This window comes from Stenella coeruleoalba (genome assembly GCF_951394435.1).
Source record: "Stenella coeruleoalba genome assembly, chromosome: 11".
In the NCBI taxonomy this organism is placed as follows: Eukaryota; Metazoa; Chordata; class Mammalia; order Artiodactyla; family Delphinidae; genus Stenella; species Stenella coeruleoalba.
The window spans coordinates 4,795,927-4,937,181 of NC_137157.1; the positions used below are offsets into that span (position 1 = coordinate 4,795,927).

The 141,255-nt window shown below is 54.8% G+C and overlaps 1 protein-coding gene across 3 annotated transcripts; it reads left to right on the forward strand.

The window, feature by feature from the left end:
- The first annotated feature begins 5,951 nt into the window (after nucleotides 1-5,951).
- PHF21B (PHD finger protein 21B) lies at nucleotides 5,952-100,143 on the forward strand. 3 transcript variants are annotated; one of them, XM_079935986.1, is made up of 13 exons: nucleotides 5,952-6,321; nucleotides 7,181-7,246; nucleotides 75,461-75,553; nucleotides 77,657-78,007; nucleotides 80,200-80,475; nucleotides 88,592-88,643; nucleotides 91,002-91,078; nucleotides 93,341-93,395; nucleotides 94,531-94,553; nucleotides 95,557-95,715; nucleotides 97,309-97,384; nucleotides 97,712-97,815; nucleotides 99,136-100,143. In XM_079935986.1, the coding sequence occupies exons 1-13, from the start codon at nucleotides 6,268-6,270 to the stop codon at nucleotides 99,352-99,354; spliced, it is 1,605 nt and encodes a 534-aa protein (XP_079792112.1). In that variant the 5' UTR covers nucleotides 5,952-6,267; the 3' UTR covers nucleotides 99,355-100,143. The 3 variants fall into 3 exon arrangements, with proteins under 3 accessions (XP_079792112.1, XP_079792113.1, XP_079792114.1); XM_079935987.1 differs by having other exon boundaries at nucleotides 80,335-80,475; XM_079935988.1 differs by lacking the exon at nucleotides 5,952-6,321 and adding an exon at nucleotides 6,980-7,011 and having other exon boundaries at nucleotides 80,335-80,475.
- The last annotated feature ends 41,112 nt before the right edge of the window (nucleotides 100,144-141,255 follow it).

Here is a 141,255-nt window from a genome sequence, read left to right on the forward strand (position 1 = left end):
AAAAAAAAAAAGCGTGGGGTGGGGGAGTGGGTGGGATTTGGACACAGCGTGGAGGCCACGCCAAGACCTAGGCAGACGTCGGGGTGACGCGTCTACAAGCGAAGGAGCGCCAAAGACGGTCAGAAAACCTTCAGAAGCCAGGGGAGAGGCCTGGAACTGTCTCCCTGGGAGCCCTCGGAAGGAACCTGCCCTGTGCACACCTTGATCTCGGATTCCGGCCTCAGACTATGCGAGAGTACGTGTCTGTTGTTTAAGCCTCCCTGTGCGCGGTGCTTTGTTAAGACGGCCCCAGGAAACTTCCACAGGGGCCCCGTAGTAAGTGTTAATTTCTGCTCTGGACCAATCAGCCACACAGAGTTCCTCAAACTCACTTGAGCCAGGCTGCATCCAGGGTGGTTGGATCCCTCTACTGAGAGGCTGCGGGAGGGATTAAGTGAGCACCAGCAGGGGACAGATGCTCAAGGGAAGAACTTCCTTTCTGGAGATCATTTCCTTTTTTTTTTTTTTTTTTTTTTTTTTTGAAAAACAGCACTTTTAGGAAAAAATATATCTGTAAGTCTGCGTTCAGAGCAGAGGCCTTGAACACTGCAGGGCGAGTGGGTCCTGTCTGGTGCCTGGAGGAGGGGATGGGCAGCCCTCCCTCCAGTGCGTCAGCGAGGGTCCAAGGGGTGGGGACTGTGCTGTGCTGGACGTGTGTCCAGGGCATTCGTGGCACCCCAGGTCGTGTCCCCGTGACCGTGAGCAGGTCCTGGTAGCTCCTCTGTGCCTGCGTTTCCTCACTCGCTGGGGGGTGGCCATCACTCCTGCCCTCCCAGGCCTCTGCAGCTGCTGTGTTGGTGGCGTCAAGCAGACGCTCCGAGGGCCGGGGCGTGGAGTTGACAAGGGATATCGACGCGTTTCTGGCGAGCCGTCCATGTGCACAGCCCCCCGGGGGGGAATTCTGAGGCCCCAAACGTCCTGAGTTTCCTCCACCACCAAGTGTGATGCTTATTCGGCAGGAAATCCTGCCCTGAGCTGACAGGAGGCTCTTCACTGCTCTCATTGCACTTCTGGTGAGTAGAAGTGCATCTGGCTGTGGAAACACCGAGGTTTGATTATTGAGGAATGAGGTGACCCGCTGGAGAGGTCAGGAATGTTTGGTACATGCTTCAGGTGACTATTAAAATCTGAGAAATTTTGGTCAGTGTGTATCAGAATGTACCTGGCCCCGTGCTGGGTGCTTGCTAGCCCTCGCGCCGTCTTCTAATGAGGAGACGCAGGAGCGAGGGTCCCACAAGCCGCCCAAGAGGCCAGAGAGCCGCGGGGCAGTGGGACCTGGGGTAGAGCCTGTGCCTGCTCTTTGGAACTAAACTGTGTGTGGGATTCCTGGGGCCACTGTAACAAGGTACCACCGACTAGGGAGGGGGCGCTTAAAACCACAGAAATGTTTTTGTTCACGGTCTGGAGGCCAGAAGTCCTAGATCAAGGCGTCAGCAGGGCTGGTTCCTTTTGGAGGAGAATCCTCCCCAAGTCTCCTCCAGCTTCCTGTGGTTCCGACAGTCCTTGGCGTTCCTCGGCTTACAGACGCCACCCTCTGTCTCCGTCGTCACAGGGTCTTCTCCCCGTGTGTCTCTCTCCGCTCCCCTACTTATAAGGACACCAGTCACATTGGATTTAGGGCCCACCCTGGTCCAGTGCAACTTCATCTTAACTAATGAGCAGAAGTGTGTGTGATATGGGGCTGGAGAGAGGAGAGGATGCCTCCAGGAACTGATGGGTGGGGCCGATGCCCTGTGGGGCTGCTGAGCTCACACTGGCATGTGTTGAGTGGAGTTGCCCAGCAACCTCCAAGGAGATGCACCGGGGCCGCTGGGGCACAGATCCGAGCCCGCCAGCATCCGGCAGGTGTCTCCCAGGTACGATATCGTGCAGCCTCTGAGCTGGTAGGCAAGTGACTGGACAGGGTCTGGCCACCCACTTTGCAGGAAGCAGAGTGACAGTCTGTCATGCTGCTGTTGGCTCTGTGGCTCGACGCGAGGGAGGCCTGAGTCTTCTGCACCAGCGTCCCAGGCTCTAGACAGCACCGTCCCTGACCTCTAGCCACTGCTCTGGACCAAGGGGAACTGTGCCAGGGTAAGATGAAGTGGAGCATTGGGAAGACAGCAGTCCCTGGAGTCACGAAAACTGGAGGGTGAATCCTGTCTCCATCCCTACAGCTGGCGGACCCTGTAATTCATCACCCAAGCAGGGACACATCTGAGAGTAGAAGGGGGCACTGTTAAATATTACCCAGAACAATAGGCATAAACGGGACAGTCCTAGGCACCTGACGTGTGTGGATACCCCATCTGCAGCTCAGGGAAGTTACTGAACCACTTTGAGCCTCAGTGTGCTTATCTGTAAAGTGGGCATAGCTGGACTCACCTTCATAGGATCCAATGAAATACAGGATGCCTTCTAGAGAGGGCAGAGGAAAGGCTCTCAATAAATGGTGCCTACAACAGTAGCACTGATGGAAGTCAAATCTGTACCCTCCCTGAGAACTCACTCCTATGCCTGTTCAGACACTCAAGCCCCCCCAGACCCTCACTTCCTCTGTGCCGAGTCTGTGGTAGCCCCAGGAATCTGCACCTGCCTCCCTGAGCTGCTTGTGAAGTCCTTTTTCAACATTCACCTTGGCCTTTTAGGAATCTTTCCCAGGGGGAAGAAACTGAAGACTCATTCTTTATTCTGAGAATATTCACGAAGATGTTCGGTTCTTTCTGGTGGACCAAGGGCTTTTGTAGACGGGCTCTCATTAACCCTCCCCAGAGCGCTGCGTTATGAGAGCTACAGCTATTCCCCTTCTGAGTCGGGTCCTTCCAAAGCAGAGGGCAAATCGCGCTTAAAGTCTGTTTCTGAGGTGCAATCCCAGGGCAGCAAGAGTAAGGGAAAGAGAAGGAGAGAAGAACCACGGGGACGGATTATTGGGCTGTCCGCCACTTCCCACGAATGACAGCTGTTTGCTGGGTTCTGTGGGACGTTTAACAGGCCTCCTGGTGGGCCCACTGGGCCCCAGAGCATTCTAACCAGCTAGGGACGGAGCGATGTTGATTTGCTGGCTCCTTCCTGAATCCTGTTTCTAGTTGGTCCAAGTTCATATGATGAAGTAACTCGCTCCCTGGACTTCTGAGTTGTGTTTTTCAGCCCGTTGGTCGGTCCACCCCAAGCTGTAGAGCTTCACTCAGAAGCCAGAACAGGCGGGAGCAGCAAGGCCCCAAGGGTCCACAGGGTTGGACACGGTGCTGGAGCCACTGCAGCTCCCCCTGTGGCAGGAGCGTGGCCGAGGCTGTGCTGCGGCCCTCACTTCGAGGCCAGTTAAGCTGGGGGTGGGCAGAGACTGTGATTGGGGCTCTCCACTGAGCAAGCAGCCAAGGTCTGGGGCCGGGAGGCACCGAGTGGGTCTGGGGGTAACTGTGGTTGGGTGGATAATTCCCATTTTACATCCGAAGAAATGGAGGCTAGGAGATGTTCAGTAACTTGTCAAGAGGTGGACCCAAGTCTCGAACCCAGATATCCAGGCTCCAGTCCAGGCCCCCGTCCACCTGACCACAATGCAAGTAAGAGAAATGTGGACGCTGGGATGAATTGCAGACACGGCTCATGTCTATGGCCATGATTAACAGCTCACCTTTCCAAAAATGGAACCTACCTTCCTTTCAGCCTTCATTCATTCATCCCCTCGCTCACTTATCCATCAGGTAAACACCTACTTGACTCCAGGGCCCTGTGCCTTCCGTCAACACCCGTATACTATGCTCTGCCCACAAGCCAGACCCAGAGTCGGCTCAGGCTCCAGCGGGGAAGCAGTTACCTTTACTCTGGGGCGGAATGTCCCCCTTGCTAAGTAAGCTCTTCACGGCGAGTCTTCAGAGGGAGGAGTGAAGAATTGATGTGTAGAAATTAGAAGAAGTTCCCAGCAAAGGTGGCATTTGAAGTGACTCTTGGGGGATGAAGAGGATTTTAAAAAGCGGGTTCTGAGAGAAAGGGCATTCCAGATGGACAGCATGGGCCAAGGGAGGGTGTCCCGGCGTGCAGGACGCTTTCAGGGAAAAGTGTGTCTGAAGCAGCAGCACAGGACTCCTTGTAGGTTTTGTTTTTGTTTTCTTTTTTCTCCACATAACCAGTTCCCTCACTGTCAGAGAGCACCCAGCCCTAGGCCTTTGTCACTTGCTCAGGAATTAGGTAACTGAAAACAACAGAGAAGAGGATCATTGACGGAAACTTGCCAACAGCACCATCCCCCCAGTCCGCGTCTGTCTGAGGCTGTGTAGGTCATGGACAGCTTGAATATCCTCTCTGTTGATTTAATTACATACATGGCCAATGAAATGATTATGAAATTTTACTAAAAAGCCAGTGACATTTACAGAGATTACAATAGGAACCCTCTCGCATGCACTCTCCCTCTGGCCCTGGGAACACTGGTCCCTGCGCAGTCCACTTTCCCTGGCTGGCGTCCAGGCCAGCTCAAGTGCTAAGTAGAGGGGACACCATCCAAGTTGGGCTGAACCTGGAGTGGAAGGAGCCAGAGTCAGACTTTTTGTTTTGCATTTGGTGAGCCCTGCTTCTCCCCAGCTGGCGCTAGACGAAACCGATGACAGCACTTAGCACACGCATTAGTTTTTTGAGTTTTTAACAAAGCTCACAAAGTAATCAGTGATTCCTCACTGAGTGTTTCCCAAAGGCTAGGTGCTGGGGGCGGGGAGAAGACCCTGGTGTTCGGGGGGGCCCAAGAAACACAGCAAGTCACTTGTGGCAAATGTCCTGAATAGGAGGTCAGAACAACACTGGGGTCCCGACCTGAAAAAAATTCCAACAACTTCTGCTGACAGTAGAAGCAAGGGGCGGCTCGTTGGCACATGCTGAAAGGGGCCATTTGTTAACTGCCTGTGCCTGGGTATTTTTTGTGCTGCAGAGGAATACGAAGCTATAATGATTTATCGGTGTAAACGTTTAACGTTTACTTTGAGTAATACGGTTGCACCATTTCTCCCCAGCATCTCTCAAACATACCAGGATGCTACCGATACGGCACAAAGCTTTCCGACGTTAATTGGTAAAGATGGTAACTCCACGATGCTTATCGACTCGGAGACATTAACCTCCTGGCTGCGGGACTGGGAGTTTTGAAATGCGATCTCGGCAGCTGTAGTTATAATTGTTTAATGTCACATTGACCGGGCACGTTTACGATTTTTAACAAGTCTTAAAAAGTTCAATGACATCTGTTGAGAGTTTAATTGTGAGTGTAAAAAAAAATCATTAAAGGAACAGTCAAGAGATCAATTTTCATACTGTTTAAATAACACGGTGGCCATCAGGCGGTGGCGGAATCTGGCGACATGAGTAATTTAATCTCCCAAGTCGCAGCGCCAGTGCACTGGAGGCAGTAGGGGAGGGAGGCGGACGGAGACAGAGAAAGAGGGAGCAGCAGGAAAGAGGGATCGGCGAGAGCCAGAGGAGAACAGAAATGGAAAAGTGGACATTTCCCCTCCCACCGGAAAGTATCTCCAACCCCGGCCTCAAGCTGGGCGTCCAAGGTTTTCCTCGGGTTTGGCTGGGGGCGGGGGCAGAAAAGAGGAGGAGCGGCCGGCGCGAGCGGTCCGGGGGCTGGCGCCCCAAGCCGCGGGCTCGGGAGTTTGCGCCCCTCCGCGCCGCCACTTTTGTTCTGCGCTCCAGGCGCCGGGCCGCGGCGGGGCGGCAGTGCGCACGCGCGGGCGGGGCGGGGGCGGGGCGGGCGGCGGGCTCCGGCACCGCCCCCCGCCGCCCCGGCCCGCTCCATCCGGGCACTGCCGAATTAGCATCGTGCCGAGGCACAACTTTGCCGAGGCCCAGCGAGATCCAGGCGCGCGCTCCGCAGGAAATATAGTCCCTGCTGGCTGGCGGCTCTCGCGGGCGGCGGCGGCGGCGGCGGCGGCGGCGGCGGGGCGGGCGCGCGCGAGGCTGCGCGGGGCTCCCGGCGCCGGGGGGCCATGCGCCGGGCCGCGCCGGCAGCCTGGGGACCCGGCGCAACTTGCCGGGCAGCCTGAGGAGTTGGGGCGGCCGCGGGCTCGGCGCCGCGGCGCCCGGCCGCCTTTCTTCCCCCTCGCCAGAACCCGCCTCCCTTTTGGCCGTTGGGGAGGGGGCTCGTGTCCCCCCCTCCTCGGAGACCCGGTCGGCCCCCGTCCGCTCCAGCCCCCGCGGAGCCGCGCAACTTCCCCGGAGCTGGGGCCAAAGTGAGCGCAAAGTGCTGCCCAAGTTGCCGGGATGGAGCTGCAGAGCCGGCCCGAGGCGCTCGCCGTGGAACTCGCGCGCCACCAGGTAGGCGGTCGGGGGCTGCGGGCCTGGGGTCGGGGCTCCAGGCGCCGGAGACCCGCGTCCTCTTCCCCGTCGCAGGGTCTTCAGGGCTGGAGGGGCTCGGAGGGGCCCCTCCTTGAGCCTGCCCCAGGGGCGGGGGGAGTATGTACATGAACGGACCCCCCTTTGGGCTTCCCCTCTGCCCCCTCCTTTCGTACAATCCTGCACAGTTTGGGGGTCGAGGGCCCTTGGGACCCGAGCCTGGAGTCTTCTCTTTCTCGAGCAGGGTCTGCAGGACAGGGGTCCCGGGAGGGGACCCCTTGGTGCGCCTGCCCGGGGTGCGTGTGAGAGTGTGTGCGCCGACCCCCTCCGGCCCCTATCCCCCGGTGCAATCCTGCACAGTTTGCAAAAGTAGTTTTGGCGATTGTTGCTCGGGCGAGCAGCGGCGTGGCGGCCGGAGCCCGAGCGGTATTGCGGCGTGCGCGTGTGTGTGTTGGGGAGATTAGGACGCGACTTGAATATTTATGAGCTTTGCTCGACACGGACTCGCCGTGTTTACTTGGCTCTTTGTTCCTCCCCCCTCCCCCGGCACACACTCACACTCACTCGCACACGTACCCCGGCCTGCAAACTTGCACGGCTCGGGCCGCGCCGCCGGGTGGCCACGGCCCCCGCCCCGCCCCGCGAGCTGCCCAGATGCGGCGGCAGCCACAGGTAAGCGGCCCCGTGCGGCACTGCCCGGCCGCCGCGCGTGCGGGACGCGGCCGGGGGAACTTGGGGCGCGCGGCTGGCGGCCCGGGCCGGGGGCTGCGGCCCGCGGGGCTCCGGGCGCACTTGACGCCCGGGGCGGCCGGCCTGAGCCCGCTCCTCCGTGTTTCCGCAGAACGGCGACCTCAAGAAACAGCTCCACGAGAGGCAGCCGCGGATCGCCGCGCTCAGCGACAAACAAGTAAGCGAGCTGGAGCCTGCCCCCCGCCTCCCGCCCGGGGTGGGGAGGAGGGGTCGCCGGGCACTTTGGCAGCACCCTGAAAAGTGCCGGCCTCGGCGCCGCGCGCTCAGACTCCCAAAGGAGTCTCTCCAGCCCTCAAAGTTACCCGCACCCCCTTTTCTGGAAAGAAAGAGCCGGATTCTTGGAGGCCGAGGGGGGAGAGCGCGGCTCCCGCGGTGGCCGAAAGAGAGAAGCTGCACTTAAAAGGCGGCGAGCAGCCCGGCGTCCATTTTGAGTTGGTGGACATGTTTTTGGAATGTGGAAATTCTCCCGGCTCAGTGTCCCCCGCCTCACGCTGTTGTGAGGGTGGGGGGAGAGGGGGCGGTAATTCGGGCCTGGACACCAAACTACTTGGAAGCGATTTCTGGGTTCCGTTGCAAATCTTATTTAAAGAATCGTTCCTCCGGGCCCCCCTCCCCTCCACTTCTCCAGCATCACTTTTATTCTTGGAACCTGACGCCAGCTCCCGGGGAACAAAAGAAAGGCGCCCCCAGGACCCCCCCAGTTCTGCCCCAACTTTGGTCTCCGGGCATCAGGTGTAGACTGGGACACGCAAGAAGCTCATTGCGATGGGGGGCGCGGCCGCCGACCCCTCCCGGCCCCTCGGCGAGGAAAAGTTGTCCATTGTGACTTAGTTGCGCTGAGCTCAGCGGTAGGGGTTTCAGCACCACGAACAGATGCCGCCGCCGGAGCGCGGCCGGCCGCGCGCCCCCGCCCCCTCCCTCCCCGCCGCTCGCTCCCCTCCCCCTCCGCCCCTCCCCCTGCGCTCCCTGCCGGCACACGCACTCCCGCCCCTTCCCCGAGCCGCCCCGAGCCGAGAACTTTGAGCGGCACAGCCAATGGCGCTCTCGGGGCTCCGAGGCTGGCGGGGGCGGGGGCGCCGGCGCCCTCCCCGCTGCCCCCTCCCCTTCCTCCGCCCGCCCCGCGGGCCCGCCCCCGCCCCGCCGCGCCCCCGGGCCATCGATCGCGCTTCCTTCGGAATGCCGGCCGCCGCCGTCAGCATCAAACTTGGCCCGCGCTGGCCCCCGCCCCCCCACCGGCCGCTGAGCTGGCCCCCTTCTTCCTCCCTCAACTCCCGGCGGGGGCGGCCCGTGCAGAAGCCCCCTCCCCGGAGGGATTGGCGGTGCGGGGAGAGACGTGGACGAGACTGGCGGGGGAGAACTCGGAGGCCGAGTGTTCATTTCGAGTCTTTAAAGTTGAAAAGTGGTGGGAGGGGGCGTGCGGGAGAGGAGGGGGCCGGGGGTTGCGGAAAGAAAGATGGCTGTTCCCGCGGGTCCGCGCCTGGTCGGGGGCGCCCGGCTGGACGGGAGGGTTGGGACGAATGCATTAACCCCTTTCTGGCGGTGCCGCGGCCCCCCTCCCCGGCCGCGCGCGCCCGCCCGCCCGGCCCGCGCCCCCGCTCAGGAGTGGAAGCTTCCATTCCCGCCGGAGGGTGGGGGGGCGGCGCGCGGCCCCGGCGAAGTCGGGGAGTTCGCGGGGGGAGGGGACCCAGGCCCGGCATTACCATTTTGATTGCTTTGATGCCATTTTTGGAGGGGGAGGGGTTGGAAGACCCTTCTCCGCTGAGCACAAAGATGTTTAATCACGGTATGGAATCAAATCAAATACTTTCTTTAAAAAAAAAAATCCACCACCAAATCTGGTACAGTGTGATAGCCGAGGGTTACTAAGCCTTTTTTCCACTGGGTAAAACGGCAAGTTGTTGACTCTTATGCTCGGAGTAGAAGATTTAAAAGAGAGAGAGAGAAAATCCAATAATCCGGCAGCTTTTATCGCAACAATGTCTCTTTATGTGCGCTTCTGCATGGCAGCAGTTTTACTGTTTGGAGTGGCTTTTCGGAGCTTAGGTTTGATCATTTCTGTATTGTAGCCAACTATTTCAAGGCTGTTTAAATTTTTATGATGATAGTAAATGAGTGGCGATTTATTATCTGTCATGCTTGAATTTAGACGAGGCAGAGAGAAACATTTGAAAATCATGTTTGAAGGTTGCGGTGCCGCCCGGCGAAGGAACTGTCCTACTCCAGGCTGCCTTTCCCTTTAAAATTGAACTCGGAGAAGGATGCTTGTGAACGGCATGTACCTCCATCTTTTTGTGTGTGTGTGAGTGTTTAAAAAGAAAGAAAGAAAAAAAACAGAAACTTTTGTTTTCTGGCCTTTTAAAAATATTTCTCTTTTAAATGACTAAAAATAACATCCGGTAAGTATCCGGCGTTTGTCCTGGCCATTGGGACTTGTGTTTGTAACTGTAAGTGTGTTGTTTTTCCTTTTTCCTTTGTGGCATTTTATATAGCAAGGGCTCATAAAAGAGGGAGGGAGGGCCTGGGGCTGTGGTGTAGCATGTTAATAAAGCTGCCTTGTCTCTCCCACGCTCCGCGGTGAAATCCTTCAGAGGTCACCTACGAAATGAGTTGGGCAGACTTAACATTTACTGTCTTTCTCTCCTTGGGAGAGTTTGGTGGAGATTGGCAGCTTGGCTGGGGAAAGGTCGATGCATGAGCCCTTGGCGGTGATTGGGGCTGTACCCAGGGCTTCGAAGAGGAGAAGCAGGCTCTGCTTAGTCACCCCAGCGCCTGCCCAGGAGGAGCGGAAATGCCGGATCAGGGATTAAAAAGCCGGTGTTTCAGAGTTTGCTTTTAACGCAACAGAAGAGTAAAGGTAGTGTCCCTTTAGTGATGTGCTTGGGGAAGAGCTCACACCATCTTCCTCTCGGGAGATGTGGTTTTTTTGTCCTGCTCCCGCTTGGAATATGGGGTAGAAAGGTTACGTTTCAATTAAAGGTGTACACGAGGAGGATGAGCTTGATAGTAAAACGGACAGATGACCCCATTATCCACATTTGTGAGAGGTACAGTAGCGGCGAGTGATACCTTTTGGTGCCTAGCCACCAATTTCCCATTCATGCCCTTGGCACTGGACTTTACTTAGTTACTTCTAGAAACATGGACAGGTGCTTAAAGATGTTTATCAAGGACTCCTAGAAGAAGATGGGTTGTTTGTTGGTCAGAAGTAGAGAGATACAAAGTCTGTGTAAGTGTCCAGCGTTTCTCCCACCATTGGTGGACTAGGGGATAAACAAGAAACCAGCTTCCATAGGACCGTGCTACTTGAAAACAGAGTTCATATTTTTTCCTTAAAGAAAAAATAATGAAGAGAGCTGTGGGGCAGGTGGTCGGATCTGAGTTGTGGGCCAGCCCACTTTGGCCAGGCTGCATTCCCAGGTGTGGCGGCCCCTCACCACTGGGTTGTGATTCCGGTGGAAGATGGACCCCGTCCGTGTCTTTAACAAGATATGATGTGTGAAGACTTCATTAGTTGCTCCAGTGGTTTTATGCCGTGAATTTGCAGCACATGCAGAGAGGCAGTACATTTTCATCTAAATTGTCAAGCAACAAGCACATCCGTGTAAATAACAGACCCGTCATAAATCCTGGAGGGTTTGTGTTTTTTTCCTCCCTCTTTGGAGTTCTCGGCACAACATGTAGATGCCACGGGAAGCAGGCATCTTCAGACCTGAACTTCACGCAAGTCCAGCTTCCCCACAGAGCGTGAGAGGAGCCTCCTGTCTCAACTGCAGTCCGAGCTGGTGAACTTGGGGCCTTGTGTGCCACTCCATCCGTCGACTTGATGGACTCCGGATTCCGAGGGGATGTCCTCAAGTGCAGCAATAAAAATGTCTTCTTGAAAGGTATCACGTATGTGGCATTCGCCCAGGCGCTGAATCACATCTTCACAGTGATTCACTAGCTGTTGTACCTTGGACACCAGAGGGGTTCTACAGTGGAAGCGTCCACCAAACAAAATTGCAGGGTGGGTTTATTGTGAAAGCTCCCCAGTTGTTTTCAGTCCTTCAGTAAAAGGATGCGCCATTGTCCAAGCTCTGCCCCCCGAGTCTGCTCTCATCCAGGAGGCCAAATTTTAATCTTCCTGACCTAGAGTTCAAGATCGCATTCTTAAACTAGCACCATTACATGTGAAAGAGAAAACGAACGCTGTCTCTCCAAGCTCCGCCTTTCATATTCTGGAAAAGAGCATGGGGTTGAGACAGCAGGGGCCTAGTCCTGGCTTTGCCTGCTGCCACCTGCTTGGCCTTGACCCCTGACTCCCCCTCCCACAGCCAGAGTCTCCCAGACCCACACTTTGATCTGAGCCCTATTCCTGGGGCCCCTCTTCCCCTCCATCTGTCCACCCCTCTGGTCCCTCCCGCATCATCTCTTAGCTGGAAGATTACAGTAGCCTCCACACTGCATCCACTTAAAAAAAAAAAGCTTTATTGAAATATAATTCACATATCACATAATTCAGCCATTTAAAGTTTACAGTTAAGTATTGTTTTGTACGTTCCCAGATACTTGCAGCCGATCACCACCATCGATTTTAGAACATTTTCATCGTCTCAGAAAGAAACCCTTTGGGTGTCATCCCCGCTGCACACCCCACCCCCAGGCCCTAAGCAACCGCTAAGCTACTCTCTGTCTTTATAAATCTGTTTTTTATCGCTATAGAGTTACTCATTCTGGACTTTTATGTGAATGGAGTTATATAACGTGTGGTCTTATATGACGCGCTTCTTTCACTGAGCGTAATGTTTCAGGGTTCTTCCAAGTTGTAGCGCGTGTCAGTACTCGATTCTTTCTTATGTCTGAGTAATAGTCCATTGTATGGGAGACGGCGTTTTGCATCCGTTCACCAGCTGGTGGGCACTGGGCTGGTTTCCACCTTCAGGCTCCTGTGAACAGTGTACTGCGTTTCCTCATGCCCCCTCTGGTTCATCCTCCACCAGAGTAAGTGTCTTAAAGCTTGAACAGGATCACGGCGCTCCCTTGCTTGAGACCTTCCAGTGGTTTCCCCGCTGCTCTCTGCGGGGGCTGACCCTTCCCCCCCTGCTCGGCCCCCAGCAGTGCGGCTCCTTGGCTGTTACCCAGCAGGGCCTCGGGTACCGCAAGCATCTTCCTGTCCTGGAGGCAGCTGACCGTCATCCGTCCTCATCTTTTCCTGAACGTCCGACGTCTCTGCTGGACCGTAAGCTCCCTGAGGAGCAGGGGCCGCGCTGCTCCGCCCCTCCCCCTGGGATCCGAGAGCGGTGCCCTGTCGGGCTGGATGCTTATGGGGTGAACGAGCAGGTGACCGTGAGAAGATAGGTGTGCGATCGGTGGTGGTGAGCAGCGGGGCCCAACTGGAGTCCCTGGGAGCCGTCCTTGTTAGGCCTGCAGTGAACAGTCTTAAAATCATATGTTTGGAACGAGCAGGCAGAGATGGATAAGACTGGAAGCTCCCTGGTCTCGGAAACCTCACAGGAGGGTGAGGTGTAGGTAACCACGTGTCAAGGAAATTCCAGAAAAGTTCTGCGAAAACCACGCCTTGTGGCCCTTGGGGATAGAAGACAGCTTCCTGGGGGAGGGGGGTCCCCAAGGGCACCTGGGGTCGTGGACAGGAGGAGCCGGTGGCCCAGCCGAGGGCTGATGGCCTGAGGAAACCTGCAGGTGCTGGCGAGTTTCTGGCAGTTGAACCATGGGAGAGAGACAGACAGACAGCAGAGAAGGCAGGCTGGGGCCGGAGCCAGGAAGGCGCCGAATGCCAGGTGAAGGGCCTGGGTTTTGTGCCAGGGCTGGGAAATGGCCGGGGGCTTTCAGGGCTCTGGTGGTGAGGGGAGATTAGAAGGGGGAAGCGTGAAGGAGGCCTGAACCCACTCCCAGCTTGGCCCGGCCATGTGAGCTCCCTGATGCCTGTCACCTGAGTAGGAGGCTCTTGCAGGGGTGGTGACACCCACGTGTGACGTGGGAGAGGAGAGGAGGCTGCTGGACCCTGGGTGACCGGCACATAACAGGCCGTGAGGGCAGGGACTTGTGCGGACCCTCCCCCTCCTGCCTTCACCAGAGCTTCTTAAGGCTGAAAAGTTAGTGGGGGGACACTTCTGGAACCCTCTAGAAGATGACTCGGTGGGCATCTCTGCGCGGTTGGTTTAAGGGGAAAAAATGTGTGTGTGTATATAACATATTTATATGTATAGGTTATATTTTTATTGTTGACTTTGGTTTTTTTTTTTTTACTGTTTATAGAGTGTATGATAACAAATAGTAATTACAGTTGACCCTTGAGCAACGCGGGGGTCAGAGGTGGCGACCTTCTGCACAGACGCTGTGTATATAGTTGGTCCTACATATAAGGCAGGGCCTCCGTATCCGTGGATTCAACCACCCGTGGATCACATAGGACTGCAGTACGCACTGCTGAAAAAATCTGTAAGTGGACCCGCATAGAAGTGGACCCGCGCAGTTGAAACCCACGTTGTTCAGGGGTCAACTGTGTATTGATTTGTGCCGGTAAATACGCGTGAAGTCTATGCAGTGCATATGACGTCAGTTGACAGTTTGTCCAGGATTATATTACTAAAATGAGAGGAAGGATTTGTTGAAATAAGACAAATAATTACCACGCCCCTGCTAAAGTAAAACCTTGCTGAGGAAGGCGGTGATTCTTGCTATTATTTCTGTAACATTAGGAGCTGAGGAAGAATTCGACTTTTAACAAAGTTTTTATTGTGAAAGCAACACCTGCTCTTTGGGGGAAAATTCGCAGCGCAGATGCGAGAGTCATAAAGCGTGACCCCTCTTCTGCCCCGTCCTACGCGTGGACGAGAGCAGCGCTGGCTCTGAGGTGTGATCGTAGGATGTGCTCTGTGCGCACGCGGCGTCTGTAACATGGATAAACGTGCTTAGTGGATACGCTACTAAGCACGCTATGCCTAAACTTGCTTTTGACCCTCGACATTGTGTTCCGGACATCTCTTGGGACCAACGCAGTTTAATTCCACAAACGTTTAATGATGGGCTCCTGCCTGGCGGAGGATGCGGGGGTGACGGTGGGTGATGTGCTGTTGTTAGTAATCGCGGCATCGCATGTTATAAGGCTTTACCCTTGCAAGGTGGTTTCGCTTGGTCTCTGCTTGCAGAAAGTTTCACATGTAGTTGGGGAGGCTGGCGTATCCACCGTTACCCCTCCCGTGAGCTCTCTGCAGGAGAGGTTTAGCTCGGGGGCTCAGCCCGCAGCAGACGGGGTTATGTGCTCTGATGAGGTGCATGGGATTGCTCTCAGGAGGTGACATTTGCACCTGTGGGGAAGCAGAGACATTGCACACCCAGTGCCCTGCTCTCTGCAGCACTGGTATTCTTCGGTGGGTCTGTTCCATCGCGTCTTTTTATTTGATTGTCGTGATCATCTCACGGCTTGGGTCAGGCGGGGCAGGTGAGAGAAGAGCAGCTTCCCAAGGTCAGACGGCTTGGGACCCCGGAGAGGGTGCCCTCTGTTTCAGTCCCTGCCTGGCCTCTAGCTGGCCCCCTGCCTCTAGGGTCTGACAAAGCGTAGCTGGAAGAGCAGAGGCCTGACAGTCAGGACACCAGGGTTCCTATCCCAGCTCTTTGCCTCCGGCTGTGTGGCCTCGAGCGAGTCATTCTGCTTCCTTGAGCTCTGTTTCCTCTCTGTAAAGTGGGTGTAGTAGGTGTAAAAACTACCCCACCGGGTTATTGTGATGAAATCAGATCAAAGATGAGAAAGTGCATCTAAACTCCCGAGCAGAGCAAAGGGGTTGATTTGAAGAGAACTGTGTTGGCTGCATCAGTGACCCCAGGACACTCTTGCCACGCCCTGCCCTGCACCTGGGGGGCTGGAGCCTTTGCACTGTTGCTGGTCCCTCTTCGGGGCGTATGGTGTTCGTCCCTCCTGGTAGAGGTTGACGGTGACTGCGCCGCCTTCTCTGCCAGTCCAAGGAGTTGGCTCTGATACGTTAGCCTCTTAAAACACCTGCTGTCGGAACTGTACAATTGATTTCAATCAACTTTGAATTTTTTCAAGGCGATGACTCTGATAATAACTTTGGAAATCCCATGATGCCTCATTAGAGCTGCTGGCTGTGATGATTAGCCCTGTGATTTAGCAAGTTTTTCCTCCAACGCCTTTGTCTTTTCAGGACCGAATCGCGGGCTTGCCGCCGTTTCTGCTCCACTTGCGCGAGCTGATGCCTGAACGTGGCTGCTGTCCGGTCCGCCAGAGAGCCCGGCTCGGGGCCTGAGCACGTGGGGGGCCCTGCCCGCGGGGCAGCGTCCCGGGCACACCCTGGTCACGCACGGAGGGCTTGAGGAGGCCCCTTTGCGGGGTGTGTGTTGGCTCGCCCTCCAAGGCCCTTGCCGCAGACACGGGAGGGCTTTGGGGGCAGAGGCGGTTTTCTGGAGGAGGGTGCAGCTGCTGTTCACCTTCTCCACACTGTTGGAATTTACAGCTTTTCAGGAAATAGGACTCTGGGTTTGACTTCACTTGCAGAAGAGTCCCGCTAAGAAGGCTTTTCACTTTTGTCTCCGAGAAGCACGTAAGAGAGAGGTTAAGCACCGGCTTTACAACTGGGTAGACTGGAGTTGTAAACCCCGCTCCGCGCTTCGAAGGCCGTAAAATGGGGCAACAGTGCAGCGCCCGTGAGACAGCCGAGTGCTGGCGTGTGGGGCGCTCGGGAGACGACACGCACGTGGCGCTGGCGGGATGAAATGAGGTGAGACGTGACCCTCGGGCCATGGTGAGCCCTCAGCAGGTGGGGTGCAGGCGTCACAAGTCACAGCTTTCCCATCTGATGCTGACCCTGGGCCAGGCCCCTTCTAGCTCTCCAGGGACCAAGTCGGTCACTGTTCACACAGCCCTTTAGGGAAGGCCCAGGGGACGGCTGAAGCCCAGAGAGGTTGAGTGGCTTCTTGTCATCACACAGCTGGCAAGGGAAGGAGCTGCAGTCCAGTTCTGGGCCCTCGTGGCCTCACTGTCTTAGCGCCTACGCTGGAGCATGTGGCGGAGACATGACAGCACTGTGCCCTGCGTATGAAAAGTTTGGTGTGTCGTGTAACTCCAGGGCATGTGTTCCAGTAAAAGGAAATGGAGATGGTACGTCAGAGAGAGCCACCAGCAGGCCAGCAGCCGTTTGTGATAACGAGTGGGAATTTTACCCTGAAGTGCAAGGTCGTGGAACTTGGGAGGGGGCCTGGGTCTGCATCCGGTCTCTGCCTCTGGCACCGGGCTGGGGAGCGTGGGGCAGGCTGGGTGAAGTGAGGGGTCTCGGCAGTGCAGAAGCTGAGCCGGCGGCAGGCGGGAGGTTTGGACTTGACCCCGAAGCAGATACTCCTCCACCCCCTGCTTTGTCATCCCTGCTGTGGCCTGCGCTGCTCTCTGGCGTGGCTACTTCAGTATTTCCTGTTATCACTGTTGTTGTTGTTTTCTACTTTAAGGTGGAGGCATCTTTCTCATTTGGAAACGGCCTGTATTCTCCAAAGGAGCGAACACGCTTCCTTAAGTTATTTTCCCCCTTTGGGTCATTACTTATTGTTTGGTAGTAGTTTCCGAGCCTGTGATGAGAAACGCTGATGCAGCTTCTTCTGGTGATGACCTCTGACTGCCACCAGCGGGCGTCCCTGAAGCCTCAGATGGGCTGCGCTTTGCTTTTTTTTTTTTGGCTAGGCACCTGTGTTGGTCTTGTTAAAGTGCAGCAGAAGGAAGTACATCCATGGGGGATTTTTTTTTTTCTTTTTTAGTTCAAGGTTGAGCGGTCCTTAGCCCCCAGGTAAGATAAGGTCAGGTTGTGTGGGTCCTTGTCTCAAAGTGGGGACGGTGCTACTTCCGAAGCAGGGTTGTCCCAAGGGTCAATGAGGACGCGTGTCTCGAGTGCCAGGTGTAATTCCTGGCTGGCCTGCAGCGGGGCAGCTGAGTAATAGGGGAGCTGTTATCAGCATAGTTTATTAGCAATCATACGAGAAGCAGCGATCTGGCTGTGCCCCAGAGATGCTTTTGCCATGGAGAAGTAGACGGGCAACTGTAGCTTTTTGTTGGGACAGAGACCACTGGGTTGCTTCTTTGTCTCCACGGACGGGTGTGTCCGCAGTTGGGACTGGGCCCTAAATTTGGGATTTGGTCTTTGGACCCGAGACTTGGTCTGACGGCGTAAAACATAGGATGTGCAAGGCCGGGGGGGCCTTTGCGGGGCGCCTCCCCAAGCCCCCTTTTTGCAACTGGAACTGCGGCCCTGAGTAGAGGTGGTGATGACACCGGGGGGCCCCGGGGGTCCCAGGGCTCCAGTCTTCCTGACCGCGGCACAGCCACACGAGAAGCCCGTGGTTTTCCTTTAAGCCATTAAGTTCTGTTCGCTGGTGTTTTGTTTCAGAAGCGCCTTGCCCACGAGGGTGGCCGCTGTTTGAGACATGCTGGGGTCCCACACACGATGTTCTCGTGCTGACAGTAGGGCCGCTGGGGGCACAACACGGTGGTTTTCAGAAGGTGGTCGGACTTGCAGAGCAGCTGGCTTCCGGTTGGCAGGACATGGTGCATTCTGGAACTGTCCGTTTCATGAAACTTACTGCATCAGATTGACTGTCGACCTCTAGGTGCAGGTACATTGCAGGAAGATGAGTACCTGCCGAGCCTGCTTGCCGCCCAGACCGCCTGCACGCGCGTCTGCACTGGGGGGTGGAGACTGGTTGTGGACGTGTGTATGGCCGAGGCCGTAACCTGCACGTTCACAAACAGGGAAGCGTCTATCAGATTCTGCAAAGTCACCCTCCAAAGTAGAAAAGGTGATAAAAAACACTAATTTGGGGGGGGTCCCTCTTTAGGGGGAATAATGGCTGCCTTTTGATCTCTTGGGTGGAGGCAGCAGAAAGTTACTTGAAATGGCAGATGGGGGGTTGGCTGTTGGGGCCTCCCTGGGGGACACCGTCATCAGTTTGGGGAGAAGCTTTTTGCCCCAGGAAAGAGAACAAGACAGGGATGGGGCAGGCAGAGAGAGGAAGGGAGAGGGATGTGTTTCTTTTCGATGTAACTCAGGCAGAAAGCGAATCTGCACATGTAAATGAACTTGAAAATGCAATTAAAAATGTATACACATTAGAGACTGTGATCCAGAATTTCCTGCGAGATGCAGGTTAGCAGGTGACAAGCCGCGTTCCTTACAACCGGTGGCGCTAACTCTTCTCCGTGATTAATGCGTCTCAGTGGTGACGAACGCACCCCAGGTGAACGCCGCTTTATTCCTTAAGCTACGGCCCCGCTGAGTGCAGGGTTTTCTGTACCTTCAGCACCAGCGTCCTTCTCCCAGCTGTCACTGCCAAGGGGACACGGGCTCAGGAAGCTTCCTCCAAGGGCCTGTCCTGGCTCGACGAGAGGTGACAAAACAGTCAGCCGTGTTGTTGTGGACAGAGGTCAGAGGGGCCCTGGACGCTGTTATGGCTGCAGGCGCTGGGAAGTGGGCACGTGGCAAAGAGTGCCCGGCTGGGTCTTAGAGCAGGATCTGGGGCCTGGGAGGCCAGGGGGGTGCGGCGTCCGGGGCTGGAAGGGGACAGGGTGGCAGAGCCCCTGTGTCTCGTGCTCCTTTGTGTTTCCTCCGGGGCGTGCCCACCAGCGTGTGCAGAAGTGAGCGCTTGGGTGGTGAGGGTGGCAGCCACAGCTCGGTACCGAGTTGGGACGTTTGGCACATGCCACTGGGCGCCCAGTCTGTACTGGGCACCGGGGACACAGCAGTGGACAGAAGAGGCCCTTGAGATATGCTCACAGTCCGAGAGGGGAAACAGGCAACAGGCAGAAACCATCGTAAATGAGTTATGGAGTTGGCGGGAAGGTGGCCAGCGCTCTGGCGGAGGTAGAGCGGGCGAGGCGCGCGGGGCTGGGGGCAGGCGGCTATTTTCAATAGTGTGTTCGAGAGGGGCCTCGGGCCTTGGAGCCAAGGCCTGCAGGAGTAGCTGGAGGAGTGAGCCCTGCGGCTCTCTGCAGGAAGAGTGTCCCAGGTAGAAGGAACAGCTCGTGCAAAGGCCCTGAGATGGGTCTTGCCTGGCGTTTCCCACGGCGGCCAGTGCGGCCGGGAGAGTGAGTGACAGGTGAGTGTGAGGGGGGGAGGTCAGAGAGCTGATGGAACAGGGCGGCGACTGGTCTGTCCAGCACGGCTGACCCCCACCTTTAAATCACCGACTGGCCGTGATGAAGAAGCGAAAGCGGCCCTTTCGTGGGGCAGAATTTTGACTAGAAGCTGGAAGGTACTAGAAGGCCAGTTTCAGCTCCAGGTCTGGCGGAATTCCCTTACAGAGGGATCTGCCTGGGGCTAGAATTGGTTGTTCTGAGACCTTTGACCGCCAAGGCAGCACCTCATAGCAAAGGGGCAGCGGCACCAATGCCAGCTGGATGGGAGGCCCGGCTGGCTGGCCCTGTGCTGAGGTTCTGTGGTTCAGAAACGCCCAGGCTCATCAGGGTTCCATCCCTGACCAGTCCCAACCTGAGATGCTCTGACCCTCTCAGGATCACAGACTCTGGCGCTGCGGGCGGGCCGGAGAGCGGTCCTAATGAGGGCTGGGCCTGCTGGGGAGTCATGCCCTGCGGTATGAGGGGACGGGGTCGGGGGCAGGGGTGGGGGCAGCCAGGCTAGCGCCACCCCTGCCATCACTTGGCGTGGGCACCAGGCAGCCTGCTTTTTTGATTTTTTTCAAGAGGAGCCAGAAACCCATGCTTATGAGAAATCTGCAGTTTAGATGTGGGTGGTACGTTACGGCCTTTTCTAGACGCATTGGCCCAAAGGACACTCCGCAGCCCAGACCGAACCTGCATCCTCTGGTCGCCCTTCCGAGTCCCCTCGTCCGGCTCCATCAGGCTGGCCGTGATCTGGTAATTCCCTGCCTCCGTGTCCCCCGCTCACCATCCCGCGTGGTACCTACATTCAGAGCTATGGGGCGAGTTGGAGTCAGATCGTGAGCCCTGAGGTCCAGCGAGCCCGCCGCCCTGGAGCCCCCAGCGCTGTTATGGGGGGAACGGTCGATGATGCTGCGACTAGAGGGCCGCTGAGTTTCTTCAAGAGCCTTCATCTCTTATTTAGATAAAGAAGTGGCGCTCAAATATATTTCTGTAAATAAAACAGTCCCGCCCCCAGCCCGGGCCCAAGGCGGTGGCTTGTTGAAGTTACTTTATTAATGAGCCTGCTGAGTGGGCTTGAATGGGGGCTGCGCTCTCATATCGCGGATCTAATTATAAACACGAGGGACGGTACCAAATAAGCAGGCTTTAAAGGGAGAAGAGTCTGGCAGCTTGGTTTAAAGTGTCCTTTAATGAACTTCTTCGGCACTTGTATCTTAGCAACACAGTTTATTACGTCCGGTGCAGCTGGACTCGGGCACGGTAATTTATCCCCCCCCCCCCCCCGCCCCGCTCCCCCCACTCTGACTTTCTTTGGTGACTGGAGGGAGGAATGTACTGACCCGATTTTTCATGGCTGGGCTTGCATCCCTTCTGCTTTGTTTAGTTGATGAAAAAGGCAAACAGGGTGCCAGGAGCAGGGGACCTTGCAGGCCGGCAGGAGGGACGGTGGCCGCAGCCTGGAGGGTGGGCGGCCGCCCAGCTCGGATGCCGGTGTCGCAGGCTGCCTTGTGGACATGCTGAATCTCTCTCCAGCGCACCCTGGGTTTGGGTATTTTTATCTGGACTTCTTTCCTGTTTTGACACTAATTTGGATACGGCGGAAGTAGGGACATTTGCAAATCTTTCCTCGTAATCAGCAAGCCTGTAAGTGGGGGTGGGCAGCGTTCTAGATGAAGTGGACATGGGGGAGGGCAGCACAGGAGCGGGGCTGGGGCACTGGGCTGGGGGGACCTTCCGGCCTGGCTGCTCCTGAGCCCAGGGACCTCGGCCGGTACTTCCCTTCCCTGAGTCTTAACTCCCTCTCGTCTGCTGTGTGAGGCTCCTGCGGCTGCTGTAACAGAGCGCCACGTGCCGGGCAGCTTACACTTACTCCTTCCTGGTCTAGAGGTCGGAAGCCTGAAATCAAGGTGCCTGCACGGCCGCGCTCCCTCCAGAGCCAAGGGGAGGATCCTTCCTGCCGCTTCCAGCTCCTGCGGGCCGCCGGCGCTGCTGGGCTCGCGGCCGCACCACCCTGGTCTCTGCCTCTGTCTTCACGTGGCCGTCTTCCCTCTGAATCTGTGTCTTCTCTTCTTACAAGGACCCAAATCATTATATTTAGGGCCCCCCAATCCAGTATGATCTCAACTAATTATATCTGCAGAGACCCAATTACCAAATAAGGTCACACTCTGAGGTTTTGGGTGGATGTGAATTCTGGGGGGGACACTGTTTAACCCACTCTAGCTACCAGTTGAAGCTAGTCACGCCTGCCTCAGGTTATGGTTGGGGGTCCAAGTAGGTGGAGGCTGCTCCCTGCTGACCCTGCCAGGGCCGCCTTCCCTACAGCCAGGAGCCGAGATGGAGAAACAAAGGCAACCTGCCCCATTGCGGGAGTGGGCTGGCTGTGTCTGCTGAACGCATTACCTTCTGTGGGTGGGAAGATGGAGCCTGCACCCCGCTGTGGCAGGTGAGAATATGCCTTTACTTCTTCCAACAACTGTACTGCCGTCCTCATTTTTCTTACTTTTTTTTTTTTTGGGCCGCACCGCACAGCCTGCGGGATCCCAGTTCCCCGACCAGGGATCGAACCCAGGCCCCCCTGCAGTGGAAGCGCGGAGTCCCAAACACTGGACCGCCAGGGGATTTCCACCGCCCCCCGTTTTTCAGGGGAGGAAACTGAGGCTCAGAGGGGTGCAGTTACTCATCCAGGGGCTTAGCGTGGGCTGACACGAACCAGGGTGGTCTGGGTCCCCGGCCCCTGCACCGACTGTGTATCATGCCGGCTGCCACCGAGACAGAACACCCAGCGGGGCCAGCATGCTGCCAGCCAGGGACGCCACACGTGTGTACGGCATCTGAGGTTCACCAACGCCCCCCTTCCCCGCATCTGATGCCATGTGGCCCTTGGCACCCCGGGGAGTGGCGGACTGGGGGGATCCCTGTTGCACTGAGGGTGAGGATGCCAAATCCCTGCCACATCCCCAGGGCTGATGGAGAAGCTTTGATCTTTCTGAGTCAGTTTCTGCATCTGTAAAATGGGCTAACACTTTACCATCTTCCTCAGAGGGTAATTGTGAGGGTGAGATGAAAAAACACAAGGGGAAGTCCGGCCTGTGGGCTCGGAGGGCTGGGTGTGGGGCCCACAGGATGAGCAAGGGCCCCAAGGGTCACGTGAGAAAGGGCGGGATGTCATCCCGCCAAACTGTGTAGCTGGTTGCCCAGCAAGTCGCCTGCCCAAGTGGCTCCTTTGCACATGTGCATCCCATTTCCCTGAAAGGTCCTGGAGTCCAGGCGAGACTCAGGATGAGCTGTGGGAGTTGCCTCCCAGTGGACACAGGTGGGTCCACGTCCTGCCTCTGCCTCTGCCGTCTTGGCCGTAGAGACCTCTTCTGCCCTGTGCCCCGGGCCGCGCGCACGTGTGCTCTCCTGGCTCCCAGATCCTGCCAACAGGTCAGGGTTCAACCGTCGTGCTTTAGGCAGTGCCTCCCTGACACCCACTGCCCTGGGCCCCTGTTCTTTGCCTCCAGTACCGCCCCCCCCACCCGATGCTGCTGCTCCAGTGATTACTAGAGAGTGGGAGCTGCGTGAGGTGGGGCCCCCCCGAGGCCTCTCCTGTCCTGCTGGCTCTGGGCACACTGCAGGAGCTGGCCAATGGCCTGGCCCCTGGGGGACTGGCCGTGTGTGGTTTGTAAGGGAATCCTTTCCCCGTGGGCCACTCTTTAATGAGCTGCTTCAGTGTGGACCTGCGGAAGCATTTGTTGAAAGACCATCGTTGGTCATTCAGTTGGTCATTCAGCCAGTGAGTGACCGTCGTGTCCTCGGCGCCAGGTGACCGTGGCCTGAGAGAGAAAGAGGAGGAGGTGGCCTGGGGTCATCGTTACTATCAGTATTGGTGTCATCAGTCAAAGTCTGCTTTACCCCGTGTAGGTGCTTGTGTGTCCTTTTACCCCTACCCCCACCCCGCTCAATCCACCTCTCCTAATTCTCTAGGTCCCGCCCTGTGGCAGATGTCAGGGACTTGGATGTGTACGAGACACAGCCTCTGAGAACAAGAGTGAGAGGGAGATGGGGGGAGAGGGAGGGAGGGAGGGAGGAAATGAGGGAGGGGAGCGAGCAGGCCGACAGCAGCTGCACCCAGTTGTCACGGGGGCTCCGGTACCAGCCTCTGGGGTGAAGCTGCCGGTAGGGTTGGTGGCGCTCAGTTCTTGCTGGGAAGCATTAGGCTGTGAATCTGCCCATTTGACAGATGAGGAAACTGAAAGAGAGATAAGGTGACCTGCCCAAGGCCCACAGCGAGTGAGGGGCAGCACCTGGATTCTGGAAGCATCTGCTTGACTGCAGGAGGCCCTCTCATCCCCACTTTGCAGATGAAGAAACTGAGGCCCTGCGAGGCCAAGTAACTTTCCCACGTCACCAGCTCCAGGCCCCCAGCCAGGTCTTCGACCGCAGAGCTTTCCCTTCCCCTGGGCTGCGCTAGAGGAGGAGGCCTGCAGCCGCGGTTGGAGGAGCCCTGCCGTCCTGACCTCGAGCTGGCTCGGCCGTGCTCACGCTGCCTGCTCCCTTCCCTTTCTGCTGTCCGCTCCCCTCCCAGCTCAGAGTCCAGCTCAGGCTGCAGCTCGTTCGCGTTGCTCTGCGCCCATCACCACCGTGCTCGCGAGCGTCCCCTCTGACCCGGCAGGCAGGGCAGCACTGTCCTTCCATGCCACGTAAGCTTCAAGTGGCTCTGTCCAAACCCGTGCAGAATCCTTCCCCGGAGGGGAAGTTAGTGGTACTTCCTGAGACTGCAGAGGGTGTGGAGGGACGGGAATCGCACGGAGCTGAACTTTGTCCTAACCTCAAGGACTTTCTAAGGATCAGGGTGTGCGTGGAGAGAGCTGGCCACCCCAGGAGGTAACAAGCTTCTGCCGCAGTGAGGGATGCTGGGGGTATTTGCACGTGGGGTTAGACGGGGCCAAGTGGGATCCCCTCCGACCAGGAGTTGGTGCAGCAGTCTGTGGCCCCGGCCCCGGCTCCGTTCTCTAGCTACCTCATCGACACGTTACTGAGTGCATTCTGGGAGGCACCAAAGGAAGGGAAGTCCAGGGTTCTTGGCAGCCCCTTCCCCCTCCAAACCCAGCTGACCCCCTGGCCAGCACAGAAAAACCAGTGGGGACGCTGTCCCATGTCCCTAGGTGAGTCCTCCTGCCATGTGCCTGGATGGAGGCCAGCAGAGCCAAGAGTCAGGCTGGAGGAGGGGGCCACATGGGGCACAACTGGGAGGCGGGGGAGGCTGGGGAGGCGAGCGGCAGCACAGAGCCGCCAGCCAGGACACGGCCTCTGGAAGGACCCTTCTTTCTCCAGGCAGGTTTACTCATTCTCACTTCACATCCTTGGTGCACAAAGGCGAAAATTACAAACGTTCATGACTGACTTGTGCCCCAGCTGGAGTAAGGCCCGCTTGCACTGCTCTGGACAGCAGCTGAGGCTGTCCCGTCCCCCGTGACAGCCCCGAGGGGTGGGCAGGCCCAGAAGTAGGCTCAGGAGGGGGACCTGTGTTGACCCCACCGTTGACCGTTGCAGCTTCCCTTCGGAGGTGCACAGAGCTCGCCTCGGACGGGCAGTTAGTGGGCTTCTGCCGTTTCTTCTTTTGTTAACACGCCACGGATTTGTTAAGTAACACTGAACATTCCATTGTGGAAAAGCGTATAAAACGTAAGGTTCACCATCCCAACCATTTTCAAGGGGACACTTCAGTGCCATTAAGTACATTCGCAATGTCACGCACCCCTCACCGTCATCTCTTCCCAAACTGAAACTGTGTCCCCACTCAACACAACTCCCCTCCCCCTCCCCCAGCTCCTGTCAACCGCCATTCTACGTTCTGTCTCTGAATCTGTTGACTCTCGGTCCCTCTCTAAGTGGGATCATGCAGTGTGTGTCCTTTAGTATCTGGCTTATTTCACTGAGCGTAATGTCCTCGAGGTCCATCCATGTTGTAGCCTGTATCAGGGCTTCATTCCTTTTTAAGGCTGGATGACATTCCATCCTATGTGTACACCGCCTCTTGTTTATCCGTTCACCTGTTGATGGACGTTTTAGTGGTTTCCACCTTTTGGCTCACAGGAATAATGCTGCTGTGAACGTGGGGATACAGGTATCTGTTCAAGTCCTTGCTTTCAGTTATTTTGGGTACATACCACAAGTGTAATTGCTGGGCTGGACTTTTGCTTTTCATCCTAGACAAACCCATGGCAGAGAGAAGCCTGAGCAGTTGCCTGAGTCGTCCCGAGCGTAGACAGTCTAGGGTCAGCCCCCTCCATCAGACCGATGTCCTGTGACCTTGGGATCCCTAGTTTCGACATCATCATCTTCTAGGGAACTTGGGGTGTCCCCGCTGGCGTCCCAGTCCCTGGCCAGTCTCTGCACTGTGGAGGTGGGTGTGGGTCATGTGGAAGCATCCGTGAAGCCTGTCGGCTCCTTCAGAGCACACTTTACGAAGGGGCGTTCGCGTCTGCAAGGGTTTCTCCTGCTGGAGTTTTGTGTTGACATTAAAAACGCGGACAATGGACTTCCCTGGTGGCGCAGTGGTTAAGAATCTGCCTGCCAATGCAGGAGACACGGGTTCGAGCCCCGGTCCAGGAAAATCCCACATGCCGCGGAGCAACTAAGCCCGTGCGCCACAACTACTGAGCCTGCGCTCTACAGCCCGCGAGCCACAACTACTGAAGCTTGTGTGCCTAGAGCCTGTGCGCTCTGCAACAAAGAGTAGCCCCCGCTCGCCGCAACTAGAGAAAGCCCGCGCGCAGCAACGAAGACCCAACGCAGCCAAAAATAAGTGAAATAAATAAATTAAAAAAAAAAACGGACATTAAACATGTAACCTGCTTGTGGTAGTTTGTGCAAGCGTTACGGTATGTGATTTATTTTCCATTTTTTTCTCTTACAATGATTAGTTAATGCAGATATGGGACCGACTCCCTGGAGTCCTCTCACTCATTAACGACTAACATCTATACAGCGGTGTTTTGGTGTATCCAGCACTGCCACATATATTAACCTACTGGAAGGTCACGTTTCACGGGTGGAAAAGCCACGTCCACGGCCCCCATGGGTAAGAACCCAGAGGAGGGAGGCCCGTGGGCTTGGGAGGCCGCTTCCTGGAGCCACTGTCAACCACGGCCGAGTCTTGCCCATTCCCTGACCAGGGGTTCAGGGGTGTCATTGTTGAAAGGTTCCCCAAGTCTGCTAATGAAGTGGCTGGCTCTTTGAGGGAACCCTCAGCTGGGTTCCCTCGCCGTGTTGGCCTGGCCTGGCCCAGGGTGAGGTACGCCACCGCCAGCTTGTGCACAGGCTCCTCCCGACGTGCAGAAGAGAGGAGCATCCACAGACTCTTCGCAGTTAAGCTTCTTTTCCTGGCGTTAGTGTTGCTTAAACTTGTTGTTTGGGCTCTAGCGGAGGACAGAGTGACGTAAGTAGCGGACAGAAACGTACAGTCGGCTGCGATTATTTTGAAGACTCGGAGGGCGCCTGTTTTTACGTGTAGATAAATGCAGTTCTGTTTTCTACGGTAAAGTCTTTTCTTGGTGGAACTAGGTGTGTCAGTAGTTCATGGTGTTCTGCAGTACGTTATCTCTAGGCTCTGCTTTCTAGAGAAATTTGACAGATGCTGACCAAGTTCTCCAAGGATTCCCTCTTCATCGTTCCCACTGGTTGAGTCCTTTCTGTGACGGGGAGCTTACTACCTCCTGACAGGTCCACCCAGGCCTGGACAGCTCTGAGTTTCAGGGCAGTCCACCTTGTTTTGAGGCCCATCAGTTCTCATACTTCCCATCCATCCATCTACCCACTGGGGGAGACCTTTATGATCCACGGACTGGTAGGCAATGGAGTGCGTGTGTGTGCGTGTCTCTGTGTGTGTGTGTGTGTTGTGTGTGTTGGGTGCTCCATAGAATTAAGAGCCGTAAGCCTCAATGTCTGCTGTCAGGGAGCCACTCGTTACCAGGGAGGGCAGTTAGGCAGCAGCCTGGGATCAGGATGTGATGACCAGAGATGGCAGCCAGCTGTGCTGCAGGAGGTCAGAAGACGGGGAGACTTCTTGCTCTAAACCTTGACCCTGAACAATTCCGTGTGGTTTCAACTCTCAGGCCCCATCTCTGATTCTTGTTCGTCTTGTGACCTTGAGCAGGTTATTGACTATCCTTCAGCTTCCTTTTACGCACCTGAGAAGTGGAGATAATACGAGCAATTGCCCGTAGAACTCGAAGGATGGGGCAGGGTGATGGATGGTAGGAGCTTAGCAAAGAGCCTGGTTCACAGTGAGGGCTCCGGAGAAACGAGTTCTCACCCTGTGTCTCCAGGCCAGGCCGTTATCCTCCAGAGAGACTCCACCCATCTCTCTGGAGTCCCACTGGCCTCAGCTCTCATCCCTACCACCGTCTTGCCAATTTCACCTCCTAAATATCTCTCTCACTTTTTCCTGCCTCTGCTACTCCAGTTCACCTCTCAGCAGCCTCCCGACTGCTCTCTTTGCCTTTGGGGTCTGTCTTCCACACCACCACTAAGGTTGTCTTTTTAAAGTATAGTCCTTAGGTGACTTCTCTGTGCTTAAAAAGTATGTCCCACACCCCACTGCCCACAGCAAGAGCTTCACATCTTCCTTAACCTCTTGCCCAGGTGAGCTGAGTCACACAGAGGAGCTGCTGTGTTGAAGCTGGGGCCGGGCCTAGAGCCCCACCATACAGCCTCAGGTCCAACTCCAGGACCACTGGCAGTTGGAGGCACCTGGGGCAGCGGGGAACACAGTCTGTAAGTCAGTAACTTGAGGAGGAAGGTTCACAAGTTCTCTGCAGTCAATAGACAGGGCCTTTCATTTTCTGGTTTCACATAACTTCTTCATCCTCATCTCCCAACACGGAATTGTTAACCATTTCCCAGACATAATAAATGCCTGTGGGCCACGGGTCTTAACCTAGGGCAGCGCTCCTGCCTGGACTGCCCTTTTCTCTTGAACAAGATCCTGCCCACCCCCCAAAGCCCAGATTAGCTCCTTACCCTCAAGGAAGGCACCTCTGGATTCATGTGGACTGGGTCCTACTGGTGGTAATGATGGTCACGGTTGTGATGGTGGTGGTGGCGGTGTTGATGATGGTGGGGCCAAAGGGGGTGGCAGGGATGGTGATGCTGGTGGTTATGGTGGTGATAAAGGTGAGGATGGTGATATTGGTGGTAAGGATGATGAGATGATGGTGATAAAGGGGATGGTGAGGATGGTGACGTAATGATGCTAGTGATGATAAAGGTGATGGTGATGATGGTGATGATGATGATGATGATGGGGATGGTGATGATAACATCAGTGATGACGGTGGAACTGCCATGTATTGGCCACTTCCTGTGGTAGGTCTGAGCGTTTCCAGTTTAACTTACTTACCGTCACAACACATCCCTATGAGGAAATGTCATCTCCACTATACACTGGAGAACAGAGACACGTATCGGGTACCAGCGCTGCTCAGTCTTGGCTTTATTACTTTGTGGCGATCAGACTCCTCAGTAAAATGTCTGTGTCTGACACACAGGCTCACAGCAGTTACGTTTGAATTAATGGATAGTGGTTGTGCCTTAGAAACTGTAAACGTGATGGAAATGTTGTTGCTGTTATATTATGTCTTAAAGACAAGATGTTTGTGTAAAGAAGAAGGAAAAAGCTTTAAGAGTTCTAAAGTCACTGATGGGGACACTCAGGCAACAAAGTCCCTTGTGTCCCACCCGGGAACCCCCTACAGAGTTAAACACAAGACGACATAAAACACAAAATGCTGCCAACATTACTTTTAAAGACTGTGGGGCTCAGATTGCGTGTCTCAATGCAAACGCATCTTTCTTTGCAGTTATTTTTGTGACATTTGATGTCACCCAGTAGGTCTGAACATCCCAGGTCAGCTCCTTGGAAGCTGTCTGTTCCTCTTCTGTCTGAGCCTGCAGCTCTGTTGGCCGCCAGTGGGCACCGCTGAGGTCCTGGAAGGAAATCACAGGCGTGGAAAATGGTGTATGATTTTTCTTGAAAATTAAAACTTTAAGTGAAAAACAACAACAGGATAAGTAATCCTACCACCTTAAAAATGTACTTGATAAATTGTGGAGCAAGATTTAATACAGATGAGTATACTTGACAAGTATTTTCACTGACGTAATTGCTGCTTAACATTTTTTAACTCTCAGGTGACCCTTTCCTCTTGACTAGTGGTTTCAGGCTTGGCAAAGACTCGGGCCCTGCTTGAATCTTCGCTCAGGGTCCCTCAGAGCCTGCCCCTTGGCTGCCTGCATCTGAATCTCCCAGGATTTGCCAGCAGATGCCTGGTGTCACCCCACACTTGTGGAACCAGGAGCTTCACCACTGGGCCCAAGAGTGTGTGTGACAGGCTCCCCTCAAGATTCTGCAGCCCCTGAAGTGTGAGAACCAGGGCTCAGGGTGAGGATAACCCTTCCCCTGGCCACCTGACCAAACGGAAAGGTATGGACAGCACGCTTCTTCAGCCCTTATTGGGTCTTTTCCTCTTCTGTGCTGATCATGGTGCTTATTGTGGTGGTGGCGGTGTTGATGTGATGATGGTGATGATGTGATGGTGATGATGATGGTGGTGGTGATGATGATGTGATGGTGTTGATGGTGGTGATGGTGGTGATGGTGATGATGTGATGGTGATGATGGTGGTGGTGATGATGTGATGGTGTTGGTGATGGTGGTGATGGTGGTGATGGTAGTGGTAGTGGTGATGATGGTGGTGATGGTGATGGCGGTGTTGATGGTGATGGTGATGATGGTGTTGATGATGGTGATGATGGTAGTGGTGGTGGTGGTGGTGGTGATGGTGATGGTGATGGTGATGGCGGTGTTGATGATGGTGGTGATGGTGGTGATGGTGGTGGTGGTGATGATGTGATGGTGGTGATGATGGTGGTGATGTCATCCCTTGCTATAACCTCAGGGAAAGATTGAGGAGATTAGAGCCTGGAAGGAGAGGCCAGCTGAGTCCTCAGATTACTCGTCTTACACACTTGGGTAAGGCGTGGAAACTTCCTGAACCGCATTTGCCCTGCCTGCAAAGTGGAAGTAGCAATATCTTTACTAGCTGTAAGGCTTCTGCAAGTATTAGTGGTTTTATTATTCAAACTCAGAGGACTGTGGTCGATTCTAATCGTGTGACATCTTTGCATAAAGAGGGAGAGGTGGAAGGAGGGCCAACGGTTTGTGAACGGTCTGATGTCAGGCTGTTGTCCCCTATATCTGATGTATTTAGACATTTCCGTTCACTTGCATTGGTCCCTCTAGGTTGAATTTTAAAACATATTCCTTTTAAAACTTTAAAGAACAAACACAGACGGTGCAAAAGATAATCTCGAGTCGTCATCACCTGCCTTTTGGCCTGGGTCCCGTGTCCGCTGTCCTGGCTCTTCCAGGCTGGCCGCTGGTACCCGCGGGCCGCCCCTCCTCACAGCCTCGGCTCTGCCCTCCTCGCGGGGGCCTTGCCGCTCACGGTGCTCCCACCGCCGCAGCCTCTGCCCGGGTTGGTGAGCTCCCCGGGCCGAGTGGCCTGGGCGGCCGGTCGTCGCCAAGAGTCACCAGCCAAGGCTGAGGAGTGAAGGCAGCCCGGCTCTCTTTTCCCCTTTTAGGTTATTGAAAAGGTTTCCCCCCACTTGGCCTTTGCTCCATCCAAATCAGATTTTGTTTCGTCCACTGGAGCTTCATCCCCTAGCTCCGCGGGCTTTGATCTCGCCGTCGCGGTTGAGGCGCCTTCTCTTGCTGGCCTCGCCCCCCGTGCCTCCTTCCTGACACAGAGCACGCTGCTCCCGTAATACATACTCACCCCTGATGAGCTACTTAAAAAATAAGCATTGATTTCCAGATAAAAATCACAATTAGTTTTAAATGTCCTCTGTAAACCTTGTTACAGATAATTGCCAGAAACGCACAGAGTCTGAAATTAATGAAAATCGACGGCCGCATTTGACGCAGGCTGTGCTGCTTATTTTTTCAGTTCTGTATCTGAGCCGTGTGGACATTGCTTGGGTAGAAGCCGTGCCTGCGAGATGCCGGGCGGGGGCGTTTGCTGGAGGACACCATGCAGGAGTGGGAAGAACATGGGTTTGGGGTTGCCCAGTCGCTGCTGGCAGCCCTGCCTCCTCTTCTGGTGGTTGGATGACCTTCTGAGCCTCAGGCTCCTTATCTGTGAAATGGGTTTAGGAATAGCAGCCTCGCAGCATCGCTGGCCAGCGATGGCAAGGATGTGCCTGGTCAGAGTCAGTGGTCCGGGCTTGGTCTCACCCGTCTCCCTCCCCACTCTCCCTGCAGCAAACCAGCCTTGCAAAGTCTCCGTGGTTTCATTCATTCCCTCCCTTCCTCACTTCTGCTGCCAGATAAACAGAAGCTGACAGGAGGCAGAGAGGACAGGGATGCCAGACAGTTCCTGTCGTCTGGACACAAGCACTGGCCTGGGGGTGGGGGAATGACGTGGCCCAGGCCGGGCCTGCAGACCCATCCACGAGGACCTGTTCCCACCAGCCCCACTCCTGTGCTCTCGAGGCTGGCGGGGTGGTCGGAGTTGGTGTTTTCCGAGGCAGAGGGAGCCGGCTGAGGGCCGTGGCTGGGAAGCTCTGTGATCACCTGCCCGTCTCTCAGCACTGGGTGGATATGTAGGGTGAGGAACTTCTTCTGCAGGATCGCTGTAGTAACTGGGTGCCTTTATATTAAGTTGCGTTCACGGTCAACCCTTTGTCAGTTTCCGTTCCGGAATTCTCAGAATCGCGCGGTGTGTCCTTGGGCAGAGCACCCTGGAGCCTTCACTTCCTCATCGGTCCCTGTGTGGCTACTGTTGAGGCCCACGGAGGAGCCAGCGCCACCTTCCTCCCCCTTCCCCTTCCTGAAGGAGCACAGGTGCGGGGCCGCACCTGCCCAGGACTGACTCTTAGGTCCTGCTCTTTACTGGTCACAAATGCTAGGCGGGTACTTAGCACCTCAGTCTCCTCAATCTGCAGGCAGGTGGAGGGGCGTCTGCCTAGTCGTGAGGCTGTTTGTTCGGTGCTGGGGAAACAGACCAGCAGCACGGGGCCCCTGCCATCGACGAGCTCACAGCCAGGTCTGGCGACAGATCAGAGCAGCCCCACTGGTGAGTGGCAGTGGGGGGCTCAGAGGTCTGTGGGGTCCTGAGAAGGAGCCACCGGTCCAGCCAGGGGTGCAGGAGACTGCATCCCCGAGAGGGTGAAGGTGACACAGGAAGGGTGCTTAACGGATCATGCAGGCTCCATTGTGACAGTTTCTTGCCTCCCTCCCTTCCCTCCCTCCCTGCCTCCCTCTGTGTCTACTTCCCCCCTTCCCTCCCAGTCCCCAGGTGTGTCTTTCCCTCTGTCTCTTTGGAAGCTCTGGACAGTAAACGCTGGTTCCGCATCAGATTCCTTCTATGCCTTTGGTCCCAGAGACAAATAAATGCCCCCCCCCCCCACCCATGTCTCTGCAGACAGGGGCTACAGAAAGGAGAGAACAAAGCTCGGGAGTGAGTTATTTATTTCTCGCTCTGCAGAAATGTTTATTGGAAAGTGGCGCGGCAAGGTGGAATGGTTTGATTTGATTAGCAAGTCTAAATGTATTAGCAGCAAGACAGAAACGATATTACAATTAGCGGCAATTAGCTGTGCTGATGACTCTGGGTGGCAGTGCCGGCTGACAGATGTTGCTTCCTGGTCCCGGGTTGGACTGGGAGGGCACTTCTACCCTTGTGCAGGGACTCGGCTCCCCGGAGCGCCTAGGACCCCAGCCCAGTTGTCAGCAAGTCTGAGTAACAGCTAATTAGTCACATCACACAGACGTATGCCAGACCTGCTGGTGCTGTGTAAAGTGACTTCGTGATGTTTGGGGGGCAGTGGGCTTGACTTCGGGGGAGTCTGAGCCCCTCCCAGCCTGCCCTGCGTTGGCACCACTGATGACAGCAGCCGTGGGTGGTTTCGTTCCTTTCACATCTCTTTATAGGTCCTTTGTCATAACACAGCCCCTCCCAACGCTGTTCATTCAGGTTTACCTGTGGCCTCTCTCCCCGAGACCAGGGCCCGGCCGGGGCTGCAGCGAGGACCTCTGGGGTGCCTTTGCTGATGCGTGGTGCACGCCAGTAGTGCTTTAAGGTGCTGGCATAGACTCAGGAGACACCAGGAGCTATGTAACCGCATGTTTACAAGTTAGTTGACCTCAACTTGTGTTGTCAGTCACCTTGACAAAGATGGAGGATGGGATGGAAATGCCCAAGACTCTACCTGTCCTCCAGGAGTTTCCAGACTTGCGATGGGGACGCCAGAGAAGCAGCCATCCTGCAGAAGCAGCCGAGAGCTTCTTGCTGAGTGATGGAAATGTTGTGGAACTGGATGGGAGGTAGCGGTTGCCCAGCTTTGTGAATGTACTGAATGCCTCTAAATTGTTCACTTTAACTTTTTTTTTTTCTCTTTTTTGCGGTACGCGGGCCTCTCACTGCTGTGGCCTCTCCCGTTGCGGAGCACAGGCTCCGGACGCGCAGGCTCAGCGGCCATGGCTCACGGGCCCAGCCGCTCCACGGCATGTGGGATCTTCCCGGACCGGGGCACGAACCCGCGTCCCCCGCATCGGCAGGCGGACTCTCAACCACTGAGCCACCAGGGGAGCCCTAAAATGGTTATTTTTATGTCAGTTTCACCTCAATTTTAAAAAAAAAAAGTGCCAGGAGATATTTTGGAAGTCCAAACACTAAACTGGGCGCATCTCAGGGGCTTTAGTGAGATAAAAGTTTCTGAAAACTGAGCGCTCGTAAGGGGAGATGATCATGGATGCCGAGTCTGCCTCTGAGGTGGGAAAGAGCTGGAAGGGAGAGGAGGGGAGAGGCGTGTCCGTGAGGCCTGGGGTGCAGGGAAGACCCAGGCGCAGAGGTGCGGTGCATCCTTTGGGGGAGAGGTGGAGAGAAAAGCCGCCAGAGGTAAGACCGTGTTTCCTTTCTGCTCCTGGCTGCCCTCCAGGGACTGCAGGAAGGGAGCAGTGTGGGCCACCTTTATGGCTGGGAGGAGGCTGCCCCGATGGCCCCAGGCTGCCTGGGCACATTAGGGACCAGAGCAGCCTCTGGAGTGTGGCCACCCTTTTCCCTGGCATCACGGGTGGACTTGGCCTTAGCAGTTGCATCTGCCAGGGCTGCTCAGAGGGGCGGCCCCCAGACAGCATCTCCCCCCAGCCCCGCAGCCCCCAAGCCATCAGGAGGGTCTGGACCGAGTGCAGCAGAGAAAGACAGATGTGGTCTGCCCACGGGAGCCGGGCAGGGGCGCTGTTTGTCCAGAGCTGCCCGAGGCTATGTGGTGGGAGTGTCAGGGGAGCTGGAAGGGGTACAGCTTGAGGAAATGCTTTGTCAACTCAAAGTTCAGTTTCAGTTTAAGGGATTATTATGGGGGGGCAGCGAAAGGAATGTTCAGCTGTGAACTGGGAACATGAGTTCTCCTGTAAAGCGAGGTCCCTAGGGTGGGTGGGTGGCCTGCCTCGCTAGGGGACTCTGTGCAGAGCCCACATGGAACCCTAGCCTGTACAGTCCCGCAAAGGACACATGTTTGGTCCCTTGGAATGAAACCGTGGTCCAGAGCTTTCCTACCGGACCTGGGGGATTGGACAGGCCTTCCTAGAAGAGGAAAAGCATAGCTGATCAACATGTGAAAAGCCCCTCGGCCCTACCTGAGTTCAGGAAACGCCGGTGAAAACCACGGTGAGATTCCATTTCCTCCTCGTCACGTTAACCTCGGTGGAAAGTGCTGACAGTGTCCAGGGCTGGTGGGCGTGTGGACCACCTGAACTCTATGCAGTGCTTGTGGGCCAGAAACTGGCTCATTCTGAAAACAATTTGGAGTCGTCTAGTAAAGCTGAAGATAGATACACACACCCTGTGACCAGAAATCCTACTTCTAGGTACGTACCTTCGAGAACTTCTTGCACGGGTGTACCGGGAGACCCGCACGTTCCCAACAAATAAAAGCGGTGAGAACTTGGATGCCCCCTGACGGTAAACTGATAAACAGCTACATGCCTGGCTCATGTAGCAGCAGAAAGGGATGAGCCGGGTTACGTGCAATGACACAGTGAACTTAGGAAAGTGTACTTGAGTCCAAAAAGGAAGTTGCAGAAAAATGCTTTGGTAAGAGTCCATTTATAGAAAGTTCAAACCGTGTAAATATATATATGTTTATATATTTATATATATTCATAAACATATTTATAAATACATATGATATATAAAATATATAAATGTATATTATATTTATAAACATATTTGGTAAACTATAAAGAAAAGTCAGGGAATGATAAATACGAAATAATAGTTACTCATATGTGGGAGGGAGTAGGGAGGGCAGGCAGGGGTGTTTCAAAGCTAGTGTTCATTTTCTTTTCTTTTTTTTTTTAAATTAATTTGTGTATTTTTGGCTGCATTGGGTCTTCATTGCTGTGCGCAGGCTTTCTCTAGTTGCGGCGAGCGGTGGCTACTCTTCATTGCGGTGTGCAGGCTTCTCATTGCAGTGGCTTCTCTTGTTGTGGAGCGTGGGCTCAGTAGTTGTGGCTCACGGGCTCTAGGGCGCAGGCTCAGTAGTTGTGGCGCACGGGCTTAGTTGCTGCACAGCATGTGGGATCTTCCCAGACCAGAGATCGAACCCATGCCCCCTGCACTGGCAGGCGGATTCTTAACCACTGGACCACCTGGGAAGTCCCTCGTTTTCTTTTCTTAAGCTGGTACTTTGTACACAGATGGTATTGTTATTCTTTAAATGTCATGCACTTTATTATCTCTAGGATCTCTTCAGTACTTAATAAAAACCTTAATAAAGTGAACCTGCGGAATGGGGCATCCTGCCTCAAACCCACTGTGAGATCTATGTGCTTTAGGCAGGCAGATGGGTCAGGGCTGTCCTTGGCCATAAAACCTACAGGGACAAGGCACCTCCAGCTTCCTAGAGGAAAAAAGTTGTGTAACTTTTGGAAAGAAGGCAGAATGGTCAAAAGTGTATGAAGCCAGCTGCGTGTATGGTGAAACATAAGTCATAAATTTGCTTTTTTTCCTAAAGTAGCGTAAAGGCCACATTTTAAAAGTTTTGTTTTTAACCAAGATGTATCTGGAAATGAAGCAGAACTGATTAGCGCCCCCTCCTGGGCAAGGTGAGAAGGAGCCTTGGCGACTCCAGCGGGAGGAGGGCTGTGCCCGCGCTGGTTCAGCACCACGGACAGCGCCCGCGACCCCGCTTCCCTGCTTTGGCGCAGGCGCACCTTGCCGAGTGGGGCAGCTTTGCCGGTGAGGATGCCTGGAGCCTGGAGCCCTGGGTTGGCATCCTGCCTCTTGCGCTTGTTAGCTGTGTGGGCTTGGGCATATTTCTTAGGGCCCTGGAGCCTCAGTTCCCTCCTCCCTTCCTTGGAGGGGAGATAAGCCGGGTCCCCAGCGTGTGCTCTGGGAGTGGGCGTCCTGGTTAGAAAACCCTTTGTGCTGTGGGAGGGGAAGAGGCTCCTTTCCCCAACACAGGTGGGTCCAGCACGTGTCTCTGTGAAGTGTCTAATTAGGTGACAGGATGGTTATGGGGGCTAGGGTGAGCACGTCAGGGTGGGAGAAGCCAGATTCGTCCTGCCTCTGGGAGTCATGTGACATGTGGAGGACATCATGAGTGGTGACTAGTGTCACCAGGCTCTTCACACACTTCCTAGGCTGCTGGCACAGGGGGCAGGGCGGAGGGGAGCCCTGCTGTCGCTCTGCAAGGTGCCTGCCCGTCTGCCACCTGCACTTCCTGCTCAGGACCAGCCTCAGGGTGGCCAGAGGAGGACGAGGCCAGGAGGGTGCCAGCACCGCCTCGGGCTTGTCCCAGGGGTGGGGCAGGTGCAGGGAGCAGAGGTGTCTCGGCCAGGAGCTTGGACCCTTGACCATCAGTCTCCGGAGAGGGTGGCTTGATGCACATGGCGGCGGTGGTGGCAGCAGCTTCTGGAAAGTTCTCTGCTCTTTTCTCAGTGAAGTGAGAAGCAAGGCCCTCGACCATGCGTGCGGCTGGGGAGCAGGTGGAGGAGGCATGAGGACAGAGGCGAGGGTGGGGAGTCGTCCGTCCAGGAGGGGATTCTCTCAGCTTTAAATCTTGGGGCATCTGCTTCTAGTCACAACACCACCCATCTGTTAATGCACATTTCTTTCTTATTTATTTGTTCAGTGATTGGGTACTGGGAGTATTATATGATCTAGACTCTCAATAGCAAGGAAAACATTCCATCAGTTGAAACAAGTCGGTTGGCATCTTCATCTCCATATCCCACCCTGGCCTTATGAAGTCTAAATCACATTCACACTGGGCAGCTCTGTTTTGAACTCTGAGCCCAGCATGGGTGCAAGGATTCCTGCTGTTTGAAGACCTGTCCTCCTTTCTCCTTGATTTCTGGCCTGACGTGTCATACGCTGTAGTCAGAGCTGGTGAGGTGGTGACAAGGGCTGGAAGTGACCAGCTGTGGGCAGTGTTTGTCTAGCGATAAGACTCAACCTAAGTCCAAGGGAGCAGGTGCTGTGTGGCACCAGCACATTTGGGTGTGCAGGTTGCGTCTGTGAGAAGGTAAGCGTGGGTCACGTCAGGGCGTGTTCGTGAGACCCCGTGTCCTTACACATACGCGTGTTTACACCATCGCACACCAACGCTTCAGGGCCAAGAGTGGAACTGATGTTTCACTCCTGTCTGTTGTCATAACTGCTGTGACCCCAGCCCAACGCTGATGGTGCTTTTTGGGCAGGGAGGGGTCAACTTAGTCCAGGGCTCCCCGGACACAACGGCCCCTGCCAAGCCATAGATTGGATGATTCATCAAGTGTCCAAAACATGTGCACCCGGTGCTGTTCCTGCTCATTCTGCCTGTGTTGTCTCTTTCCTGCCTCTTCTGACATACCTGCTAATCCTTTTTTTTTTTTTTTAAATTTATTTTTTGGCTGAGTTGGGTCTTCGTTGCGGCGCGCGGGCTTCTCATTGCCGTGGCTTCTTTTGTTGTGGCTCGCGGGCTCTAGAGCGTGGAGTCAGTAGTTGTGGCGCACGGGCTTAGTTGCTCCGTGGCATGCGGGATCTTCCCCGACCAGGGCTCGATCCCACATCTCCTGCATTGGCAGGCGGATTCTTAACCACTGAGACACCAGGGAAGTCCCCCTGCTAATCCTTTAAAAATTGATTTGGCACCTCCTCTGAGAAGTCTTCCCTGACTGCATGGTGCTGGGCTAGGTCTTCCCCTGCTGGTTGCACCGCTCTGGGAACAGGGGCCACATTCTTTTCCCGTGGTGCCCCATCCACCTCTCATGGTGCCTTGCCAAAGCTGGGAACACGGTAGGTGCTCAACATGTGTTCGTTATATTTTGGAATAGTTATTTTCCCCCTCCCCTTGCCAAACGTGAGAGGACTTTTCTTCAGGTTCACTGTGAGAACCTGATGGGATTCCTGGAGGTAAAACCCAAAAATGCGGGCCCCACCCTTAGACTGGCCCCTAGGAGTTTTTAGCTCTCAAACTCTTCTCCACTCAGCTTCTAGCAACTTGCTGAAGTTACCTTATCAGTGTTCCTGCCGGTACCCAGTTGCCCAGCTTCTGCTCCTGGTAAGCTGTGATTCTTTGTAGCCACCTGTCTGTCTGTGTGTCCAGGCAGCCTCCTGCCTCCATCCCCTGCCTCCCCTCCTTTGACCTGCCAGGTACCAGGCTGTACTAGGGCCCCAGTTGTCTGGCAGCAAAGACACCATCCCTGCTGAGTAAGGAGCTCCCTGTCTGTCGGGGCAAACACCCACACAGCTCTGGTGGAGCTGGTGCACTGCTTTGGAGAGGGAAAGGACTGGGATCAGATTAGTCCCGGGGGACAGTTCCACCAGGGCCAGGCTCAGAGGAAGTGCTCCTTCAGTGTCTGTTGACTGACTGAGTGAGGGCTTGCCGGCTTGCGCATCCCAGCTCTGCACCTGGCTCTGCCCAGAGCACCCCTGAGCTGTGCCCTGTAGAGAGAGGAGTTTGGGCTCAACCCTGTGGGCTGTAAGAGCCCCACCCGTTTCCTCCACCCACTCGGAAAGTCAGCTCAGCCAGGACTAGGTTCCAGACTTGTTTGGCTTTTCAGGGTTCCCCCTCCCTTAACAAAATGATGAAAAACGTAATAGGTCAAAATGCCTAAATCCACAATTCATTATACATTTTCCCAAAGTAAAAAAAAAGAAATAAAACAAGAAAAAGGAAAACAAAGAAAAGGCGTTCTCCTTAATCACCTTTCATATTTTCATTAACAACATCAAAGCGATTAGTTCTGGAAACACCAACCTGAGGTCATAGGCATCTCGGAAGAAGTTGGTGAAGAACGCAAAGGCATTTGAATTTCAGAGCCCAGCCTTTATCTCTCATGGATGTTTTCTGCTCCGAGGGCTCCCCCAAGACTCAGCTGTGGTCCGTCAGGGAGCTCACGAGTGTGAACGAAGTGGCATCGGTGCCCACTGTGAAGCATCGGCTGCCGCAGTGTGGGCAGCGCCGTCGTGAGCCCGCGGGAGCCTCTTCCTCACCCCTCCCCACCCGCCCTAACCTGGGAGTGCTTAGCCTCGAGGATCCGAGCCGGCTTCCTTTCTGTCTCTCTGCAGCTGTGGGGCACCTGTCCAGTGCCCAGGGGGGCTGCGAGGCTTGTAGGATGTAGCACCTCTTAGGGCGCCCTCGGTCCAGCGGGGAGACAGACCCGACCCCTGTGTGTGAAGGGTCAGCACAGCCTCAAGTCACGGCACACTGGGACCCAGGGGACAGAGTGTCTACTGGGCACGTGGCGGGGGCATGGGTGGGTCTGTGTTCTCCAGCGGGCAGGCGGGCGGGACAGCGTGGGGAAACCAGACTGCCCGAAGGCCAGGCCCCCTCTCGGCAGCCCGTCCTGTCCTGGAGGTAATCAGGGCTGCGTTGGGTCCCTCGGGCGCCTGCAGGTACCTGCGGTCAGTGGTAGAAATGTAAAGCCCCTTCTTTCCATCTTCCCAACTCTGGAGGGTGGGTCTGCCTTGCATGCTGGGTGCCTCGGGCTTACGTGCTGGGTGCCTCGGGCCAGTCCGGCCAGTCCTCATTGGCCCCTGCAAGAAGCTGAAATCCTGAAACCAGCTGCGGTGTGTGGAGAAGGGCCACGTCCCAGGGACTTGTAACAGGCTTTGTGGGCACGGGGTGAGGGGTGTTGAATGAGGAAATGCCATGAGTGGAAGACCCCCAGGGTGTGTTAGCACCCTCTTCCGTCCCGTCCAGCCCTGGGGGCAAGGAGGGGAACACTTGAAGTGGAGGCCGGACCCGGACGCCAAGGCGTCGTTCCCCAGAGCAGCCGGGGGAGCCTTGACCACACAGGTGCCCAGCTCCACCTTTGCCCGCCGAGCCCATAGCTATAGGGAGGGCGGGTGAGTCCAGCCTGGGAATTGCTGCTGCTGAGGGTGCCAGCGCTGCAGAGGTCACTCCTCTGCGCAGGCAGGGGTGGGGGTCACCTGCACGTGCGACCTGCGCAGGAGGGGTGGGAACGGGCTGCGTGGTGGGGGATGTGCTGTCCAGGGCGGCAGTGCAAGCACAGCTCCCGAAGGACCAGCATCTGGTGGGTGGGGAGGGGCCGGAGGCTGGGGGAGGGGAAGTCCCACAAAGCCCACCTCCAGGCTGGTGGTTCAGGCCGATCCGCGGCTTCCAAGGCTGAGACTCAGAGCAGCTGGGGCGTCCGCACCAGGCGAGGCAGCCTAGCGGGAGACCCACCAGCCACAGAGGAGAGGAAGGGTGGTAACGAGCCCTGCGACGCATCGTTTCCCAGCTGCCTCATCTCCGCCGTACGGACAGGGAGCTGAGATCAGCGAGGGTAAGGCGCTTGCCCGGGCTCACACAGCAGAAAGCAGCGAGAATAGGTTTGAGCCACAGGCTCCGCTCCGAGAACCGTGCAGAGAGGCAGCTCCAGGCTCAGCGTTCAGTGAGTCTCCGGGACGCCCAGCGGCACGTCTCTCCCTTTGGGTGACTTGGGCCTAAACCGGGGATGGAAGAGCTTTGATCCTCCCACCGCCACATAAATAAATAAGTCGAGGAGACCCGTTTCTCGTCTAAAGCCACATTAGAACCTTTGCTGCAGGCAAGAACTTTCCCCCAGGAAGCTCGCCCTGGGAGGTATCTCCCTTTAAGACGTACTTATTACTCACTGTAGCTGAAATTAGCATAATTGGTTCGTTGGAATGCGGGGCACAGTGACTGGGGCTCTCTCCTGTGGGGTAGGGGGGCTGCTGTCCTACTGCTGGAGGCGGGGTGTGGAAGGGACGCCCAGAGGGAGGGGTCAGGGCCAGGGGTGGGCCACACGCCGTCCCCGCCCTCTCTCAGGGCTGGAGCGCTCCGTCAGCAGAGGGACTCGACGACTGCAGAGTGTGTCTCGGGGGGTTCTGTGTTTTGAGGGAGATGATGGTAAACACCATGCGGGGAGGACAGGGGCCTGGGACCTGCGTCAGGAATCATGTCATCTGGCAGCAGCCCAGCCAGACGGCTTCTCGTTGGCCTCGTGGTGCTGAAGGGAAGCTGAGACCTCCAGGGCCCTTCCCAACACTCAGCTGGACACGACGGGGCTTGGGTGGGAACGCAGCCGGTGCCCTTTCGGAGAACTGAGTGCCCTCTGTCTGCCAGGCTTTTCTCCATCACGAGGGATTCAGTGAGTTGAGCTGAAGGCGGGTCACATGCATGTTCACAGAATCGATCTTTGGGGCTGGTCCCCGGCATGTCCCTCCATGTGGAGAGAGAAGCCCTGAGCAGAGGGCTCGGGCTGGGCCCTGACTCTGCGGGTGTTTGCCCTTCCAAGAGTTTCCTGGCTCCCGTGGTGCGGACGGTCAGGGAAAGGCCTCGGGGTCTCGGAATTAAAGCGGAGTCTTCGGTTGGCGGTTAGCGTCTGAACTCTGCCGGGCTGTTTAGAAAGCACCGTCCTTCCTTGAGCAGCACTTTGGGCTTGGGATGATGGTAATGATGACAATGATTGCCCCAAAGACTCGGAGAAACAGCAGTGGAGCCATCTTGGGGCCACCGGACCGGCTCCCTGGAGGGCCCTTCGCAGCAGTCGCTTTTTTCTGGCTAAAAACAAACCCGTAGGCACTGGAACAGCAAGAGTCGCTTCATCCCGAGTGCCCCGCATGTCCAGCGTTCCCGTGTGACATGCACCCTGTACTTCTCAGCGGTTGCCTCACTCCCCGGGCCACCGCCCAGGCTCACGGGACCGTTCCCTTCTCATCCGCAGATGAAGAGGGGGCCGGGAACCCATTTCACAGCTGGCAGGGGGTCCCTGTGGAGAGAGCACTTGGCTTGGGGCAAGACCTGGATTCTGCTACGAGGTGAGGCCTGGGGTGAGCGCTTGCCACCCAGAGAACTCAGTTTCCTCATCTGCAGAATGGACTTAGCGCCGCCCGCTCCCTGGGTTGCCGAGAGAATCAAATGCACGTGGAGGAGCCGGTCCTCTGTCCACCACGAGACGCTGCACAACTCGCAGGAATCGTTGCTGGTTTTATCCCCGTGGTCACCTTGGCGCTTGGAAGAACAGCCCTGCAGTGTGTCGATCTGTATCAGGCCAGCAAGGCACTCCTGGGAGACCTCGCTCCTCTGGCCACGTCGTGAATAGGGTCTGCCTTCCTCTGTCCCCCGCCCTGCACCCCAACCCCTGTTCTATGAGGAATGAGAGCAGCTCTCCTTGTATCCACCCCACATTGTGTCCCCTGTGAACGAGACACGGGGGTACAAGCGACTCAGCTTGTGTTAGTTTCTCCAGGGAAAGAGGACCAGTAGAATGGGGATAGATAAAGTATAGATATAGATATACAGCTGACCCTTGAACACAACGCAGGGTTAGGGGCGCCGACCCCCTGAGCAGTCGGCCCTCTGTTTTTTTGGTTCCCCATCCACGGACTCTGGCAGCCTCGGGTCGTGTAGTTACTATGGTCTGTATTTATTGAAAACATCTGCGTATTAGCGGACCACGCGGTTCAGACCTGTGTTGTTCAAGGGTATGTGACTTACGATGAGGAATTGTCTCAGACAGTCCTAGAGGCTGAGAATTCCCAGATCTACAGCCGGCCAGCTGGAGTCCCAGGAGAGCTGCTGGTGTAAGTTCCACCCCAGAAGCTGACGGGCTCGAGATCCCAGAAGGGTCCACGTCAGTTCAAGTCCAAAGGCAGGATCAGGCCGATGTCCCAGCTCAAACGGTCGGCAGGAGGGGCTCCCCGTTTCCCAGCCTTTTGTTCTCTTCAGACCCCCAGTGGATTGGGTGAGGCCCACTCACATCGGGGAGGGCGGTCTGCTGTCCTCAGTCCATGGAGTCAGGTGTGAATCCCCACCAGAAATGCCCTCACAGACACCCCCGGAATCAGGCGTGACCCCCTGTCTGCAGCCCCACAGCCCAGTCAAGCTGACATATATTAACCATCACACAGCTTTTGGGGGGACCGGGCCTTCGAAAGAGTCAGCAGCCCCGGGGGTGCAGGACACATCCCCTACTGCAGCCCGGAAGCGTGGCCAGCCACAAGTGACTTCTAACTGGCAGAGGAGAGACAGGGGTTTGCGGGGGGGGGGGGGTGTTGCAGACAGGGGATGGCCTTGGGCCTCGAGGGACGGGAGGGCCTGCCATGTCTGCACGGTGCCAAACCGCATCGCGCGCATCGCGCCGAACAGATTTCCTTAATCTTTAAGGCAGAAAAAGAAAGGAAGTCTCGACGTTATCTCTCAAAGCCAGCGCTTGACATTGAACTTAGGTAGCCGAGGATGGAGGTGGGCGGGGGATCGTCTCTGCAGACCTAGGACAACTGGAAATAATCAGCAGAAATACGTTCGGGAAGTAGGTTCCTTGGCTCATGGAGGACGCGGCCTCCGAGGATGTCTCGGGATGGTGGTTTCTTCCAGGTGGATGTTTATTTAGCATTTACCCTGTGCCGGGCCTCGTGCTGGACATTGGATGCACGATGGTGAGTAAGCGCCCTTGGAAGCGGGCTTTCAGTGAGGGTGGCGTGTGGAGAGAAGCGTGGGGTTGCCTGAGCGCCTTGGGAGGGCGTGCTCCCAACTGCACGCTGGCGGCGCGTCCACCCTGCTCCGGTCCCGGGGCTCCCGTGAATTTGGGGAGCTGGCCAGGCTCACTCGTGCCTGGCTCGCCCCATGCCCTTGCCTTCGCTCCAGTTGGACCGCATCCCTGCGTATCCCTAAACACACTGGCCTTGTTCCCGCCTCTGGTCTTTACCTAAGCTGTGTCCTCTCCTAGAGCGTCTTCCCTCCTGTTCACCCGTCTACCATCGCACATTTTTCAATTCTCAGCTCTTCGTAAAGAGCTTCTGGCTCTCCCTTCCCTTGGGTCCTTCCGCTGCACCCACCACGCTGTCCTCCAGAGCCCCTGGGACCTCTCCTGCCTGTCTCTAACACCTGCCCACCTCCCCACCCCTACCCCCCGGCTTCCTCTGGGGGTCCGAGCCACTGCAGCAGGTGTTACAGATGCCTGCTGAGTGAGTGGACACTTCCAGAGGGCTTGGGGTGGGATCCTTCATCTGGAGCACAGTTAGAAGAGGGACCACAGCAGGAGCAAAGGCACTGAGGCACCGAGGGGCCCAGGAATTGTGACAAGTTCCGTAGTTGGAACATGAAGCATCCAGTGGGCATGTGAGAAGATGGATCAGGGCAAAGGGCCCTCATTTTGTAGAAAACTTTGATGACCCAGACAGACCCCCAGAAGGCTTTCCAGTCCCTTGTTCTGAAATGGGAACATATAGTCAGTGGTCACCGTGCATTCAGGGGTACTTCTAACAAGGAAGAGACCAAGACAGACAGAAAACAGGGTTGAAGAGGATGAGGAGAGGAGCTTCCCTGGTGGCGCAGTGGTTAAGAATCCGCCTGCCAATGCAAGGGACACGGGTTCGAGCCCTGGCCCGGGAAGATCCCACACGCCGCGGAGCAACTAATCCCGTGCGCCACAACTGCTGAGCCTGCGCTCCAGAGCCCGCGAGCCACAACTACTGAGCCCACGTGCCACAACTACTGAAGCCCGCGCGCCTAGAGCCTGTGCTCCTCAACAAGAGAAGCCACGACAATGAGAAGCCCGCGCACCACAACTAGAGAAAGCCCGCGCGCAGTAACAAAGACCCAGCGCAGCCCAAAATAATAATAATAATAAATAAGTAAATTTATTTATAAAAAAAAAAAGAAGAGGATGAGGAGGCCATGCAGGAAGCAGGAGAAGCTCCCCCAAACTTTCAATCAAAATCCTCCAAGAGGGCTTCCCTGGTGGCGCAGTGGTTGGGAGTCCGCCTGCCGACGCGGGGGACACGGGTTCGTGCCCCGGTCCGGGAGGGTCCAGCGTGTTGTGGAGCGGCTGGGCCCGTGAGCCATGGCTGCTGAGCCTACGTGTCCGGAGCCTGTGCTCCCCAGTGGGAGAGGCCACAGCAGTGAGGGGCCCGTGTGCCGCAAAAAAAAAAAGAAGAAATGGGAACCACTGCCCTGGGAGGGCCCCGCAGTGGCCGTGGGGGCGGGCTCCCCGAGCAGTGAGTGGAGGGTCCCCCAGGGTTCCAGCCCCTGCTCGCCTGGCCAGCGGCTGCCTCGTGGAGAGAGCCCACCAATTCTGAGTCCCGTGATGTGTGATAAATCCCAGGATGTCTGCCGTTAAACAATAGCGTCACGAGGGCTGCATTGCCACCCGCAATGAGTAAATTAAATATTGACAATTTCATTGACTGTTAGATTTAATTTGGAGCCATCTTGCTGGGGCTGTAATGGGGCTGGAGGTGACTTACTATTTAATCCTGCTGTCATCCCCGTTAAGAGTTGAGTAATGAGGAAAAGATGTACTTGTGACGGTGACACGGTCCTGACTGTCAGGCGCCTGGTCAGGCCTCCACCCCATCGATCTGGTGCCCGGGTGGTTGGGCCTGCTCTCCATCTGGACAGCCCCCGTCTCTGTCATTCCTACTCAGCCCCTGCCCCGGCTGGCTCGCAAAACCTTGTCCTCCTCCTGGGAGATCTCGCCTCACTTTAAAGTGTTTCCCACGGAGGAGCCCAGATCGCTGGCCTTCGGGAACAGCCTGTTGGGACTTAGCATCTGCTCCATCATTTCCTGTATCATGGCAGTTAATGGTCACAACCGCCCTGCGATCACAGGTCGTGATCACCCAGATGAGGAAACTGAAGCCCAGAGAGGTTCCTGATCTTCCCGAGGTCACACAGCCAAGGAGTAGCGAACAGGATTCTGCACCAGGCTAAGTCCAGAGCCATTGCTTCTGACCAGGAACCGTGCCACCACCTTCTGCCCACTCAGGCCTGAGCCAGCTGGATCGCCGGCCTGTGGTCCGTTCTGCGGTTGCTCTGGGCTTAGCTTGACCATGACTGCTGGGCTGCCTGCCTGCCCACCCCACCCCATGGCACTGCTGTCCTCGTTGGCTCACACCTCCTTGCCTTGGACATCCCTTCTCGTGTTCCTGGAGGGTAGCCCCTGTGCCATGTGTCAAGATCTGCCCCTTCTTCAAAGCCCGACTGAGGTGCCCCGTCCAGCGCCACCTGTACGGTTGGGTGGGACGGTTCTTCCCCCGGGGCACACCCTTGGATGGAGTGGATCTGGTGTCAGAAGGCCCAGGTCTAGCCAGATCAGCTACATCTTGCTGCGTGGCCTCGGGCAGGTCACATCACCTCTTTGAGTCTATTTCAAAAAATGTTAACGAGGATAAGAATACTTAGCCCACTATGTTGTCTGGGAGCTGAGCTGAGACAGCCTGGTAACAAGAGCAGCAGCTGCGATGTCCTGAGCACGTGCCCTGCGTTGGCATTTGTCCTTCTGCTTCACGTCCCTTCTCTCTATTCCTTACAGGAGTCCTTCGGAGTAGACAGTGGGGGAGATGAGGCCCGGGGGGCGTGTGCCCTCCCCAGACCCTCGCAGGTACGGAAGGACAGAGCTGGGAATCAAACCTGAGCCCATGGGATTGCTTAGCCCAGGCCCGGAGCCCCATCCCGTCGTGGTCCAGGCTGCCCTCAACTTGTCACGAGGCCGCCACACTCCTCTGCCGTGGAGGCTTCTCTGTTTCCAGCTTCGTCAGTGCTGTGTAGGTGTTTGCGTTCGAAAAGCACCCCTCACGCCCCTCCCGACACGGGCCGCCTGGCTTCTGGGTAAACTGTGTTTCGTAGTAGCTGTACTGTGGGTGGCCTGTCCCTCTGGCTGTCCTGTCTGGGGCCCTTGGTGCAGTCAAGGCTCTTCCTTCTGAAAGGAGTGGATGGCGAGGCCCAGCCACGAGCTCCAGCCTTGTTTGACCCCCAAGTGTCCCCGGAAGTCCCAAGCAGCCCCAGAAAGAAACGCATCGTCTGCACACACATACACACGGCTGGGTCTGGACGTGCCCTTCATCTCGCTTAGCTGGGGTGGTCAGCAGACTTCCTGAAAAGGGCCGGGCGGTGCATCTTCTCAGCTCTATGGGCCTCAGGGCCTCTGTCGTAACTACTCAGCTCTGCAGCTAGCTGTCAGGCAGCTGTGGACAGTACGGAGAGAACAGGTGCGGCTGTGTTCCAGTAGGACTTCATTCGTGGACACCGAGTGTGTGAATTTCATGTAATTTCCACATGACACAAAATATTCTTTTTTTTTAATTTTATTTTTGGCTGCGTTGGGTCTTTGTTGCTGTGCGCGGGCTTTCTCTAGTGGCGAGCGGGGGCTACTCTTCGTTGCGGTGCACGGGCTTCTCATTGCGGTGGCTTCTCTTGTTGGGAGCACGGTCTCTAGGCGCGTGGGCTTTAGTAGTTGCAGCTCTCGGGCTCTAGAGCGCAGGCTCAGTAGTTGTGGCGCACTGGCTTAGTTGCTCCGCGGCATGTGGGATCTTCTCAGACCAGGGCTCGCCCATGTCCCCTGCATTGGCAGGCGGATTCTTAACCACTGTGCCACCAGGGAAGCCCCTGAAATATTATTCTTTATTTGATTCCCACCCCCGCCGCTGCCACTGCTGCCGTGAACTATTTGACAAATCCGAGCTGGGGGGCTGTACAGAAACAGGCAATGGGCCTGATTTGACCTGTGAACCGTAGAAGCCTGGTGGCCTTCCGGGGACCCAGGGCCCCCTCGTTAAAGACGGAAGGAGCAGAATCCGAGTCAGGATTCCTCGCTCTCCCACGTGTGTTCTGCAGGTGCGCTGTGGGAGGGTTTGAACCTGACGGGTAGACTCCATGGACTTGGTGCGGGAAGGGATGTTGCCGTTGGTGAAGTGATGGGTTTTGTGCTTCTCAGTTAATCTGGAGACCCGAATGGCCCCAGAGAGACCAGACAGATGCCTGCGGAGAAACAGGTGTGACGGGGTGGAAGCTGGTAAAGTCGGGGCAGGACCTGACACGGGGACACATCCCGTGTGGTTCAGGTTAGCTGGGTTAGCTGGGTTGGTCTGAGGGGCCCCTCACCACGGAGGCTCTGCTGGGGAGGGGGCAGCTTCATTCGCTGAGACCGTATAACCCAAGTCTTCCCAGGACCAGAGAAAAGAATTCGGCAAGATCCCTGTGTGTGCGGGGCTCAGAGGTGAAGAGGAGCCGCTTGCTCACAGGAGAGGCGCAAAGTCCCCGAGTGTCTCTGAGATGAAGGTGCTCGGCCCCAGAGGAGGGGGGGGCCGATGTGTCCTGGTGGCTGCGGACTCTTTCAGGGGCAGAAAAGTGCTGAACGAGTATCTCGCAAGGGGATTTGGGAAGAGAAAGGAAGAAGCTGTGGCGGATCAGTGCCTTCAGGGAAGGCGCCCTCGACAGCACTGCCTTCACCTCATGGGCTGTGCGGCTTCCCTCGCTCCCTGCAAAAGCAGAGGCCTTCCCGGGGCCAAGGAAGGTCCTGAAGAAGGTGGGCCGAAGCTGGAGGGCCGGCCTGAGGCCTGGGAGCAGCGATGGGAGAAGGGCGGGTCCATCCGGGAGAGGAGGCAGATGGGGAGCCCCAGCTGAGGGGGGAGGGGGCACCTTCAGGGCCAAACAAGACGAAGTCGCAGCTTGGAGGCAGCGTAACCCCGGGAAGCCAAACCCGCACACCTGGAAGCTGCGGGTCTTGGGCGGGGTCGGGGCGGGCTCCCCCGGGGAGTCTCCATTGTAGCAGGAAGCCCCCGCTCCGCTCCGCTCTCCTCCCCAGCGCCCTGGAAGAGAAGCAGTCAGAGGCGTTGGCTGCGTTAGAGGATCCTCTCCGGGGCCGGGATTATGCTGCGAGCAGAGAGACCAATGAATAACTCAGAGCAGGAGACATAAAACGAAAGGGAACATGGGAAACCGAAAAGTGGTCACACCACCAAAGCCCAGTGGTGCCTGTGACTGGTCGGGTCTGTGGAAGGCTTGGGGGCGACTGGAGGGGGCCCTCGGGAGCCCCCAAGGTGGAGCGCCCTCGTGTTACAGTTTCCAGTTAAAACCAAGCAAACGGGGAAGCCACACTGAGACCAGCACGCGCCTCCTGTCCCGAGGTGCGGGACCAGCGTCCCTTCCCCGGGACCAGCGTCCCTTCCCCGGGACCAGCGTCCCTTCCCCGGGACCAGCGTCCCTTCCCTGGGACGCTTCCCCGGGACCAGCGTCCCTTCCCCGGAGCCAGCGTCCCCTCCCCGGGACCAGCGTCCCTTCCCTGGCAGGGGTCCTCGGTGTCCTGAGGAGGTCACAGTGGGGACTGTCTCCTCTGGCTCCAGTGCTCAGGCCGGGGTCCGACCTGGAACGTGGGCTCCTGGCACCCAGCCCACCCACCCCCCGCCCTCCCTGGGCTGCTACGGAAGAAACCCCAGGGTCTCCAGAATGGGGAGGAGCTAGGTCAGTAGGCTGAGCGCCCCCTGCTCAGCTTTCCTGAGGGCCGGCCAAGGGGGGCCCTGAGAGTTTTCAGTGCCCCCAAGATTCCAAGCCCATCCCCTCGCGCAGTGAGTAAAGTGGTGATGTAGGCAGAGTGAGGAAAGAGTGATCCGGGCAGAAGGCACAACCGTCAGCCTTCTGTGGAGCCCCAAGATTCAGGTGTGTCCAGGCTGCCCCCCCTTGTGCCTGCCCACAGCTGTCTGCCAAGGTCAAGGTAAGCAGGGACCAATTAGCCCTGCCCCCATCCTGCCATCAGTATTTGGGGGAGTCTTGTCGGGTGGCAGAAGATGGGGATCCCAGGACCCCCACCACTGTCCCTGCCTCCACTGCAGCCCTCTCAGAGGTGCCTTGCCCTGAGCCCAGGTGCAGGAGCCCCGAGCAGAGCAGAGATCTGGGGCCAGGGCCATGGATGGGAGACAAGCCCAGGCTGCCCGCTGCTGTCCCGGGACCCAGGCCACATTCACTCACGAAGCAGGGGGTTTGTAGAAAGCAGAAGCTTCACGAGCTCTGGGTTCCCTCTCGGGAGTGGAGGAGGTGTGTGTCTGCATGGGAAGCACCAGACCTCACATCATCTGGCCGGAATGAAATCGCCCCATTTCACAGAGGAGGGGGGAGCCGGATCAGACCCCCATCTCCCTCACCCTCTTCCTACCGGCTCCTGCGAAAACCACGTTGCCTATTCTTCCCGGGGAAGCACGGAGCCTACGGGCCTCCCAAGATGCGGGAGAAAGATGAAAGAATTTACTCGTGAATGAGAGCTTGAGCCCTCCTCCTGCAGCCCTTTCTGCGCAGTAAGGGCTTTTCTACTCGTTATGTTATTCAAGCATCGTCACCGGCAGTTGACAGGAAATTAAGGCAGGAGGAGGTAGGAGCGGGCCATTAGTAAGCAGGCTCTAGACACACAGTCTAACCTTTATGCAGAAATCTCGTGTGATCCTATGAGGAAAGCATCTTGCTCTGGCTTACAGGGGAGGAAACTGAGGCTCAGAGAGGCGGATGCCCGACAAGGCGAGAACGAGTGAGCGAGAGAGGGTCCCTCTCTGCCTGACCCCGAGCCTGACGTGTTCTTCCCCGTGTCCTTCTTTGCACGTCCACGACTTTATTTTTGGCTTCAGAACACGTCGTTCCTGGGCACTTCCTGGTGGCACGGTGGATAAGACTCCGCGCTCCCAATGCAGGGGGCCTGGGTTCAATCCCTGGTCAGGGAACTAGATCCCACATGCATGCCGCAACTAAGAGTTTGCACGCCACAACTAAGGAGCCCATGTGCTGCAACTAAGGAGCAGGCCTGCCACAACTAAGGAGCTTGCGAGTCGCAGCTAAGACCTGGTACAACCAAATACATAAATAAATAGATATAAAAAAAGAAAAGAATGCGTCTTTCCTCAAGTCACTCACTCACTCTGAGGAGCCCTGCCCACTTCCTCCTCCCCTGCCCTGAGGACCTTCTCCGCAAGGGGACACCCCGCCCCCAGGCCTGGCGTCCCACACCCATATCACCGATGCGGAACCAGGGTGTGCCGGCCTAACCCAGGGTCGGGTCAGCTCGCTGGTTGGCAGGCTGGCCTTGGAGCAGGCAGGGGCCGGGTGTGGCTGGGCGTCCTGTGTGACTCAGTACCTCTTCCAGCTCTGCTCATGCCTGTCTGTGGGTCCCTGTACTGAGGCAATAATGCATTCGTGTTCCTGATGGCCAGGCCCTTGTCAGGGCCTCCTGGTGGCCGTCATTAAGTCATGATCATTCCCAGAATCCAGAGGGCCTTTAAGGGACTGGGGGAGGAAGAACAGCTTGAAATGGGTTTTAGAGGCAAATATATGGTCTGGAGGCATGCCCCCCGCCCCCCCCCCCCCCGGCCCAGGACGCCATCCCTGATGCCACCAAGGCATGAAATGAGATGCACGTGGGAATAAGATGCACGTGGAAACGAAGCTTGTTTCCTCCTGAATTTCCCTGGAAGGGATGTGGTTTTAGAGCACATTCGTTGTCAGTTTACGCAGCCCGATGACGCGAGTGGTAGGCCAAGCTGCCTAGTTCAGAGCCCTTCACAGTCTACAGAACGTCCTCCACATCCCACTTGATTCTTGCCAGTGGGTGGTGGTTTCATTCCCACATCACAGATGGGAAAACTGAGGCTTGAAGGGGGCTCAGCCTGTTACCGAAGGTGAAATTGCCAGTAGGGGACAGAGGATGGACGGTGAGCCCTGCACACCCTCTTCCTGCATTGACCCTTCACGTTGGACCTCAGGGCCCATCATACAAATGGGGAAACTGAGGTCCAGCCAAGACGAGGGCTTTGCTAGAAGTGAACCAGGTCCCTGCACACCCACCTCCTTCCCCTGCTGGTCTCCAAAGACGTACTTGTGTGTCCCTGGCAGCTCGGGCGGTCCTGCCCCTCACGCGGTTTCTCAGCTGCTGCCCTGGGTCTCAGCTCAGATGCCAGGCTGTGCCCAAGCTGCAGGCGCACAGCTGTGAGAGCGGTTAGAGCAGCGGTCAGAGCACAGGCCCTGCGGCCAGGCGCCCGGTTCAGACTCAGCCCCCTACCCCTCCCAGCTTGGGCAAGTCGCTAAGCTGAGTTTCCTGTATGTTGAGTGGGGATGAGACCGGTGCTTTTTCAAAGGGCTGTCGGGGGAGATCAGCCGCGCCCGTGACGGGCCTGGACCAGGGCCGTTGTGCCCCGTGTCCCTGTGGCTGTTCTGCCCCAGGTTCTGTGTTCCGTGGGGCCCGGGGCACTGCCCTGCGAGTGGTGCTGGCGCTGTGTTACCAGGCCCCACCTCCAGGTTTCAGGTGAATGTCAGTCTCTTTTGTGAGTCCAGCTGGGAAAGGGGAGTGAACCCTCGGGCAGTGCCAGCACGAGTGTGGCCCCTGAGCCTGGCCTCCGAGGCCCTTCTGGCCCCAAACTTGCTGCCTAGTGCAGGCTCCTCCCCGTCCCCAAGGGCCCCTGCTCCTGGCCAGGCTTTTGCTCAGCTGTGCCCTTTCCTTTTGTGGTCTGGTTCACTGTCGCCTCCTCTGGGAAGGTGACATGCTTCCTCTGCCTCCTATGAACAGAGCAGACGACGGTCTGTCCACACTGAACCGCAAGCCCTTGAGGATGGGCTGCACGGAACAGGATGCTGCACGAAGGAGGGGAGACAGGAGGAAATCGATGAAGGAGTGAGTGCAGCTCCGAAGGCTGGGCAGGGCCTCCCCACTCCCTCTGATACGGCCCCCAGTGCCCTGACCTTGGCCTGTCACCACGGACTGGACCAAAGACCTGCCCGCAACCCCCGTGCCTGGCACACAGTAGGTGCACAGCTCAGGTCTTTGAATGGGGGAGAGGCTCTGAGAGTCCAGGTTGAGGTCCCCCCACCGTTAGTGTGGCTGGTGGAGTTGGCCAAGTTTCACTAGTCTACACTCCGTGTCCAGCAGCAGGTCAGAGAATCAGGACATTCTCGGCTTCCACGGGACCTGTAATCTCTGGTCTTTCTGCCCCTCCAGCCTCCTGTGCCTGCTGTTGTTCTGAGCAATTGAGATGAAAAGCAGGGCTGCAGGAGAGGAGGGGGCGAGCCTGCAGGTGCAGGACCTGAGCCACAAAGGGGCAGGCTGGCCTGACGCACTCGGGCAGACCGCCACACCTGGCCCTCGTTGTGAGCCCAGTGCCATGCAGCTCGTGGGGAGGCCTGGTGCCGGGGACATGGGGAGGGGCTGGGAGGCAAGCCTGCAGCAGGGACCTGGTGGTCCTTGCTGCCCCCCGACCCGGGGTCTCTGGGATCCCTCGAGTGGATCGCGGGCTCAAAGCCGAGTGACCTTGGGCAAGTCACTCAGCCCCTCTGGTCCTCCGTGTCCTCCTGTGTGAAAGGGAACAGTCGTCGTGAGTGCTCTCCGGGGTCCTGAAGTAGTAAATAAATTCCGGGCTGCGTGACACACGGCAGGGGCTTGGTAAAGATGCTGGAATTATCATTCTCTAATTCCTCTTCTCATTCGACAAATATTTGTTGAGCTTTTAAAAATTGGAACAAATTGGAGTGTTTAGAAGTTGGCATACTAACACGAAATTAAATTCCACGAAATGGCGGTAAGCTGGCCCGTCCCCCTTTGCAGGTCAGGTGGACGCCCCCCTCCCAGCCATGCCCTGCAGCCCTGCAGCCCTGCCCCCGCCCATCGCTTCTCCTCCCCCTGGACCGCAAGTCCGCCTCCCTGGAGGCCTCGGGCCCTGGTGTGTCCCACCCCACACCACCCCCGCCCCCCAGCCTGGCTGGAGCGAGTGGGCGGGAAGCGGAGGTCCCAGTGGTGGGAGAGCCCCCGTGTGTCTGCCGCGCCACTGCCCAGCTGACTCCTCAGCAGGCGATTCGGGGATCAGGTGTCCCAGGTGCACAGAGGCCTCGCGAGGGAGTTTGTTGGTGTCTATTTCCGCCCTGGCCTCCTGTCTGGTCCTCTCCTTCCCCGAGGGCTGCTCGTTCATTGTTTTCACCCTCGGCACTTTGAGGGACTCCAGGGCACCCACCGTCTGCACCGGGGACAGGTGTGGGTGCGCTTGGAGGGCTCCCTGGCCAAGGGCAGGGGTCATGGCTGAGAGCGACCCTCCTTTTCCCCCTGAGTGAGGGCCAATGAGATGGGCTCCCTCTGAGCTGTGCCCCCTTTTGTGTCCTGGCCCCCCGGGTGTGCAGGGACAGACACAGGCAGGGGTGGTGCGAGGGGCCCACACATCTGTGCAGCTTGAACGGAAAGCCCCCCCACCCCCACCCCGAGAGCCCAGCCTGGTCCACGACGTCCTCCGAGAGCCTGCCTGACCTGGGCAGTATCTCGGCCTCCTGCTCTGGCCCCCTGGGGTCGTGCCTGCTTCTACCTCTGGTTGTCCCTCATAACGCGAGACCCCAGACGTGAAATTAAAATATCTCTCTATCCAGTGAGGCTTGGCGCTCCGCACGGCCTCGTTATTCCGGCTTATTAACACGAGGACGGGTAGGATGCGGTGCTGGACCACGGCCACCTAGGAAGTCGCTCGCAGCAGGAGGGCGGCAGTCAGCAGCGCTAAGGCCGATAATTAGAACCGCGCCGAGGACGCAGGCTCCCGCAGAATCTAAGGACCGGGTTTCCTGTTTGGAGTGTGGAGATAATTAAGTGGACCGGAGGGTTTGGAGCGGGCCTGCCCAGAGACCGCAGGATCAGGCCCTCTTGCCGTGAGGAGGCGTCCGTTTCCTTGTGATCTCACCGCATGGTGCCTGGTGCAGGATGGTCATGTTTTGGGCACGTCCGCATTTTACCTTGACGGTTCCCTTTTACAGATGGGGAAATCGAGGCTCAGAGCGGCAGTAGTTTGCCCACGCGCTGTACTCCCCCAAGCCCTGGTTGTGCGTTTCTTGAAGACGGGGACTTCACCTTTTTTTCATAGCTGTGTCCCGACCAATGAGCTCTGGGCTCTCGCTGGGTTTTTCATGACTTGTGTCACGTCCTGCTTGAAACATCCCCAGGTCTCCATGCTGCCTTGTCCGTCATATCATGTGGCCTCCCTGGGGTCCCCTGCACCTCCTCCCTGGCCTCCCTGCCTCCACTTGTGCAGCCTCTGGTCCCTGTTGCACCTCCGAGCTGTCCCTTCACTGCGGTGCTGCCGTTGACTGGTGCCGCTCTGCACGTTTGCTGCAGGCATCGCGTGCCCGGCCCAGGAGCCTGAGTGAGGTTTGGGACGTCCTCCGTCCGTCTTAGTCCTCAACCGGCACCCCTTCCCTGCTGTTTCAGGTGCTTTTGATACTGTTCAGAGACATGAGAACAAAAGTATGTAACAGGACAGTAAAGTCCTGTCCACGATTGTGAGGCCCGTCCGCATTTTATTTCCATAAATGGCCCACGTCCATTCCAGTGCTTTCCTCAGCGCTCCCCAGAAATCATACCGATCCGATTCCAGTCCCGGCTTCCCTCCCGGAGACGGGACCTTGCTGTCCAGGCCCTCACTGACAGAGTAGGATGCGGGTTCCTATGCAAGTGCAGCAGGGAGCCTGTGAAGCCTCTGAAAGGCGGCAGGCGGGTGAGTGTGGTGATCTGGTGATCCCAGATCCGTGGGCGTGGGGGGGTCTGCACTCGCCTCCGGGGGCGCCGCCCCCTTTTCCTTTCTTCCCACGAGTGCTGGAGCTGCAGCTCTCGCTGTTTTTTTCTTAAATATATAATTTTTTTCTTTAAGATACAATTTACAAACTTTGAAAGGTACAGGTCTTCATTGTACCGTTTGATGAATTTTGACAGTTGTATACGCCCGAGTAACTTACACCGCGATGGGGATGGAGATGCAGACATTCCCATCTCCTCTGGAAGTTCTCTCAGGCACCTGCCCCATCAGCTCTCCCCCAGGGCAGCTGCTCCTCTCACCTCAGTGAACTCCGTGTGGATGCACCTGTCAGCAAATGGCCCTCCTGTCCCCCTGCGTTCTCTCGAGGCCCCTCCCTGATGCTGGCCTACCCACCATCCATTGCTGTGCGTCCCGCGGCCCTGCTGTGTCACCACGCTTGTCCACTCTCCAGTTGATGGACATTTGGGTTGTTTCCACTTCGGGGCAATTATGAATGAGGCTGCTCTGAGCGTTGGTGCACACGTCGTTTTGAGGACACTTTTTCATTTCTCTGTGTCAGTACCTAGGAGTGAAATTGCCGGGTCCGAGGGCACAGGGTGTGTTGAATTTGCTAAGAAAACTACCAAATTCTTCTCCAAAGTGTTGCACCTTCTCCCACTCCCCAGCAGTTTGTGAGGGCCCCAGCTCCCACCTGGCCCGGGAGACGGAGAAGGCTTCCAGGACAGGAAGAGGGGCAGGGATGAGCCCAGGTGTGACACGGGCAGAGAGGGGCAGTGAGGGGACCCCTTCCTGCCGTGGGAACCCAGGAGGAAGAGATGGCTTGAGAGGAAGGGGAGGGTCTGGAGCTCAGAAGAGAGGGGTTTGGGGATGGGTGCGTGCACAGTGAGAAGATGAGGGCTGTCGGCCAGGGGCCGGCGTTTCTGCCAGGTCGGGGGGAGAGCGTGTGGCCTTGTGGTTGGTTGCCCACAGAGGCCTCTGCAAGGCGACGCTTTGAACTGGTCTGGTTGCTAGTGGCTTCTCCGTCCCTGTCCCCGCCGCCCCGGCAGCCCTGCCCCAAATGGACGCTGCTGGGAGGAGCCCTCCAAGGCCGCCTGTAAGTGGGGGCAACGGAACAGGCCCAGCCCCGTTGCCGTAGCGCTCGCCATTCATCCCAGGAGTGAAGACAGCAGCGCTGCCTTCCTCAGGACTCTCCCACTGTTTTCCACTACATTTAGCCTATGAGGATTTGTCCCTCCCTGTTCCCCACTCCCCAGCACATTTACCTCAAATTCTAGAGCTTATTTTTAACACTTCACTCATTTCCAGCCGGAAGTACTGTTCCCTTCTAAGAAAGACCTCAGCGGAGAGGACAGAGTGTCGAGTGTCCTCCGAGGGCAGCGGGCTGGGGGCGCCCCATCCCCAGGCACGGCACAGCTCAGCAGGGCACTGGGTCCAGCTCGGCGGGCTCTGCGGGAAGCCTGGGCGTCCTGGGGGAGGGCAGAGACGGGGCAGGACCACCTCTTGGCGAGCTGGACTCCTTACGTCCCTAATCTCACTGACTCTCCACCACCCTGTGGAGCTGCTTTCCACACACCCACTTTATAGGTGAAGAAACTGAGGCTCAGGAGCGTAGGGAGCCTAATCAAAGTCCCGGCTGCCCGAGGACGTGTCGTCCTCCCTCTCACGGTAGCTACCGTTTTTTCCGGGACTCCTGGGCTCCAGGTGTGTGCCACACACTCCTCTGTTACCTGTCACAGCAGACCTGGGTGCATGTTACGTGTCGCTGCTTTGCAGATGAGAAAAGCAGGGGCTCTGAGTAACCTGTGCAGGGGCTCATAGCCCTGCGGTGGCAGGACCGGGCTCTGACTACAGGGCCCCAGGCCGCTTTCCTGCTGCTCGCCGCTGGCCTCCTGGGGAGCGTGTTGGGGGCGCAGGTGACAGTGGACTCTTCCTGGGAACCATCAGTGGCGGCTCTCGTCCATGTGGGCACTTGGCTGGAGTGGCATTTTGAAGGCGCTGCGTTTTTCCTTGATTCAGAGTAGGTATCTATGTTGTGTGGGCGTGTTTAACCAGGTGTCAAGATTCCAGAGGCCCCAGGAATTTCCCCTTGGGCGAAGCAGGCACTGCTCTCATTTCTAAAGCATAGAGCCGCCTGTACGGGGCTCCCATCCTGTGTTCTCCCCTCTACTCAGTGTGAACCAGCCCAGTGGGGATGCTCTGGGGCCCCAGGGCTTGGGGGACAACCTCCGGTCCCTGAGCAAGGAGGACGGCCTCTCTCTCTGTGTCGGAGAATCACTCCCAGGGAGGGATTCTGATTGGCTCCGCTGGGTCACATGCCCGCCCACTAGCCCATTAACGGTTCCCAGATAATCCATTGCTGTGATTGCCCAGGCTGGGTCTGGCACGGAACCGTGCACTGTTGTACCCCAGCCTGTGTGTCTGAGATGACCGCGCTGAGCCCCGCAGGGACCCCGAGCTCCACTCCGCGTGTCCTCCCTTTCTCCTCTGGCCTGGTCTCATCCTGCGGGACAGGGCTAGGAGGAAGCGTATAGGAAGGGCAAGGTTGACGTAGTGGAAGGACCATCCACTTTGAGGGCCAGGGCCCCCCTCAGGTCCCCTCCCACGTGCATCTCAGCGGCCTGTTGCCTGGGGCAGGTCACTTTGCCTCCTTCCACTTTCCTTGTCTGCACGCCGGGGTCCTGAACTCACCTCCCAGAAGCGAGGAGGCCACCTAGACACAGAGCTGCTTTGTCAACGGCGGTCAGCACCCTCCCACCCCTGCCTTCCTGGCGGGACCTCCATCCACCTGCATCTCCACTGGCCGAGCACTTGCCTGGAGCTAGTTCCCCGCAGGCAGGGCGGCCACCTTGCCTCGCTCCCTTCTGTCCACATGGGGCCCGGCGCAGGGTAGCTGCTCAATAAACGGTGCCAATTAGCGCCAACAGGTTGAGAAAGTAGTGGCGATTTAATCCTGTTTTCCTATTGGCTGTTGGGTCAGGCAGTCAAACCAGGAGCCGGTTGCCAAGGGCAGGACGTTGCTCCCCCAGGCAGACCCTCTTTGCAGGGCTCTTGGGAGCCTCCAGGGTTGCTAGTGTGTCCTGGATCTTGGTCTAGGTGGTGGTTACTTGGCTGTAGGCATTTGTCAAAATCCTTCGAGCCATACACTCAGTTCTCCGGTTCACAGTGAGTAAACTGTCTCAGTCTTACCTGTGGGCCCCCGCTTTGGAGAGCCAGGTGCCTCTGGGGGACCGGTGCTCCCCCACCCCCTGACTGCCCACCTGAGGCTCGCCACAGGGGGCCTCTCCCGATAGGGGAGCGAGTCGTGGCCGTGAGCGGGCTCCCCGGTGCGCCGTGCAGATGTGCGTCCCCTGAATTAGATTCCGGGCCGTCGGAGGCGGCAGGATGATGAAGCCGGGGCCGGTGGGGGCGGGCGCCAGCCGATCACACGTGGAAATTAGGTTTCCTAAATGACTGTTTTCCGGACGTCCAGGGTCGGTGGGGGGCGGCCCGGGGCAGGCCGTTAGGACGCTCCTGTGGATTGCATTTCGCCGTCACTGTGATTCATGTTGAGGACGTGTGGTGGGCGGTGGCTGCCTGGGGCCCCCAGGGCCTGGGGAGCAGCTCCGGAGCCTCCTGCCGAGGAGCAGACACGACTGCTCCCACGTCTGGGGTAGCGGGTAGCGTGAGGCCAGGGGCCAGGCGGTCCGTGGGCCCCGGGCGACGGAGAGGGGCCGGCACCCGCCACTCGGTGCCTTCCTTTCGCCCCAGGCCCCGGGGGCAGCCCCTCTCCTCCGGGGGAGGGAGCAGCCCCGCTGACCCCTCTGCTGAAGCCCTGGACAGGAGCCCACGCCCTTCCGGTGTTGGATTTTGCTGCGTCGTTCCAGGGGACGGACGGAGTAAGGAGAGCCGGCCCCAGGGTCTTCCCAGGGTCCCCATGAGGCTGCAGCCCCAGCCCCTGGGTCCTCTGTGGGTGACACCACCTCGCCCCTCCTGCCTCAGGGCTGAGAGGCTGGCCTCCTCCCCAAGAGGCAGCCCCTTCAGTGGGGACGGGGGAGCTTCCAGCCAGGGGCTGCCATCCAGGACTGTCCGCCCCCCATCCCTGTGACTTTGGACGTGCCCCACAGGCGGAGCCGGGCAGCAAGGCGGGTACCTCGCCCTCGGGATACAGGGACCCAGGGGGCCCGAGTAGGGGGATTCGACAGGGGGTCCTGACCGGCTCCCAGCCTCCCCCAAGTTCAGTTCTCTTTCAGACCCGGCGTTTGCTTCCCATCTGAGTTGATGGGACGCGACCACGTAGCTGGCCCTGTGGACACCTCCACCCCAGATCCCGCGTGGCTTCAGAGACTGCCGTCTGTTGGGGGGGCTTTCCGGCGTGCACCCACCCCACACCTGTGGTTGCCAGGGGCTCGTGGCTCTTTTTTTCTCCGCACTCTCAAGGTCACAGCCCCCAATACTTAGTCCATGATGCCATTTAGAGTGTGTGTCTTCTACTAAATAGCATAAAATTATACCCTTTCAAGTTAATTAAACCACTTTGCCACACTGGGGGCTGCTGAAAGGGTGTTTTAAATGTCAGCGCCGGGTAGCCACTTGTGTTTTCTGGGGCTTTCTGATTAAGAACGGCCTCCCCTGTAAAGACCTCTGCATTGGTTAAGTGGCCCCGGGCAGCCTGCCTCGGCTGGCCCCGCTCGGTCGGGGTCACCGGGACCCAGCCTGGCTGGAGCCACCTGTGCCAGCAGCTGGTTCCCCCAGGCGCACTCAGTAAAACTCAGTTGGCAGCAACCCTGGGATCCGAGCTGCAGAAAATGACTCCCCTCGTGAGGCTTGAAGAAGCGGGTTTTGGACGAGGGTTCTTGTTTTAAAGACCCAGTGTTATGGTCTCCCGAGGGTCCCCTGGGTATAGCTCCCTTCCCCCGGGAGCTGCAGTATACTGGGGACCACTCCGCAAACCCCGGGAGAGAGCAGGATGCCCAGGGTGTGGGCGCCCATGGGCAGGAGCCTCACGACCATGGCCAGCACCAGGAGGGGACATCTAAACCGGCCTCTGCAGCACTGTTGGCCACTTTGACCCCTTGCCCCTCCAGGGAGGCGGCTGGCATGTCCCAACAGGTGAAGATGCGCCCCAGCCCCCCGCTCCCCCAGCCCCAGAGGGCTCTGCCCTGGGCCACAGTTGGCACGTCACACCTGGCCTCGGGTCACACCTGGCCTCGGGTCCCGCCTCCGTTGCAGCAGCCCCGCTCGGCCCCCTACACCGGCCAAGAGCCTGCATTGGCTCCCCGTCACCCTCGGGGAACGGCCCGAGCTCCAGGCGCGGCATCCAAGGCCCCTGCGCACCAGGAGACGCACGTACGGTGGTTCATTCACTGGGGCGGCTGGGAGGCTTCCCGTCCTGAGAATGTTCCCGTGGATCCGCCCCCTGCAGATGGGCCGACGGCTCTGTTCCCAGTCTTGTCCATCGCAGGTGCTGTCGTGAGGCTGCTCCCGTGTGGTCCCTGTGCACGTGGGCGCGGGTGGCCCCGGGTGTGCCCAGAAGGGGAGCCGCAGGCTTGGGCGTGCTGGTCTTCACCTCATCAGGAGACCCCACTGCCCTCTGGGGCCAGTGCTGTCCCCCTCGAGTCCTTCCCTCCCCCTCCCTTGTCACCGGGACACCCGGTCCCTGATGTGCGTTTGGGAATCGAGGACCCGTTGAAGGACTCGTACCAGTGGCTCGGTGTCCGGTGACTCCCACCCGCCCCTCTGGTCCTGGGCACAGGGAAAGTGGTTGGTTTTGTTTTTTTGAATATTTATTAATTTTTTTGCCTGTTCCGGGTCTTAGTTGCATCATGCGGGATCTTTAGTTGCAGCATTCGGGATCTAGTTCCGTGACCAAGGATCGAACCTGGACCCCCTGCGTTGGGAGCATGGTGCCCTAACCACTGGACCACCAGGGAAGTCCTGGGAAAGCGGTTCTTGATCCTCTTGCTTCGGAGGTGAGGACAGGGGTGCTTGGTGTGACCCAGGCCAACAGGGGAGTGAAATTCAAGTGCAGGTTGGTTGGTCCCCAGCCGGGTATGTGCTGGGTCCCAGCTGTGGACACAGGCGTGGGCCGGGAGGAGACATGGGGCAGCAGAGGCAGACGTGCCTTTCCCTGGGTTTTCACATGAACCCTCAGAGGCCTCTGAAGGTCCCATGTGGACGAGCTCGGGGCCAGTGGAGGCGGAGAGCAGGCATGGGGCCGAGGAGCTGGGGCCCGCAGCACAGGGAACGTCTCAGTTCCCGACAGTGATAAAGGCGGCAGTCGGATTTCATCTGAGAATAATAAACTGGTTTCACACGACAGTGAAAGTGGTGCTTACGTTATATTAACACTTGCCGATGTCGCAGCTTCGTTGTTACCTTTGCCCCACATCAGAGTGATTCCATAAAGATAGGAGGAAAATTGCAGCTCGACAAGCTGCCCAGTCGCTCAGTGGGCGCAGGGCGGGAAGCAGGCCGCCTTCTCCTGGGGTGCCCGGCGTGGTTCCTGGACGTCTGGGGCTACTGCCCCACTTTCCTCACCCAGCCGGACAGAGGCAGGAGCCTCGTGGGTGTGGAGAGCAGGGGCCCCTCTCTGGTCAGCTCAGCACACACTTTCCCAGACGGCGGAGGGGCTGGAGAAGCGGCCCCTACCGTCCTTGAAGGCCCGCAGACCTGACGGCGAGCGTCCGGGGCCCCAGCTGCCCTGACCTGACCCCAGGGCCCATTGTGGGACACCAGCCTCCCAGAAGAGGTTCATCGAGGTCACGGGCACTGTGCCCGGATACAGGACACTCAGGACACGGGGCATTCCTCCTCCTGCCGGGAGCCAGGCTCCCGGGGGACTCCTGCTCTGTCCACGCTGCTGGCTGGATCCCGGCCACCCAGGTCAGACGAGGAGACAGAGGAACGTGTGCTGTAGAAACGTTCGTCCCTGGTGGTTAGCGTCGTTCCTCGGGGACCACCACTCCAGTGATGAACTCTGAGCCCCTTAAGGGTCAGGCTGTGACCCGGCCTCAGCTCTCCCTGCCCAGCCCGGAAACCCTCCACCAGCTGATCGCGCCACGGGCTCCCGGCTCCCGGGCCGCGCCCGCTGGCTCTCCTCCCCACCAAGCTCCGAGTCCCGAATCCTCTCCTCCGACTCAGCGTCCCAGCCCAGGGTTCACCTTGCACCACGAGGATGTTTGTGGGCATCTGAGCAGGGGGTGATGCCAGGGAGGGGCCGGCAGCCCAGCTGGGATGTAACCAGGGGACAGATCTGCAGGGACATTTAGGGACTGAGGACACAGGGGCCCCAGGAACCCCTCCCAAAATTGTCTGGGGTTCCCACGTGGTGGCCAAGGGCTCAGGCTCTGGCGAGAGCCGGGCCCTACCACAGGCTGGCCGTGGGGCACCGGCCCCCTTTCTCGACATCCCTCGGTGGGGAAGGAGGCGTGGCAGAGGTAAATGGGAAGGGAATCGGCAGGACCTGGCTGGCTGCCTTTAGCGGAACTCAGCTTCTGCTTTTTCTTTCTTGGTGGGCGACGAAGAGACACAGAAGCCCTGGTCGAGCTCCTGCCCGGTCCAGGCATGGCGCGAACCCCCTGCTGTTTACACACAGCAGCAAGTCACTCCTGTGCAGACGACCATATCCCCGGCCACTCAGGATGCAGCCCTTTCCCGTGAACTGATCTGGGCTGTGCTTCCGGAAGTGGGCGGGGTGGGCAGCTGAAGGTGACCAGCTGGGCGGCTGCTTTCCCTGCTCTTTTTTTTTTTTTTAATATTTATTTATTTATTTATTTAGGCTGTGCCAGGTCTTAGTTGAGGCACGCATGTGGGATCTAGTTCCCTGACCAGGGATCGAACCCGGGCCTCCTGCATTGGGAGCACGGAGTCTTGCCCACTGGACCACCAGGGAAGTCCCTGCTTTCCCTGCTCTTGAGTGATGGCTTCCCCTCCCCCCCCCACCCCCGCCCCGGGAAGGAACCAAGAAGCATATCCTGGGGTGGGCCCCGGGGGCACAGACGACCTTCTCTTACACCTCAACAGAGGGCAAAGGCTCAAGCCTCTGGGTCAAAGAGCGTGGCCTCGGGACGTCCCTCTCCAGCCCCAGGGCCTCAGTTGACAAAGACTGCCCGCTGGTTGCCCTGTGGCAGCAGGTGAGCCCTCTTAGGAGCCTTGCCCACCGTGTTCAACGCAGTCTCGACAGGAAACACATCGTGTGATGTCATTTCTTTAGGACGGCTTCCCTGTCGGTTTTTCTAGAGTTTTATCTGCATATCTGTGTTGACATAGACACTGGGCTTCATACAGACGAGGAGAAACCCAACCCTCCTGAATGTCCCACAGCAGCGGCCTAGTGCGGAGGGGGCTGAAGACCAGAGACACCGAGCTGTGGCCACCTGACCAGCACGTTCCCTCCCCGGGGCGGTGGTGTCAGTTTCTGGGACTTAATCCCAACGTCCGTGGCTAGTGCCGCCCTCCCCTTGAGGGGCCGGGGACCCACTTGGAGCTCCACAAGTATCACTGCCAAGTCTTCAGAAACCCTATGAGAGGGGAAGGCTGAGCTCCCAGTTCTCAAATGGGGAGACTGAGTCCCAGGTCACACGGGCAGCACTGTGCGTGGGAGACGGGAGTGAAGGCTGCACCCTCTCCCCGGGAGACCTTCAGGAAGGACCTGGCTTAGCCGGAGACTGATGTCCAGGGCCACCGGGAGTGTCCTGTGGGAGCTGGCCCTGCACAACCTTCTTCAGCTCCCACCTTCCACCGCCCGCCGGCCCGGCACCTCCTTGGATGGATGGACTCTTGACGTCTGAATCGTCCATGGCTCGGCCAGTCTTCCTAACCTCCTGACGGCCTTTCTTCCTGTGTCCGCTGGCGCTCCGGGCTCCGAGCGAGGTTAGCAGACGACGAGCCGTCGTGGCTTCCTGTGTGTCCTGTGTGTCCTGCACCACGGCGTGGCCTGTCCAGGGCGGGGCAGGGCAGGGTCCAGCCTTTCTCCAGCTGCACATTCCTTCTCTTCTCGCGGCCGCCTGCTCTTGGCCGAGAAGAGACCTGAGCTTTCGGCCGAGAGTCCCGTGGCCTTAGGCAAACGCCTTCAGCCTCTGGGCCTGAGTTCCTCCACCTGTAAACCGAGGGGGGGACTGCGTGGTGCCCACCAGACACTCGCTTCGCGTCGTTCGGTTTCTTTGAAGGGAAAGCAGAGCTCCCTTGGCAAGTCCACTGAGCACCGATTGAGAAGTTTCTGTCCTCTGGGTTCTGAGATTTTAAAATAGAAAACTTTCCCCTGGGTCCATACCCCGCAGCCTCTGAGCGGCGATCTGTGGGCCTTTCTGCCCAGCGATGGGGTCATGACACGTGGACGGGAGTTCAGAGGGCGGGATGTGTCTCTGGTGACTGTCGGTGAGGACAGTCACTGCTGTTGGAGCTCACGGGGCAAGGCGCTCCGCCCCCTCCACGTGGGGACAGGAGCCCGGGCTCCCGGGAGCGTGAGAGCCAAGTGTCCCCCACAAGGTAGTGCGAGACCGCACGGCCGCTACTCGCCCCAACTGCATTCCCAGGTGGCTCTTGCCATGGCAACCCCCCTCTGTGCGGCCAGCTCTGCCAGTACTGCATGGAAATAAGTTTTTAAATAGCTTCTGGTGTCCCGGGTGCAACCGGAAGCAGGGTTGGGTCTCCTCTGGGGGCACGTGTCTGAGGGTCGGTGGTTTGGGTTCGGTGGGTCAGGCTGGGGAAAAGGCGTGTGGAAGCCCTCAGTGTCTGTACATGCCCCCACTCTACCAGCCGCCCAAGCTCACACCCCAGGGAAGCCCTCTGTGCCACCAGCGTTAAATCGAAACTGCGAACGTGGCCAGTTTGGGGATGGGTGCTCGCTCCGAGCGTCCGGAGGGGCTGCGTGTGGCCTGTGTTTGGCCCAGGGGTGGGCTTGGTCTGCCTCGTGCTCTCCCGCCCGCTGCGACAGTTCACGCTGACAGCCGTCCTCAGAGGTTGGCGTGAGGTTGTCTGTGGTTGACAGCTGTGGAAACTGAGGGACGGAGAGGCTAGGGAACAGCCCCCCCAGGGCATGCAGCTGGTCAGGGTCGGAGGTTGGGTTCAGGGTCAGGAGAAGACGCATAGTGTGTCCAGGGACAGGCTGGGTTAGAGCAGGCGTCAGCCCTGAATTGTGAGTCCCATGAGTGGAGAAAGTTCTGGAAAAGGGCGTCCAGGTGGGGCATTGCCCTGCGTCTCTGCCTCCGCGGCTGTGAGGCTTGGGGAACTCTCCCTCCTCTCAGCCCTGCCCACGTGGCCTGGGGGAGGGGCCATGAGGCCACGTGGAGCGTGGGGCAGGGCTCAGTGTGGCCCCCATCCCACTGCTGCCCTCCTCTCCTCCTGCAACCAGGAGAGAGGACTGAGTTCACCGAGGGCGCGTGGGAGACACAGCCGGCCGCGCGGCTCTGGCGCTTCTTGTGCCGCGGGCTGTGACTGCCACTCTCCCTGCTGCCAGCATGCAAGGCCCTTGGACTCAGCTTAACAGGCCCATCTGGAAAGCCCGGGCAGGAGGCCTGCTCACGGATGGTGCCCGAGATGTGGCAGACGAAGGCCAGGGTGGACCCTGGCTCGGGGTGCCGCGTGGGGTTGTCCTGTCCAGTCCTGGAGACGGGCCGGTCCCCAAGACTGGCTTTCTGCCTGCTTTGGGAACACGTTCACATAGACAGGACAGAGCCACTTCAAAACCCATTCACACACGCCAGGGGTCCCGCTGGGAGGGGGGCTCTGTGAGGTCTGGGGTCTCGCTGGGCACAGGAACTGGAGCCAAGCCCAGGGGGTCGGGGGCAGGCTTGCCTCGTGGAGTGGGGCTCTGGGTGACCGTGTGTGCAGGTTTCAAGGAGTCCTGCTCCCCTGGCCCTCAGCGGTTCCCTGAGCATCTCCTGCCGGGGTCCCGGAGTTGGACCCTGGGGGTCCGCGGCCCTCCTTGTCTGACCCCATCCATCAGTCACTTCACCAAGCTCCTGCTCGGGCCGGTACCTGGGCTGGACTCCAGGATCCGCCATCCAGCAGGGCAGCAGAGATGAGAAAGGCCAGTTCTGAGCCAGCCATCGGGTCGGGGTCTGGGATGAGAGCAGCCTTTGTGAGGCCGGGCACTGCCCGTCCTGTTCACCACCCTGTTCCCCTTCCTGAGCCACACAGCCTGGCTGCAGGCTGGCTCCGGGGTCTGTCCCCTGACGAGGGAGAGAGCTGTTGAACCGAGCACAGCAGGAAGCCTGGGACACCCGTTTCCTGTTCTTACTTCTTCACGCTTCCTCACGTTCGTGTACTTTACTCCGGTCGTTGCGCGGGAGGTGAGCACGTATGCCCCGTGTTAGAGACGGGGAGGTAGGAGCTGGCGAGCAGAGGGGGCTTCCCCATCAGGAGAGGGGCCACTCCAGGACTGGCACCTGGACAGGCTGACCCCGAGGCGGTCCCTGCCTGGACGCCAGGGTTGTACATCCCTCCCAGGCACCCGCTCAGTGCCCCAGTTCCGGGCACAGCCGAGTCTCACCCGCTTCATCTCCACCCGGGTCTCACGGAGCCAGACGTGCACCAGGCTTCGTGCTCATCCTTGAGGCCCATCCCTTTAGCCCCCTCCCGCCCCTGCAGCGGGAACTCTTCCTGTCGTGGACGAGGAGACTGGGGACAGAGAGCAAGGGTGCCACACATGGCTGGTGTTAGAGCCAGAACCCGAGCCCAGCCCCAAGCCCAGTCCGTCCCCACCCCGTGTACAGACACCTGTCTCCTGGGCGCCTCCCACCTGCCTCGGCCACGACCGAGCTTCTCCAGGGTTTCCCAGGCTGCCCCAGGGACTCCACTGATGCAGGAAAAATGTGAAGTTATCTTTGACTTTCTTGCCCCTTTTTGTCCCCCTTAAAATGCTTAGAGCTGTAACCGCAGTTATAAGGAGCTCGTTTGTTTTTTTTTTTTGTTTTTTTTTTTTTTTTTTTGCGGTACGCGGGCCTCTCACCGCTGCGGCCCCTCCCACTGCGGAGCACAGGCTCAGTGGCTATGGCTCACGGGCCCAGCCGCTCCGCGGCATGTGGGATCTTCCCGGACCGGGGCACGAACCCGTGTCCCCTGCATCGGCAGGCGGACCCTCAACCACTGCGCCACCGGGGAAGCCCAGGAGCTCGTGTATCTCGACAAAAGTGTGGCTGTAAGCTCTCCGATGCTTGTGAAATAGTCTCTGAGATGATTGTTTCTGCCGGTATCGATAAATTCCAACACGGAGCAGAAAGGTCAGGCCCTGCCAGATAAAATGTCTCTTCGACTTGTTAATTAAAGGTTTATAAGGATGTGGAAAAACGCGCTCTGGGGTAAGCCTTGGAGCGAAGAGAAGCAAATAGACGGCGATCACAGGATGGACAGGGGCTGGAAGGGGGCTTCGGTGTTCCCGGAAGGAACCCACGGTTCCCGGAAGCGGGGCGGCGGAGGGACCCTGCTCAGCGGCCTCTTTGTAGCAAACTCCTCCCCAAAGCCTGGGACTTCGGCCTTTGACCCAGGGAGTCATCCGTTCTTCCATGTTCCTCCTGCTGCTGTGGCACAGAGGGCGCCCCACACACGGTAAGGTGCTCCTTAAAGAGCCACCCCGCGTCCACCCCGTGGCCACCCCGTCGGCCACCCCGCGTCCCTGGCAGTAGTATAAATACCAGCCGTCGGGTTGGCGTCAGCAAGTGAACCATCTCTGTGCTGTGAACATCCCGCAGGCGTTCGGTATTTCCCCCGTGGCGGGTCCTGTTTCTTTCTTGGTAACTGAGTATTTGAGAACAAGGTCAAAGTAAAGCTCCCCCTATCTTCCCCCCTACCCACTCTGACCTCGGGGGCTCTGCCCCCCCCAGCAGCCTCCACCCACCCCTCCCTCTCGTGGTCCCCTCCCTCCCCCTCCCTGATTGCAAATTTCTAAGGTGTGTAGACAGATGTCCCCCGTGTCCCAAGTCGGGAGAGAGGACTGAGTGCCGACCTGCAATGAAGGCTTAGAACCACAGACGGTGGCATCCGCAAGACACACAGACCAGAGCAAAAGAGGTACCCAGAGAAGAATCCATATGGAAACACACAGGACACAGGCGCCCACGTGGATGCCAGAGAGTGGAGTAGCTGGTACGAAAACACACCCGGAAACGGACACGCAGCAACCCTCACGCCTTTCCGTGCAGAGACACACGGACTGGAAAAACACACAGACGGCACGCACCCCTCGTCTGGAGGGCTTGACTGGGCATCTTAGCCAGAAGGGAGTCCCCAGGGAAAGCAGCTTTGCGCCTGTTCCCTGGCTCCTGTAGGTGTTGGGCATGGATTTGCCCTTGTGTTCCCGGGGCCCTGGAATCTTCTGGCTACCCGTCACCCGCGCAGGAACCCCTGCACCCAGGGGACCACGCAGCTCCGCTCACTGATGGAGTGAAGTGCCCGTGTGGGCCTTTCAGCACAGAACCTGCTGGACGGACAGGCCAGCTTCTTCTCATCCTGTGGTTCCCAGGTTGATGGAATCGTCTGGAAGCTTGTCAGTCAAATGGTGCTCCCTTCGTGCCTGCTTCTCACCTGCCCAGGTGTGGGCCGGGGCCCAGGGGCTGTGAGGCCGATGAGACCGCAGGTCCAGGGGAGGGAGAGGGCACAGCCTTCTACGCGCATCCCTTTGCAGAAGGCGGGCATTGGGCAGGGCTGCCAAGCGGTGCTGGAGAGGGACTGGAAGCGGCGCGTGGATTGGGACGCTTCCTCTTAAAGCGACCGCGTCTGTTCGGGTGCTCGTTGCATTGCATTTAAGCTCTGTTCCGCCAAACGTCCACAGGGACTTTCCAGTTAAATGTGGATAATTTGGCTTCATGCAGAGGCAAGCAGCTGGCCGGAAGGACGGGAGCCTCAGAGCTTCGCCCACTTTAGGGCAGGTGGAAAATTCCAGAGGAGGGAGGAGCCACCCCATCATAATCGGGAGAAGCAGCTCTGTGGGTCGTGGGGCTCTGCTGTGTCATTTGGAGAAGGATGACGCTCATTCCAGGGACAGAGAGCTACAAGGGGGGAAGTAGGGGTGTGCAAGATGTTCGACATAGGTCTACACCTGTGAAACCATCACCGGAATCAAGATAGTAGACACACCCTTGACCCTCAAAAATTTCCCTGTGTCTTTGATCCCTTCCTCCGATCCCCTCATCTCCACACAACCTCTGATCCCTTTAGATGAGTTTGCATTTTCTGGAATTTCCTATAACTGGCATCATACAATAATAAGTCCTTTTTTGTGTCCTGCTCCATTCAGCAAGATTACTTTGAGATTCATCCCCGTTGTGTGTATCAATTGCTTATTCCTTTTTTATTTCTGAGTCATATTCCACAGTTTGTTCATCTGTGGACCTGTTGATGAACATCTGGGCTGTTTCCAGTTGGGGCGATCGCAAGTAGAGGTGCTGCGAACTGCTCTGGAACAAGCCTCTGTGTGGGCGTGTGCTTTCATTTCTCTTGGGTAACGCCTAGGGCTAGAATGTTTTAGCTGGGACTGCTATAACAAAACACCACCCACTGGGGGTGGGGCGGGGCTTCAACAACAGACATTCATTTCTCACAGTTCTGGAAGCTGGGAGGTCCAGGATCAAGGTGCTGGCTGGTTTGGTTTGCGGTGCAAACCCTCTTCCTCATTTGCAGATGGATGCTGTCTTTGCCCATTCGGGCTGCTGTAACAAAATACCACAGACCGGGTGATTACTGTAAACAGAAGTTTATTGCTCACAGTTCTGGAGGCCAGAAGTTGGAGATCAGGGTTGCCAGCATGGTCAGATGAGGGCTCTCTTTCCGGCTGCAGACTTCTTGGTGTATTCTTGCCTGGGGGAAGGAGGTAAGAGTCTCTGCAGGGCTTCCCTGGTGGCGCAGTGGTTGAGAATCTGCCTGCTAATGCAGGGGACACGGGTCCGAGCCCTGGTCTGGGAAGATCGCACATGCGGCGGAGCAACTGGGCCCGTGAGCCATGGCTGCTGAGCCTGCGTGTCCGGAGCCTGTGCTCCGCAACAAGAGAGGCCACGACAGTGAGAGGCCCGCGCACCGCGATGAAGAGTGGCCCCCGCTTGCCACAACTAGAGAAAGCCCTCGCACAGAGACGAAGACCCAACACGGCCAAAAATAAAAATAAATAAATTAAAAGAAGGCTCAACATTTAAAAAAAAAGAGTCTCTGCAGCCTTTTTGATAGGCACGAGTCCCATTCGTATCATCAGGATTCCCCCCTCCTGGCTTAAGCACCTCCCAAAGGCCCTGCCTTCTAACACCATCACATTGAGAGTGAGGATCCCAACAAGCGAATCTTAGGGGGACACAAACATTTAAACCATGGCAGACTCCTTGCTGTGTCCTCACGTGGCAGAGAGAGAGGGGAAGCAAGCCCTCTTAGGTTTGTCCTCATGATGACACTAATCCCGTCGTGAGGACCCCACCCTCATGACCTGATCACCCGCAGAGGCTCCGTCTCCAAAAGCATCACCCTGGGGATTAGCGTTTCAACATACACGTTCCGGGGGGACGGACATCAGCGTTCAGTCCATAGCAGTAAATGTATGTTCCACTTCCTACGAAACTGTCGGACTGTTCCAGTGCGATTGCACTGCTTTACGTTCCCAAGAGTAGTGCGTGCACCTCACCAGCTCTGGACTCGGTCAGCCTGTTTTATTGTGGCCGTCTGAACGGGCGCATGGTGGTGTCTTACTGTGGTTCAATTCGCATTTCTCTAACGAATGATGTTTGGTATCTCTTCATTTGCTTACTTGTCATCAGCATATCTTCCTTAGTGATGTGTTCTGTTCAAATCAGTTTTTAATTGGGTTGTTTGTTTTCCAGTTATTGGGTTTTGACAGTTGTTTTATACATTCTGGATACAAGTCTTTTATCAGATAGGTAATTTGCACATGTTTTTTCCCAGTCTGTGGCTCGTTTTTTCATTCTTTTAACACTGTCTCTCCAGCTCAGGAGTTTTTAATTTTTCGAAGTCTAGTGTATTAATTTGTCCTTATATGGATCATGCTTTTGGTGTTGTATCCGAGACACTGGGCCTAACCCGCAGCCCCAGAGATTTTCTCCTGTGTTTTCTCCTAGAAATTTTACAGTTTTAGGCTTTACGTTTAGGTCTCTGATCCATTTGGGTTTTTTTAAAATCTGTGAGACATACGGGTTAGTTACGTCTCGTTTGTTTTTAACGTACGAGTATCTACTTGTTCCAACACCATTTGTGAAACTATTGTCCTTTCTCCACTATGTTAATGGAGTTTGCAGCCTTTGCTGAAAAATCAATTGACCATATATGTTTGAGTCTATTTTTGGACTCTCTTCAGTTCCATTGATCTATTATTTGCATAACTTAACACCTATACCACACTGTCTCGATTACTGTAGCTTTATAATAGGTCTTAACGTTGGGAAATATAAGTCCTTCGCTTTGTTTGTTTGATGCTGTTTTTTGTTTGTTTCAAGTTGTTTTGGCTATTCTGGGTCCTTTGCATTTCCCCATGCATTTAAAAAGGACCTTGTCATTTTCTACCCTTTTTGGGGTGAATTTTGATGGAGGCTGTATTGAAGCCAGAGGTCGATTTGGGGAGCATTTACATCTTAATAATACTGGCCTCTGATCCATGGTTATGGTGTGTCCCTCTCTTTATGCAGGTATTTTTAAAATTCCTCTCATCAGTGTTCGAAAGTTCTCAGTGTATAGCTCTTATACAGCTATTGTCGTATGTATCCCTAAGTATTCCTCATTTCTTGATGCTGTTGCAAATGGCAGGTAAACATTTTTTAAATTTCTAAGAGTTCTTGCTAGTATATAGAAATACAGTTGCTTTTTGTATGTTGAACTTGTATCCTACAACCTCACTAAGCTCAATTATTAGTTCTAACAACCTTTTTTTGTACATTCTGTCAGATTTTCTCCGTAGTTGCTACTGCTATCTGCAGAGACAGTTTTATTTCTTCTTCCTAATCTGAAGGCCTTTTATTTCTTTTTCTTACCTTATTGCACTGGCTAGGACTTCTAGTCCAATGGGAACAGGAGTGGTAAGAGAACATCCCTGCCTCATCCCTGATCTCCGTGGAAAAACATTCATCATTAAGTATGATGGTAGCTGCTCATTTTTTATAGATGCCTTTTATCAGGTTAAGAAGTTACTTTCTCTTCCTAGTTTGCTGAAATATTTTGTCATGAATGGATGTTGAATTTTGTTCAATGCTTTCTCTGCATACATTGAGATAACCATATCATTTTTTTCTGACTGATTTTCACATGGTGATGCAGCCTTGCATTCCTGGGATGAGTTCAACTTCTTCAAGATGTATTATCCTTCATATTATTGCTGGGGTTGACTTGCTGACACTTCGTTAAGAATTTTGGCTTCTGAGTTCAAGAGAGAACCTCTCTGGTCACTGGTGGTTTGGCTGGCCCCAAGTGAGGGATGCCTCTCCCCATCAGGCAGGCTCATGGGGTACAAACGTGGCCATGTGGAACCTCCCCTTCATCAGCTGTAGGTAGTGTTGATTCCTAGAAAAGGGACCTTAGGCAAACGGGCACCCCAAAACACATCCTCTGTATTTGTGTGGGCCTGGAGTCCCTGGGAGTGTGTCATCTCCCATCTCCACACCCTGAATGTCCACCCTGCTGCAGATGTGGCCATCCCATCATGCATTGGAAAGAACCCTGACTCGGAGGCTGAGATTTGAGGGTGTGTTGGGGTGAGCCCTGGTCATGGCCCCTCCTGAGTTAGCACAGTGGGGACATATATCAAGGGCCCAAAATAGTCCTACCTTTTAAAATTTCTACCCATTGATGGACTTCCCTGGTGGTGCAGTGGTTAAGAATCTGCCTGCCAATGCAGGGGACACGGGTTCAATCCCTGGTCTGGGAAGATCCCACATGCTGCGGAGCAGCTAAGCCCATGTGCCACAACTACTAAGCCTGTGCTCTAGAGCCCGTGAGCCACAACTACTGAGCCCAAGTGCCACAACTACTGAAGCCTGCGCACCCTAGAGCCTGTGAGCTGAAGCTACTGAGCCCACGTGCTGCAACTACTGAGGCCCACACGCCCAGAGCCCGTGCTCCGCAACAAGAGAAGCCACCGCAATGAGAAGCCCCTGCTCACTGCAACTAGAAAAAAGGCCGCGTGCAGCAGCAAAGACCCAATGCAGACTAAATAACTAACTAACTAAATAAATAAAATCCCTACCCATTGATTCCTGTTTTCAGACCCTGTGCTACAGAAACACTTTGTGACGTGGAAATGGCTTTATCCATAGAGATGTATATTGTACCACTGTTTATTAATCAGAAAAGGATGGGAATAAAACCCAAATTCCTAGGAGGATGGGATTGGCTGAGGAAATAGCATTGATGTCTGCTGAATGAAAGACTCTATAACCATTAAAGGGTGATTTATGGAGATTGTAACAACTTCAGGAAACCTTACATGTGTCCTTAAGTACAAGTAGAAAAACAGGTTACACATCACATTCTGTTTGGTGTGAGTGGTGCTGTGTCTTTGGGTAAAATGAGAGTGGATTCCACTCTGGGGAAATGAGAAAAGACAAGTCCAAGGAAACTGGGAAGGAAGGAAGCTCCAAGTTTAGCATGATTTTTTTTCTTAATTAACCTTCGCTGGTTCTTATTAGTAGCCTCCTTTATTTTGTCAAGATATACATCATGTTTACTAAATAACCTGTCCTGAAATTTGACAGGATTATTGAGGTCACAACTATAGGCAAATTGAGCTGTGTGTGCTTAAGGTGATTTTTATAAATCTAATAAACTCCTTATTCTCCCTTCTCTGTCTTTCCTGCTCTATTCTCTCTCCCTCTTCTCTGTCTCTCAGACTCTCTCCTTCCTTCATTTTCTTTCTGCCCCTTCCTCCCTCCTTTTCACTTTGCATGTTTGTATGTTCATAGGTCAAATAAAATAACAAAAAATGTTTGCAGGGAATCAATATGAAAAAAAACAAACAGGTTACAGAATTCCATGTACAGCTATAGAGAAAACGTACTTAAAAGGAAGCTAATGTGAGACAGTGATAGTTTTCCGGGGATGCCATTCTCTTTCTTTTTCTGGTTTCCAAAATTTCTTGCATGTTACATATTACTTTTGTGATTTAAAAGCTTACCGTTAGGGCTTCCCTGGTGGCACAGTGGTTGAGAGTCCGCCTGCCGATGCAGGGGACATGGGTTTGTGCCCCGGTCCGGGAGGATCCCACATGCCGCGGAGCGGCTGGGCCCGTGAGCCATGGCCGCTGAGCCTGCGCGTCCGGAGCCTGTGCTCCGCAACGGGAGAGGCCACAACAGTGAGAGGCCCGCGTACCGCCAAAAAAAAAAAAGCTTACCATTAAGAGAGAGGAGAGCAGAGCAGAGTTCGCTGTCTCCAAGGCACCCCTGCGCCGCCAGGCTGGGGAGAGTCGCCGGGTGCCGGCCGGGTGGGGTCGCGTGAGTCCCGGTGCCGTGTCCTGTCTCAGTGCCGCCCTCCTCTTGTCTTCCAGGCTTTGGGAACCATCACTGCAGTGCCTGTCACAGGTCCTCAGGTGAGCTCCTTGCAGAGGTTGGCCGGGCAAGGAGCGGCAGTGCTACCTCAGGTAAGCAGCCTGCGGGTGGGCCCTGGGCTGTCTGTCTGTCTGTCCACAGCCCCTCAGCAGTGAGGTTTAGGTGAGCCCTGAGCTGGGTGTGACGTTGTGGGAGTCCCTTTCCTCTCCTGCCTCCTCTGCCTGCCCTTCAGAGGAGATGTTTGGACCAGACCCAGTTTTTCACACAGTGAGGAATTGAGAAATCAATTTAGTGGGTCATGACCAGGATTTTTTTTTAATGGAATAAACTAGGCTGGACTAGAAGACAGCAGAAAATACCAAGACGCGTCATAAGCATTTTTTTGTGAACAATTCGTTTCTGGACTGGATCATGACGTAATGGAGATTTTTTTTATATAAATTTATTGATTGATTGATTGATTATTTTTGGCTGCATTGGGTCTTCGTTGCTGCACGCGGGCTTTCTCTAGTTGTGATGAACAGGAGCTACTCTGCGTTGCGGCGCGCGGGCTTCTCATTGCGGTGGCTTCTCTTGTTGCGGAGCACGGGCTCTAGGCATGCAGGCTCAGTAGTTGTGGCACGTGGGCTCAGTAGTTGTGGCTCACGGGCTCAGTAGTTGTGGCTCGCAGGCTCTAGAGCACAGACTCAGTAGTTGTGGTGCACGGGCTTAGTTGCTCCGCAGCATGTGGGGACTTCCCAGTCCAGGGCTCGAACCCGTGTCCCCTGCATAGCAGGCAGATTTTTAACCACTGTGCCACCAGGGAAGTCCTAATGGAGATCTTTGAATATGGGTCACAGTCAAAAAAGTGTTAGAAGCTCTGGACAAAAGGGTGCATTTCAGGAGACGGCGCAGACGCCAGGTCTTGGGCCTGGGTTCCAGCCGGGGTCCCCCGCCGGGCCCTGCACTTTGGGCAAGTCACCTGGGCTGCGTCTCCTCATCTGCAGAGAGGGTGGTGCCAGTGCCTCCCTGGCGGCCGTGAGGACTGAATCGGGGCACAAAGCCTTTGTAGCCGGGCCTGGCCTGGAGCAGAAGCCTGCTGGGTACCGCCCGGCACGCAGCTTTGCGGGGCACCTGCTGCTGAGCTGCGAGGGGCTGCCGGCTGCACAGGCGACAACGGCTTCCGCCTGTCCTGGGGCCGCAGGCCTGGGCCGACGCTCCCAGCTCGAGGACAGTGAGCGGCGGCTGCCCTGGGCCCGCTGGTCCTTGTGGCAGCCTCGCTGAATGTCCACCTGTGCTGAATCAGACAGGATCCTGTCCCCAAGAGGCTCAGATTCCAGGAGGGGGACAGACAAGGAGCCAGACGATTTGAACCCAGAGTGATTGGCCTGAGTCAGAAGGAGTCACGGGGGCTATGGGAGCCTCGAGGAGGCTCATAGCCTGCCTGGGGGTCAGGGAGGGCTTCCTGAAGGAGATGGAGCTAGAAGCAGGGCTCCGAGGGCAGGAAGTCTTGGTAGTCCAAGGTGGAGGCAGGCCTCAGGGGACGAGCACCCCAGAAGGATACTGGAGCATGCGGACACGGGGGTGAGAAAAGGAGGCAGGTGGCAGTGGGGAGACCAGAACCGCAGGCCTGGCGGCACCGGAAGGGGAAGTAGGAGCAGGCATAGCTCTGGAGACGTCAGCAGAGGCCTTCTGGGGCCTTGGATATGGAGTAATGGAGCTGAGCTTTGCCTGTCCGTGACTTAGTGGCCGTGGGGAGCTACGGAAGGCTTTTGAGCAAGGGAGGGTCAGGACTGGGGCTCCAAGGAAAGGCTTCTGCTCAAGGTCAGTGCTGTCTTCCTAGGAGTTTTCACTCCCACGTACACCCCTCAACTGTAAAAGTCCAAGGACCACCTCTCCCTCTGCCCCAATATATGCGCGCGCGCACACACACACACACACACACACACACACGCACACACACGCGCACACACACACACACACACACACACACACACACACACACACACACCACCCCCACCCCCACCCCCGGGCCAGTCAGTGCACGCCCAGGACCCGGGCAGCCTTGGCAGGTCCATGGTTTCTCCGCTGCCGTCTCCTCACCTCTAACGTGGGAGTCCCTGACCAGGTCATGTCTGTGCCCCTGTCATCTGCCCTGGCTGTCATCACCCCGTCTGTGTGTCTATCTGACCGTGCCACTGTCCCTCCCTCCCCAGGTTAGGCCAAAGACTCTGATTCCAGACAGCCTCCCCGTCACCCCGGGCCGGGACCGGCCACCCAAGCAGCCCCCAACCTTCCAGAAGGCCACCGTGGTCAGTATCAAGAACCCCAGCCCAGCCCTCCCCACTGCCAACAACACCGTGAGCCATGTGCCAACGCCCGGCAGCCAGCCCCGAGCCCTCGCCGAGCCTGCCACCGTCACCTCTCCTCTGAGCAGTGCCGGGGTGGCCTACGCCCTCATCTCCACCGCCCCCAGCAATGCCACCGCCATGGCCCCCAGCACCGCCGTGTCCGTGGTCAGCGACAGCGTCAAAGTCCAGCCCCTCCTCATCAGTGCCGACAACCAGGTGAGGGCGCCCGCGGGCAGGCTCCCCAAGGGGCCAGGTGACGGGGGCCCGGGCAGAATGAATGACCGGATGGCGGAACGATTAGGCGGCCAAAGGAATGGATGGAGTGTGAACAGAGGACTGAATGAACAGCGTGGGAATGAACAATAAGTGAATGAATCAGTGCATAAATGGGGGGTGGGGGTGGGGCGTGTACAAATGAATGAATGAGTCAGTGGTAGAATGAACGGTGTGTGAATGAGGGTGTGGATGAATGAATGAATTGGCGTGGGAATAATGGGGGTACAAGGGAATGACTATGTGAACAAAAGACTGTGTGGCTGAATGAATTAATACCAGTAGGAAAAGAATGATTGGTCGATGGATGAATTACTTCACTTGTTGGAATAATTAATTAATAAAACGTGTGGCCAAGTGGACCACTGGAAGAGTCTCTGCCAATGGAGGGAGATAGTCAAGGACTTTTTGGACCCCGGGTGCCTGAACGGAATATCTATGATTTGTTGCCAAGATTTAAAACTAAAACTAAGATCCTCTTCCTGTTCCCGTCTGAGCTCCTTGATGATTGTGTGAGGTGTTTGGGGCTGCATAGGAGGTTCCATTTCCTCTCTTTGGTCTCTTTTCCTCTGTTTCCAATTCAGGGTCCACCAGGCTGCCCCTCTCTTGCTTATGGCCCGTGTCCCCTATTTCCCAGCCCTAGTGTCAGCCACTTTCCTGCAGCTGTATGTTATTGCACTCAGTACATTTCTGGGTATGTTTTTGAGCTCTCCCACTTATGGACAGTATCCCCAAGGATGCTCCAAGCCTAAAGAGTTATCGCCAGCCAGGGTCGGATAGCAAGTTCCAGTGAGGAAACGTGCACCCCAGGATGGTACCTGGTCCAGAGGGGGAGCTTAGCAGACGTTTGTTGGTTGAGTGTGCTTGTTTCACTGCAACCTCACTAGCATCCAGTGTTGTCATTTTTAAATGCTTTTTGCTCCTTTAGTTGATGCAGACAGATGCTGGTCGTTGAAAGCGGAATTCCTTTGGTTAGTATTGAACTTGAAGGTTTCCCTGTACTTTTCAAGAATCCTGTCTCCTTCCATGTGACTCATCTGAGGGTATTCTTTGCCCCTTTTTCTGGGGGGATCTTACTGTTTTCTTCCCATGGATATAAAAAGGGAGCATTGTTTTCCATCCAGAGAATTCTGGGATTTCAAAATTATGTTACAAAGAAGAACAAAGTCCTTTCCCTTAAGCCAGCAGAAAAATGGGATGCATTTTCTCTTCATGTGTAAGAGGTTCAAATTCACAAGTCACAGAAAAAGAAAAAAAAAAGTCTGCTGCAAGTATCCGAGGAAACAATTCACAAGTCACTATGTGTTCTTAGGAGGGAAAAACGGTTCGAGTCACTCCTGGTTGAGGCCAGACCCAGGGCTGCTCCTGGTAGATTCTTTCACCTAGATCCATGAAAAAGATAACGATTCTTTCCCAGTTCAATGTCCAAAAACATAAATAAGCCAGATGATTCACAGGTGAAGGCGACTGTGGCCTAGGGAGAGGCCGGGCAGCAGAAGTCAATCTCAGACTTCTCAGCTCCAGGCACCTCACCCCAACCAATGAGCCCTGAGCCCCATGAGGGGCTCCAGCCCCAGCTGGATCGGGGCTGCTCTGCCTGCTGCTGAGTGGGGTCTAGACTCCCCTCCCCCTCTCCATCCCCCCAGGATTGGCAGGGCCCCTCAGAGTGAGCAAAACGGGACCTCCTTTCTCCCACCTGCCCGAACCCCCAGGCCAGGTTTGAGCACCTCGGAAACAGTGGCCTGGGGAGGGGGGAGCAGGGCAGGCAGCCAGACAGACCCGGGAAGGGTCCCAGCCCCTCTGCTACCTAACCTGATGAGCTCAGGCAGGGAGCAGTTCTGAGCCCTCTCAGCCTCAGTTTTCCTGCATGTGAACTGGGGAGAAAGAAACCAACCTGCCTTGAGTGTTCCTTCCGCCTGAATCTTCACAGCCTGCCTGGAAGTAGGTACTGCGAAGGTGTTACTGATAAGGAAGCTGAGGCTCAGAGATGTGAAGTGACCTCCCCGAGGCCACACAGCCGGGAGCCCATAGCACAGCATTGGACCCAGGCCTTCTGGTTCCTAAACCAGGACCGTTTCTCGTGCAGACTCTCCTCAGGGTGCAGGCACCCCATGGACTGGAGAGGTGGGTGCAAGCCTCCTCGTTCCTCTGTGATACCGCCGTTCGAGGCCCCGTGCCCGTCTGGGGCGGACACACCTGGCCCTGGGCTCTGTGGGCCTGCCCTCCCTGGGCCCTCCCGTTCCCCCCTCACCCCTCTGCCCCGTCCCCAGGTCATCATCATTCAGCCTCAAGTGCAGACGCAGCCCGAGAGCACGGCGGAGTCGCGGCCGCCCACAGAGGAGCCATCTCAGGGAGCTCAGGCCACCAAAAAGAAGAAGGAAGACCGGCCCCCGAGCCAGGAGAACCCCGAGGTGGGTGGCTGTAGGACACGGCTGCCCAGGGAGTGGGGACGGGCCTCACCCCGACAAGCCCAGAGCACAGCCGCCCTGGGCCGTGGGAGCTCCAGGCAGCACTGGCCCAGTGAGCTGAGGTCTCAGCCGTTGTGTGTCCGGGATTTGCTGGCTAAGCGGCAGCGTGGGGCAGTGGTTAGCACCAGCCGTAGACCAGACCGCCTGGATTTGCATCGCAGCGCAGGTGTGGCAGGGTGCGCGGGGGTGGGGAGCAGATCGCGTCCGTCTCCTCATCTGTGAGGACGGCACGGATGAGTCTGCCTTCCTGGCGGCGTTTTTGGGAGGATCTCGTGAGTCAGTGTCTGCCGAGGCCCCAGAACAGTGCCTGGGCACTGCTGGCTGTGACCCACCACCCCAAGCCCCCGCTGTCCCCACCCGTCCCCCTGTCCTCAGGACCCTCCGTCCAGGGGACAGCGCTGCTCTTGGCACATGTGGTCCTAAAGCAGCCCTGCTCCTCCCTCCACCCCACTGTTCGCTGAATGTCTGAAGGTGGCACAGCAGGACCCTGAAGGCCTTAAACGTCAGCTCTTTGTGGGGTTTTTGGTCACAGCAAGCGACATCCTTGTGTTCCTGCTTGCATCCTCAGCCGTCCTGGGCCCAAATCACCACCCCCTGGGCCCTTCTCCATGTGACTGCCCCTGCTTAGCCACCATTTCTCTCCCTATTGACTGCTTTATCTTACAAGATTCCCTTCAGAAACCATCTCCTCCAGGCAGCCTTCCCTGACCACCCATCCCCAGCAGGCAGAAGAGATCCCTCTGGGCTCCTCCCGTTCCTTCTGATTCTTTTTAGCAAAGTGCTGTCATCCAAAGAAGTCATTCATCCATTCATTTATTTGTCAATCATGTCTTAGCCTTTGCTGCAGGCCAGGCTCTGGGCTGAGGGTGGGGACACTGAGACGGGGCAGATGTAGTTTGTCCCGGCTCTAGGGAAACTCACTCCTACTGGCAGACACAGGCACGGCCACTAGGACTTGAACTTGGGTTAAAAAATTGTCAGCTGTCATCAGAGGGTTACAGATTCTGAGCTGGGAGATCCAGGGAGAGGGAGAGAGCCGTGTTTCCATCTGGAAGGACTGCGGAAGGCCTTGCAGGGGAGGGGCACAATCGAAGGGACCAGGGGAACAGGTAGGGTTTCAGTAAAAGAGCAAGAGGCAGGGGGAGGGCACTGCCCGGGCAGAAGGGAAAGGACTCAGCACTCCCAGGAAAGTCAGCTGGTCTGTTTGGACCGTGGGTAGCACGTGTGCCTGAGAATTTCTAGACACGGGGTTACAGATGGACATCGGAGCCCAGTCCTGGAAGACCCGATGCACGCTACTGAGGTAGAACTTGATTCCTTGGGTAGTGGGGAGCCATGGAGTATCTTTGAGCAGGAGAGTGACTTGGCTATCGTCCTTTGACATGTCTAGAAAGCCTGCTGGGAATTCATAGAGTCGACCACTCACCGAGGCTGAGATGGAGCCAGTCTCCTCTGTGGCCTCAGGCCCAGTTTTGTCTCAAGAGAGACAACCCATTCCATTTGGTGGCAATCCTACCGTGTGCGGGGTGAGGCCTGGGGCCAGCTCGCAGCTCAGGCTCCCATGCGCACCCTTCTGTCCTCCCATGAGGTTTGCTGCACCCTTAATTTTCGGGAAGGTTTTCTGGGTACATTCTCTTTGTTCTTTCAAAGTATATCTTAGTCAATTATCGTGCATTTATACAATTAGTATAATTACAGCTAATTACATAATTAGTGTAAATACGTGTAATGACTTAAATAGAACTTGCAATTACAACACGTCCTGGTGTAAAAATCCATATTAAAGTTGCTTTCAGAAGAGGGCTGGGAGCAGTCGTGCTGCACAGACGCGGGTTTTGTGGCGGCCTTTGAACCTGTTCGTGAAGGATCTGAGTCAGGAGCACTTGAGGCCAGAGCAGCAGCTGCCCCAGGAACTTCACCAGCTGAGCCAGGCGCGGGCTCAGGGGTCCTGGGCTGGGGCGTGGATTTGGGGTAAAGAGACACTGACGGTTGTCTGTAAGGCTCAGCTGTACGGTGGCTTCTGGGGTAGCGGCTGTCGAGGTCCCAGCGTGCATACACCCCACACGCACGGCACCTCTGAGCCCACAGGCGCCTGTGAGATGAGATGAGATGACAGTGCCCACCCGAGACATTGAAGGGACCCGCGCAGTGAGCCCACCTCCCTGCCGAGTGAGCCTTCGTAGCTAACTGTGCTTCCTCCCCTTTTCTCCCGCATCCTCCCAGCAGCTCTGCGAAGCAGGTGGGGCAGGAATTACAGTGTTCATCGTACAAACGAGGAGGCGGGCTGAGAGAGGCCAGCGTGTCTGCCACTCGACCCAGACAGAACCAGGGCTCCAGGCTCCTGCCCCAGGCCCCATAGTCTCCTTCCTGTCCCAAGTCCTCTGCCTTCTTTAGGACAGAGCCTGGCCTTTTCTGTGCTACTCATTATTCTGGCCTCGGGCAGCATCTGTCCAAGCTGGTCACCCTCAGATTAGCATGTTCCAGCCCTGTTCCAGCCCTGCCACACGCCAGCCCTGGCCGCCTCTCTGGGCAAGACCCGTGCACACAGATGCTCCCTCCTTCCACGCCATCCCTGCTGCCACAGCCCCAGCTCCTGCCCTGGCCCTGCCCAGGCTCCCAACCCCTAGATGGGTTCTTCCCTGCAGCTAGATCAGAAATAACCAAGTCACCCGTCTTCTTTTTAAAATAATTCTTCCATTTAGAATTTATTGAGATGTAATTGGCATATTACATGGTATAAGTTCAAGGTGTGTAACGTAATGATTTGATATTTGTATATATTGCAAAATGATCACCAGGGTAATTGTAGTTAACATATCCATCACCCACCTCACATGGTTATTTATTTTTTGTGTGATGAGCACTTTTAAAATCGACTCTCCTAGCAACTTTCAAATTTACAAGACAGTATTGTTAACTTCAGTCCAGTGCTGTACAGTACTTATTTATCATATAGCTGGAAATTTGTAGCTTTTGACTTACCTTCACCCATTTCCCCCAAGCTCCACCCCCTGTCACTGGCAACCACCAATTTGTTCTCTGTTGCCAAGAGTTGATTTATTTTAAGATTCCATGTATAGGTGAAACCATAGAGCATTTGTGTTTCTCTGTTTGCCTTATTTCTTTCAGCGTAATGCCTTCAAGTTTCATCCACATCATCAAAAACGGCAGGGTCTCCTCAATTTTGTACTGGTCACCCCCTTTCTTGAAAGCCATCAGAGCACAGCCCCCATTAGTATGGCTTTGAGTTCTCGCTTGGACCGTACCTCTCTGCTGCAAACCCTCAGCAACAACAGACAGCATGCAGGAAGAGCCAGTAGTAAAGATGTGACTGTGCATCGCTGTGTCCCAGAAACACAGGCAGTGAGCACGACAGATGCCCCAGACCGTGGCCCCCAGGTTCAGAATCAGATGAGGGTGACCAGGCGGCTCCCAAGGGGCAGCGGGTCCCCTGAATTCTTCTGGCAAGAGAGGAGCAGAACCAGGCTTCCCTGCTAGTCCAGGAGCCAGCCTGTGCCTGGGGCCACCCCTGGGCTGGGCAAGGCCAGGGTGACTGCAAACTTGCTATAAGGCGAGGGTAAGCAGTAGGGAGAGAAAATGAAACATAAAACAGAGAAGAAAAGAAGCAGTGCCCAAGGTGAGTCTGCGGACAGAATTGTAACACACACGATGCGATCTAATGCTAAGAAGGACAATCAGTAAAATCAACTTCTGGAACGTGAATTTATTCAAGATGAAGCTAATTTTGTGGCGTATTCGTAGCAGTGACTTTTAAATATGTTTAGGATACTCGAAGAAGTTAAAAATAAAGGAATAACATTCACTTGAAATAAATAAGGAATAATGAAGCCAAAAAATCATGAAAATAAAACATCAGACAGTTACAAAAATTATTTGAACATCTGGTAATGAAAAACACGGTGATTGAGATAAAAAAAAAATTACTAGACAGGATGAACAGAGGTAATTAGTGCTTTGGAATATGGTATCACAGAGATAGCACAGAGATGCAAAGAAGCATAAAAAATTATATATATGTAATTTTATATATAAAATTATATATGTATAAATTATATATTCACATATATATATGAAGCAGCAGAACTGAGTGGTGTGGGTGGGGCCTTGCTGAGGGCCAGGGAGCTGCAGGTTGCAGAACGACTCATCCGTGCTGAGGATCACAAGTCTGTATTCAAGTGCAAAAGGACAGGCAGTGTCTGTGAGCCGCACTTGGGGTAGACAGGGCTGGGACCACACAAAGGGATATGGAAAGAGAACCTCCGTAAGGCCTCCGGGAGCAGAGAAGGTGCCACAGACCCTCCTTGACCTTGTTGGGCAGCAAGGAGGCGTGATAAAACAGAATCCCACTGAGGCACCGTATGTGAAGAGTGAAGTCAGTACAAAGCCACCGTAAGGAGAAATACAGAAAGAGAAGCAATTTTTACCATAAATAAAAGACACTACCCCCAAAGTCCAGTATTCTACTATGAATTAAAAGAAAGAAATCAATACGGTAATCACTACTAAGAAGGAAGCTGCAGTGCCGGAAGACAAGGGCTGAGGGAAGAGATGGCCATTTAGGCCGAAGTACTGGAGAGAGGGAAACGTGAGCTGGAAATTTTCAGGAAAAATTAGGAAGACCATCACATAACTACACAACTGGGGGAGCACAGGGCACCATAGTCACAGCAGAAGACAGGAAGACCTAGCAGGCAGGAGCGAGAGAAGTATACAAAACAAAAAAGAAAGAATGGATTTTTAAATATTAGGAAGTGGTACCTAGAGAAGACAAGCAAAGAAGATACAACAGGTGGATAATTGGAGGCTTTAAAGAAGAAAACCGGGATGACGGGGCAGAAGAGCTACAGTAAAACTTTCCCACGGTTCCCTGTGATATGAATTTGGCTATAACGTGGTAGGCGGTTTGCTCCTGTTATGTCGGTGATGGTGGGCTGAAGTTGTCTTCTGCGGAGGAAGGGCTGGAGGGAAGGGAAGGCCGAGTGGGGAACCAGGAGGCAGAGCATGGGCTCCGCTAGTATTGGCCCAGCCCAGCCTTCCCAGTTCAGGCCAGTGAAGTCCTGGCAGGACTGGCAGATTCCTAGAGGCCACTGTCCATTCAGCCACAGGACCCTAGAAGTGACACTGAAACCAGGTGGCACCGAACTGCAGCCTGCACTGGCATCGACTGGCTGAAGACCTGCTGGACCTCAGAACCCCTGTTTGAGCAGGTCTGCGGCCACCTCAGTCATCTTAGTAGTCTTGTGTTGACGTGAGCACACGTCTTCCAGGACTGAATCTGACGGGCCTGAGTTTTCACGGTGTGGTGTTGCTTCACTGTTTTTAAAAGGCAATTCAAGGGGCTTCCCCGGTGGCACAGTGGTTGAGAATCCGCCTGCCAATGCAGGGGATGTGGGTTTGAGCCCTGGTCCGGGAAGATCCCACATGCCACTGAGCAACTAAGCCCGTGCACCACAACTACTGAGCCCATGTGCCACAACTACTGAAGCCCACGCGCCTAGAGTCCGTGCTCCGCAACAAGAGAAGCCACCGCAATGAGAAGCCCATGCACTGCAGGAAGAGTAGCCCCTGCTCGCCACAACTAGAGAAAGCCTGCGTGCAGCAACAAGACCCAAAACAGCCCAAATAATAATAATTTTAAAAAACTTTAATTAAAAAGTAATTCAAGAAAATTTACTGAAATAAAAGGAGACTTTAATTTCTATACTGCAAGGACACACTAGGTTCCAGGGGAAGTTGACGTGTAGTGCTGGGTTAACATTGGGTCACAGCCCAGTAAAGTCATTGACTTTTTTTTTTTTTTTTTTTGGCGTTATGCGGGCCTCTCACTGCTGTGGCCTCTCCCGTTGCGGAGCACAGGCTCCGGACGCGCAGGCTCAGCGGCCATGGCTCACGGGCCCAGCCGCTCCGCGGCATGTGGGATCCTCTGGGACCGGGGCACGAACCCGCGTCCCCTGCATCAGCAGGCGGACTCTCAACCACCACGCCACCAGGGAAGCCCAGTCACTGACCTTTAATGGAAACGAGAGGATGCGTAGGCATCCAGGCAAAAGCAGCCAAGGCGCTTTAGAGGGAGAACAACTGGGCCGGCTTCTAACTTTTCCACGGCAACATTCAGTCCAGAACACAGGAGAGCGGGAAGAGAGAAGGGGACCCAAGGCGCTTAGGTGCAGCCAAGATGTCCTTCACGTTGAAAGGCCACAGACTAAAGGTTCTAAATCTGCCAGGAACTCAGGAAATGTTGTTCCCATGAGCCATTCGTGAGAAACTACTAGAAACTCAACCCCCATCGACCACGAGACGCTTGGGAAAGCTTGGCACCAGCGCTGGTTGAGCGTCGTGCATATTTAACTACGGAGTGAAACAAACAGGATAAGGGTGCTGGCACAGAATGTAAATATTACATGTACGAGATGATACATAAATATTAATGTGTGAGATTCACCTAAGTGAGCAGAGAGCGAGGGAGAGAAGGGAGGGAGGAGGAATGAGCTCTCAGATTGTCGCGTTTGTGGAGTTGGAACTGTCAGTGGATCGAAGAATATGATTTAAAGGTGACAGATTGAGGCAAACTATTTTCAACAGCATTGAAGTAACTGGAAAGAAGGAGTAAACAGTCGCTATTTGAGATGCTGTAGAAAACCCAGGAGACTCTCACCGGAAAAACTGCTGCAGACAATGAGAGAATTCAGCGCGGCGGCCGGTGTGGTAACTTACAAACGTCAGTAGTCTTTAGAGAAACGCACAGCAACCTGTTAGAAGCTTTCTAGAGAACTGCATTTGCGATCGCAACAGAAGGATGAAATGCCAAGGAATAAACACGATGATCGATACCTGTTTGAGGAAAAGTTTGAAACTCCTGAAGACAAAGAACAGAAGCCCCTTGTGGTTTTGGAGAGGAAAATGTAATATTATTAGGTTGTCATTATGTCCTAAGTTAATTTATAATTTTAGCATCATCCCAGGAAATATACCAACTGATTCCCTCGTTCTCAGAACTACCGAAGATGGTTTCTAAATTTCACATGAAAAAATAAACGAGAAGAGCCGAGGAAGCTCGGAACAGGAAAAAACAGGGACGGGATTCTAATGCCGTCAGATTACTGTAAAGCCTTGAGAACTACAAGTGAGGTGGTAGGTTATGAATAGATGGGAAGATTTAAGGAACGGAATAGAGGGCCGTGTGTGTGTGTGTGTGTGTGTGTGTGTGTGTATGATTCACTCCTCAAATCAGTGAAAAGCGGAGAGATGGAATTTTCAATCAATGGTATTGGAAAAAACGAGTGGCCACGTGGAATAAAATGAATCCATATATACCGTATACAACGGGATGAATGCCAAATAGATCAAAAATTTAAATGGAAAAAGTAAAACTCTAGGTACTAAGATAAAACGTAAGCAACTTGCTTTCTAAACTCAGAGTCTCTAGCTAAGATGCAAAAATCCAGACACTGCAAAGGAAAATACTGATAAATTCTACTATGTACAATTTTTTAATGGTCTATATGGCCAAAAAAAAAAGCACCAGTGGGACCTAATCCCCACCTCCCTAGATGTGGGCCGTGTGTCGTGACCTCCTCCCAAAGGTGACAGTGTGGACGGTGGGTGGGGTAAAGAGGAACTTCGCAGAGCAGACGCCTGACAACCGCACCTCAGCCAGGTGACCAAGGTCAACATCACAGTGATCGGCCATGTTGACGGCGCGTGCAGCGCGCCAAGGGGATGGGACGAGGGCCCTTCACCTCTGTGGTCTCCCTGCAAAACCCAGGACCCCAGTCTAATCCTGAGAAAAACACCAGGCAAATCCCAGACAAGGGTCTGCCTACAAAATTCCTGGTCAGTCCTCCTCAGACGGCCAAGGTCATCCAAAAGAAGGCAGTCTGAGAAACCGTCGCAGCCCAGAGGAGCTGAGGAGACAGGATGGCTGACGTCATATGGGGTCCCGGGTGGGGTCCCGGGACGGAGAAAGAGCATGAAATGAAAACTAAGGAAACCCAAAACAGAAAAGCTGCGTTAACCCTTCTCTGTTTCCTTCCCTCAGAAAATCGCCTTCATGGTAGCGCTGGGCCTGGTGACGACGGAGCATCTGGAAGGTGAGGACCCTTGTGGCGGAGCTGGGCCTGGCCCACGGGATGGGGCGGGGGGTTGCTGAATTGGCATCAGACAGAAGCAGTGGGTCTCGGATTCCCGGCCAGATGGCAGCGCCTGGGTGTGACCCACCTTCTGCGCGGTGGGTGCCAAGTGCCAGGTGGTCATCACGAAGACCAGGGTGCCTGCCCGCTCTCCCAGCTTGTGACTGTGCACGAAACCCACTGTGTCTATTGAAGGGACCTTGGGCATTCCCGGCCCCCAAGTTGGAGGCAGCACAGTGAAGTGATAAGAGCAAGGTGCCCAGCTCGGCCGTTACTAACTACTCAGGCTTGGGCAAGTCCCCCAGCTCCTCTGGGCCTCAGTTTCTCTGTCTGTGTAATGGGATAACAACCCACCCTTCCTCCTGGGATTGTTGTAAAGAACCAAGAGGAATGCCCAGCACCACCTCCCCTGCTGTTGAACTGGTCCATGGGTCCCGTCTGCCCCCAAACCCATCGGTGGAAATCAGAACATTATTTGAGCAGGCAGGTCAGTGTAACACTACAGGTGCTGTTTGACTTTACCGATGGGATCAATCTGTGCATCGTCATAGAATCTAAGGGCCTGGAAAGATGGAAACCAACCTTCTGGTTGCACTTGTGGGGAAGCTGAGGCCAGAGAAGTTGATTCTCTTGCTCGAGGTCCCACAGCCAGTCAGTATCAGGCCCAGGCTGGAATCCAGGTCTCCTGACTCCCAGCTCAGGGTGTTCTCCACGATTCTGACCTCACCGCTAAAGATATTTTATAAAGTGAAAACATCCCTACACCCCAAGTAAATCTGGATTTGGGAAGGAAAATTCACTTGCTTTTCCTCCTTAAAATCGAGGAAAGGAAGGGAATGAACTGAATCCCCCAGTGCCCGAGGCACTTACAGACTTTAATCTCAGGTGGAGGTTCTCTCCATCACAGCAGGTGAGTAACTGAAGCCTGGGGAAGGGAAGGGACCTGGGGAGCCCACACAGCTCGCCCGGGCCTCCTGTGCACAACTGAGTGAAACGTGCCCAGGAGGTGGGCCTTTCCACAGCCACCTGCATTTGCATTCCCTGGGTCTGACTCGCTCTCTGGCGGCAGCTGGGGTGTAGATCTGGGTGGCGAGGGACAGGGGTGTGGCCCAGCCCCCCAGCCCCCCAGGCTCCACTGACCTGGCCCCAGTGGGCAAGTCTCATCTGAGCAGCCCCTGCTTGCGGCCCCCTTCCTTCTGCTGTGCGGGGCCGGAAGGGGTTCTCTGAGCTTTCCATCTGAAGGTCTGAATACTCCTGCTTGAACTTGGGTGTAAGGAATCCAGCTGTGTTTGGCAGCCTTTGAGAGCTGTTTATGCTCTGCCTTTGGGGTCATGGAGGCAGCCTGGGGCCGTGGGACTGGCCTGCACATCCACGTCAGTAGTCCCGTGTTCAAGTCCTGGCCGTGCTGCTTACAGCTGGGTGACCTTGGGCAGGCTCCTTCCCCACTCTGAACCTCAGTCTCTTCATCTACAACGTGAGGAAAACCACATCTTCAGACTTTTCAGGGGTGTCGTGGCAACTGAGATAAAAACACTCTGCGAATACATTTGGGAATGTTATTATTTTTATAAATCATCCTCATTGTGAAAACTCTCCTCCCTCTCACCCGTGATACCCTAAATACTTATTTATTTGGACCCTGTCTTTTCCCAAAGAGGGTCTGAGGTGCCTTACAGGAAACACACGAATAATATTGAAACAGTTTCAAAGAAGAAATCAGGTCCAAGAGACAGAGATTCGGAAATAATGTCAAAACAGCTACACGCAGAGACAGGGCCCACCTGGCAGTCAAAGCGAAGGAAGGAAATGAAAACGAGAAGGGGGAGAGAAAACGCAGTTCTCAAGCTGCATGAGGCCCACCACGCCGGCCCCCATCAGGAGGACTCGTGCCTGGCATCCTGGGGGTCAGGCTGCCAAACAGAGGCTGCCCCTGCCCTTCCCAGGAGCCCGGAGTCCCACCCTGCGGCTCAGCCAGGCCAGCGTCTGACCAGTGGGCATCTGCTGTCCCCAGGGTCCCATGAGAGACATCCCCGGGCCGGAGGATGGCACACGGGGCCTTGCAGAGAGCAGGTGCCTGGATTCTGGGTACCTCACACCCTCCCACCAGTCAGTCCTTCAGCCTGGGGCCAGCAGGTCTGTCCTGCCTCAGAGTGAGCGATTCCGGGGGCACCCACCCGCCCGGGGCCACTCTGGGGCGCGGATGCTGGGCAGAGAGGCTGCAGGGCAGGAAGAGATGGTGGCGCCCGGGGTTTGCGGAGGAGGCATTCAGGGTCCCGGGGCAGGAAGATGCCAGTAACTGCTGCATCTGTGCCTTTCCAGAAATCCAGAGCAAGCGCCAGGAGCGGAAGAGAAGAAGCACAGCGAACCCCGCCTACAGCGGCCTCCTGGAGACAGAGGTGAGGGACCCGCCGTCTCCACACCAGCGAATGGGGAGACTCCCCTGGGCTGGCCTCCCTCACCTGCCCTTCCAGGGATTAGAGTTCAGGGAGTGCTATCAGTAATTCTTTCTTCACCTCCTGGGCTCAGAGGCAGTTGAGAGACAGATGCAGAGGCTCGGGTGTCAGTGGGGCACCTCACCTAGGCTGCCCTGGGGGGGGGTGTGGGGATGCCGGTTGCAGATTATCCGGCACGAGGTCTGGTCGCAGGCAGTGCTGGCCGCCTGGGCCTCCCGGGACCACTCAGGCCCAACTCTGGAGCCCGGCCGGCTCGGTGGAGCTCATGACTTGGAGAGCCGAGAATGTGAGGCCACGGAGAGAAAGGCCCGGAAGGGGCCGGGCTGAGTGAGGGTGGTTCCTTGTCTCCCCTGGGGAGGAGGGAAGGGAGCAGCCGTGACTCCAGCTGACTTCCCTCCGCGTGGAGGCGCGAGGCCAGGAACAAGAGATGTGGCCTGGCACGCCCGGCTTCCCCTCCTCCCGACGCACTGAGCCCAGCTCCCCTTCACACGGCGGTACCCCGGCTCCAAGACTGCTTCCTCATGGTGGGCAGCGTGCACCTTCCCCGGGTAGCCGAAACTGGTAAAATAGGGCATTAAAGTGAACTCCGAGGCAGGGAATTCCCTCCCAATCCAAATCCCGTCCAGGCTGCCCGCCCGGGGCCCGCTGTGCCCCGTAAGGAGATGATGAGTAACCAGACACCAGCCAGCGGTGCAGCGTCAGGACTTAAGGATGCCTTCCAGGGAGCGCCTTGGCCCCCTCCCATCAGCACATTCCCAGGGAGGAACTGAATCCACAATGAGATCTTCTTGCCTTTGCAAATTAAAGTCCACAATTCTAGGCTAAAATCCAGATGTCATCTCCCAGAAGCCGACTCTGCAGAGGCTGCCAGCGGCCTGGGCTTTCCTAGGGAAAACTCCCTGGAATCTTCCCCTAGGATGGAAGCCGTTGCCTGAAGGCCCCGAAGTCGGGCAGCCCCCTGACGTGGAGCCACGTCTGCAGAGGCCAGGGCCTGGCACATTCCAGAGGGCCCGGAGGAGGGCCACCGAAATGCCGTGCTCGCGTCCCCGGGGGTGTTCGTCAGCCTGGGCCAGTGGTCCCAAATCTATGGCTCACAAACTGGCCCTCACTGGGAGGGGGGCTCCCGTGGGTGGCCCTGTGGGGAGAGCCCACCTGTGTCTGCATCGCCTGCCTCCCCGGCCCGCCCACCTGTCCTTGCTTGTACTGTCCCCCGACTCCTGCTCGGAGAACACACGTGTTTATACCCGCTCACTTCCTCCCCAATTTTCTGAGCAAGCCATGTCCTGAGACAGGGCCCCAAGCGCTGGGCCCCATTTGTGAGAGTCACGGAGCCGTTTCCGCATCTCCACCCAAGGAGACGGTGTGTCCTCTGTGCTCACTGATGGAAGCATCCCCTGCTCTGTGGGCATGGCCGTGACCTCTTCTGTGAAGCCTGTGGCCACAGCCAGAGATGACCTGATTAGCGAATCAAGAGCCGACGCAAAGCCCTGTGACCTTGAGCCCTGGACACATACGTAGCCCAGGAGCAGCCCTTCCGTGGGTCCCTCCCCTGGCCCTGAACGCGGCCCAATCACGTTGAGACAGATGGGTTCACAGCCCGTCACCCAAGTCTAGAACCATCTTCTTGCCACAGCCAAAGCCGTGTCGAACCACCAAAGTCTGAAGCCACGTGGCCTGTGGTTGCTAAAGCCACCTTCTGGAACACACCAGGAGCTTCCATCTACCCGTGATGTTTCGGGCACTGGGGGCCACTCTTTGTTGTCAGGGTTCCTGGAACTCATGCCGAGAAGTGGGGTTTAGCGAGCCAGTCCATAATACACCTCATTTCCCCACCTGACCCCAGAACCAGCTGACAAAGAAAATACAGGAGGAACACAGAGGGACAGCCACGTGTCAGCTTTGTTACTGATTTGCCCCCATCGGAGAGCCCTGACTGCCCTTCCTGAATGAGGCAGATGTGCCCACGGGGAGCAGGGACGGACCTGTTGGGCAGAGCCTTGGCTGGCTTTTGCCCTGGCCGACCTGTCTCTCCCCCTCCCCACGGCCCTGTGTCTGTACCCGTTTCTGCCTCTGGCCGTGGGTGTCCGGCTGGAGGCCGGAGCCCAGGATGGGGAGCCTGTCCTGGGTGAGCCCTGGGCGGGGTCAGTGTCGCCAAGGAGGGCTCCCCATGATCTGGTGGTTTGGTTTGGTTTTCTGTTCCTGCAGAGGAAGCGGCTGGCGTCCAACTATCTCAACACCCCCCTGTTCCTCACAGCAAGAGGTAAGCACTTCTCCCGCAGGGTAGCTGTGGGCTGGGCTGGGCCGTACCTCCCTCCACTGGCAGCGGCCCGGCTACCCAGCCTGCCCTGTCCACAGCAGCGGCCACATGGCTGCTGACCGGTGGATGGCGCATCACAGCTCACCAGGCCCTCTGCGCCGTGGCCACGCTTGTCCTCACGTACCACGTTACCTCCCTGGGCCTTGGTTTGCTGATCTATAGAAAACGGGCCCATAATAGTCCCGGCCTCTCAGCTGGGACAGTGACAGGAGGGATGAACATGACAGCACTTTGTAAACCGTCGAGTGCTGTGTACACGCAGGAGCTGTTTTTGCCACTGGATGGTATGATTTCCAGAAATTAAAAAGAAAACTGTTTTTTGTGATCATTAAAATATGTGGTTTGGCATCACTCACTAGAATGGAAGTGCTTTATGGCTGAAGACGAGTTGACAGTAAGTCACTCTGAGGGATCCCTGGAGCAATGTTTCCTCCGCAGGACAGCTCACTGCTGCCATGTGCCTCAGGGAGCTCAGGGGCCACGGTGAACCTACCTCTGGGTGGGTCCTGGCCATGACTGGGACAGAGACCTTTACTTCCATGGTGCCCTGGATGAGAACCCAGGTGTCACTGGGGCCTGTGATACTCCCATCAGGCCCTGGGTGAGGACCCAGGAGTCACTGGGGCCTGTGACACTCCCATCAGGCCCTGGGGGAGGACCCAGGAGTCCCTGGGGCCTGTGACACTCCCATCAGGCCCTGGGGGAGGACCCAGGAGTCACTGGGGCCTGTGACACCCCTATCAGGCCGTGGGTGAGAACCCAGGTGTCACTGGGGCCTGTGACACTCCCATCAGGCCCTGGGTGAGGACCCAGGAGTCACTGGGGCCTGTGACACTCCCATCAGGCCCTGGGTGAGGACCCAGGTGTCACTGGGGCCTGTGATACTCCCATCAGGCTGACCCAAGAGTCACTGGGGCCTGTGACACTCCCATCAGGCCCTGGGGGAGGACCCAGGAGTCACTGGGGCCTGTGACACTCCCATCAGGCTCCTTTCACACTGGGCCTCGTGGACTCCAGTCCCGACTGGTGCCCCTCCCGTGCCCTCTAACGTGCTCTCCACCCTTCTTCCCTGTGCTAGCCAATGAGGACCCCTGCTGGAAGGTACGTGTCCCCTGGTCTTCACGCCTGGTTGGGGGGGTGGCGGGCATGCTTCCCATACAGTTCAGGTAGGGTCACTCCTGGCAAGGGGCGCGGGACCCCAGCATCCTGCTGCCCTGGAGTGGAGCTGAGGGCCTCGGCCTCCGTCCTCGGTGCTGAGGGCTTCGTACACCACCAGTCCACTTTTCAGCCTGCCCGGCAGAGTTGGACATCACCACAGGGCTCAGCCCGCAGGTTCAAGCAGGAGCCCTCCAGACGCAGGGACACCAGGAGCCACGAAGGCCTGAATGGAAGCAGCTGATGCTGGGTGCCAGTGTGTTCTGTCTGGCCTTGCTGTGTGACCCTGGGCAGAGCTGGTCCTCTCTGGTCCTCATTCCCTACCTCATAAGGGACTGGACTTGGGTCTCAGGGTCTCACCCCACATGCCCACATTTCAATGATCGTGTGAGACCCCAGCCCACCACGCATGCACCACGTCCCCGCTTCCCAGGATGCTGGCTGGTCATGACCTCATTTGTGGGCGCGGCTTCAGAGTTGATTTTCAGTGTCTTTCTTTACTAAGTTTCACATCTGATTGTAAAAGGCATTTCCAGTCCCTACACGCCTGTAACAGTCAAACCACTGGAAAGCACCACGTGCTGAAACTCCGTCAGGCCGCGTTGTTTGCAGCCGTAACCCTGCGGTGTCGCAGATCGCAGCCGTGGCGGGCAGGCGTTGTCTGCAGCCTCCCTGTAGCTGTAGGCCGGCCCGGGCGTGGGGACAGCAGGTGCCTTGAGCCCGAGGCCTGCTGCGCGGAGCCAACACACCTGCAGGGGTGCTGGCTTTGAGGCAGGAGACCCGGATGCTGCTTGTTTCCACGCCTGTGTCCCCTTGGTCATCACCCCTTCTCCTCCCCTCCCGAGCTGCTGAGAACCTGGCGGAAGAGCTGGGCCCCAGGCAGGTCCTGCACCCCACCCCCCAACTCCCAGCCCGGCTGACCCGCCCCCCACCCTCCCGTCTCTTCCAGAACGAGATCACCCACGATGAGCACTGTACTGCCTGCAAGCGAGGGGCCAACCTGCAGCCCTGCGGTACCTGCCCAGGGGCCTACCACCTCAGCTGCCTGGACCCGCCCCTCAAGACAGCACCCAAGGGCGTGTGGGTGTGCCCCAAGTGCCAGCAGAAGGTACAGGAGGCCGTGCTCCTGGGGAGCGGCCGCACCCTCACCCTCACCATCTCCCGGAACCGCGGGGCCCTCCGTCACCGGGCACAGTGTCTGAGGCCACTCACCGTCTCTGCTTCCTGGGTCGTCCCCGCCGTGAGCAGAGACGGGGAAGGCCGTGGAGGGCTGAGGAAGGAGCTGGGTGAAGAGCAGGCTTTTGCGACTTGGGCACAATTGCCGTTTGGCCCCGGATAATCCATTTTGGGGGCCGTCCTGCGCACTGCAGGGTGTTCAGCAGTGTCCCTGGCCTCCACCCACTGGATGCCAACGGCAGCCCCCATCGTGGCCGTCTCAGACACTGCCGCTGAGGACCACGGGTGCGGAGTGAGCAGAGGTTCCCTCTGCTGCTGTCTGACTTGGTGACTCCAGATTTCGCAGGGAAGAACCGAACTAACGACACAAACCACAAAAAACAGTGCCAGTTAGCACGTTTGATCTCACTGATGACAACATGCAAATGAAAAGCTATCAAATTAGCAAAAACGACAGCACTCCCTTCGGGCGATGGTGCGGTGAAGCGGGCACTCGTACATGTTGCCTTAAAGACGTGTACACTTTTTAAACCCGGCGTCTTGCTTTGGGGAATAGAGTCTAAGGAAATAGTTCTATACAGGTAAAGTTCTGTGCAAAAAGAAGCCCCTCAGCCTTTCTTTATAAAAGGGAGAGAAGGAACCAGCCTGGCTGCCCCCCAGGAGTTGGTGGAGTCGATTCCAGCGCTTTGCTCAGTGAGACGTGGTCACTGAAAATGATTTTTTACAAGGATTTTGCGGTTCTTTGGGATGTGTTCATTATTTGGGATTACGTTTAAAAAAAAATAAAAATAGGACTTCCCTGGTGGTCCAGTGGTTAAGACTTCACGCTTCCAGTGCAGGGGGGAGCGCGGGTTCGATCCCTCGTTGGGAAAGATCCCACGTGCCATGTGGTGCGGCCAAAAATAAATAAATAAAACACAGGTTTTATAGCTGCTGTATCGTTTGATCATCCGCTGTCTGAGAAAAAACAGTGTGCGGAATAACAAAAACCTGGGAGAAAATACCTGTGTTTGGCTGGGTGGTGGGGAAGTTATCAGTGTTTTTAAAAGTAGGCTTTTCTACAGAATGTATTACTTGTAAAATCATTGGGGAGTCATCTTTTTTTCAAAAAACATAACTCTCGGGGCTTCCCTGGTGGCGCAGTGGTTGAGAGTCCGCTTGCCAACGCAGGGGACACAGGTTCGTGCCCCAGTCCGGGAAGACCCCACATGCCGCGGAGCGGCTGGGCCCGTGAGCCATGGCCGCTGAGCCTGCGCGTCCGGAGCCTGTTGCTCCGCAACGGGAGAGGCCACAACAGTGAGAGGCCCGCGTACCGCAAAAAAAAACAAAGAAAAAACAAAAATCAAACATAACTCTCGTGATTGCCTGTCACTCTGGGTTTTGTGGGGACCTAGGGAGAGGGTGGATATGACAGCCCAGGGAGCTCTTCCCCCACCCCGGCCCCTACCGCCAGCCCGGGTTACACAGCCAGGGCGTGGCGGGCCCCCAGGCTGTCCGCTGGCTCAGTTCCCCGTCTGCCCTCCAGGCCTTAAAGAAAGACGAAGGTGTGCCCTGGACCGGGATGCTGGCTATTGTGCACTCCTACGTCACCCATAAGACAGGTAAGAAAGACACCCTCGGGAGCTGGGAAAGTGCCCCGATTCCCTTTTGTCCAACCCCGCCCCTAGACCGCTGGACTCACTTTGGGCCCAGCAGAGGCTGTTCTGGGCCAAAGACCCCTGGGACTAGTCCTGTGTGCAGGGCAGTTACTGCGGGGATGGAATTCCAGTCCCCGTGCATCCAGCGAGAGCCACCGGCCCCTGCAGGAGGATGTGGCCAGAATGACCTATAGGCACGGGCCTAGGATTCTTTCTACCTCTCCTGCTCAGCCACGGCCCAGCCCCTGCTTGCCTGCAGTTCCCTGTGGGGCCTGGTCTTCTCTTTCACAGTCAAAGAAGAGGAGAAGCGGAAGCTGCTGCAGAGGGGCAGCGAGCTACAGAGCGAGCGCCGGCAGCTGGAGGAGCGGGACCGGCTCCTGGCCTCGGCAGTGAAGGTGCGCGGGGCGGGGGTGCGGCGCCGGCCCTTAGAACCACAGGGTGTAGAGCCAAAGCGTCGCTGTCTGCTTACTGCGGCCCCAGGAGGAGACAGACTCACCACCAGCCCTTAGCGAGGCAGCCGGTGGATCACCACCAGCCCTTAGCGAGTCAGCAGGTGGAGAAGGCAGCTGTGTGACTCATTCCACAACTAGTTGTCCAGCAGTTGAGCATCTGGCTCTGTTCCTTCTCAGCTCTGTGACCTCAGCAAGGCCCTGACCATCTCTGAACCTCAGTTTCTTCTTGTATAAAGTGAACACAGTGATTTCTTCTCTGTAGAGTGGTGATAAACAAGATGATGATAATGGTGGTGGTGATGATGGTGATGATGGTGGTGGTGGTGATGGTGGTGATGGTGATGATGGAGGTGGTGGTGATGGTGGTGGTGGTGATGATGGTGATGGTGGTGGTGGTGATGATGGTGGTGATGATGATGGAGGTGATGGTGATGATGGAGGTGGTGGTGGTGATGGAAGTGATGGTGGTGGTGGTGGTGGTGGTGATGATGGAGTTGGTGGTGGTGATGGAAGTGATGGTGGTGGTGGTGGTGGTGGTGATGGAGGTGATGGTGATGGTGGTGGTGGTGATGGAGGTGGTGGTGGTGGTGGTGATAATGGTGATGATGGAGGTGATAGTGATGGTGCTGATGGTGGTGGTGATGTTGGTAACAGCAACTGGTAAAACCCTTTAAATGTAGTATCCCGTTTAATCCTCTCCATAACTCTATGAAGAGCCTCTGTGATTATTCTTAGAGTTTGGGACTCAGACTCAAGGAGTTTATTTGCCCAGGCAGCAAATAATTAAAACTCTAACTCGAGGCGTCAGTCCTTAACCACTTCACTGTGTCGCTATGATATATAAAGGCTAGAAAAACCCATGAATACAGCAGGCAAGAGGAAGAGCAGAAAACTGGCCAGCGGCCTGGAGGTCTGCAGGGCTGCACTTGAGCCAGAACAGGCTCGGAGCTTCCTCCGGCAGCAGAGGTCGATGTGGTCGGCTAGGCAGCCTCACAGCCGCGAGGCAGGGCGTTCCCGCACTCCTGCACGAGCACGTCGTTTCCAGCCTGAATGTTTAGAACAGGCTTCTCCTGCGGGCCTGGCTGCCATTTAATTCCATTTCTCGCTTCTGCCTGGTGTGCGCGAGGCCCTCTTCCTGGTTTCTTTCAGCCTCTGCGGTGGAAGGGAGGGGCTTTCCGAGAAAGCGCTGAGGGGTGGCTGCCCCAGGTGGCTTGTGTCACTGAATTCTGAGACCCTTCTCTCTGACACCCTCCCCCCTGACAGAAATGCCTGGAGCTTAAGACGAGCCTGCTGGCCCAGCAGAGGGGCACCCAGTCGTCCCTGGACCGCCTGAGGGCCCTCCTGAGACTGATACAGGGCGAGCAGATGCTCCAGGTCACCATGACGACCACCAGCCCCGCCCCGCTGCTGGCCGGGCCCTGGACCAAGCCCTCAGCAGCGGCCATGCACTCTGCCCTCCAGCACCCCCCGGGGCACAACTGACCCCAAGGGACCCGTCTTCACACCCACGGAAAGTCACTGGGACCCTGTTCGCAAGACCTGAGGGTTCTGTCAGCCTTAATTCATACACACTATGAATTTCAGACAAAAATAAAACCAGACAGAGACAGGAAAGAAGGGAGAAGAAGCTGAGTGAGAGTCCTAGAGCCAGGATGGGTGGGGATGGAGTCCTGCGCCCTCCAGGTCAGATGGGACGCCCGGAAGCCAGGTCGGGGCACAGAGTCAACTCCCTGCTGTTGGGGGGCTGCCCGGGCCTCCGGCTTCTGGACACAGCTGTCTCCTGGGCCTCGTGCCACCCCGCGAGGTGCCCTGTGGGAGGGGAGCTGAGGACACGACGTAGCCAAGTAGTAGAGCTAGTTGGGGCGAGAGGCGGGTAGCAAATCTAGGTAGACTCAGCCGCCCGCCCCCACGGGGCCGTCGGGCTCACGCCAGGCCTTCCAGAACGCCCATCCCTGTTGTCAGTGTTATTAGCGTTCAGAATCGCAGCTGTTTAACTTGAAGGACGCTCCCCAGGGGACGCTGCTGTGGCCCGGCCAGGCCTCCGTCTGCCCCCCGGTCTTGGGGGCGCCCTCGCCGTGCGCCTCCCTCCTCCGCTGACTTTTTGGACTCCTCTTGCCCTCGATGTCTTTTTGTCGTGGAGTTTCTGGGCGAGAGATGGAGCTGCAGCCACTCCAGGGAGGCGTTTGGCAGGTTTTCTATTTTGGGTTGAATCGTTCAACTTAACGACTGAAGCCTTTTCTTTCCTCCTTTTGAAGAGCCGATATAGTATTCCATTCCTCTTTTCTTGCCAGTACAGACACTATGCCAAAAAATAACTTTACATTTTTGTATGGCGTTTTTATTGTGAGATATTTAATGTGAAGGGGACACTCGGTGACTTCTATTCCTGTTCACAGTGGTCTCTGCTGCCAGGATGAACGGAAAACCCCTCGGGCGGGGGAGCTGCCAAACTGGAGGGACCCAGAGGGTTTTTTAAGAAGTGGGGGGAGGGGGAGGAAGAGAGGGCAGTGGCCTCGGGAGACTAAAGGGTCCCTCTTGCTGTCTCCATGAGAGCGAAGGGTGCCCGCCGCCCTGCATCCGGGATGGGCCGTGCGGGCTCGTCACGCCCACTGGCTTCTCCAGTCCCGAGGGACTTAGCACAACAAGATGAGCGTCTGGGAGCCACAGGACTCCCACCCCCAGCACATCACACGGTGCAGAATTGCATTGAACATACGTGTGCGTGTGCACACGTGGCCCCAGACACGCATGCACGCACGCTGCCAGGTGCAGAGCAAGGAGGCTGGCCGGAATCCCGCAGACTGCCATGGTCCCTCCTGTCATTTTCACGACTCCGGGAGAAACTGTGCTGTACGATACAGATCTATTTTAATACACTTAACACTGGGTTGAACAAGATTTTTATATTCTTTTATTGATGAACAAAGTGAACTGTAAGACACACGTCTTATATATTGGTTACCCTAGATGCCAATTACGCATTACCGCGTGGCTTGCGATGTAAATGTCTTCAGGTTCCTTCTTTTGTTGGTTGGTTTTTCTTCTTGGATGGATTGAATTAAATTTTTTTTAAAATGTAACGGGAAGATATGAAAGGTTGGACCCGGGAGGGGTAGCTGCCAATGTGTCTTGAGACTTAGTTTTTTGGACCAAGGAGGACCGTCCAATGGATAGCGGGACTAGAGAAAAAGTGTTTGTCTTAAATATGCCGATGTAGTTTTCCTCTGTACGATGCATTAAACTCGATGGATGGTTTCAAAGCCCTGTGGTTTGTTTCCCTGCCTTCAACAGAGAGGCCTCTGGGAGCCCATGGGGCAGGGAGGTGGGAGTTGGAGAGGTTGAAAATCAGGGTCCTGCCTCCTGATCAGGTCCCCACCCCAAGGGAGGGAGGGAGGGAGAGAGGAGAGAGCTCTGGGGCGCCCTCCACGCACAGATCCCCCAGCCCCGGGAGGTGCAGGCGCACCTGTTGGGGCCAGGATTGATGGTTGCGAGGACCAGAACCCAGGTCAGGTATTGTATGGAGCCCAGGGGCCGTGTCCACACTGGCCCCTCTCAGCATCAATGTGACCGCTTTCTCTTCCTCCCGGGCAGTACCAAGCTCCCACAACCGCCCTGGGGCTTAGTCAAACTGGGAACAGCCCAACTGGGAAGCCGGACCCTCTGCATCCCTGCTCCAGACATTGTGCAGACGCCTCTGGTTGGCCCAGCGGGGAGAGGAGCCCACCACTGGGCCAGCTGTGGCCAGAGAATGGGACTGGATACAAAGTGACTGCCCCCTGGAGCCCCCAGTGGGAGTCCTGTCCCCCCCCGGCCCAGGTAACAGAGTCGGACTGCTCCAGCTTTTCTGCCTGATCACTGAACGCTGTGGACCCCGGGTCTGTGCTCCCTCCAGTCCTGAATTCTCACTGGCCTTGTCCAGCCTCCTGGCTTTCTGTCTCTGTGCCAGCGGCTCCCCGGTCTTCATCTCCAGCCCTGACCTCTGCCATGGACTCGAGCTGCCCACGGCCAGCCCCACTGATGTCAGCAGACATCTCAAACGGCTCGGTCTCCACCAGGCCAACCCCTCTCTCACCTACCCCATCCTGGGGGGATTCAGCCTTCCTAAGATGTGGGCTGGACCTCCACCCCTGGCCGCTGGCCATCTGTCAGCTGTGCCCTCAGAATATTAGCAGGATGTGCCCATGTCTCACCACCCACACCACCACCTGGGTCTCAGCCATCCTCTCCCCTGGATTACCGCATGGTCACCTTCCCCTTCCCCCGGCAGCCAGTGTGACGGCGCCTCTGTTAAACCCCTGCTACCCCTCCTTGCTCAGCAGAAGCTGAAGTGCCCAAGGCCACAGGACCTGCCTCCTCTGACCCCTTCAGCTTCCCTTCCTGCTCTGCTCCACTTTCATGGCTCTGTTCCAGCCACGTGGCCTCCGGGTGCTACTTGGAACCCACTGGGACTGCTCCCACCACAGGGCCTTTGCACATGCTGTGTCCTCACCCGCCTGCTCCTCCCCAGCTGTCTCCCTCACTTGCTTGGGGACATGACCACAGCCCCCTCCCAGTGCAGCTGTCCCCAGGCTCCCTCAACAAGACCTGGCATTTTCTCTCCTTCCCTGCTCTGATTCCTGAGACTTTCATAACCTACTATGAGTCACCTTCGTATGGTTTTGGCCACTTCATGAAGGCAGGCAGTTTGGAGACTGGAGGTCCGAGATCAAGGGGTAGCAGCAGGGCTGGTTCCTTCTGAGGCTGTGGGACAGAATCTGTTTCTGGCTTCTGTAGGCTCATCGCCCCGTCTCTGCTCCACCTGACATGGCCTTCTCCCTGTGTGCACGTCTGTGTTCAAATGTCCCTTTTTCATAAGAACAAGTCAGATAAGGACCCACCTTAATGATCTCACTTAAACTTAGTCATCCTATTTCCAAGTCAGGTCGCATTCACAAACACTGGGGGGTTAGGATTCAACCCATAACAGACACCTTTCCGTAGGGTGTCTGTAAGCAGCTTCCCTGCGGCTTCTGCCCCCCGGGACCACCCAGGGCTGCCCCCCTTGCCTCGTCCGTCCCCACAGAGCCCACAGAGTGGAGAGGCCATGATGTCACCCTGCAGAGGAGCCTGTTCCCTGACGCCCTGCCGTGTGCCCACCCCACCTGGCTTCTTCCTCGGACCTGCTCTGACACGTCAGCCCCTCCCAGGGAACCTGAAGCACAGGGACCTAAAGGGACACACCCAGGTCACACGGCCAGCAGGTGACTTTATCCCAGGTGGTGGTTCCCGGCCACTCTGCCTCTCTGGACACTGGACGCTGGGCACATCGTGGGGCCTTTGTGGCTGGCTGGAGACCACCCCAACCAAGCTGCATGCATGCGCACTCCTGACCCGGCTAGCGGGCCAGTCTGGGGCTGCAGATGGCGACCTGCCCTCTGGGTGACTCCACCGAGGCGTGAGGGGACAGATGAGGGAGGACAGGCTAGCCAAGTGCTACTGACACACACTGCCCTTCCCCACCCTTTCAGCCCAGACTGCGTGTCCCACGGTGGGGGGGGGGGGGCGCAGGGCTTCTTAACTAAACTCTGCTCTGCCCCCAACCCATCTCTCAGACTCCCCCATGGCTCCCCGAGAACAGTGCCTGCAGTTTCTGGGGATGCCGCTGGGTGGTTTCTGGTCCCCACCTCGATGTCCCGCCCTCCCCTGAGCAGCAGCTCTGACTGTGACTGGGGGCTCCCCCAGGGACTCCCAAGGCGTCCTGGGGAGAAGTCTGAGCAGGTGGCTGCCATCTGAGAGTGGTGTGAGACCACCTTCCAGGCCACACCGTCCACACCCTGTCCTGCCTGCTCCGTCCCCTGGGAGGACCCACAGAGCGCTGGGCGCTGGCCGTAGCTGCTGCTGCATCCACTGGCCACCTTCTGCATGACGAGGCCCCAGCACCCATCCCCAAGGACCCCCGGCTTCCGAACAGAACGGAAGGACTCCCACCTACCGGCGGGGCAGCTCCGAACGCGTCCCTATTGTTGTCAGGTGACAGAGATCCACTGGTGCTAGTAGCGGCCCGCAGGTCCCTGCGGGGTGAGAAAACCAGGCTGAGGAAGGCTGGCTCCAGAGGGTGTGTGCAGACGTGCTTCTACCCCCAGTTCCTCCCACACCTGGAGTTAGCTCAGCAGGAGCAGCTGTCCCCACGGCCTCCACTGCTGAGGCTCTGGTGCCATGGAGGCACTGACCGGAAGTGGAGGGGAGGCCCAGCCAGGGATGGGCCACCTCTGGAAGTATGGCTTGCGCCAGCCCCAGAGAATCACTGTGTGCGTCTCTTCCAAATCCTCATTCACTGACTTCATGGTTTTTTTTTTTTTGGCCTCACTGTGTAGTAGGCAGGATCCTAGTTCCCCAACCAGGGATCGACCTGTGCCCCCTGCAGTGGAAGGGCAGAGTCCTAACCACTGGACCACCAGGGAAGTCCATGACTTCATGTTGATAGTTCATAATTGGCCATGGTGGGAGTATTTACACCATGGAAATTGCAAATGCCACAAATCGGGGCTTTACATTCCTAGAGAGCCAGTGGCTAAACATGTAGAAGCAGACTGCTCTCTGTATGCATGTGTGTACACGTGTGCAGATGAGAGAGAAGTCGAGGAGGGTGGGTCCAAAGTAAACTTGTGTCCAGCATTAGCCAAAGTTGATGGGTTTGAAAATGCAACCCTAGATTCCTCACAAAACTTCCAGACAGAAGGAAATTCTCTGGTCTTAGCAGTTCACCAAAAACGTATGTCTCTAAACCGCAACAGTTTCACAAGGAGGCCGATATGTGTCAATTAACACATTTTCCGGCACTGATGTGAATGAGTTTGGCCAAATACTACCAAAATGTAATCTGACCAGTTTTTTGGGGGATCAAGAAAAATTATCCAAAACTTGGAGGTAAGGTATGCCTTTAATGTAATTCTAGGGGAGCAGTTCTCAAACCTGAGTGGGAATCAGAATCATCTGAGGGGCTGGTTGAAACTCAGATTGCCGGGGCCACCCCAGCTATGCTGTTTTGTTAAAGGATGGGCCACACGACCCAAGCCATGCAGGGAGAGAGCTCCCCAGGAATTTCACTGACACCATCAGGAAAGAAGCATCTGGTACTCAAGGTCCACGTAAGCTGGAGTACCTGGGAGCCATCTCTTTTCTTTTTTTTAAACTTACAGAAGTATTTAAAGCCCCAGTTCCCTCTGTATGAGCACCCACCAGCTTCCGCTTACCTGCAACCCTTGGGATGTTTCCAGTATATCCTTTGCAATGTCTGTCAAATTATGTTATTAAACAAGTGGAAAGTATTCTATTTTCTGAAAGAGCATCTTTATATTTGTTAGAATTCACCAGTGAAGCCATCTGGGCCAGGAATTTCATTGTGGGAAGACTTTATTTTTAATTTCAACGTATTTATTATACAAGACTATTCAGATTTTATGTTTCATTTTGTGTCATTTTCAGTTAAGTTGAATTATTCAAGGAATTTTTCATCTCACCTATTTTGAATTTTTGGCATAAAGTTTCTCATAATATTTTAATTATCATTTTACCTTCTGTAGACTCTAAAGTGATCATTGCTTTCTCATTCTTAATTTGTGGTTTATTTTATCTTAATATATCTGGCTAGGGGTTCATGAATTTTATTTATCTTTTCAAAGAAGTAAAGTTTGGCTTTGTTAATTTTCTCTGTAGTTGTCTATTCTTTGTTATTATTTCATTCTTTATCATTTCCTTCCTTCTACTGATTTGTGTATATATGTGTGTGTGTGTGTGTGTGTGTGTGTATACACACACACACACACACACACATATATATATATATATATATATATATATGTAAAATAGGTCCAGTAGGTTGAGGACCCCACGCCTGGATAATCAGCTGTGTCCAAAGGGTGCCGTCATATATATATACAGGCAGACCTTGCCTTATTGCAGTTTGCTTTATTGCACTTCACAGATATTGCATTTTTTTACAAATTGAAGGTTTGTGGCAACCCTGCATCGAGCAAGTCTATCAGCACCATTTTTCCAACAGCATTTGCTCACTTCGTGTCTCTGTGTCACATCTGGTAGTTTTCACAATATTTCAAACTTTTCATTATTATTATATTTGTTACGGTGATCTGTGATCAGTGATCTTTGATGTTACTACTATGACTCACTGAAGGCTCAGATGATGGTTAACACTTTTTAGCAATGAAGTATTTTTTAAATTAAGGTATGTACATTGTTTCATTAGCCATCATGCTATTGCACGCTTAATATACTATAGTACAGTGCAAACACAACTTTTATATGCACTGGGAAACCAAAAAGTTCATGTGACTCACTTTATCGCAGTATTCACTTTTTTGCAGTGGTCTGGAACCAAACCTACAATATTTCCGAAGTCTGCCTGTATGTATAGTTTCTTAAGGTAGAACATTAGTCATTGATTTTAGACTGTTCTTTTTTATTTTTATTTATTTCTAAAATAAGCATTTAGATTTCCCTCTAGGTATTGCTTTATCTCTGTTTCCCAATTGTCGATATTTTGCATTACTGCTCAGTTCAAATTATTTTCTCTCTTCCATTATGATTTCTTCTTTGACACGTGGATTCTTCAGAAATGTGGCTCCTGTTTCTTCCCAAAATTTTTTTCACACATTTAGGTTTTTCCTAGATATGCTTTTTATTACTAATTTGATTTCATTGTTGTCTTCACATGATTTCAGTTCTTTTAAATTTATTGGGACTTGTTTTATGTCCCAGAATCTGGTCTATATTGGTGATTATATCACGTGCAATTGACAAGATTGTATATTCTTCTGTTGGTGAGTGTAGCACTCTATAAATGTCCATTAGGCCAAGGTGGTGGTAGTGTTGTTCAGACTATCTATGACTGTACCAACTTTTTATCTAGTTCATCTTTCAGTTGATGCAATATAGAACTAAAATCTCCAACTACAATTACGGAAATCCCTTAAATCTGTCGTGGGCTTTTTGCTTTATGTATTTAAGTTATGTTATTAGGTACATTCATATTTATGATAGTTATGTCTTCTAAATAAATTGACCATTTTATCATTATAAAAGGTCACCCATGTTTAGTAATATTCTTTGTCTTAAAGCCTATCTATTATTAATATAGACACCCCAGACTTCTGACGCTCACTGTGTGCATGGAATATATTTTTGCATCCCTTTACTTTTGACCTATCTTTAAAGTGCATGTAGTTATGCCCCTTTTTTTTTTTCTATCCATTTGGACAATATCTGCCCCTTAACTGTAGAGTCTAGTACATTAACACTAGAGATAATTTTATCAGCACAGATGGATTTAGGTTTACTGTTTATATTATTTTTTTCCTTTTGTCCCCTGTGGTTTTTTTCCTCCTGTTTATCCTTTCTTGCCTTATTTAAACTTTTCTGAGTATTTTTAAGAAGTCACTTTTAACTTATCTATTTTTAAAGATATATCTCTTTGCATTATTTTTTAGTAGTTGTTCTAGGGATTGTAACATCCTTACCTTTTCAGTTTACTTAGGATTAATATTGTACCACTTCACGTAAAAGGTAGAAACCTTGAAATAATATAAGTCCCTTGCTGCTGTACTCAGTGCTACAGCTGTCATATGTATTACGCCTACATATATTATAAATCCTATCAGACAATATAATATATATTTGCTTCAAACAATCCTGTTTACTTCTTTTAAATTAAGAGGGGAAAGTACTCTTTTGTTTAACCCAGATATTTATTGTTTCCAACATTTTTTTTTAACATCTTTATTGGAGTATAATTGCTTTACAATGGTGTGTTAGTTTCTGCTTCACAACAAAATGAATCAGTTATATATATACATATGTTCCCATATCTCTTCCCGCTTGCGTCTCCCTCCCTCCCACCCTCCCTATCCCACCCCTCCGGGCGGTCACAAAGCACCAAGCCAATATCCCTGTGCCATGCGGCTGCTTCCCACTAGCTATCTACCTTACGCTTGGTAGTGTATATATGTCCATGCCTCTCTCTCGCTTTGTCACAGCTTACCCTTCCCCCTCCCCATATCCTCAAGTCCATTCTCTAGTAGGTCTGTGTCTTTATTCCTGTTTTACCCCTAGGTTCTTCATGACATTTTGTTTTTCTTAAATTCCATATATATGTGTTAGCATACGGTATTTGTCTCTCTCTTTCTGACTTACTTCACTCTCTATGACAGACTCTAGGTCTATCCACCTCATTACAAATAGCTCAATTTCGTTTCTTTTTATGGCTGAGTAATATTCCATTGTATATATGTGCCACATCTTCTTTATTTATTGTTTCCAACATTCTTTATTACCTCCTAAACATCCCCGTTTCAATGTGTTTTCATTTCCATCACCTTGAAGAAATTCCTGCGGCATTTGTTTGTGATGCAGATCTGCCAGTGAAAGAAGTTCCTTGGTTTTCTTTTACTTAAAAAGAGTTTTTATTTAACATTCATTCTTGAAGAGTATTTTTGGCTGATATAGAATTCTATTTTGAAACCTCTCCCCTCCTTTGGCCTTTTTTTTTTTTTTTTAACGGTACGTGGGCCTCTCACTGTTGTGGCCTCTCCCGTTGCAGAGCACAGGCTCAGCGGCCATGGCTCACGGGCCCAGCCGCTCCGCGGCATGTGGGATCTTCCCGGACCGGGGCACGAACCCATGTCCCCTGCATCGGCAGGCGGACTCTCAACCACTGCGCCACCAGGGAAGCCCTCCTTCGGCCTTTTATTGTGCCTTTATTGTATTGGAACAAGATGTTGTTTCACTGTCTTTCGGCCTTAGAGTTTCTGCTGATAGGTCAGCTGACTTCCATCCTTGGTCCTCTGTATGCAATGTCTCCTTGTTCTCTGCATAATTCCCAGAAGTCTCTATATAGTGTGTTTAGGTGTATTGTTCTTTGATTTTTATCTATCTTGGGGTTTGTTGAGATTATTGAATCTGAAAATTTATGTCTTTCACCAAATTGTGGATTTTTTTGGCCATTAATTTTCAAAATTTTTTTGTGCCCTATTCTCTCCCTCCTCTGCCTCTGGAGCTCCAATTATGTGTGCGTGTGAGACATTCTGATATTGTCACACAGGTCCCTAAGGCTCTGATCAGATTCTTTCAATCCTTTTACTTTTTGTTATTCAGACTGGGTAATTTCTATTAGTCTAGATTCCAGATAACTCTATACTATAAACTCCATTCTCCTATTGTATACAAGCAATGGGTTTCTTTTTCTTTTCTTTTTAAAATAATTTTAGATACTGTATTTTGCTCTTATAGAATTTCCCTGTGTTTTTAATGATTTTTATTTTTCACTGAGATTTCCTATCTTTTCATTTACTTTAATCATATTTTCCCTTATATACTTGAGGATGTGTGTAATAGCTACTGTAACATCCTTGACTGCAATTTCTAACACCGGCATCATTTTAAGGTTGAGCTCCGTTGCGTGCTTTAGAGTGGGTTGCATTTTCCTATTTCTTTGTATGATGAAAACTTTTTAATTGTATCTTGGATGTTGTGAATTATATTGTAGAGACCCTGGGTTCTGTTATATTTCTCTGAAGAGTGCTGGTTTTTTTTGCTTTAGCAGGCACTGAACTTGGATGAACTCAAAACTGCAAGCTCTGTCAGTCGGTAGCTCAAACCTCAGTTTATTGTTAGCTGGTGTCTGTCCTGCTTGTGTGGCTCTGGGATCAGGCAGAACTTTGAGCAGAGTTTATGCACAAAGTGTAGGCTCTCCCTGTCTGCTTCTCTCCTGTCTGGAATCCTCTATCCACCTTCTAGGGACTCTGGTTGTCCCAAATTCTGTCCTCTGTTCTTCAAGCCAAAAAGACTGTCATTTTCTCCTGTTGACATAGCCATTCTATCAGAATTGACAGTTTTGGCCTGGCTTGGGTTAAAAGCCACCTAATGTAACCTTAGCCCCTGCCATTCTACAAGTGTGGACTTCCCTCCAGAATCTGTCCTCGTTCATTCTCCAGTGCCTTTCAGTCATTGTTGGTTTTCTCTTTGTTTACTTTTGTTCTTTTGTATTTTGTCTGGAGTTTATAGATGTTGTCTGTGGGAAAGTCAAATCCCAACAGAGTTACTCAGCCATACTGGAAGCAGAACACTTAGATATAGTAAGAATCCTTAGAAAAACTTAGATAGAATGAAACAAACGTTAAAGACCCTTTTGTTCTTCTCCTCCATGAGGAATTTGGTATGTCTCCTTCCTACTCACTTTTAAAAAATTCCTTCTGTATATTCCAAAAGTGTCATATTTTCAATTCATAAACTATATATAGGATTGGGGAGTTTTAACACTTTACATAAGTGATAGCACCCTGTATTTATCATTCTGCAGCTTTTTCCCCTCTCAGCGTAATATTTGGAGGTCTAGCCATGTGGAAACATAGAGATCCAGTTTATCCGTTTCACCTGCAGGACACGATTCAATCACGTGGATGTAACTTTCATTCCTCTGCTATTCCTTCTCCTGATGGACACTCAGGCTGCCCCTAATCATCTGCTCTGACGACAATGCTGCGGAAACGCTCTGTACCTACGTTTTTGGTTATTTCCCTCGACTTACAATTGCCAGATCAGCTTTAACGTCAACAGCTTGCTAAGTTGTGATTGTACCAATTTACATCTCTACGAGCAGTGTAGGAAAGTGCCCGTGCCTCCAAATATTAACAGTGCTTCTCGCTGGGTGGTAAAATGTTAAAGGATGCTCACTTTGTTTGCACTTTCTGTCAGTGAATTTTTTTCCCCCGAGCAATTATTTTTCCGATAACAAAACAGTAAAGCTTTTTGTTATCAAACCAACAGCAGGGTTCGCCCTGCCTCTTCCATCCCGTCCACCCCAGGGGAGGACCCCACCCTCAGGGGCCCACATAGCTCAAGCCTGGGAGCTGCCCGGGACTCTCCTCTGTCTCCCATCTTTCTCCCCGCACCTGCCTGAGTCCTGTGCATACTGCAGTAGCTCTAAAAAGACGTAGTTTGTGCATTTATTTGCTTTTCTTCCCAACTATTCTGCAAGCCCCTTGAAGGCAGGAAGTGTATCCCCCTCACCTCTATAATTGTGAGACTGGCACTGCCTGGCACAAAGCAGAGGCTGAAAAGCACACGGAACCGCAGAGTGGAGGCTGCCCTTCCATTACACAAACAAGAAAAAGCTCAAAGAGCTTACCCCGGCCTCACTCCCACCGTGGAGGACAGAAACCCAAGCTGAGCCTTCCGACTCTGAACTCCCCGCGCTAGGTGACATGACTTGCCTAGGGTCACACAGCTGTGAGTTTGAGCTGTACCGGAAGCGGGGAGCCCACTGCCTGCTCCCCCAGTGACGGCAGGCTGGATCCCTTCAGGGTAGACTGGCCACTTGCTTTGCCTACAGACGTTTCTGTTCTGGGCAGGATTCATTCATTCCTGGTAGATGTCAGCTACAAGTTCTGGGCAGCCAGTCTAATCTCCCAAATCACTTAAAATCTCCGTCATTTCTGCAAAAGTGAATGTTTGGACAATTTCTTTCACACGTCCTGTCAATAGAGACACCCTGGAGCCCTCATTTCTGCATCATGTTTCATTGTTTTAGGCTGATACGCACCGCATGTGTCTCCAACACGTTATCACCGTAATCGCTTTCTTTGGCTGTGGAAATTGTGCTTTGATACAAGGGAAGGGTGACAGGGCCACGCCTGCTGGAGCTAGGATTCCACAATTATCTTTTGTGAAAGGGAGACTGTTATCAAAGCAGCCACAGGAGAACGTCTTGGGGCCACCTCTCGGAGTCAGAAAATTTGAAACATATATTTCACAAATGTGCTTCGCACTGTAAGCCTTTCTGCATAATGCATGAGATTTGATTTAATGTCGTTGTTAATTCTGGTGTTCACAGTGCTGTGCTCTTAGGGGAGCCGTCATTTTTATTTCAGATTTCTTTTTCCTGGCAACAGAACTCTGAGTCTGTTTCAGGGTTGTTCTGAATTGTATGAGAACAAGACACCTTCCTGGGGGCAGGGGAGCAGATGCCAGGCAGGTTTTCCAGAGGCTGGGGCCAGGGGGGACAGGCGGTGGGTTTGCCTCGGGCTCCAAACTGAACCCCTCTGGGCTGGGGGCTGGGCCCCTAGGGCCTGGCTGTGGTTGGCTGGAGCTGGAGGGTGTTTTAAAAAAAGAAAAAAGAATGAAAGAGGAAAAAAAAAAAAAACGCTTTGTAGCAGAATAGAAAAGAAAGGAAACAATCACCACTTTTCAAGTTGTACAAGAGGATGGTTCTGGCCGGCTTAGTGGTGAGAGAGGAAGAGCTGGAAGGAACAGCAAAGACATAAAGAAGATGGACGGAGGGGGAGGGGAGCAAAACCAGAACCAGGAAGCGGGGGGGGGGGGGGGGGGGGTGGGGGGGGTTGCGGAGAGACCGGTGAGGGAGAGGGAGCTGGGAGGAGACGGGCAATACCACTCAGACCAGCAGACAGACTCTGGGTGCCCCCCAGATGCCCAGGACACGGGGCTGAAGAGTTGTGGAGGGGGCGGGGCACACGGAGGGAGGCGTGTGGACAGCCATCCGGGCAACCAAGACATATTTTAAACCCAAAGGTGGGGGCTCCCCTGGAGGCGCAGTGGTTAAGAATCCGCCTGCCAATGCAGGAGACACGGGTTCGAGCCCTGGTCTGGGAAGATCCCACACGCCACGGAGCAGCTAAGCCCGTACACCACAACTACTGAACCTGAGCTCTACAGCCCGTGAGCCACAACTGCTGAGCCCGCGAGCCACAACCACTGAAGCCTGTGCGCCTAGAGCCCGTGCTCCGCAACAAGAGAAGCCACAGCAATGAAGAGTAGCCCCTGCTCGCTACAACTAGAGAAAGCCCACGCGGCAACGAAGACTCAAGGCAGCAGCCAAAAATAAATAATTAATTAATTTAAATAAATAAATAAAAAATTAACCCAAAGATGTAGATGGTTCTAGAACAACCAGGAAACGCCCAAAATATAGTGTGGCAGCAGACAAATCTTTTTTCCCAATTTTATGGAGAAATAATTGACATAAACCACTGTGTAAGTTTAAGGTATACAGCACGATGGTCTGATTTGCGTATATTGTGAAATGACTATCGTCATAGGTTCAGTCGGCAGCCATCAGCTCAGACAGAATAAAAAGAAAAAAATCTTCTCGTGACGAGAACTCCTAGGATCTACTTTCTCAGCAACTTTCTTATGTATCATGCAGCCAGGTTAGCTACAGTCCTCGTGTTGTGCGTTACATCCCTAGTATTATTTATCTTATAACTGAAGTTTGTAACTTCTGACCACTGTCTTCCAGTTCCTATTCCCCCCACCTCTTGTCTCTGGTAACCACAAATCTGATCTCTTTTTCTATGAGTTTGGTGTTTTTTGTTTGTTTTTGTTCCACATATTAAATGAGAACGTATGGTATTTGTCTTTTTCTGCCTGATTTATTTCACTTAGCATAACATCCTCTAGTCCATCCATGTGGTCAAAGATGGTAGGGTTTCCTCGTTTTTTATGTCTGAATAATATTCCATTGCATGTGTAATCACATCTTCTTTGTCCATTCATCCATCGAGAAACACTTAGGTTGTTTCCCAGTCTCGGCTGTTGTAAACACTGGGCAGACAAACCCCTCCGTCCAGCCTCTAGTTGGCTCCATGCTCCTTCCTACCTTCAGCCTTTGCACGTGCCGTTCACTCTCCCTGAGGGGGGAGGGGCTGGTCCCTCTCTTTTTTGCTGAGTGACTGCAGTAGGCAGAATTCTGAGATTCCCAGACCCTGGGGTCCCAGGTATTCACTCAAACACTAATCCAGATACTGCAGTGAAGGGACTTTGCAGATGGAATTCAGTTCCAATGCAGTTGACCTCAAGATATGGAGATTATCTTGGGTGGGCCTGACCTAGTCAGGTGAGCTTCTTTAAAGGGACTGGGGTCTTCCTGGCAACAGAGATTCACAGCATGGGGGCAGGGATTCCAGGCGTGGGAATTTCTCCAGGGAGGGGTCACACGGCAAGGAAAGCAAGCGGCCTTTAGGAACAGAAATAGGCCTCTGGCTGACAGCCAGCAAGGAAACAGGCATCTTGGAACTACAACCACAAAGAACTGAATTTGGCCAACGATCTGAATGAGCAAGGAAGTGGGTTCTTGCCCAGAGCCTCCAGAAAGGAACACAGCCTGGTCAACACCTTGAGTTTAGCCCTGTGAGACCCTGAGCAGAAAATCCAACCCCCGTGCGCCCGGACTTCTGACCTCCAGACACTTTAGAAATAATAAATTCATGCTGTTTTAAGCTCCTAAGTTTGTGTCTATTTGTTACGCAGCACAGGAAACTAATACAGGGACCTCCAGCCCAGGCGTCAGAGCTCAGGTTCCCCTGACGTCTATGACCAGCTCATCCCTGTGCTTGTGAGTTTGTGGTTGTCACAGTTACAGGCCCCTGGAAGGCAGAGGTTATGTGTTGCGGTCACCATGGCAACCCCAGTGCCTAGACCCGGGCTGGATACAGCTGAGTGCCCAATGAATATGTGTTTAATTCACATATTCATCCAACAAATATATAGTGAGTTCCTACTATGGGCTGTTTTTTTGTTTTGTTAAATTTTTTTTAATAAATAAAGGAATTAATATGTTAAAAAAAAAAAAAGGAAGACTCCCTTTCATAGTTTCTGTGAAACTGTTTATACACTAGCTTTTTTTCCATTCCTGAAATACATAACAGAACGGGCAACACTACAAATGAAAAGTAGAAACAAATGTCAAAGGAGAGACAGCTCCAAATGACAACCACAGACCCGACAGCCCGACAGCCTCGTCTCAGAGAACTTTTTACGCCTTGAACGTACACTTCTTGGGGCACACTGGGACCCACCCCCAGGGACGCCACTTCCTGACTGACGCTCCGCCCCCTGCAGCTCCTGCACCTGCACCTGCAGGGGGCCACTCCTCCCTGGCAGCCCATTCCTCCGAGGCAATCATCTTCTTCCTGTTAGGGTAGAAGCGGCCTCCACGCACCTGCCCCGTGTATCTGAGCTCTGGCCTCGGAGTCTTGGAGGAGCCACAAGGTTCTCATCTCCAAGTCGCTGAGGGCACCCACCCCACTGGCAATGGCATCTACAAACCAAGCTTCTCTCTCATGCCAAAGGAGTCCCTTCCATGGTGGGCCTCTTGCAGACTAGTGCTGTGAGAAGCAACACACACGCTTCACCTCATTTAGGCCCCACGACAACCCCGTGCACCAGATACTGTTATTAACCCCATTGGACAGATGAGGAAACAGAGGCCCAGAGAAGGTAAGTCACTCACCTGAGGCCACACAGCTAGCACACAGTGGAGCCAGGATTCAAACCCCGACAGTAGGGTCAGAGCCCATGGCTGGAGTCACTGTGCCCAAGCCCTGCCCATCCCGATCACCCTCCCTGCCCAGGTTCCAGCTCCTCCGATTCCCTGGCCTGTGGGGCGCTCAGGATCCCAGAGAGGCCTCCTGGGGAGGTGTACCTGGCAGCCCTCACCTCCCCTGGCTGGAGCCAGCTCTTACTCACCTTTCTCTCTCAGGTATGTCACTGTGTACCTCAGCACAGGGGGGTGAGTTCACCTTGATTTTTGTCTTTGAGGCTGAGGGGAGAGAAAAGAAAGCAACGGTTTTCACCTGGGTATGATGGGAGATCGTGACAAGCACAGAGCTCTGGTCCTCACCACACCTTTGTGAAAATACAGAACCAAGATGCCGTACAGGGAGAGAGGGATACAGTCTGGACCCTAAGGAAGTAGGTGACCAAAAGAGAGGCAGAAATAATAAAAATGACAGTACGTTGTCTGAGCGTTCCACCAGAAGGATGCATGTGCTATGGGGGAGATCTGGAGTTGGGAAGGGCTCCACATGGGGCAACTTCAGAGCTGGGTTTTGAGGGATGAGTAGGAGCTTGCAGAGGACAAAAGAGGGAAGGGCATTCCAGACAGAAGGAAACATACAAAGGAAGGCCCAGGGGCCTGAGAAGATCTGGCCATGAGAGCAGAACCAGGAGACCTGATCAATCAAAAAAGATGCTTCGGGAATTCCTGGGGGTCCAGTGGTTAGGACTTGGCACTTTCACTGCTGTGGCCCGGGTTCAGTCCCTGGATGGGGAACTAAGATCTTGCAAGCCGTGCGGTGTGGCCGAAGAAAAAAAGATGCTTCGTGAAAACCCAGTATGTTGCCTCAGACAGGCTGTTAACAGTCTCTTATGTTCTCATTTGATACAGAGATTCACATAAGGAAACTTTCAAACACAGGTACTAATATAAAAGAATGACCCTCCCAGCCACATCCCACCACACCCCTCCCCAGCTGGCAGAGTCAGGATCTGAAGCCAGAGCTGCCCACAGTGATCCATTCTACAGACCCCTGGGCTCCCACTAAACACATCTGTTTCTCTTTCCTCATCTGCTGGAAGTCAGATATGCCTGACAGGGATCCTGCTCTGCCACTTTTTTTTTTTTTTGTGGTACGTGGGCCTCTCACTGTTGTGGCCTCTCCCGTTGCGGGGCACAGGCTCCGGACGCGCAGGCTCAGCGGCCATGGCTCACGGGCCCAGCCATTCCGTGGCATGTGGGATCTTCCTGGACCGGCGCACGAACCCGTGTCCCCTGCATCGGCAGGCGCACTCTCAACCACTGAGCCACCAGGGAAGCCCTCTGCCACTTTTTAATTGAGCAGAATATGTTTTGCTGTTCTTTTTTTTTTTAATAGATTTGAACACAATGAAATATCATTTTCTAGTAGTGCTGAGTGTACAATTTCTTTTTTTTTAATTTTTTAAATTTATTTTTGGCTGCGTTGGGTCTTTGTTGCTGCGCATGGGCTTTCTCTAGTTGCGGCGAGTGGGGGCTACTCTTCGTTGCGGTGCGTGGGCTTCTCATTGTGGTGGCTTCTCTAGTTGTGGAGCACGGGCTCTAGGCGCGCAGGCTTCAGTAGTTACGGCACACGGGCTCAGTAGTTAGGGCACGTGGGCTCAGTAGTTGTGGCTCATGGGCTCTAGAGCGCAGGCTCACTAGTTGTGGCGCACAGGCTTAGTTGCTCCACGGCATGTGGGATCTTCCCAGACCAGGGCTCGAACCTGTGTCCCCTGCAGTGGCAGGCGGATTCTTAACCACTGCGCCACCAGGGAAGCCCTGTTTCGCTGTTCTTAGGGTGCGTGTTCTTTAAATGTCAGTTAGGTTAATTTGATTGATTGTGTTTCTAGAGTGTTGGTTTTCTGTCTGCTTGTTCCATCAACTATACAGAGAAGGGTACTGAGGTTTCCCACTAGGATCATGTATCTGTTTTTCCTTTGGTTCTACCAGATTTTGCTGCATGTATTTTAAAGCTGTTACTGGTCCATAAATTCTGAGGGTTATTTCGTCTTCTTTATTATTACAAAATGTCCCTCTTTATCCCGCAGAAATCAGGATACACATCAAAATTGTTGATTGGGCTTCCCTGGTGGCGCAGTGGTTGGGGGTCCGCCTGCCGATGCAGGGGACATGGGTTCGTGCCCCGGTCCGGGAGGATCCCACGTGCCGCGGAGCAGCTGGGCCCGTGAGCCATGGCCGCTGGGCCTGCGCGTCCGGAGCCTGTGCTCCGCAACGGGAGAGGCCACAACAGTGAGAGGCCCGTGTACCACAGAAAAAAAAAAACGAAAAAAAAAAAAGGTTGTTGTTTGACACTGTTAAGTGCTAGGGGAGTTTATGACGCAGCAACAGATCATGGGAAAACATGGTCACAAGTGGACAGAGCCAGGACTCAGACCCTCGCGTCTGAGTCTAGAACCTTCATTCTTGTATATTATCTATTTAAGTTCCACTGTACTTTTGTTAGCCCAAATCAGGGATCAGAGATGGACACTGGGAAAGTCCAGGCGACCAGCTTGAGGTTCCGCAGCTGGGAGGTGGCAGAGTTGGAGGCAAGGCCGGCCATGACCCAGATCTATGCTCCTTCTGTAGCGATTCATCGGCTGGACGTGATATCAGTCCTATTTTCCATTTTACTCTGAAACTTACAGAGCGCCCCAAATCTGGTCCACGTGAATACAATTAAAACTGTATCACCAGTAGTGACAGGCCTTTGCGTGTCCCAATCTCCATGGAAGCTGGGTTTCCTGGTGATTTCTCCTATGCTATCTTCTAGAATTTGTATAGTTCTGAATTTTACCTTTAGGTTTATGGTTTGTTTTGTGTGTTTGTTTGGACGCGCGGCTTTCGGGATCTTAGTTCCCCGACCAGGGATTGAACCCGAGCCTTCAGCAGAAACTGGCTTCACCATCTTGGCTTTAGTAGGTATAGAAGACAATGGATTACCATCTTTATTGCTGTAATGTGTTAAGCATTATACGCTAGCAGTATCTAGTTTAATTGTTTCAGGTGGAAAGCATTCTTTGAGTTTCCATCTTGAATGTGTTTGGACTAAACAAACAATAAACTACTGACGTCTGCAGCAAAAAAAAAAAGTCCTAACCACTGGACGGCCAGGGAAGTCCCTCCTGGTGATTTCACTGAAGCTGCCCGTCCAGGACACCAAACTACGGTCCATTTGGCAAAGGGGCCCTGGGGACCGTCACTGCCTTCACGAGGCCATGCTACCACAGGAATGTGACCTGGACCCTCCCTACCCCTGCCCCAACGTGATTTCCTGTGTGTCCCCTCTGAGAGGGAGGAGGTGGCCTGGGGCCCAAGCAGCGTCCAGGCGGTCTCCCTCTGCACCCCTGGGAGGAAGGGACATGGCAGACGGGTCCTTTTCTCCCAGGACGCTCCAAAGCTGCAGTCTCTCTTTCTCCTCCGTTTCCTTGGGAACCACACAGACTGCACAAGTCCTGGCCCTGTCCTAGGAACTGGGTGACCCTCAGCCTGTCTCTGAGCCTCCCCAGCTTCAGTGTTCCCACATGGAAAGTGGGGATGCTGGCAACCTTCCTCTAGGGAGCTGCAAGTCATAAACAGCGAACGATGGGAAAGGCTTTAAACTGTAAGTCAAAGGCACTAATAACTAAAATCACTGGAATGCCAAGGGCTGGGCGACGTCCCAGGCCAGACACAGGTGGCCCATTTCATGGATGGGGAATTGGGCCCAGTGTGCTGCAGTGACCTACCCAAGGTCACACAGCCAGAGAGCCTGGGTCTATTGATTCTGAAGCCCAGGTTAGTTGCTATAACTAACCTGGGGAGGGGGCTCTACTGAGACCTTCCCAAAGGCTGCACACCCATGAGCTACTGAAAGACCTCTTTGCCTATAGCTTAGTCCACGTTTTGTTTTTGAAAGCAGACTTCCAGAGCAGGAAGGGGCCTGGAGGATCAGGGGCAGACTGAGGTCGCAGAAGGGGAGGGATGTGCCCCCAGACGCAGGGCTCCCAGCTGAGCACGCTCTCCTCTGTCCAAGCACTTAAGGAACCGACATCCAGCTCACTGCAGAATGGGGGCCCTGGCATAAAATCACTGCTTTCAATAGAGCAGAAACCCTCAATTTGGGTTTCTCCTCCCTCCCCAGCCCCTGCTTGCTGGCTGAGAGACAGGCTTGTTCAATGGACTGACAGAGTCAGTGCAGAGAATGGCAATCACCCCAGGAACTCTGGATTAAAAACAGGGTGGGCATCCTGGTTGTGTGGGGATGCCCAGGGCAGGGGTGAATCCTAACACACCACGTCCCTCCTGTGCATCTGTCTCCACGTTTGTGGCCCAGGGCCAGACCCTGAACTGAAGTTCCGAGGTACGCAGTGGGCAGGGGCGCTCTCGGAGACGGAGCGCAAATCACCGTCAGCACAGCTCGCTCTCGGCCAGTCGGCCGCCCCGAGGACACTGGGGATTCTCGGCACATCTTCTTGTTTGTATCCCCCACCTTGCGAGATGCGCTTACAGTAATTCACAGCATGAATTCCTTCTCTGGTTGTGCATGCGAAGAATACAAGTAAGGAGGGACTGTGGTTTTTAGAGACAGTAGGGACAGTGAGGGAGGACCAACAACCTGAAATCTCAGTGGTAACAGGGAGTGTGGGCCAGGCTTGGCTCACTGGCCACCCCAGCTCTTCCCAGCCCTCTGAGACGGTCATTCGTCTCACATCCCCTCCCAGCAGCTCACGTAGACAATCACAGGAAGACCGTGTGCTGAGGACCTACTGTGCGCTGGCCGCGCTCCTAAGCCCACTGGCTTCATCACTGTGCCCCTGTTTGTATAGAGGACAAAACTGAAACTCAGATACAAATTATTTTATCTGAAGTCACACAGCCAGGACTCAAATCAAAATCTGACTCCGAAGCCCTTGTTGTACCTGGAGCAGACCACAGCCCTTCTTTCTGAGTCGGGGGCTTGGTGTGAGATGGGGGTGCTGAGGTCATCTGTGGCGACAAGGCCCAGGAAGTCTGCAATCCCACCTCTGCACAGCTGGCCCTCTCTGGGGGGTGAATGAAGAATAAGAAACTGCTTTGTATCATCAGCTAGACCAGTCCCCAAAACGCTAATGGGATTGGGAGTTCTGGCAAGTCAGGCTGGCTCACATGACCTAGAACCAGAGCCTGGGGAAGCCTGCTCCCTACCTGAGGCCATTCACAAGTGCCAGGAGCTTATGCTCTCTGGACAGACAGACATCCATGCAGGAGACCACAGATGAGTGTATCTCGAGCTGGCAGGGAAAGAGAACAGAAAGTCAGATGCCCATCTTCTCCTTCTTTGCAAAAGTGGGTCCTGGCCCAGCCGAAGACTTCAGCTCTGGGAGAGACACAGAAGCAGAAACAGCCGTGCGGCACTGCTCGTTAATGAACAGCCCAGAGTATCCCTGAATCGGTCACCATCAGATGTTTCCTCCAAACAGGAAAGAAGCAGGGGAGGTGTGGGGAGGGGGACACACACCCACTTCTCCAAAGTGTTTGAAAATTCCACAGTCCTTCTATTTCTTTCTTCTCCCCCGACCCACCCTCTCACCTCTGCATGAAGAAATGAAAAGCACAGGTAAAGGAAACTCCAGAGGTAAACATAAAAGACAGTGTACCTGTATTATTGCTTGCAACTCTATTTCCCCCCGATATAAGAGGCCACTGCATAGAGCAAGAATTGTATATTGGTGCCAGTGGTCATAAAATAAAGATGTAATTTGTATGAAAATAATGGCACAAAGGAGGGGAGAAGGAATGGAGCACAATTTCTTTTGTATCCTACTTAAGTTATTATTCATCAGAACTAGACTGTTATAAATTAAGATGTTAATTCTAATCACTGGGGCAGCACTAAGAATACTAAAAAATATATAGCAAAAGAAACAGGAGAATTAAAATGGCACACTAGAAAGGTAGGAATGGAGGAACTAGAGGAACAAAAAAGACAAGACATAGAGATAAGTAGTAAAATGGCAGATGTAAACCTACCTTACCAGCAAACACATTAAATGTAAATGGGTTAAATACTCTAATCAAAAGGCAAAATGGGGCAAAAACATGATCCAATTTTATGTTGCCTACAAGCAGCACACTTGTCATTAAAAGCCACAGATAGATTGTAAGTAAAAGGATGAAAAAGATACAACATGCCAATAGTAACTAAAAAGAGCTGGAGTGGCTATACTAATATCAGACAAAATAGACTTGAGGTCAAAAATTGTTGTGACAATTTTTAAACGTTATAAAATGGTATTCTAGTGACAATGAATACCATTTTATAAAGGCAAAAAGGGTCAATCAATCAAGAAAACATAAGAATTATAAAAATTTATGCAACTCACAACAGAGCCCCAAAATACCAATATATAAAACAAAAACTGACAGAAATGAAGGGAGAAATAATTTAATAATAACAGTTGGAGACTTTACTCCCCCACTTCCAATAGTGAATAGAACAATTGGTCAGAATGTCAACAAAGAAACAGAAGATTTGAACCACACTGCAAACCAATAAGACCTAACAGACATCTACAGACCACTCCACCCAAAAACAGAGTATACGTTCTTCTCAAGGCACATGCAACATTCCCTAGGATAGGCCATATGTTGGATCATACAGATCTCAATACATTTAAAAGGAATTAAATCATACAAAGTAAGTTCTCCAACTACAATGAAATGAAGTGAGAAATCAACAATACGTGAACATTTAACAACAGACTACTAAAAGCCAATGGGTCAAAGAAAAAAAATCACAAGGGAAAGTAGAAAACAAATTAAGATTAATTAAAATAGAAAGACAAAACTAACACACCATTTTAAAGCAATTATACCCCAATAAAGATGTTAAAAAAAAAATAGAAAGACAACATACTAGCACTGATGGGATGCATCTGAAGCAGGGCTCAGAGAAATTAATAGCTCTAAACACTTACACTGAAAAGAAAAACGATCTCAAATCAATAACCAAAACTTCCACCTTAAGAAACTAGAAACAGAAGATCAAATTAAACCCAAAACAAGCAGAAGGAAGGAAATATTAAAGATGAGAGTGGAAATTAATAGGGAATAGAAAAACGATAGAGAAAAATCAATCAAACCAAAAGTTGATTCCTTGAAAAGATCACTGAAATGGATAAGGCTTCAGCGAGAGTAAGAAAAAAAGGGAGGAGATTCAAATTACGACAATCAGGAATGAAAGGGGGCACATTACCAGTGATGTTACGGAAATGAAGGATTACAAAGGAGTACTAAGAACAACTGCACACCAACCAATTAGATAACCTAGATGAAATGGACAAACTCCTAGAAAAACACAAACTACCAAAACTGACTCAAGAAGAAATATAAGATCTGAATAGATTGACAAGTAAACAGATTGAGTTAGTAGTCAAAAAAACTTCCTGCAAAGAAAAGCTCATGATCAGATGGCTTCACTGGTGACTTTTACCAAATGTAAAAAGAAGAATTAACTGTAATCCTGCCCAAACCCTTCTAAGAGGGAACATTTTCCAATTCACTCTATGAGGCTGGTATTACCAAAACCAGACAAGGACACCAGAAGACAAGATGACTACAGATCAGTATTTCTTATGAATAGACACAAAATTCTCAATGAAATATTAGCAAAGCAAATCCAGCAGCATAGAAAAAGATTACATACCATGAACATGTGATTACATACCATGAACATGTGTGATTTATCCCAAGAATACAAGGTTGGTTCAACATATGCAAATCAATCAGTGTAACACCATATTAATAGAATAAGGGACAAAAGTCATGTGATCAGATCAATAGAGCAAAAAAAGCATTTGACAAAATCTAACACCCTTTCATGAAAGAAAAAACCCACACTCCACAAAGTAGGAACAGAAGGGATTTTCCTCAACCTGATCAAGGGTGTCTATGAAAAACCCACAGCTAGCATCATACTTAATGTTAGAAGACTGAAGGCTTCCCCCTAAGATCAGGTAGAAAACAAGGATGTCCACTCTCATCACTTCTATTCGACATTGTACCAGACAGTACAGCCAGTGCAACCAGGCAAGAAAAGGAAATAAAAGGCATCCAGGTTGGAAAAGAATAACTATCTCTATTTGCAGATGGCATGCTCTTAGATATAGAAAATACTAAAAAAAAAAATTCACACAAACCTATTAGAACTAATAAATGAATTCAGCTAGGTTGCAGGATGTAAGATCAGTATACAAAAATCAATTGTATTTCTATACACTAGCAATGAACAATCAAAAATACACTTAAGAAAACAATTTGATTTACAATACATCACAAAGAATAAAATACTTGATAAATTTAACAAAAAAGTGCAAAACTGGTACACTGAAAACTATAAAACATTATTGAAAGAAATTTAAAACATTCAAAAAATTGGCAAGCTATCCATGCTCTTGAATTGGAAGGCAATATTGTCAAAATGGCGATACTTCCCAAATTGGCCTACAGAGACAGCACAATCCCTACTGAAATCCCAGCTGCTTTTTTTTTTTTTTGCAGACATGGACAAGCTGATTCTAAAATACGGAAATTCAAGGGACCCAGAAGAGCTGAAACAATCTTGATAAAGAAGAACGAGGTTGGAAGAATCACACTTCCCAACTGCAAAACTCACCGTAAAGCTGCAGCAATAAAGATCGTGTGACACCAGCATACGAATCAGTGGAATAGAACTGAGAGTCCAGAAATTAACGCCTAGGTGTATGGCCAGTCAGTTCTTTACAAGGGTCCCAGGGCAATTCAATGGGGGAAAGAATAGTCTTTTCAACAGATGATTCCCGTCTGCGTGGAGCCATCAGGGAAGGCTTCCTGGAGGAGGGGATCAGAAGGAGGAACAGAGTAGGAAAAGCACTGGGCAGCGGGAACTGGCTCGCGTTGTCTGCACACCCTATTAAGATCCCGTGGCCCTGGAGGGTGCGGAGGGCGGGGTTATACCTACGGTTATACAGGAAGAGACTAGGGTGAGAAGTTCAGCCACAAGACTGCCTTCCCAGAGCTGGAAAGAGCTAGAGCTGGGATGTGAGCTGCCTCCGCTCCTCTGCCCTAAGGAGGCCCCTCCTTCTTTCCACTTTCCCGCAGCTGCCCAGATGGGGCTGCACAAAATGCACGTGTCCGTTTCCATTGTCCCACTTCGGGGATGGCAGGCAGGCAAAGACTTCTTGAATCTCTGACTTCCCCTTAATATTTTGCCTTAATTAGCTTGTTCTAAGGTGATGGCTTTCTGTTGTGTGCTTTTGAACTTCAGCGAATTAACGCTTGTGAATAGGATTTGCTTATGAATTTTAATGACTTTCATTCATTCATAGTCCAAACAAATTACATATTTGGTGCTTTATTTAATATGTTTATTGCAATTTTATGATAGTCATTTGCAATGAAACAGCATAAAATATTAATTTAAAGAGGCAATCGCGGGGACTTCCCTGGTGGCACAGTGGTTAAGAATCCGCCTGCCAACGCAGGGGACACGGGTTCGAGTCCTGGTCCGGCAAGATCTCACATGCCGCGGAGCAACTAAGCCCATGCGCCACAACTACTGAGCCTGTGCTCTAGAGCCCATGTGCTGCAACTACTGAAGCCCATGTGCCTAGAGCCCGTGCTCCACAACAAGAGAAGCACGTGCACCACAACGAAGAACAGCCCCCGCTCGCCGCAACTAAAGAAAGCCCCCGCATAGCATCAAAGACCCAGTGCAACCAAAAAAAAAAAAAAAAAAATCCAACATGGGTCTTAAAGATCATCAGATTTTTATGTAGAAACAGATCACATGCAAGTTTCTAACAAGAAGCTACTAACAAATGAAATTGAGCATACGCCTCTCCGGGATCCTCCACCCTCCAGGCCCTGTACATCGTGTAGCTCAGACCCAAGTGCCCAACGGTGGTTGTACGGTTAAAACAACCCCTTCATCTTCCATCATTTCAGGTGCCTCAGCACCTGGCCTCGTGCCAGAAGCAGAAAATAGGAGGAGGACAAGGGGCTCGTCGCTGAGCAGGGAAAGCAGCTGGCGGGACTCCCCACAGCAGCCTGCTCAGATCTGGGTTGCGATAGAGGGGGGCCCTGTATGCAGTCTAGAGCATCAGGGAAGGCTTCCTGGAGGAGGTGAGATGAGTCTTAAAAGAGACAAAGTTGGCATGGACAGTTGGCCCAGAATCGTTTCCAAGGAGTGAAGATTAAAGATCACATCATCCAACTTGCTGATTTTAGAAATAAGGAAATAAGCTGAGAGGGGGAGTGAGTTCAAGGTCATGTGGCCTAATAAGGGTAAGATCAGGCAGGAAGGGTAGGACACACCGTGGTAACAAGAGTACCTAAATCCCGGCAGCTGAACCCCACGGAAGTTCACCCCTCACTCGTGCCCTCCCGCAGCGTGGGTGTCAGTGGGAGGCACTCTGTGGTCACTCAGGGACGCAGGCCAGTGAGGCACCATCTCCACCCGGCTTCCGTCCCCACGAGAGGCGAACTATGAACTGGCCCTGAAGCTCCCTCCAGGAGGTGATCCGCCCCGCGGCCACTCCTGTCTCCTTGGCCAGAGCAAAGCACATGGCCACACTTCACGTGGAAGGTGGTGGGAGGTATCCCAGCGTGGCCTGGGGGTCGTCCCCTCCCTGCCCACGGCTGGGTCCTCTGCACACAGACACACACAGCGGCGGGCACTCCGGCCTCAGTGCCAAGCTCACACTTCAGTTTTCCTGCAGGGTTAAGCTCGGATGCAGAGGCCAAGGTCTGGAGAGAACTCCCCGGCACACGGAAGCACCCCACCCTCCCAGGAAACAAGGGCAGACCACGGGAGGCTCACTATCGCAGACTGACGCCAAACCGCTGGGTGGGCAGAGGGGCCGCGGCAGGGCCGCCTTTGTGGGAGGGGGCAGCCTGCCCGCGTGCAGGTTCCGAAGCTCCTCGTCGTATCTGTGGACACAGAGGAAGCACAGCTGTGACCCTGCAGGCGAGAAGCCTCGGGCCACAAGGGGCCGGCTCCAGGTGCTGTTGGGGGCAGATGCCCCACAAAGGTCTGCAGGACGCCTGTGTGTCCCGTCCTTCTGGGCCCACGTGCCTCATGGCTGTCTTGCACATGCACACACGGGACACACACAAGCCAGCAAGGGTCACCCGACCTCTGTCAAGTGTCCAGGCTCTCTTACCAACCCCTGGCCAATACTTCACCCACGTGTCTACACAAGAGCTTCCCTCTGCAGGAAACACCTTTCCCTGGACTCTCCATCTAGCCAACAGTCCCTCTGAAACTCACTTCAGAAGTCACCTCCTCATGGAAGCCTTCCCTGATATCCCCTCTTCACCAGTCCCCTCCCTAGCTGGGTTCAGCCCCTCTTTCGGCTCCTACTGTCACCGACTCGTGGCCCCACTCCCTGCGAGTGTCCTGTGGGCAGACACACTCCCTACACGGCTCTAACATCCCCAGCGCCTGTGACTTGGCGCCCAGAGGGAGCGCGACATCTCCACTCCCCCTGCGGGGCTGCCGGCCTCACCTGCGTGCAGCTTGGCGAGGACCCTGCACCCTCTCTGGGGGCTCCATTGAGCCCCCAGAGAGCGTGATGCAAAGGGCAGAGGGTGCTCAGACAGGGCTCAGAGACTGAGCTCCACCCGGAGCTAACGGTGGGTCCGGGACCGACCACACACCTTCCTGGGCTCCCTCCGCCCACCTGACGCCCTGTCCAAGTGGAGGACCACTGCTGTATAAAGCAAAGCAGCAGACACGTTAACTAGGCCTCTAGCCGGAAGCACCAGGTGGGCTGTCCTCCAGAACACCTGCAATGGGCCTGGGAACGTTTCATGCTGTCCACGGTGTCATCCACACACCCGAGAAATCGCCCCCGTTCTCTGCTCCGAAGCAAGAATGGTAAACGCCAAGGCAGCGAGCAGCAGTTACGGCCGTGGCTGATTTTTTTTTGTTAATCAGTTTTGCAGTGGTGGGTGAGGAACGCATCTCATCCGTGTACACAGCCATCCTCAGCCTCGTTGCTCTGAGTCAGCAGTTAGCATCTTTCACTGTGAATCTTTGTTGAGGCCGCAGATTTCGGAACCGGATCTGGCCGGGCACACGTCTGAAAATTAAGCCTTCAGCGTGAACGGGATGGGACGGAGGCCCAAGGAAGCTCGAGGGCGTAGCCCACGCCTCCCAGGACAGGGTCTCACTCACTGCAGAACCTCCGGGGGGATGGTCAGCTGGTCGTATTTGAGGTGTTCATGGAGCTCACTCAGATCGTTGAAATAGGTGACTTTTTCCCCAAACCTGTGACTAAAAACAACAGAAGCGAGAGAATAAAAAAAATGATTAGATGAGGGGGCCCGGGGGGAGGCGGCTGGCAGCAGGAGCCCTGGAAGAACAGTGCTGGCATTTCTCATATTAAGGCAACATAAACGCTGACACAACCTAAACCCAGAACATAATGGAAGCAGCGCACGTCTGCAGATGTTCCGCTTTCATAAGAGCTCGGATGCATCACACACTCTTGAGAATCTCATCTGCATAAAAATAAATATCTGCTTCCAGTCTGAATGGCCGTGGATTTGTACAGATGTAGGAGAGCGCAGCGCCAGGAAGCCCTGTGCCCACGGCTCCCGGAGGGGCGCGCAGAAGGCTCGCGGGGCCCGGTTTCTGGGGTCGGCAGTGGTTTCACTTTTGAACATCTCTCTGCGAGTCACATCTTCATGACTGTGGGGACCAAGCAAGACACCCTCTGATGTCTCCCCAGGACGGTAACCCTGGGGCCCACAGAGGAGCACATGCAGGCAAGTCCTGGCCGAATTCACTCACATCCCCTTGAAAGCAGGGGTTCTCCTGCACAAGCAGTGAGACTATTTACATATACTTGTCCACTGCCTGACACCTGGTAGACATCACGACCCGGGACGATGACTAGTAAGGAGCCTCAGTTTACCCAGCTGAAAAGTGGGGAGAAGAACAGGAGGCTCAGCTGGGTGAGAAGTTCGACGCCAGGCCCAGCCTGCGCCTCGTGAACGGCCGCCCCCCGACTGCTCCGCCGTTTACAGCTTCACTGACGTGTCACTGACACGCTCACAGCTGGATGTATGTCATGTGCACCATTCGATGAGTTTGGACATGTGCGTACACCGTGATACCATCACCACAACCAGGGAACAGGCACAACCATAGCCTCTAAAGGTTTCCTTGTGCCCCTTCATGTGCGATGCTGTATGTGCGTGCATGTGTGTGTGTGTGTAAGAACACGACACGAGATGCACCCTCTCCAGGACACCTCAAGTGTGTGACGCATCGTCAGCCCAGGCTCTCCTCTGTCCTGCAGGTTCTCTAGAACCTCCTCACCTTGCATAACCAAAACAGCTGTCTTATCTCAGACCCGCTGCAGCCCAGAGCCCACAGGAGGCCGAACCACGGGCACCAGCTCCCCCTAGTGCATGAGGGGGCAGTCAGACCGGGTGCCCAGGCCCCTAGCCACCAGCCCTGATAGAGGGTGCCTGGCATGAGCCGGCTGCGGGGACAGAGGTGTCGGCTTTAGAGCTGCAGGGAAGCCCCTCGTGCAAACTCCCGCCCACAAAGGAGCCCCCTTCAGCTTTCTCTCTGCGTTTCTGCCTGTTCCCCCTCTGACCCCAAGCCAGCCAGGCATCTGTTGGACACCAGGTTCTGCAGATGCAGGCGGGGCCGCCTTCCTGCCTCTCACACCCAGAGAAGGGCCTCTTCGCAGCCCATCTAGGTGCTCGGGTGGACGAGCACCCCCAGAACTGCTCGAGGAGAAGACCCCAGCAGCCCCCGCCGCCTGCCAGCATTCGGCCGCCTGCATGGCCAGGATGACACAGTGGGACCTTTTCATTTGCTCAAAAGGATGTCAGCGTCTCCTTAGCTGGTTTGATTTCTAAACAACCTCAGAGTACCCTCCACCCAAAGCACTGACTATGTGACCTGCAGGCCCTTACACGTATTTACCCATTTATTTAATCCTCACAACAACCCCATGAGGCAGGTACTAACATACCCATTTTACAGAGGAGTCAGTTGAGGCTGGCAGAGGAGAACCAGTAAGGGGCAGAGCCAGGATCCGAAGGGAGCAGCCTGGCTCCAGAGTTCACCCTCTGACCCACACTGTCCTGCCCCCAGAAAGCCACGTACCCCCAGCCATCATCAGCTTTGCTGTGAAAATGATGCGAAGCTGACCTCACGCAGTACGTGGTTTGGGTTCAGCAATGTGGAAGCAACTTCAATGCCCAGACTCACCCGGGCACAGGTCCTTTGGACCAAGTCCTCAGGGACAATTCACTGAGCCCACCCTTGCCCGGACGGAACCCAGATGGAGGTCTGTGACTTCACACAGAGAGTCCTCGAGCCATTGAGAACGCCTCCTCATTCCTGAAAGGATGGTCGCTCTTGCATTTCTCAACTTTTTCAAGAAAGGAGAAACAGGAAGATGTCGTTGCCCGGCTCCCTTATCCACACTGGACACTTGTGGTAAAAGCAGGCGCCTCTCCCCTGCCCCCGGGTTCTGCCCACAACGTGCCGAGTTCTTCCTGGGATCTCAACATGTCTGCGTGCGCGCTCAGCGTAGGAAGTCATGAACTAAATCACGGTTGAGCTTCAAGGACAAGGACTGATTTCTTTACCCATCTCAGAAGTAGGAGCGCACATCTGGCCACAGGAAAGCCACCCACTTGGATGGGGCGAGGGAGGATGATGTCCATGGTGTCACTTTTTCCCTGAAAAGCCATGAAAAAGACTAAGCATTAGGGCTCATCCTATCATGGTCGAGAAGCCCATAGAGCACCTCTGAGTCAAGTAGAAACGGGAGCTCCTTCCTCCAGGCAGACGCCTTCCAGCGCAAGGTGAGAAGAGACCCGCTTGACAGTAGCCCTTCATGTCAATGCCCTTGGGCAGTGAACAACCTACACAACTGTTCACGGCGGCCATGCTCACCACTTCCATCTGGTGGTGAAGGTTTCTGAGGCAGGTGCCTGGAAAGAGCACAACGTATCCGTTGTTGTCAGAGGTACTTTTTTTTGGATTGAGGTGAAATTCTTAACATTCACCATCTTAAAGCGAGCAATTCAGTGACACTTGGTACATTCACAACAGTGTGTAATCACGACCTCCATCCGGTTCCAAAATCTTCTCATTGCTCCAAAGAAAGCCCATACGCATTAGGCAGTCATTCCTTCCCTGCCCCGCCACTGCCAGTGACCCCACCTGCTTTCTGTCTGTCGGGGCTACTTCTGTCTTTACAAGAAAACAAATCCTCAGCTCATCCCTGGCCCAGCAGTGGTGCCCTCGGTGAGAGCTGACCCACAGGTCATGGGTTACTTGACGTCGCAAAAGGAATAATCTGGCAACGGAACGTGCCCAGTCTCAGGGGACCGCAGGAGACGAATTCTCTGGGGTCGGGCATCCTCTGTCCTGTGCGCTCCGTAAACACACAGCGGGCTGAGAGCAGCGTCCGCTGCTCAGGAGGATGGGGTGGGGAGCGCCTCCGGGGAGGGCAGCTCACCGGCCGGGGTAACGGGCTGCCTGGGATTCCGGCTCGCCTCGCGAATTCCGCGGCCAAGCCCATCACGCGGCAGCAGTAGTGGCTAAGACCCTGTGGGCATCCGCTACCGGCAAGGCTCTTGCTGTCGCCATTCTATCTCCAGCATCTCTTGGAAGATTCTTTAACGAGCTAGGTTGGATGCCTGGGTCAGGGGTATTCTCATGAAACGAGCAGCCCAAAGGCTTCCAGATGCTCCTATGATGCAACTGTGCCTCTGTTCGCTTTGAGCCGCGGGCCCTAGGCCACGGCCGCTGGGCACCACGCTGTGGGTGGGCAAGTGGGGCTTCCACGGTCGAGAGGCGAGCAGGTCTGGAAGCAGCCCTGGCAGAGCCCCTGGCGCTGTGGCCCCTGAGCCGGCCCAGCAGCGGGCGAGTCTGCCCCCGGCCAGCCTTTCCGCCTCTCTGTCCCTCACAAGGGGACGCAAACATTTCCAGGGATGCCCAGACACGGGCCGGGGTTAGGCTGCTTGAGTGAAATGCAATCGGCACGTTGTCAGGGACCACAGTCCGAGGCCCGGAGCACCCACACGAGCCCCACGGGTGCAAGAATGTCCCAAACGTGGGGCGCGAGGCACGCGGGCGCCTGGCCTCTGCAGGTAGCCTGAGAGGACTCGACCCCCAGCAAGAGCTGCTGGCAGGAGGGCACTTTGCTTGGTTTCAAGCAGCCTCGGTGGCGCTGGACCAGGAGCTGCCCTCCTCCCGGGCCAAGCTTGTCACCAGACCTGAGGCCGCCTGCTCACCCGGCTGACTCTGGGCTGCAGTCGGGACTTTGGCAGCTCTCAGGACACCCGAGGGACCCGGCCAGGGAGGAGGCCCCGGGAGCAGCGTGGCCGCACAGAGCGCGCAGCCCCAGCAGAGAGGGGCAGGATGGGGGAGGGGTGAGGGCAGCTGAGGCCACGGCAGGTGAGTGGGGGGCGCTGCCTTCTGAGCGGCAGGAAATGAGGCGAGTGCAGAGGGCGGCCTGCGTGGCTTTAAGAGGGAGGCCGGGAGTAGGGGGAGGCCTCAAAGGGCCCTGAGGGAGCTCCCTGGCGGCCTAGTCGTTAAGGTGCCAGGCTTTCACTGCCGTGGCCAGGGATTCAATCCCTCGTTGGGGAACTGAGATCCCGCAAGCCGCATGGCGAGACCAAATAAATAAATTAATGAAAAAATAAAAGGGTCCTGAGTCCAGAGTTCAAGTCTGTGGACCTAAAGCCACCCGAGGCAGGGGGAAGACATCAGTCCTGCGGGTGGGATTGGTGACCTGGCACTGACGTGACATCCACCTGACGACCTGTCAGTCTGTCCGTTAGCCTGTGACCTGGCCCATCTGCCCTGCGCTGAGAGTGACGGAGAGGCACCTGCACAGGGAGGGGGACACACACGGGAGTGGGGTGGGGAGGGCGGCCTACGGAGGGGTGTGTGCAAGGGGGGGCGTGGAGGGGGCACAGGGCAGACTTAGCCCAGCAGCCGCCTGTGGTTGGGCTCGCGAAGGGGGGGCGCAGCCGGCAGCAGCAGAGCATGATGACTCGGCTTCCGAGGCGGTCCTCCCCTGCAGGAGGTCCCGGCACCGACACCCAAGGCTGCTGTCTCTTGCCACAGCTGGGGGCGATCCCCAAAAACAGCAGCCTCTGGACCAGCCCACCTGAGCCAAGAGGCACGGGAGGCTGCGCTGAGGCGGTGGCAGCACCTGCCGGACGGGCACCGACTACCTGACGCTCTGGGTACCTTAGCCAAGGTCACCTTCACCACCACGGGCATCCCCAGAGGACCCACTTGCTGCCCGTGCCTGTGGCTCGGACGGCGTCCAGCAATCATTTACTGATTGACGGGCGGACGGGTTATAGGAAGAGTGTCAGAAGCTGCAGAAAAGAGAAGGGTGCCCCTCCAGAAACGTCCGCGATTCCGAACTCACTTTAACTCACAGGGAACAAGTATTTACCACTGTTCTCAGACATTTACTTAAAATGAGGAGAGTGACAGCAGAGCATCCTCATCACCGGCCGGCTCTGAAGGGCGAGTCAAGGTCACACACACGCGCACACACTCACACGTGCAGACACACACACATCACGTGCCCTCGGAGTCCCGCCTGCTGCCCGGCCAGGACAGCTGTTTGTTATTTATGACATGTCGGCTTCTCCCGGGAGCCTGCAAGCCACTGGAATGTTCAGAATTTGCCAGTCGTTTCGGTTTCCAAAGACGGCGGCCTTTTCACAGGTTCCTTGAGAATTCTGGTCATGGTTTCCGTTTGTTTAGAAAGCTCCCGTTGAAAGTGCTGCCCTGGAACCCACACGTTTATCTGCTTCCCTTGCCAGATGGGCATTTTCGGGCACAAAAACCTCGACGGCTATGCCTGGGAAGTACAAAGTGTTTTCCAAACAGTGTTTCTACCAACTTGGAGGCCAGGGTTCCCCGGCTCACCTGAGCCTGTGCTCATCTGCGAGAGGGAAGGGAAAAGGACGACTTTGCTTCTGAAGATATGACTTGTTTGTGCAGCTACTGAAGGAACATGGAATTGAATGACCCTGGGGCTGAAAGGGAAGTCAGCATCCACGTCGAAATGTCAAAAACAAAATAATGAGGAGCATTTTTAGCACTGGAATCAGGCCAAGTGGAGAGTCTCAGGGACGTGCTAAGTGGTTTGGTGAACGAAAGCCCAGCTCTGGCGTGAAAAGACCAGGTATGGCGGCCCCTGCCTGGCCCCACGGTCCAGGGGAGAGGACAGGGACGGCATGCAGGGAGTGTCTGCCCAGCTCTGCGAGCCCCTCTCTGAGAACCAGCCAGGGCTCTATCAGCCACATCCACATCTGCAGGGACTTCACAGGTGGGGGCTGCCGTCCGCACCAGGCCGGCCCTCACTTCAGACACCAGCTATGTGTCGGGGGTCCCCAGGCCACCCTGCTTCTGACCAGCTGCCTACAGACTCGGAGCTTCTCACTACCCCCCTCAAAACCGATAATTCATTGGCTCACAGAACTCGGGAAAGCGTTATACTTACAATTAGTTTTCTTATAAAGAATACAAATCAGGACCCGGCAAGAAGGGAGATGCACAGGGAGTCAGGTGGGGGGTCGGGGGTCCTGGCCATGGAGCCTGTGTGCCCTCTCCCCATGCAGTCGGGACATCGACCACACAGCATCACCACCAAACAGCTCCACTGAGCCGCCGTGTCCAGCGCAACTGTTGGGGTTTCATTACATAGGCATGACTGGCCGAACCACGGTCCAATCAGTATGCAGCAACCCATGCATCCACACGTCCATCCATCCATCCATCCATCTATCCACACGTCCATCCATGCATCCATCCATCCATCCGTCCGTCCATCCGTCCATCCATCCACCCATCCACACGTCCATCCATCCATCCATCCATCTATCCACACGTCCATCCATCCATCCATCCGTCCATCCATCCATCTATCCACACGTCCATCCATCCACACGTCCATCCATCCATCCATCCATCCGTCCATCCATCCATCCATCCACACGTCCATCCATCCATCCATCCATCCATCTATCCACACGTCCATCCATCCATCCACACGTCCATCCATCCATCCACACGTCCATCCATCCATTCGTCCATCCGTCCATCCATCCATCCATCCACACGTCCATCCATCCATCCATCTATCCGTCCGTCCGTCCGTCCGTCCATCCATCCATCCATCCATCCGTCCATTCTATCCACGGGTACTGCTGATTAAATCATCGAGCTGGTTTACTGAGCTTGGTCTCCAGCGCCCCCGAGGCCACAAAGCCCAAACCCTCTAGTCACATGGGAGGTCTCTCCCGCACAGAATCCCCACGCGGAGTCGTCTCGTGAGCATAACTATCTAGGGGTCCTGCACGAGTCACCCCCTAACATAAACCATCACGAATCACTGAGATACTCCCATCACTCGGGAAATTCCGAGGATCGAGAGGCTACCTCCTGGGAACCGGGACAAAGGCCAGACACGTTCTTTACTGCAGTGTCCCATGACCCTGCCCCCCAGCCCACTGTCCGCTGTGCCAGAGGGGCCTCCACACACCAGGCTGGAGACGCAGCGAGAGAAGCAGCAGGAGCCAGGGCCTCGGATGGGGCACACCACCGACACGACACACCACTCCCAGCTTCGGGGCCCAAACGAGAGACAGTGGTGGGAAGAAGGGAACGAGACCTACTGTGACGCGGAGGGCGAGTGACCCTGGGGAGCCCGCAAGGAGGGTAGGGACACGATCGGGGGTCACTGGAAGGCCCGCCCCGGTGCCAGCTGGAGGACGGCCAACGGCAGGGTGTCCCGAGTGGAGACTGCCCGGTGGAAGGAAGTGGGGGGAGGCAGACAGAGACCTGCAGGCCAGCGATGGGGGGTGGGGAGCCAGAAGGCCCGCGTGGAGAGTGTGGGTGGCCGGGCCGCTCACTGGGGAGGGAACACAGGAGGAGGCGGGAGGGGGCCCCTGGTGGGGCTGTGGACACGGGCTGGGGCTCCACCGAGGACCCCTCAGGGAAGTCATGGCGGCCTGGCGGTGGACGAGGGGCCAGGAGGCCGGTGGGCCTGGGGAGCCGCTGCCCAGTGCGGTGGGTCGCAGGGAAGAGTGAGGTTCACTGACCAAACCCCCCACCCTCCGTCCTCTCAGTGTCCTGCTGGCCGCGGTCGAGTGCCCCTGCCCTCAGGCGGGCACCTGAGAAGAGGCGGGCAGCTGAACGCCCACACCCCATGGCAGTGAGAGACGTTGGGAACAGAGCAGCCCAGCGCCCCAGGGACACGGAGAACCCAGGGAGGCGTGGACAGCTTCAAAGAGATGGGGGGACAGGCATGGGGACATGATGCCCCTGCCAGTGAGGGGCAGCATGGCCACCCCCGGGCCAAGGGTGAGCAGCAGGAAATTCCCAACAAGAAGTCGCACGTCAGGCTCTCAGAAATCTCGGGGAACCCGGTGTCCAGGAATGAGATCCCTCTGGGTAACGCCAGGACATAGTAGGTGTCCAGCAGAGGTCAGCGCCCTCCCCATACACTCGTGCCCCACTTCCCTCCCACCCACAGTTTCTCAGTTGTCCAGTGGCGGAGGGAGAGGCACCTCAGACCTACTGCTGATTAGGGGGCCCTGTGCTGGCCAGGCGAGGGGACGTGCTCCTGCCCAGACAATGGCTGGGGTTTGGAAACAAGGGCAAAACAGGCAGGTAAGGGTCAGAATGATGAATTCCCCCCCCCGCACCCCCGAGGAGTCTGGACTCAGTTCAGCCAGCAATGGGGTAGGAGGGGCTCTGGCCAGGCTGTGAGCCCCTCCTGCCATCTGCAAACGAAAGTAGGGAGGGTCCCTGGGCAGAGCACAGCATGTGCAAAGGCACTGAGGCAGGGACGTATAGGATGCAAGGCCAGCGCCTACGTCGGGCCTGGCTCCCTTCCCCTATGAGCATCCTGTTTACAAAAAGCACTGATTTCATTCGATAAACACTTACTGAACACGTACTGCTTGCAAGGTCTACCCACTTGCACGAGGCTGAGCTATGAAGGTCAGCTACTCTTGAAGGCATTTTACCTCCCCCAAAACTGAAAGGGCAACTCACAGCACTTTCCTTCCACATCAACAGATTTCTAAATGTCCTGCCAAACTAATATCACAGCATTATTCAGATTCGACAAACTTTTATGCAGCTTAGAACAAGTGCCACGGTGGGTACATTGAGTTCCTTATGCTGTTCTCTCTACCTCTGATGCATTTGAAAATGTCCATTAAAAAACATGAAAAAGGAGGGAGGGAGAGAGGAAGAGTCAAGGCTGGGCGCTCCGCCCGTCGGGACAGAACCCCTGCCCCGCGCACCAGCCGGGCAGCCCTGGGCCAGCCTCTCTGCTCGTCTACAACGTGGGGACAAGAGAACTGACTTCGCGGGGAGCAGGAAGGACTAAATCCACAGCTTGAATTAAGCCATGCAGAGATGGCACACAGCAGATGCTCAATAAATGTGACCCGTTACCACGTGTCCGGCAGGAGGGTGGGTGCTTCCAGGTGTGCCGTTTCATTTGCGGGTGAGGAAATCGAGGCCCAGAGAAGCCAAGTGAGCCACCAGCTGGCTTCAAGGGCAGCCTCCCCAGCCCGGCCTCCACGGCCCCCTCTGCCCCTGGGACCCCATGTTCCGGGTGGGGAGGCCTTCGCGCTCCCGCAGCCCCTGCGTTGAGGCCTCCTCCGCAGCCGTGAGGAGCCCCAGGACCCCCAGCCCTTCCGCTCACTGAACAGTCGCTGGGCATCTGCATTAACATCAGTCAGGATGAGTAGATGCCCTTGCTGCTCGCTGGCAACACAGGCCAGTGTATCGAAACGGGCTCCAAGATGATGATACGTGGGAGGAAATGAAAACTATCAATAAAATGCAGATTCTACAAGGCATCGGTTTAACTCACGACCCCTTCTTCTCCCCTCGCTGTTTACAACACGACATTGTTTACTGTCTCCGAGACAGGAGAAGCCCTGTTTATGCATAAAGGAATGATTCCCTGAGCTGAGACCCGTGACACGCCCACCACCATCCATCATCGGCTCCAGAGAGTGAAGGACGATTAAAACGCATAATAAAGGGGCTTCCCTGGTGGCGCAGTGGTGGAGAGTCCGCCTGCCGATGCAGGGGACACAGGTTCGTGCCCAGGTCCGGGAAGATCCCACATGCCGCGGAGCGGCTGGGCCCGTGAGCCATGGCCGCTGAGCCTGCGTTTCCGGAGCCTGTGCTCCACAACGGGAGAGGCCACAACAGTGAGAGGCCCGCGTACCGCAAAAAAAAAAAAAAAAAAAAAAAAAAAAATTGCGTAATAAAGGCATCAGCGATCTCACTGGGACTAATGTGGGAGTTTGTTTAGGTTTTTATTTTAAGGTTGCTAACTGTTTTTTGCATGAGTGAAAGGGGATTTGAAGACTCGTTTTGTCTGTGTCCTGCAGGAAATCCCAGCTGGGGTCTGCATGGCTGTGAGAGAAGCTCTGGCTGTGAAGGTGGTGACTTGTCAGTCACTCAGCAGGACCAAGGCCGGCACGTCCCTCTGTTCTCTCTTCTTCGCCACTCGCCTCTAAGATTATACCTCCCACCGCCTCTGATCCGGGGGCGGAACTTTCCCTCTGCCCACCCTGCTTTCCAACATCTAACGTGCCTCTCAGCTCACAGCCCCAGACCCAGACTGGAGCTTCAGAAGGTGACCACCACTCTTTAAAATATTTTTTATTTTATTTTTTGGCTGTGCCGCATGGCTTGCAGGATTTTAGTTCCCTGACCAGGGGTTGAACCCAGGCCCTCGGCAGCGAGAGCGCACAGTCCTAACCACTGGACCGCCAGGGAATTCCCTAAAATATTTAAATCAACACTATCTTTTTAATTAATTTATTTTTGGCTGTGTTGGATCTTCGTTGCTGCACGCAGGCTTTGTCTAGTTGCGGCGAGCGGGGGCTACTCTTCGTTGCGGTGTGCAGGCTTCTCATTGCGGTGGCTTCTCTTGTTGCGGAGCACGGGCTCTAGGTGCGTGGGCTCAGTAGTTGTGGCTCGCGGGATCTAGAGCGCAGGCTCAGTAGTTGTGGTGCACGGGCTTAGTTGCTCCGCAGCATGTGGGATCTTCCTGGACCAGGGCTCGACCGCATGTCCCCTGCATTGGCAGGTGGGTTCTTAACCACTGCGCCACCAGGGAAGCCCAGAAGAGATACTTTTAAATTTTCTTCTACTGGACCCAAACTTGAGAGGATGTGAGCCTGGAGTTACCCAAGGTCACCACATGGAACTGGAGGAAAATGAAGCCCATGGCAGAAGACAATGCAAGGGATGGAGAAAATGTCCCTAAAACACTGTGCACCTGGATCCAGCTGTACTTGAGTGCAAAGATCCAATAAACCCTCTTTTCTGCTTAAGCCAGTTTGGGTTATAGATGACCTGTCACTTGTAACAAAACGAGCACTGATTTTTTTTCTTTGAAAGATCAGTGGTATTGAAACACAATGAAATCTTCCTCGGTATTCTCTACTTTAAGAGAATGAAACAATCAAGCCCACACTGTTTTTCTTTTTGGTTGTGGCACAAGAAAATGAACTTCATTTCTGAAAACTCTTTGGGGGAGATCTGGCTTAGAACAGAGCTATGACGGCACCAATGGACATCAGCCCTGCCCTGCACTCAGTCCCGACCTCTCTGGTATCCATCATTTGCACCTCTGGTACCCATCATTTGCACCTCTGGTATCCATCATTCGCATCTCTGGTACCCATCATTCGCACCTCTGGTACCCATCATTCGCACCTCTGGTACCCATCATTCACAGCTCTGGTACCCATCATTCACCCCTCTGGTACCCATCATTCAACACTCTGGTACCCATCATTCGCACCTCTGGTACCCATCATTCAACCCTCTGGTACCCATCATTCAACCCTCTGGTATCCATCATTTGCAGCTCTGGTACCCATCATTCACCCCTCTGGTACCCATCATTCGCATCTCTGGTACCCATCATTTGCACCTCTGGTACCTATCATTCGCACCTCTGGTACCCATCATTCAACCCTCTGGTACCCATCATTCACCCCTCTGGTACCCATCATTCACACCTCTGGTACCCATCATTCAACCCTCTGGTACCCATCATTTGCAGCTCTGGTACCCATCATTCACCCCTCTGGTACCCATCATTCACAGCTCTGGTACCCATCATTCACCCCTCTGGTACCCATCATTCACACCTCTGGTACCCATCATTCACCCCTCTGGTACCCATCATTCGCACCTCTGGTACCCGTCATTTGCACCTCTCCACCAGGTACGAGTGGATACATGGTTCTGTGATCCTTTAGTTAACATGACTGGGGGGCTCCCTCACCACCCCCACAAGGTGGGGCTTGGACTCGATCAAACGGGATCCTGGAGCACCAGGCCCGGCATATACGGGCCTCCGTAAATGCCGAAATCAAATGAGAATCAACCAGACATTACAAATGGACCCTTCTTCCTCGGCAGTGGGCTTCAGAGCAGCAGCTCCATCACCGCCGACCTGCCTTGCTCTCCACCTGAGTCCACACACGCCTCAACGCCTTCCTGAACCTCTTGCTGCTAAGCCCTTTCCCTCTGAGCCAGGCTCCGTGGCCCACGGATGGGGGACGTGGGCACCGAGGAGCCACCAGCATCGCGAGGCCGCGCCGGCTAAAGCCACGGACCGGGGCAGGCGCAACACGGCCGGCACGCAAAAGAGGCTTCAAATCACCCGACAGTTCTATGTATAATTCATAGCAAAATGGTTTGTTGCTATGAAAATATATTTGCACATTACACAAACAGACCCTCACAGCCATTATCTTAATGCTGTAGCTACAAATTATCACCTACTTACCTCGGGCAAATTAGCACCAAATTTAATTTGAGTGGCGCGGACGATGTGCGGGGCGCACAGAGCAAGAGCCCTCGGCCGTATCTGTAGGACCTGGCTCTCGGCTTTAGGCTCAGGATGGGGCGTCTGATACAGGGCTCTGCGGGAAAGAGAGGCGGGCTCAGGGCCATCCAGGCCTAACCCTGTATTTACAGGGAGGTCACAGAGACCCAGAGAGAAGGGGGCTGGCACAGGGTCCCACCTGGGTAGGGGGGGGCAAAGTCAAGCCATGAGGGGCAGGGGCTGAGAAGGGGGCCGCCTGAGTTGGGATTCCAGAGTCTCCAGGTTGCACCCCATGAAGAGTCATTTTCACCCTTTTGTCTCAGCTATGTCACAAATTTATTTATACAGACCCCACTGCCCACTGTTTATCACAAACACCACCGGGTCCCCGACACTGGTGAGAAGGCAGATGTAGATCATTTGTGCAGGTAGCGGGGCCAGAAGCCACTGGAACCTGGGCGTGACACCCAAAGGTGGCAGCAGCAAGGTGCAAATGAGCTGTGACCTGCTACAGGACTTTGTCAGAGGCCTGCCCACAAGTCCCAGGGACAGTGGGCACTCTGAAAAGACAAGGGGGGGTCTGCAGAGAGACCTGTGGTTCTTGTAGACACCAGCCTCGACACTTGGGGCCGTTCCCCTCCCCAGCATCCCTGTGGCCCTGCCCACGGAACCCAGGTGCTCGCTCAGGTGTGCACCCCTCACCTGCAGAGCCCTCCAGCTGCAAGGAGCTGACCCACCCCACCTCCCAGCCTGCCTGATTACCTAAGAGGAAGCCCATCTCCCCTCTCAAAGGTTTGTTGAGGAAGCCAAGTTGAGCCAGTCAGCACACGGCAACTTTCCTGGCCACAGATATAGGTTCATTCAGGCCCGTGAGGTATCAGGAAAAGCTTTCCAGGTGCTTCTGGGAAAGAAGATCCCTTGCTGTCCTGAGAGGGCCACTGGAGCAGTTTCTCTCCACACAGCTGTGTATAAAGATGAGGCCTGGAATGGCTGGAGCCAATCTGCTGCCACCCCGAAGATCCAGCAGCCCACGAAAAAGGGCAGGAAATTGCTCAGCCTTGATCGAGCCATACCTGATTTCCATAGCATCCCCAGACCATTTCAGCTACATGGGCCAATATGGCCGCTTGG

Excerpts from the sequence above, each read along its gene's own strand:
- PHF21B (XM_079935986.1), top strand. The coding sequence starts at position 6,268 with ATGGAGCTGCAGAGCCGGCCCGAGGCGCTCGCCGTGGAACTCGCGCGC. Across the intron at positions 7,247-75,460 it reads CCGCGCTCAGCGACAAACAA|GCTTTGGGAACCATCACTGC; the intron begins GTAAGCGAGCTG and ends CTTGTCTTCCAG. Across the intron at positions 80,476-88,591 it reads CGAGCCAGGAGAACCCCGAG|AAAATCGCCTTCATGGTAGC; the intron begins GTGGGTGGCTGT and ends TCCTTCCCTCAG.